Raw genomic sequence first — 113,766 nt, forward strand, 5'->3', positions numbered from 1 at the left:
AATGTGACATAAAAATGTTCTCATTCTTACGTTGGCAGTTTAGCGAAAATGAGCATACAGAACAGTGTGATGAACCATGTTACAACTTCAAGATGGAACAGCGTAACTGAAACAACTGAAGCCTGATTCAGTGTAGAACGGTGTCAGTTTTACAGAACAATCACTTACCAAACAAAATTTCCGTAATATAATTTTCACGACCAGCTGCCCTGACAGATGTTTAATTGCACATGCATTGAGGGTGGCACTTTAGTTTAGCTTAGAAAATAAAAAAAATCAACACGAGGAAAAGAGGAAAAGACAAACGACGGGCATGTTACACGTTATGCGTATATGGGCGCTGAGACGGATAAGGCAACAGGTCTTTCTAAAACTGGGATACCTTTTTCTTAAAATAACACTTTGTCTATTTTCGTACATTTCTAGACCATAATGCGGGTTTGGTTGGCCATGTATGGATTATACATAACAAACAACACTAACCATTCAGACGGGGCGGTATTCTATGATAATAGTGTGTTCTAAATTCACCGGGGCGGTGGGTTAGCCTAATGGATAAAGCCTTCGCTCGTCACGCTAAAGACCCCGGTGAGTTTAGTTTTACGCCTCATTTAGCAATATTCCAGCAATATCACGGCGGGGGGACACCAGAAATGGGCTTCACACATTGTGCTCTTGTGAGGAATCGAACCCGAGGCTTCGGCGTGACGAGCGAACGCTTCAACCACTAGGCTAACCCATCGCCCCGGTGAACTCAGAACGCACTATTATCATAGAATACCGCCCCGGTGAACTTAGAACACACTATTATCATAGAACACAGTTTGTTCGATTAGACAAGAGTATTTGGAACATATCGGCCGAGCCGATATGGGATAAACATAATATAAACGTTGTTGAAGTCTTGACGATGTCAAATATCCACAAGTAACGAGTGTGGGGGACAGGGTTCAGTCTCTATGCGTGAATATGATTCACATTGAAAGGTTCGTTGTTTGCATGTAATTTTGTATCATGTGATGAAACAGCAGGGAGTAGGGACATGGTGTTCGCTGTTAGGCAATACGCGACACCGCTCTATGTAGAAATGTCTGTGGCAAATTGAAATGACTTGAAAATTAAACAACAAAATAAAAACAAATGTTCCTTTTCAACCATAGTGTCAGGATACTATAATAAGAGAGCTAAATTATTCAGGAGTTGACTCGACATGCAGCACATTGGGGTTAGATTCCTCACACGGTACACTGAATGAATACCATTTCCCCCCGTCCACTCTGGTCATAAGGCCGGAATATTGCTAAAGGCGGTATAAAAACCTTACTCACTCATTGAAAAGAACTACAATTTCTTTACATAACAACAACGATATTACAACTACATTTACACTTTTAAAAGATAACTTACACCCATATTTAATGGTGACTCGAAATTTAACCATAATGAAATGGTTGATATTATATGTTATATCATGGCTATATATACTGAGAGAAACAAATAAAGGATCACAGGAAAATTCAAAAGTCAAATATTTTCCCGTTTTCATCACCCACTTTGAATAGCGCAGTAGTGATGAAAACTGGAAAATAATAAAGGAACACTTCTTTGGCATTTTAGAACACTAACCAATAAAAAGAAGTTGTTATCCATAAAGTTTGTTCTATATAATAAAGGAACACTTGAATTATCCTGTGATCTCAGTACATTTACGTGTATCATTGTGTAGTTGTGCATTAATTTTGCAATGTGTCGGTGACTGTTTTCAACCCAATAACGTTTTATTAACGTGTTAGAATTTGCGGTAAAGTAGAATACAATTTAATATGTATATGTTTTGCCCGACACCCTTTTTTCCCAATCATTCACCCTATACCATACTGGAAAGAGGTAATGGTTGTCATGTGTCGTAGACTGAAGCTCCAGTTGTCGACAGTCGTTCTCCGCCGTGCATTAATTAGAGTCACCTCAACACCTACTGTTACTGTCGCCGACCTCACGTACGGCGTCCTCGGGAACAGCCACACTATGTACTTAAGAGGTGGACTGAATGAAAATTAAAAGTTCAAAGGCTTCTTAAACCGATCACCACAACGAAAAGCTCGCCTATTTTATTAAGTGGATATAACGCGTAAATATTGTTTGCTGACAGTTGTTTGAAAAGCCTGATTCGCCCTTCTCTACTCTTAAGACGGATACTTGTTGACCAGCTCACGTTTCATTATTGGGCAAAAATTAAAACTATGAAATCAGGGTTTACTTCGATATCCGTTTTACTTCACAGGACCAAAAGCCGGATAGTAAACCATTGAAATAAACGTAAATACAGTAGGAAATACATGCCATGACGGGATTTACGTATGATTTCAGATATTTCCTAACTTCGGGCATATATTTCATATGAATCTATACCTGTTAAACATATGCTCATCGTACATTTTCGTATGCACAAGTGCCTCGTTCATGTATGCCATGACCGGATTGTCAGGTACTTCCAAACATGATTTGCAAAACAGATACCCCAGTAAATACATGATCATACAGTATTTCCGATGCATTCCTTTGCATTTTAATGGGTGGTGAGATTTCCGATTTCGTTCTAAGTTTACTCAGGTTGGAAACATGTAAATTTACTGAGGTGGGGAAACACATGTAAGTTTTCAAATTTGCAAATGTTTACACACCTTAGATATGTATGTATCATACCGGATATCAGGGGTATGTATATGATCGGTTCATACACCTTCATGTTACCTGTGCTCAAGCAAGATGATCATTTGTTTCCGTCTTGTGAATTACTTGGTTCATGTAATTTCATTTTCACACATTTTAGTACGTTTGAAATCAACGTTCACATGACCTCAATATTCTTATCATCAAACGAGCCTGACTAAGAAAGCAGTATTACGCAAGCTAACATGGCTTATTAAGCTGCACTCACTCTTACTACAAGTATCAGTTACACTTTGTGTGCGGTGTTGGCAAATCTTGTGAGTGATGAACAAAAGGGCGAAGAGTTCCCCCTTTGTCCTTGCAAGTGTCCCAGCTGTCCCAACAGAATAGCACTTTATCTCTCTTAGAGCTCAGCCAAATATGCCACACGTACCAATTCGTAATTTCTTAAGTTTATTCAGCTCACTACTGTAAACTATTGTTCGGCGGTACATAATGGGAATATGATGTGACCTTTCTTAATAGTCTCACAGTGCCTGAACCATGTTATTTCTCCTTCCGCTCATGCTTTGCTGTAATTTGTTTCACTAGCGCAAAAGTATGCGACAACAAACAATGCCATATCAAATTATATATTCTGTGAGACATGAAATGAAAAATAGTTTCTTTGTATTCCGTTGTTTGGAGCAGGCCTATATCACTATTACGCCCCAGTGCTGCTAAACAACTCGCAGACCTTAAGTCTGACATAGACGCAGACCTATCATGTTCACATCTGATTGGGACCGAAAATATTGATTCCGATGCAATATCTATTGTAAGTACGTGTTGTCTGACCGCCTCCGTGGTGTAGTGGTTAGAGCGTCCGACCTGACAGCGGAAGGTCGCGGGTTCGATCCCCGATCGCGTCATACCAAAAGACGTTAAAATATGGTACTTGTTGGTCCCTGCCTGGCGCTCGGCATTAATGGGTACAACAAGGACTGGTCGGCTCGGAGTCAGTATAATGTGTCTGAGTGGGGTATTCATCCTTCTCTGCGGCATGGTACCTCAGTGGGCTAGCACTATAAAACCAGCTTCAGTCTGGACTAGTACAAGCAGCCGCACATACACATACACACGCATGCACGTCGTCATATGAGCGAAATATTCGAGAGCACGACGTAAAACCCAATTTCACCACACCTCACGTGTTGTCTGTCTGTAGTAGACAGACCCGTTACATAGCATGTAGAGCACGGACACACTGCTCGTGCATCCCACACACTCACGTGCTTCACAACATTCGCAGCGCGTTCACCGTTCACATCTAGCAGTGAGTGTCACTGACTGAAGACGTGAAGGGAGGCGTTGACAACTTCATGAGCGCATATTATCATATCTATCTAAATCATATAAATTGTTCATTTATATCACATGTGAAGCTCTGCAAAAGCGCAATGTTACTGTAAACAACACAGTTTTATGTACAGTTACACTGATGTTACACTGATGTAAAGCATGGAGTCATGATGACTATCGACAGTAATTGTTCATGAGATCGTGCAAGGGCATTATGGGAGTCTCATACAAGTTATCTCATGACTGTAAAAGTATTCATTTGTCTTGACTCAGACTAATCACCACCTGGAGTTTAGTAGACTCGCATACTTCATGGAAGTGCTGTTGGCCACCTTTCTCGCCGTCCCGTCAAGCATCTTTATGAAGATGCATGACCCCACTGGTCAGCAATGATGCCTCAACTTTCTCATCCAAGACCAGTTGGCGGGCCCTTCGAGCTAGCGCTGCTCGGGGTCCAGTAAGATCTTCACTGATAATAATTCGTGTCAACTGACAAGTTATGCGTTCTCCTAAGGTCCTCATATAGCTTCCCGTCTCGATTACGATTTGCGAATCTTAAATCTGAACCTTATATGTGTTAATCAGAATGGTTCTATTGTATTCTCTCTTCAGAAACTGTTTTAAAAAGGAAGCAATAAAACTATGTTTTTCGATGGCAATGCTAAAAATGCAATTTGTATGTGTCTCTGTATGGTTCATACACGGACATGGGCGACGGCAAAATAGTCGGGGCTGCATGAAATACATGGACAGTGTCAGTTATAATGGAGTGAGTGGGTGAGTTTAGTTTTACCCGCTTTTAGCAATATTCCGGCAATATCACGGCGGGGGACACCTAAAATGGGCTTCACACATTGTACCCATTGGAGAAACCGAACCCGGGTTTTTAGGCGTGACGAGCGAACGCTTTAACAATACCATTTGCAAGGCATTGCATGTACTTGACTTTCATACTCATAGGCATGTAATAGATTTGAGATATTATTCATATTGGTCGGCCAATTTCGATCGTAATAAAAAATCATTACTGCAAAATTTACACTAGTCCTTCATGTTAAAGGTCACATAAACCCTAGGGGGTACAAATACATAAATCACTAACTGGCATCGTTATAAATAAAACCCCGTCATTAAAACTACTCATTTCGACCTTTAATTGACTTAAATCGACCTTTTTGACAACAGTGCACAATTCTCACCCGCGAACGAAATTTCAACCAATCAGAGCGGCGCGTCTCTGTGACGTCATATGAGGAATAGCTTTGAGGGCCGATGCAGAATTTATCTACATTTTAGGGGGTAAATTATCTTGTTTACAGGCTTGTATAAACCTGAAATCGTGACAATTGTTGTGGAAAATGAAAGCTATATGTTCTCACGATCTACTGTCATTTAATTTTGTCTCCTGCTTTGCCTAGTTTCCGAGTTACAACTTGTTTTCATAGACGATTCTGTCAAAATCGATTGGTGTCGTTAGGCCCTATTTGTATAATGACTGATCTAAATTGATCCCATTTCTGTGTTTTTTTACCTCGATATTTAATCATGTCATGTAAAAATCTGTTTGTATTCTCAAAACAGTGTCGGCCCATAAGTTTTCACATGCAATACAGCAATTAATACTCCCTTGTTGTAACCCGTGTTAGGTGGTATAAACCTACACATGTTATTTGTCATCATTCACTTGATGGTCAGTTAATGAATTTATAACAGGTATAATGAGTGGTAACACACTTACCCGACAAAGGTTCCCATTTGGCATTTCTTGTGTCTGGAGTAAATATTCAACATTATAAACATCGATCAAAGGATTAACCGATAACACGCTGATTGATTAATTACTTTTATCTTACACAGCGGAATTGTCAAAAGGTAGTGTTTATGTATGTAGATTTACTAATCTATACTGAATACACTCTGTCGTGTCGGTGTCTGCGTAAAAACAACGTGCTCCGTTCAAAGGATTAACCGGCAATACATTGATTGATTGCCCATTATTGGCTAACTAAATTACTGTTTTTAAAGAAAGGCGGACATTATGCAATTAGTTGCCAGGTGTGCTATCTTGGGTGACCAATGAGACTATACACCAATACCTGAAAAGATTGATCACTTTTTCGTATATTAAACATTTAAAAGACACATCATTTGGAACAGTTTTGTGGATATTGATGGATACATTCCTCGAACAAGGTAATGGCCTGATATTGTTCCTATAACTTTAATCTGTTTTAATTTTAATATTTGCATTTTGTTTTATTCATTTGTCGTAGCATTCAACAGAATCATTGTTTTCGCCGTGAAGTGTAATGAGACAGACAACATACACTAGGGTGTGTGTGCGGATTATGATTCACATTGGCAAACTATAAAATGTCTAGATATTACAGTTCTGTTATAAATTCACTATAAGTATCAGCAGATCGTCTGCTTTTTATTTAGTTTCAAAATGCATACAAGTATGATCACAAACCAATTAGGATTATAAGACCAAATATAAAGACGCACATTGACTAGTATCTACATACTGGTGAGTGGACATTAACCATGTGAATGTAGCAAGAAATTTATCGCGCAGTATTGTAACTTCGACCACCACCTCAAGCTTCCGTGGAAGAAATCGTTATGTTATAAGTTGTGTCATGCAAAATCCGTTTGGTTATGATTCCAATACATATTTAACTACGAGTAGAAAGTAGTTTTGATTTTCTAACTTGATGAAAACAAACTATAATCTCATTAATTCTAACAGACTTTACGATTTTCAAAAATGGCACTCTGTCGGGAACATCCGCCAGTCTGAGGATAAATGCTATTTAGGTTTGTTTTCACCGAGTTACAAAATCAAAACTACTTTTTCTACTGGTAGTAAATATTTATTTGATTGATGGCCAATAGGGATTTTGCATGACATAAGCGTATAACATAACAATTTCTCCTGCAGCGAGGTGGGTGTCAATATAATACTACTTACAATATTATTGTTACTTCGACCACAACCTCACTTCCGAGGAAGAAATCGTTATGTTACAAGTTGTGTCATGGAAAATCTTTATGGTCATCAATCATATACATATTTTACTACAACTAGTAAGTAATTTTGATTCTTTAACTTCCGTGAAGCGATCTGAACACAAGTAAGATCTCGTTTCAGGCTTCCACAACGCTCGCTTCGCACTCACAAACATAACCCATTTAGCACGAACTGCGGGGTCCTGTGGAAATCTGTGCATGGTGACACCATCGCCCGACCCCTAGGAGCAATTGACGACAAAGCAACTATTCGACATGTCGTCGTTGATGTCGAGAAATCATCAAAATGATGAGCATGCTACACACTTTCTATACAACTAACTGAAAATCGTTCCTCATATGACGTCACTGCAGTGCTCTGACGACAGAGTTACGTAACCTGTCTGTGGTTTCGTTGGCGGGCGAGAGAGAAGCAGGCGACTTTTTGGTCACTTTTAATCGCTCGGTATTAATTAACCATAAGTTTTTAAAGAATAAATTTGGTGTTCCGCATAAGACTAACCACAAATCTTTCATATGTAATGGTTAAAAGAGTAACAAAAAACAAAGTTTAGTGGTTCTTTAAATAGCTGTCTTTGAAACACAGAATGTATTCCAAGCTGATTTGCTTTTCAGTCACTCCACGTCCCACGCCCAGCGATGACATTGGCATTATGTGATCTGACAACGGAAAACAAATGGAAGTTCTTGTGTTTATTTACTCTTTGAAGTGTAGCGTTTCTACAACTTATCACATGCTAAATGTATCACATAATAGTGGATAAAAGAAACCTGGCCTTTTTTTATTGAGTTTGTAAACTACTGACTGGTTTTGCTATTGAACACTCACTGAGTACATGTTGTGACAACAACCATCTGTCGTCGTATATCTCATAAAGCGAGAGCGTGTAGTGAACGCCTGTGTTTGTTCGTGCTGGTCTTTCCTTTGTGGTTATATCTGAACATGACGGGAACATGAATCTAATCAATGCCCTGTATGTTGTTTATGCATAAATCCACGTTGAGTCACTCACTCAAAAACGCTGGGAGTTTTAAAAACTCTTGTTACCTTTGATCGCGCAATGAATATCGAAGATATTCAGTCGCAGATGATAGTGTGAAGCTAATCTTAACGCCATTCGTGTTGAACATGTAACGGATATTACTTCATACGTTTACACGCGCACCACCTCTTGTACAAATTTCACGTAGGAGATGAGCAATATATTAATAGACATTAATCTGAAATGGTCGACTTAAATCCCCAAACACGCAAACAATCAGTCCCCGATGCATATAATGTATGTATAGTTATATAGTTGTTCTACTGGAGTATATCATCCGATGATTTATGGTGCTGCACATCCACGTGACCTCATTATTCTTATTACCAAAAGAGCCTGACAAAGAAAGCAGTATTACGCAAGCTAACACGCCTGATTAAGCTGCACTCGCTCTTGCTACCAGTATCAGTTACGTCTTGTCTGCGGTGTTGGCAAATCTTGTGAGGTGCTTGTTTCGAGGGATTAAAAGGTTCAGCGGTGAACAAAGGGCGATGAGGTGCCTCTTTGTCCTCTCAAGTGTCCCTAGCTGTCCCAATAGAATAGCACTTTATCTCTCTTAGAGCTCAGCCAAATATGCCACACGTACCAACTCGTAATTTCTTAAGTCTATTCAGCTCACTACTAACTATTGTTCGGCGGTACATAATGGGAATATGATTGCACTGCATGTGATCTTTCTTATTACTCTCACAGTCCCTGAGCCATGTTTTTTTCTCCTTCCGGTCAGCCTTTGCTGTAATAACGCCATACATGAACTTAAAGTTGTCCACATTTGTTTCATTAACACAAATGTATATGATAACACATATCAAATTATATATTCTGTGAGACATGAAATGAAAAATAGTTTTTTTCGTGTAGCGATTATGACCCGATAGCACAGGCGGGGCCGTTCTCTGAGTATACCACAGGCATGTTGGACCTCCGTGCCTTTTTTTAAATTCGCCTTGATTGTCCTGATTAAATTGACGATCGATGAACTCAGATTGCGAAAGCAAATGTCACACAAGTAAATGTGATGTTGCATTGCTGTACCTTTACCCGCCGGAGAAGTCCTTCTCAAAAGATAAATATTCCGTTGTTTCGAGCAGGCCTATATGACTGTTACGCCCCAGTGCTGCTAAACAACTCGCAGACCTTTAGTCTGACATAGACGCAGACCTGGCATGTTCAAGTTCACATCTGATTGGGGACGAAAATATTGATTCCGACATGAATGCAATATCTCATTAAGTTATTGTTTTCCTAAGTAAGTGGAGTGCCTTCTACAACATTGGAGATAAATGTATCGCTGTCCTTCTGATATTCCCCCGAACGGAAGCTCTACCCATTTTAGGTACAATGTGTATGTTACAGAATATTAGGGAATAGTCTTAAGACGTTTCAACTTTGACCAGGATTCTTCGAACTTGTAACAATCGCTTGAGAAGATCAAACGAGAAAGGGGTAGTGCACGATGTACTAGCGACGCAAGTGCTTCTCCATCACACATATAGTTGTATAGATACCCAGTGATTAGTGATAGCGTTGAAGCAACTTATTAAAATTTACGACAGACACTATCAACTGCAGTAGTACTGCCACACCCAGCATCGTATTTATAGCTCTCTTACATAAAATATCACAGGGTTGTCATGGTAACGATAATTTGACATACAATTTATTGTCTTACTCTTTAATCAGCGATTAGAATTTAAATCAGTTTTGAGGTCAGCATGTTAGGAGAAAAGAAGTTGTAAAACGAAAAGTATTGTGATCGAATCTATTGGCCTTTGTAAAAGCAAGTTTCAAGCCACCTACATTAAAACCTGTTTTCATTATAAATATCTGCTAATCCGTGGCATGATTCCGGCCATATCATGAGCATGTGTTTGTGAATCATAATCAAATAGTTATGTTACAAGGCGTCCATGCCGCGTCAACAACACATGCAAACGCACGAGAATTGCAATATGGGCCCCTGCACCAATGATTCTCCGTGACCTGGAGACACTTGTGATTGAGCGTATGTAGGGACGTAGTCTGTCATACAGACCCTGAAGCAAATATATCCAAGCCCACGCAAGTCTAGAAAAATGTGGCAAGTGTAGATTTCCACAGCTTCAGGAGAATGTCTCAGGGCTCCTTTTTATTATATTTTTCCTTTTTACTATGAACTTTTTTTCTGTAAAATATGTTCATTTCAGAGACTAGTTGTTAGTCTAGTAAGGTCGGGTAGAAGACAAAAGACAAAATGAATACTCGTGCTGTTATACTTTTGAATTATATGTAAGGATATAGAAATTTAGGCTAAGATATTTGAATCATATTTGCAATTAAAATACCCAAACAATGGTCTATTGTCCAAAATATTTGGTTTTCCACATATTTTCCCAGAGTGTCTCACAGTCACAGAACTATATTATTTCCCCTTCCGCCCTGACCTTACTGTATTGCTAACGCCTTACATCTGCGAACGCTTAATTCGCAAGTGGTGAGGCAATACGATAAAGAGGGGAAGGGTCCTGTACTATGTTTGTGAAATATCTATGATGCCTTGCATGAAGTTGTTAGGTTTTTATTGTGTGTTTTTTTTTCTTCTTTTTTTCTTTTTTTTAATGATCTAAGCAAGTCTAGCTATGTATGGCGTTAAGTCACTGCTTAAAGAAAGGCTTCATTACAATTAATTTTATTTGGTAAATATTAGCATTTCACTGACTCAGTCACATTGCAAAACACATGGCAACCTATGCTTCATTGTGACTATGATTAAGGCATCATTGTAAAACACAAGGGTTATTTCCTTTGCGTTAACTGAAAGGTTTCGATGTCAAATATTTGGAACTCCGGCCAAAGGTGATGTCATGCTGTCTGGAAATATGGCATTTATGTAATGCTTTGGTTGCAGTTAATGATAAGTAATTGTTAAATGTACATATGATGTTTTTAAAGGATAATCTCAGCTGACTCAGATGCTTTGCAGATGTTTTACCCAATTCGTTCCATACCCGTAAAAATAATTTTCTATATATGTCTGTAAGGAAATACTGTAAAGAAATACTGTTAGTCTGTGAATCTTCCAATTTACTTGGTCTTAATATCCATTGAACATCTGCACACTGATACTTTAAAACTGGTATATGAATAATAATTGTTTGCAATTTTAATCAAATTTAGTTTTCCATTTATTTAGCAATTTTCAGTTTCTATGTCCTGGAAATTCTGTACGAAGGTACATTTAACAGTTTCACTCAATAACAGTAACACATACAGACAATAAGTTTCGGCACTTTGATAGATTAATAAGTAAACATTTATTCCATGATATCGGGATGCCAAAATGATTACCATAATTATGTAATGTATAACAAATCAGAGATCAAAAAGCGAAAATGAAAACGCATGAGTAACAAATGCTGTGAGGTGGTAAACTTCCAGTAATTATCGAAACTGCGTAGTTACCTAAGCTTAATCACAAGAATTTTCTATAATCTACCCTAGAACTGGAATCAAAATAGGTGTACACTTATGTATATTCCGTCGGGGAACTTACATTTTAGAAAACGTCCGTATGGGATAATATCTAGATTCCGAATAAAAGAGAGGTTATACCAAGTACGTATATGCATGTTTACACATTTACAACAGTAATTTACACCGGGAATCATTAATACATTGTAATCATCATTTTTAAAAGAATAGATAATAAAATTTGTGCAGCTATGATCAGTCTGATAACTTATACAAGTGTGCACTAAAATTAGGGACCTACCGGTTCATGTCTGTGTGAACACACCTGTCTGTGTTTTATTGCAATAAGCAGTCTCTCCTTGCATGTTATATATAAGAAGTGTACCTAAGATCAGTTATTTAAAGTGTAATGTTATTTCTATTGCAAAAAGTATAAACGGTATTACCTACTGACCAGCTGCAGAAAGGCTTATCAGTACCCCACCGCCATCACCCCACCCTAAGCCTGCCCCGTCAAACACCCCTCCCTCTCACACACATGCACACACACACACACTCCCTAACATACATATCGCTCTAGCCCACAGACCCAATATTTGAACCTTGTAAACAGACATCATGTGTATGTCAAGAAAGGCAGGCACATTAATAGCGGTGCTCAGTCATGGGTATCACTTCGCCATGTGTTTCTAATGACCTCCGTGCATTATGGCGTGGTCCGACGCGCTAACGAATCATATGTGAAAGTTACATTACAGAACCATTGAAATGCATGTTAAAATAGTGTAAATCTTGTAACACTCTTTATCCATTACCAACCATTTACGCGTGTACTAAATATATGGCAAACCTAACCCTGGTGATACGAGATTTCAAAGGTATTATTATGCATGTCCTGCAATCACAGCATTTACATATGTTACACATGCTAGAAAACACATGAAAACAATGGCCAGATTTACACACCTGTGAAATACATGTAAATACAGAGTTGAGTGTACGTTAATTTAAACACTCTTTTAAACGTGTGTAAATCTGACAGCCAGATGATACGTAGATTTCCAACGTTGTTCATATGGCCGCCGGATGAAACGTATATTACCTAACGTTAGTAAATGTGGGCAATACAGTCATTTTGTGTGGTGCTTATATCCGTGCTTTTATCAAATTAGCATTAAAGAATTAACTATTGATGCTAAAACGCATATATGAAGTACCTTGTAGTACAACTAATGGGTTTGGAGTTTGAGAACTTTTGGCAGTATTTTAGTTACACCACGGTAAGAAAGAAGACCCAGGATTCGATTCAAAGATTGGGGGGGTCCTGGAAAGCCCAAGGGGGGGGCAAGTGACAAATGTTCAGAATCAAGAACAAGTACATAGTGTTCAAACAATGAGTTTCAAGTATCTCAACTATTCTTCAGCAGGTGATGATGCTATGCACGTGAATGAGTGAGTTTAGTTTTACGCCGCTTTTAGCAATATTCCAGCAATATCACGGCAGGGGACACTAGAAATGGACTTCACAACCTGTACCCATGAGGAGAATCGAACCCGGGCTATCAGCGTAGCGAGCGAGCGCAATAACCACTTGGATACCCCGCCGCCCCTTTATACTGAGACGGCATTCCAGCTATATGGCGGCGGTCTGTAAATAATCGAGTCTGGACCACACAATGCAGTGACCAACACCATGAGCATCAATCTACGCATTTAGGATACAATGACACGTGTCAACCAAGTCGGCGAGCTTGATCACCCGATCCCGTTAGTCGCCTCTAACGACTGCAGTATTGCTGAGTGCGGCGTTAAGCAACAAGGGAACAGAAAGAAATGTACAGATACTTCTATGTTATTAATTAAAACGGGATATCTTAAGCTATTCAAAGCAACAGTTGGACACATTCAAGCACTATGACGACGGCATGTGAATAATGAAGTGTCGACCTAGCAAACTGTTGAAAAGAACGTCAGCAATGACCACGTTGTCGAGAACGACGACAGACAAACAGGTATGTTTGCATGACCAACCGTTCCTTCTCATAATCTGATCTTAGGGCAAGCATGAGGTGCTGGGACCTGGGCCCAGATGACAAGTGAGGACAAACAGAGGATATCTTATTTCAGTATTGGTGTTAAGCTGTATTTACACATTTGTGGTGACCAGCACTAGTTAACCATCTGCAACTTGACGTGCAGGGACAGGATTTTAGTGGCGCTTCATTGGGCTTGTGAATATAAAATGAGTGAATGAGTATGGTTCTACGCCGCTTTTAGCAATATCGCGGCGGGGACACCAGAAATAGGCTTCACACATTGTACCCATGCGGGGAATCGAACCAGGATCTTCGGCGTGACGAGTGAACGCTTTAACCACTAGGCTACCCCACCGCCCTGTAAATATAAAAGCTGTGGATTGTCAAACAACTCACTGAAAACTTTCTGTCAGAACATTCAGATTTGATTTTCAATTTCATTTTCACGAAGTCTTTATACCAAAGTATTATTTTATTTTACTATTACCAGATCGATGTTTAAAACAGTTTGTTTAGCTAGGTGTATTGTAAGTATCCATTGTTTAAATTACCTTCGAAAGGTCGGTTATGATAAAAGTATTCACATGTAATATGGTCTTTGGCTACACCGTGAAGTATAACACAATGTATAGTTACAGAGTGGCAATAGCTACATATACACCGTGTTGTATAACGATGTGTACCTTAAACGTGTCAGACTCGATGCAACTTCAAGTGTAAATGGGTCTGGGGCGGTGGGGTAGCCTAGTGGCTAAAGCGTTGGCTCGTCACGCCGAAGACGCGGCTTCGAATCCCCTACATGGGTACATTGTGTGCAGCCCATTTCTGATGTCCCTCGCCGTGATGCTGCTGGAATATTGCTAGAAGCGGCGTAAAACCAAACTCAGTCAGTCAGTAAATGGGCCTGTTTGCCTTACACCCATTAAAGTTTTAATGATTAATCAATTAATTTTGATTAATGACGACTAAATATGTTCCAAATGACGCAGAGTGACTGGTAGACACAATCGGTGAGATAAAGTAAACACTGCAGGATATATTGTTGACGGCAGGTAAATTCGTTCTAATGCTTTGGAAGAGTAAAGCTGTTTCGGCTATACATAGGGATGATGTACAATGTACACAGAACAATTGAATGGATTTGAGAACTGACTTTGTGGATCAGCAAACGACAGCAACATATTGTGTAGCTAGAGTCATGTGTTGTAACATACAATGATCCATGACAGTAAGGTATGTCTTTAAGCATGGTGTGACCGCCTCCGTGGTGTAGTGATTAGAGCGTCCACCCGGAGAGCGGAAGGTGGCGTCATACCAAAATGTGGTACTTGTTGGTCCCTGCCTGGCGCTCGGCATTTATGGGTACAACAATATACTGTGTCTGAGTGGGTTATTCATGCTAAAGACATGCATGGTATCTCAGTGAGCTAGCACTATAAAACCAGCTTAAGTCTGGGCTAGTACAAGCAGCCACACATACACACGCATGCAGTGCCATGTACGTCGTCATATGAGCGAAATATTCTCAAGTACGACGTTAAACCCCATGTCATGTCGACTCACCTCACCTCAAGCATGATATAGCAGGTATAGATTTAATCGGATAGAATATGCCCCAGCCACACTTCATACATGTAATTAGATGAATAGTGTTTTCAGATTTACTGTGTATCTGCGGAATTTGATTTGGATGAAATTTTTTATAAGCAGAATACCAAATCGATTTTTTTTATATTAATCAATTTAACGCGGAATGCATTTCGCCAAACCGAATTTGGGATGTATATCTTGGAAATATACGGATAATTTTGCAATCGTAAGTTGTGAAGAAGCCTGGGGTTTGTACGTACCCCAATCAGATTAAACTTTGTTTTAGAATATATACACATATATGTATGCGTGTGACACTGGTGCCACGGACACAGGTTTTCATTTTAAAAAATGCAAATGAAGTCATACTCTTTATCGTGAAAGACGATCTGTGATTGACATGTATTGGCCACGCCTCGCGACTATCCTGTCACCGTGCTCTAAATCAAAACAGAACAACAGATTCAATTATATGGTCTCTGGTGTAGCCAAAGCCCCCTCTGTTTAAGGCATACATTGTGTTATACTTCACGGTGTAGCAAGTGGCTTCTATTTAAGGCACACATTGCAGTGTAGCAAGTGACTTCTGTTTAAGGCATACATTGCGTTATACTTCACAGTATAGCAAGTGGCTTCTGTTTAAGGCATGCGTTGCATTACATTTCACGGTGTAGCAAGTGACTTCTGTTTAAGGCACACATTGCGTTATACTTCACAGTGTAGCAAGTAAATCCTGTTTAAGGCACACATTGCGTTATACTTCACGGTATAGCAAGTGGCTTCTGTTTAAGGCATACATTGCGTTATACTTCACAGTGTAGCAAGTAAATTCTGTTTAAGGCATACATTGCGTAATACTTCACAGTGTAGCAAGTAAATTCTGTTTAAGGCATACATTGCGTTATACTTCACAGTGTAGCAAGTGGCTTCTGTTTAAGGCATACATTGCGTTATACTTCACGGTGTAGCAAGTAAATTCTGTTTAAGGCACACATTGCGTTATACTTCACGGTATAGCAAGTGGCTTCTGTTTAAGGCATACATTGCGATATACTTCACAGTGTAGCAAGTGACTTCTGGTTAAGGCATACATTGCGTTATACTTCACAGTGTAGCAAGTGACTTCTGTTTAAGGCACACATTGCGTTATTCTTCACGGTGTAGCAAGTGAGTTCTGTTTAAGGCATACATTGCGTTATACTTCACAGTGTAGCAAGTGACTTTTGTTTAAGGCATACATTGCGTTATACTTCACAGTGTAGCAAGTAAATTCTGTTTAAGGCACACATTGCGTTATACTTCACGGTGTAGCAAGTGGCTTCTGTTTAAGGCATGCGTTGCATTATATTTCACGGTATAGCAAGTGGCTTCTGTTTAAGGCATACATTGCGTTATACTTCACAGTGTAGCAAGTGGCTTCTGTTTAAGGCATACATTGCGTAATACTTCACAGTGTAGCAAGTAAATTCTGTTCAAGGCATACATTGCGTTATACTTCACAGTGTAGCAAGTGGCTTCTGTTTAAGGCATACATTGCGTTATACATGTACTTCACAGTGTAGCAAGTAAATTCTGTTTAAGGCATACATTGTGTTATACTTCACGGTGTAGCAAGTGGCTTCTGTTTAAGGCACACATTGCGTTATACTTCACAGTGTAGCAAGTGGCTTCTGGTTAAGGCATACATTGCGTAATACTTCACAGTGTAGCAAGTGGCTTCTGTTTAAGGCATACATTGCGTTATACCTCACAGTGTAGCAAGTAAATTCTGTTTAAGGCATGCGTTGCATTATACTTCACAGTGTAGCAAGTGACTTCTGGTTAAGGCATACATTGCGTTATACTTCACGGTATAGCAAGTGGCTTCTGTTTAAGGCACACATTGCGTTATACTTCACGGTATAGCAAGTGGCTTCTGTTTAAGGCATTCATTGCGTTATAACTCACAGTGTAGCAAGTAAATTCTGTTTAAGGCATGCGTTGCATTATACTTCACAGTGTAGCAAGTGACTTCTGGTTAAGGCATACATTGCGTTATACTTCACAGTGTAGCAAGTGGCTTCTGTTTAAGGCATACATTGCGTTATACTTCACAGTGTAGCAAGTGACTTCTGGTTAAGGCATACATTGCGTTATACTTCACGGTATAGCAAGTGGCTTCTGTTTAAGGCATTCATTACGTTATACTTCACGGTGTAGCAAGTGGCTTCTGTTAAAGGCATACATTGCTTTACACTTCACAGTGTAGCAAGTAAATTCTGTTTAAGGCACACAATGCATTATACTTCACGGTGTAGCAAGTGGCCTGTTTTTAAGGCACACATTGTGTTATACTTCACAGTGTAGCAAGTGCCCTCTGTTTAAGGCATACATTACACGGAACATGTTCCAGTCACGTGACACACCAGACATTGGTCAAACCGTGACCAATGCTAAGCTTTACGCCAGCACCCTACTTGCCTTGTGTTCAGCTTATGTATGGCTTAGCGGGGCTCTGCATATCTATAATCCGTGGCCAAACAGTATCGCGTGTGAAGGGGCTTCATGGGTCTCGCGGGACCCTGAGATTAATTCTGCTTCGGAGTGGCGACCATGCTGGCTGACCTGGAAAAATAAACTTATTTTTAAGTGATGTTGATTGATTGTATGGCTAGCTCTATGTCGTGAATACCAGTCGTTGCTTGCTAACTAACGTTTCTAAACAGCCCCCATCCCCACCCCCACCCCCGCCCCCACGTAAAACAAACAAACATTAAAACACCAAAAAACAACAACAAACAAAGCAACAAAAAAACATAACAAGACAACAACAAACAAATCATAAACATAAAAAAGTAAAACAAAACAAAAAACAAACAAACAAACAAAGTAAAAAAAACCCGCCTGTACATTACTGACGGATTTGTCATTCGTGATGAGATTGGACATGTCGTGCGTTCTTTCTTGAGAGGGAGACAATGAATCAAAACTATATTGAACAACAATGCAACGGAGTGTTGAGGTCAAACCTTCTCTCTCTCTCTCCCTACTTCCTTACGTCCTCTGCGCATCTGTTTCCCAATCCCCGTAAGTTCTCTTCACATCATGATCTGTTTCCATATGCCCTTTCGTCTTCTGTTTATCTTGACCTGTCTTCCTATCTCCTTATGATCTCTATGTATCTAGACCTATCTACCTGTCTCCTTACGTCCTATGCGCATCTATAACCGTGTCTGTGTCGTTTTCACGTCTAGACCTGTCTACTTCCGTCATCTTCACATCTAGATCTGTCCCCTTACGTCCTCTGAGAATCTAGATCTGTCTCCCTGCCCCCTTACGTCCTCTGAGAATCTAGATCTGTCTCCATGTCCCCTTACGTCCTCTGAGAATCTAGATCTGTCTCCCTGTCCCCTTACGTCCTCTGAGAATCTAGATCTGTCTCCCTGCCCCTTACGTCCTCTGAGAATCTAGATCTGTCTCCCTGTCCCCTTACGTCCTCTGAGAATCTAGATCTGTTTCCATGTCCCCTTACATCCTCTGAGAATCTAGATCTGTCTCAATGTCCCCTTACGTCCTCTGAGAATCTAGATTTGTCTCCCTGTCCCCTTACATCCTCTGAGAATCTAGATCTGTCTCCCTGTACTCTTACGTCCTCTGAGAATCTACATCTGTCTCCCTGTCCCCTTACGTCCTCTGAGAATCTAGATCTGTCTCCCTGTACCCTTACGTCCTCTGCGCATCTCTGTCTCCCTGTCCCCTTACGTCCTCTGAGAATCTAGATCTGTCTCCCTGTACCCTTACGTCCTCTGAGAATCTAGATCTGTCTCCCTGTACCCTTACCTCCTATGAGAATCTAGATCTGTCTCCCTGTCCCCTTACGTCCTCTGAGAATCTAGATCTGTCTCCCTGTACCCTTACATCCTCTGAGAATCTACATCTGTCTCCATGTCCCCTTACGTCCTCTGAGAACCTAGATCTGTCTCCCTGTCCCCTTACGTCCTCTGAGAATCTAGATCCGTCTCCCTGTCCCCTTACGTCCTCTGAGAATCTACATCTGTCTCCATGTCCCCTTACGTCCTCTGAGAACCTAGATCTGTCTCCCTGTCCCCTTACGTCCTCTGAGAATCTAGATCTGTCTCCCTGTCCCCTTACGTCCTCTGAGAATCTAGATCTGTCTCCCTGTACCCTTACGTCCTCTGAGAATCTAGATCTGTCTCCCTGTACCCTTACATCCTCTGAGAATCTACATCTGTCTCAATGTCCCCTTACGTCCTCTGAGAACCTAGATCTGTCTCCCTGTCCCCTTACGTCCTCTGAGAATCTAGATCTGTCTCCCTGTCCCCTTACGTCCTCTGAGAATCTAGATCTGTCTCCCTGTACCCTTACGTCCTCTGAGAATCTAGATCTGTCTCCCTGTACCCTTACATCCTCTGAGAATCTAGATCTATCTCCATGTCCCCTTACATCCTCTGAGAATCTAGATCTGTCTCCCTGTACCCTTACGTCCTCTGAGAATCTAGATCTGTCTCCCTGTACCCTTACGTCCTCTGAGAATCTACATCTGTCTCCCTGTCCCCTTACGTCCCGGTTGCATGTAGATCTATCTTCCTGTCCTCTTACGTCTTGTGCACATCTTGATCTGTCTCCCTGTCCCCTTACGTCCTGTGCGCATCTTGGTCTGTCTCCCTTTCCTTACATCCCGGTTGCATGTAGATCTGTCTCCCTGTACCCTTACGTCCTGTGCACACCTAGATCTGTCTCTCTGTCCCCTTACGTCCTGTGCGCATCTTGATCTGTCTCCCTGTCACCTTACGTCCTGTGCACACCTAGATCTGTCTCCCTGTCCCCTTATGTCCTGTGCACACCCAGATCTGTCTCCCTGTCCCCTTATGTCCTGTGCACACCCAGATCTGTCTCCCTGTCCCCTTATGTCCTGTGCACACCTAGATCTGTCTCCCTGTCCCCTTACGTCCTGTGCACACCTAGATCTGCCTCCCTGTCCCCTTACGTCCTGTGCACACCTAGATCTGTCTCCCTGTCCCCTTACGTCCTGTGCACACCTAGATCTGTCTCCCTGTCCCCTTACGTCCTGTGCACACCTAGATCTGTCTCCCTGTCCCCTTACGTCCTGTGCACACCCAGATCTGTCTCCCTGTCCCCTTACGTCCTGTGCACACCCAGATCTGTCTCCCTGTCCCCTTACGTCCTGTGCACACCCAGATCTGTCTCCCTGTCCCCTTACGTCCTGTGCACACCCAGATCTGTCTCCCTGTCCCCTTACGTCCTGTGCACACCTAGATCTGTTAACGTGCAATATAGAGAGACCTTGTAAATCAAGTGCTTGGTTTCATTCAAGAGAAACAACTCCGTTAATCCTTTGTCATTAGTTTGTGAAGAGTGATCCCCCTTTATTTACTTGCTAACAGACGACATTTTCAGTGATCCTCAGTATGGATAATTTAGAGAAGAGGAAGTTGATTTTAGAGTATTATAACAAGGACATCAGATCAGCTAAAGCGATTTCAAGTAGAACATGCATCCCTTTGTCCACTGTTTATCGTGTTTTGAAAAATATTGCAAATGGATATGGCATTGAGCACCAGGGAGGCGCAGGTAGGCCCAGAAAATTGACTGTCGGTGTCAGGAGGCGGCTTGGTATTCTTGTTTCTAAAACGAAACCAAACCAAGGAGTTAAGAAAACTTAAGGCTGGATATGATTGATAGAGGAACTGTGGCTGTCTGTAAGGAGACAGTTAGAACTTAGTTGCATGCAATGGGTTGGCAGAAAAGTCGAGGAATTCCATCACCGATCATGAAACCTGAACAAAAGGAGCGAAGGTTGAACTGGTGCTTACAGCATAGAAATGTTAACTGGGACAAGGTTATTTTCTCAGATGAAAGCTGAAAAACCTTTGTATCAGCGCCCAAAGTACAGTCCGAAATTTAACATTTGGGGTGGCATATCTGTGTTAGGGGCAACGCCCCTCTGTTTATTTGAAGGGAATATGAACAGTGAGTGGTACACAGATATTCTCGAGGGACATTTACTTCCATCTGCTCACGTGTTCTATGGATATTTTTGGATTTTCCAACAGGACAACGACCCAAAACATCGTTCAAAGCATTCACAGCCCTGGTTTCGGACCCAGAATATGACATTATTAGATTGGCCAAGCTATAGCCCTGACCTAAATCCAATAGAAAATATTTGGGGACTTATGAAGGAAAGTGTCAATGAGAAAGATCTGACAAATATTGCTGAAATGAAAGAGAGGTGGTCCGATATTGGGGCAGCATGGACCACGACTTTCTTACTTCTTTGATCAGTAGTATGCCCCGCCGCATTGAAGCCTGCATTGCTGCCCATGGTGACTTTGCAAATACTAACTGTTCACCTGTCTTTGAATCTGGAGTTATGTTCTGCTAATATTCACATTAAATAGAGTAATGAGTGAAAAAAATAAAATAAATTCTCAATAATTTCTGGTTGTACTGTACATACAGAGCAGTTGCAATACATGTTATTTAATGCCATTAAACATTTGGTGTAAGGGTGTAAATAGGGGTGAATTCAGGGATTTTATACAGGAACTCAGCATATTGGGTAAAATACACACGGGACATCAAGAACGTGGTTCAGGTTGATTGCACATTGTGTCTGAAAAAGGAAAGGATGCGGGTCAGACACTCATGTATTCCACCTCTGGACCCACCACAACACTAAGGTGAATACACTCTAAACACAAGAGACTAGAAGACTCGACCCTGCACCCGCATAAAGGAGAAAAACATTAAAAGAAATACATTTATATAGGTTAGAGCGCAAAAAACATAAAGAAGGTGGTTGAGAGTAGCAGGAGGAAGCGGTAATAAAATATCCTCGTACCTTGCTAGGACTCAAACCAACATTCTCCCTATCGTGAGCGAGTGAGCTCAGTTTTACACTGCACTCAGCAATACTCCAGCTATATTGCGGCAATCAGTAAATAATCGAGTGTGGACCAGACGATCTAGTGATCAACAGCATGAGCATCGATCTACACAACATGTGTCAACCAAGTCAGCGATCCTGATCACCCGATCCCGTTAGTCGCCTCTTACGACAAGCATGGCTTACTGAAGATCAACCCCAACCCGGATCTTCACGGGTCACCCAGCACAGGATATGTATACACATCTGTGTGATGACTTCATCAGTGGTGTGGCTAACTGAGAGACAGATCTCATGGTGCAGTACACATATACGGTGTGCGCTGATGTAGCCCAGTGGTTAAAGCGTTCGTTCGTCGTACCGAAGGCCCGGGTTCGATTCCTTACATGTGGGTGCAATGTGTCAAGCCCATTATTGGTCTTCCCTGTCATGGACCTGTGAATGAAGCTCAGTTTGCCCTGATTATTTCTTGGTTTGTAAGCAGCATACGCAGAGTTGCATTCTTTAGTTGTACATGAATCAAATAACTGTTTCCATATACATTTAAATACCTAATAGCATTATGGTTTCTAGTTTGTCTGAGTACAATGTGTGAAGCCTATTTCTGGTGTTCTCCTCCGTGATAGTGCTGGAATATAGCTTAAAGTGGCGTACAGCCCCTTTCACTGTACTCCAATAGAATCCATGTTCCAGCGAGTGGTGGACGGATGAACTCCTTGTCGGTCTGTCCCAATCTACATCTGGACACGTATACAACCTTCGCAGTTACTTGGCGAACCGTCTGAGGCGCTTGTAGCTTGTGTTCAAAACAAACCATACATATTACTGGCCTACTACTCCTCCATACATTAAAACCAAAATTTAGAAGAGGTCATTTCAACTTATTTCCATTAGTGAGTGAGTGAGTGAGTATGATTTTACGCCGCTTTTAGCAATGTTCCAGCAATATCACGGTGGGGCCATGAGAATTGGGATTCACACACTGTGCCCATGTGGGGAATCGTACCCAGGGTTTCGGCGTGACGAGCCAACGCTTTAACCAGTAGAGTACCCCTCAGTCCCTTCACCAGTCAACCCGTATCGGCAAGCCCTACATATTTTATAAATAAATAGTATTTGATAATGATATCCTTCTGACATTGATTTGATTAAAGTGTGTAAAATGCATTTGACGTTAAGAGTCAGTGTGAAGGTAAGATGTTGAAGATTTTGAAAATCAAATACATTTGTATTTCCCTTTCATCTGTTTGTAGCATAGTCCCGATAGTCATCCATATTTTTATGATTCTCATCTCCAACATCAGTCAACAACGTTGTGGTGTGCGAAATGGAAATAATAAAAACAATCATTTAATCCCTAATTGTACAACGTATTTACCGAAATTTATAAATATCACTTCGAAATAGTCTTTTAATCAATTCTTGATGTCGATCAAGCCTTTTTTCTTCGTGAACAAATTCCACACCCGTCTAGAAAGTTGAAGCATAATATATATATAATATACCTGATCATCCAACTCCCAGAAGCAAATCACTGGATTAGATAAAATACATATGTTTTACCTTTGAGCGTGTGTGTGTGTGCTTACGAGTGAGCGTGTGTCAGTGTGAGTGAGAGAAAGAGATAGTGACTGTGTGACTGTGTGTGTACGACTGTGTGAAACAATCTGAGTGTGAGACTGTGACTATGTGTGTGAGAGACTGTGCGTGTGACTATGTGTGTGAGACTGACTATGTGTGTGTGCGACTGAGTGTGAGACAATCTGAGTGTGAGACTGTGTGCATGAGAGAATCTGAGTGTGAGACTATGTGAGAGATAATCTGAGTGTGAGACTGTGTATGTATGACTGGGTGAGAGAGAATCTGAATGCAAGACTGTGTGAGAGAGAATCTGAGTGTGAGACTGTGTATGTATGACTGGGCGAGAGAGAATCTGAGTGCAAGACTGTGTGAGAGAGAATCTGAGTGTGAGACTGTGTGTGTATGACTGTGAGAGAGAATCTGAGTGTGACTGTGTATGAGACTGTGTGTGTGACTATGTGTGAGAGAATCTGAGTGTAAGAGTGACTATGTGTTTGTGCGACTGTGTGTGAGAGAGAATCTGAGTGTGAGACTGTGTGTTTGAGACTGACTATGTGTGTGTGCGACTGTGTGTGATAGAGAATCTGAGTGAGAGACTGTGTGATAGAGAATCTGAGTGAGAGACTGTGTTTGAGACTATGTGTGTGTGCGACTGTGTGTGATAGAGAATCTGAGTGAGAGTCTGTGTGAGAGAGAATCTGGGTGTGAGACTGCTTTAGAGAGAATCTGAGTGTGAGACTGTGTGATAGGGAATCTGAGTGTGAGACTGTGTGAGAGAGAATCTGAGTGAGAGACTACATGTGTGAGAGAGAATCTGAGTGTGAGACTGTGTGTGAGACTGACTCTGTGTGTGAGACTGTGTGTGTGCGACTGTGTGTTATTGCCTCTACATACAGCTGTAAGAAGTGAAAGTGGGAAGCAGCACTGCTTTTTAAACGGAATAATAATGATAAAACAACTACTGCAAAACAGGTTAATCTGTCTGGCAAATAAACTGTAGTCAAATGAAAGAATGGGTTGGTCCTTCGTTGTTTATATATATTGACCACCGATATCTCGAGATATTAAGGTCCGACTCTACGCGCATTCATGAATACGACTAACTGTATGTTAGCAGGCAGTAGCAATTATGCTGCCGTCTGACCTTGAACTATACTAATTATTGTGGCTGTGTTAATACGGTATTCGGTATGTTCGGGCCTCGGTTGCAGGACTGCGTGAACTGCTCAAACTAACGACTGAGCATTTTATATCTACAGGTTATCAGTTGGTTGTTTGAGCATTCTAACTATATGTAACCAAACACGGTTGTGTCGAACTTTGATGAGTCGAACTTGCTGTCTCGAGGTAGAAGCTTGGTACCTGCCTATTCCATCATTTTGCGGTTGATAACATTTTGCGTAGTATTAAGGTATGTACACTAATCTATTCATGAATGTGAAAATTATTGATAGCAAGTCTATGTTCTTCTTCCTTTTATCTTAAAACAAGGTTTGTCACAAAACATTGATAATTCATACGTTTGTCATGCTGATCATCTTCAAAAAAATTTAACTGTCAATACAAATGCTTAATAGCGTAAATTAAAACGTAAACTGTTTATTGTAATCATATTAATCTCGTGTATGAGTATTGGTATTTGGTATTTGCAAATCCCGATATTTCAGCGTTTCCATTGAGTAAGGGGGCGGTGGGGTAGTCTAGTGGTTAAAGCGTTTGCTCGTCATGCCGAAGGCCCGGGTTCGGTTCCCCACATGGGTACAATGTGTGAAGCCCATTTCTGGTGTCCGCCGCCGTGATATTGCTGGAACATTGCCGCATAAACCATAGTCACTGACCGACTCATTCAAAAAACACCAGATGCATGTCTCAAATTCTATTTTGACTGCGATGCTCTTGTCTTTAGTCGCCATGCTGTGAAGATCTGGGTTAGAATTGATCTTCAGTAACCCATGCTTGTCGTATAAAGAGGTGACTAACGGAATCGGGTGGTCAGGCTCGCTGACTTGGTTGACACATGTCATTGTATCCCAAATGCGTAGATCGATGCTCATGATGTTGATCACTGGGTTATTATTAGACTCGTTTGTTAACAGACCCCGCCCTTATAGCTGGAATAGTACTGATTGTGGCGTTAAACAACAAACAAACATACAAAACCTTTGCAAGATCCGATTGCGTCTGACATTTTTTATGTTTTTAATATATATGGCGGCGCGGGCGTGTTGGACGCTTTCCCTCCAGAACACTGTATCAGCGTGATTCAGCTATGACTGGGGCGACCCGAGCTTCAACCTGTGTATTTGCTGCAGTACAGTTCATTCACTCATTATTGATTATCCGCTGTGTTATTTACCGTATATACCATAAACAGCGACATTACAGCCTCGTACTTGAGCGCGATAGCACGGCAACAAAAGGAATATTTGTAATTGTTCATATTCGTTCTTTAGGCTCTCTGTACTGGTTTTGCAAGGGACATTATTAACAGGACAATTACTTTTACTCAAGGGACATTATTAATAGGACAATTACTTTTACTCAAGGGACCGGTTCTTAATGAACACAGTCAATGATTAGAGAATGTACGGCAGACAAATTGTGCATATCAGTAGCCAAATTGGTTAAATCACCGTCTGGTAATTTAGGTCCGTGGTTTATTCATATCAAAGATCAGTGGTTTAATCACAGCTAGCCGTATACTGTTATTGTGATTATGAGGGTAAATTCGGCCTGTGACGTCACTTGTTAATCGTTGTGTTCTCGTGGAGGATAATTCATATTAATGCCGTGAGGGTGGTGGTGTTACGAGTCAATAGTCAGTATAGTTTGGAGTCGGATGATTTCGTCTTATTCAATGAGTGAGGTTACTTTTACGCCTATTTAGCAATTTTCCAGCAATATCACGACAGGGGACACCAGAATTGGGCTTCACACATGGCACCAATTTGGGGAATCGAACCCAGGCCTTTGGCATGACGAGCAAACGCTTTAACCACTAGGCTACCCCACCGCCCCCTTACTCAATGGAAACGCTGACATATCGGGATTTGCAAATACCAAGTTCTGTGTATTTCGATCTACTCATACACGAGATTAATATGATTACAGTAAACAGTTTACGTTTTAATTTAGGCTAGGTATTAGTACTGACAGTATATATATTTTATGATAGAGGGGCGGTGGGGCAGCCTAGTGGTTAAAGCGTTCGCTCGTCACGCTGAAGACCTGGGTTTTATTCCACACAAGGGTATTGTACAATATGTGAAGCCCATTTCTGGTGCCGCTATATTGCTGGAATATTGCTAAAACCATACTCACTCACTCATTCACTAATGATAAAACATTACAGGGAGAACCGTTTACACTAGCCTTGTCTCACAGTCCCTGAACCACATTATTTTCCTTACTGCCAAGCTCTCTCTGTAGTACTAAAGCCCTAAATAAAGCAAGTCTAGATTTCCTCAGGTTGAGGCTCTGGCCCTGATTTCTCGAAACAAACTTAAGTTTTTACTCAAATTTCAAACTGAGTTTGACAATTTGAAACAGCTGAATTTTTAACTCAGCTGCATTTTTAAAAGAAAAAAGCTTAAACAACTTTAGTAATCTATCCATCAAACTCAAATTGTCTACTATGTTTGTGTGTAATATTGATTTCAGTTCATTCTGGGAAATGCATTTTCCTGCGCTTTGTCAAATTTGAGTAAAAACTCTCACTTAAGTCAAAACTCAGGCTTAAGTTTGTTTCGAGAAATCGGGGCCTGGTCTCCCTCGGGCTCCTTTTCAATTTATTTGGTTTGTTTGTTACTATCAAAATTATATATATTCAGAGACTAAGCATTAGTCTACATTAACACCATCAATAGCCCCTTCTCGAGGATCACAAAGCATAACACTGTCAGGAGTTTATCACAATAACGCTGCGTGGAGATTAAGGGGCACTGCCTGACGAAGTGGTAGCGGAGATATACGAAGACGCGACCTCGCCGGATTGGCCAATGGTACAATGCATGTGTCAAACCGGTTTGTAAAACTCAAACCGGAAACAGAGCGGCAACAACAAGGAAACGAGCTCGATAAACACTTGATCGTATCTCGGTGGGTATGCTTGTTTTTCATTCAATGAACGGAAAGATAGCTTGTCTAAAACAATAGCACCGATACGAAGCTACATAGTATTATAGTTTCACGGTCGGCTGATTGCGGCTGGTGCGCTTATGTTTTCTAGAGATCCCATCGATTGTATGAGTTGCCAAGAAGCGAGACTTGGATTGCGACACACTCCACCAAACTAGGCCGGGTTAAGCAATAGTAAATTGCAAAACATCCGTAAATATATACTGTGTATAATACGCAGTTTGCAGATTAGCACATCAACTGCACATCATAGGTAAGATTTTCTCATCAACTAGACATAAGATAACGAACAGGTGGTTGCAAGGCCTTCAGTGTAACTTACTGTAAGTCGATATGCCGACTATATCTCGAGGGGTAGGTGCTGTGAGTACGCCTGGGCTTGTTTGTCAGTAAATATCAGATATGTTACAGGGAATTAACTGACTACATTCTAGCCGAGGCATGTTTCTGTTGCATAAATACTGTCATGTTACGAAATGAAACATAATATTGGAAGAGTGTGTCGGTGAAGGATGAGTGTTTGAAGTGAGCGCCTACCTGTAGGATCTGAACAGGTAGATTCCTAAACTAACGCCTAGTCTCTGAATATATATATATAATTTTGATAGTAACAATTTATCCCATTTGGTAAGATTACAGAATACCGGATGCCGTCTTTGAAAGCATGCTAGTTTAGAGTTAGGGTTAGGGTAAGGTTTGGGTTAGGGTCAGGGTGACATGACTCTAAACAATATGGCTGGTAGGTCTGGTATTCTGTTGGTGTACCTCCCATTTGAATTGGAAAGGAGCCCTGTGAAATGGGAGATTCAGACCTGAGGAAATCTAGACTTGCTTCATTTAAGGCTTTAGCAACAAACAAAATTTGTAGAAAGGGTAGGTGTAAGGGAAAATAATGTTGTTCAGGGACTGTGAGACACACAAGTAGATTTCGTGTTGGGACTATAATTTTGAATTTGTACAGGTCTTGATGTAGTTTGCAGTACATTGACATTGACATATTTGTTTGCCATAATAACCTGCAGTATTGTAGATGAAGGCCTATAGATTCAGGGAAGGTGGGGTTACAAGCCTAGTGGTTAAAGCGTTTGCTCATCCCGCCAAAAACCCGGGTTTGATTCCCCACATGGGTACAATGTGTGATGCCCATTTCTGGTATCCTTTGCCGTGATATTGCTGAAATATTGCTAAAAGCAGTGTAAAACTAAACTCACTCACTCTCTTTGAGACACCCAATACTGATTCAGAGTCAACCAGTGCATGCTTACCTCCATTGATTCAAGCATCATGCAGGGTAGCATCTAGTTGTCGTTTTGCATCGCATTGACCGCAACATAGCTGCAATATTGTACCCATGTGGGGCATGAACTCGGGCCTTTGGTGTGCCGAGTGAACGCTTTAACCATTAGGCTACCCCACGGCCACTACAGACTAATTAGATTTTTTCATATTGATACTTACTGCACATGCACAAGTGTAATAGCTTAACATATGTCTAATCATACATGCAGGGGTGATTGGGTAGCCTAGTGGTTAAAGCGTTCTCCTGTTGTGCCGAAGGCTTGGGTTTGATTCCCCACATGGGTACAAATGTGTGAAGCCCATTTCTGGTGTCCCCCAACATGATATTGCTGGACTATTGCTAGAAGAGGCATAAAAACTCATTCATGCTTTTAATTAATTATATTATCATGGTATTTTCTTTTGCAGAGATTCATAACCAAGATTCATCATGTCTAACGGTGGAAAGTGTTGTGTCGTAGTCTTGATTGGCGTAGGTGTTGTAGCTATTCTAATTATTGCACTTGTCGCCACATCCCTGAAGAAGTTGGCTTCAAAGGAGGGTAAGGACTTCTCAATAACCAGATAGTTTAAACATATTCAGTGAGGAAAATCCTCACTGTATATATTTTGGGCAATAAACATGATAGCTGAACCAGTGAAGATCCGGGTTAGATCACTGGATTTTCAAGCCCACATTCAGTTATTTAGAAACAGCTGCCATAAAGCTGGAAACAGCTGCCATATAGCTGGAATATTGCTGAATGGTGTTAAACAAGCAAACAAAAGATAATAAGAGCTTCTGTATCTTTTGCTTTCTGGATCATGTGGATGTTTTTGATTATTTCATTTAGGGCTGGCTGAGGATATAGATCACAGAGATCCATAATCATGAACTAAATATCAATCGATTATTGATAAATATCAGAGAAATTATGCATGGGTTGCTAACAAAACAGCGTCTTGATCATAATTCAGGGCTCCAGATAATTTTTCAACATCAGGAGTACGTACTCCTTATTTTTTCAATAAAGGAGTACTGGACTACATTTAGAGTACTGAATGGAAAATAATGGCGTATCAGTTATCTTGTGTTTTGTTTTATATATGCACCACAACATTGCTGCTCTTATGTAAACAGGTCAATAAACAATAAAACAATACTTTTTCAGATAAATACGTCTGTAAATGATTTTAAGACCACACACCATTGCTGTGGTGCGTATCTGCTACGTTTTCTAAATTATTTCCTACTGTATCGTGCATATTTTCTATCCGTACATACGCCGATATGGCCCTTATCTGGAGCCCTGATAATTCGGAAGCAGCCCATGATTAAAACCTAACTTTGTGTATTGTGTGAGTAACTAAAAACTTTATACTATCACCATAGTTGATGTACAATATTGTCGATGATACTGTTTTCATATCAATAAGCTTTAAGAAATTTATGATTATCGATCTTCTTAGCCAGCCCTAATTTCATTTATTTTTTGTAACAAGGTTGCCAGTATTTCTTCGATGTCAAACATGTGCTAGAAACCAGCCAATAGATCAGTGTTTTATGACAATTGCTTCTTGAATAGTTTGGCATTAACAGGGTTTGAGGGACCTGTGAAGATCTGGGCTTGAATTGGTCTTCAGCGACCCATGCATGTCGTAACATGGGACTAACGGGACTTGGTTTACACATGTCATCATATCCCAATTGCTTTGATCTATGCTCATGCTGTTGATCACTGGATTGTCTGGTCTTGATTATTTACATCCCACCACCATATAGCTGGAATATTGCTGAGTGTGGTGTTAAACAACAAACAAACAGGGTTTGAACATATACTGTTTTGTATTTAATTCTAGTACATGTACAATGTACGTTATTTACGTGGTATATGATGTAATTAATGGTCTCCGTATTTTCAGTGGGAATCGCTTATGACAAGTTTCAAAAGAAATTATCAGATACTGTGAAGAATGAGGGTTTGCACAATGGTCCCCCAGGTTTTGAGTTCATCATCTTCCCCAATGTCTACACTACATTGAACTTCAGATCTCTGTCGGTAAGTTGTAGTTCTGTGTAGTGGTGGTCCGATTAATTGAAATAATCGAAGATTGGTCGCAATGACAAAACGACCAAGCAATCGATCATGTTTTCTCATAATCGAACACAATCAATTTTGGAACACTTGTTTGCAATAACAATATTTTTCAAAAGGTTGATTTTGTCTCGATATTGCATAAGCACTACAAGCTCGTTCCAAGTCATGATTAAGTTTATCTTAACAACTCCAGGAAATGTATGTTCCTAACACACTAGTCATCCTTTAAAGATGTGAAATTGGCAAATGCATTTTGTGCAATTTGCGAAAAAACCTGAGAGAACTACATGTTTTTTCTTTATTTTTTGTGCATTAACAAGCATAACCAAGAAAATTTGATAAATGACGCTAACCAATTATTTTCGATGATTGATCGGTTGTAAGGAATCAATCATCAATTATGAGATTTACACCAATTCCCAACACTAGTTCTGTGTGAATGTTCGATTTTGCCAACAGCAGTGTTGGCATGCATTAAGAATCTTGCATCTGTTATTTGTCTGTTACCTTACTGTATTCCAAGGCTGTTTCATCCATCGTTCTCACCCAATTTGTCTGTATCACCAGTTTGTATTACCTGAAATAACCAATCTTCCTGTATCATCTGTCTGTATCATCTACATGTATCATCTATTTGTATCACCTGTTTTATGACCTGTCGGTGTTATCTGTTTATCTCACCGAGCTGCATCATCTGCCTGTATAACCCATCTGCATCACATGGTTGACTATGTAGTCTGCCTGTTTCACCTGCCTATCTCACCTGTCCGTCTCTGTCACCTGTGCATCCACCGGTCTGTTTGTCTCACCTGTCTGTATCACCTGTGCATACACCTGTCTGTCTCACCACTCTTTATCACCTGTGTCTGTATCACCTGTGCATACACTTGTCTATCTGTATCACCCGTTCGTCTGTGTCACCTGCGCATACACCTTTCTGTATCACCAGTGCATACACCTGTCTGTCTATCTCACCTGTGCATACACCTGTCTCTGTATCACCTGTGCATACACCTGTCTGTCTGTCTCACCTGTGCATACACCTGCCTGTCTGTTTCACCTGTGCATACACCTGTCTGTTGCAGTGCCTCAACAAGGATGGGGTCATCATTACCCTGGATGTGGCATACCAGTACAAGGCCAGGGTAACACATCTCAAGGACATCATCCTCAAATTTAAAGACTTTGAGGGCTACAAGAATATCTTAAAATATACAGGTATATATGCTACCTTTCCTTACTCTACAGCGTAACTCACTTTAACTCAATTAGGTTCTTGAGACGCATATAGAAGTCGGTATTCAAGTACAAGACAAAATATTTATTTATGTGTATGTGTATTTATTATATACACAACATTTCTGGGGCTTTTCCCTGCCAGAAACGTTGTGTATAATTTAAGTTAAGTAGTTGTTATTGAAAGTGTGTGTTCACATGGTAGCTTTGACATGATGAATGTGCCTGTCAATTAACAAAAAGGTTACTGATGCTCTTTGTCTAAACAGACCAGTGATATAGAAATTGTGAACTATTACGTGACTCATGTTAGAATGGTAATTGCAGGTTCAGCAGCCCTGCATGAGGCGTGCAGCTTGTTCAACACTTCCCAAGTGCAGGCAGAGCGAGGGGCGTTCCAAGAGATGGTGAGACAGAAGCTCCGGGAAAGATACGATCTGCTGAAGTGTGACATCACTGATCTCCAGGTGAGTCAGTACCTGTAGCATGTTCCGTGGGTATTAATAATATATAGGAATTGTCTAGAAGATATATTTAGTTCTGCACCATGCCCACAAAATATCTATGTCCTCATATTATGGGTTTTCGGAGTGTGGTCTTGCTAATTACAGGGACAAATATAAATCCTCTGCTAGCTTATGATATTCAACTTTATCTTAAACACAAGCCATCATTCAGGAAAATATGTGCGATAGACCCCCCTTGTACTAGTAAACATTGCCATCGAAAAAAAATTGAAGTTTGATCACTGGATCATCAGGTCCACACGCGATCATTTACAAACCGCCTCCATACAGCTTAGGTGTTGCTGAGTGCAGCATTTAACCAACCAACCAACCAACCAAATCATTCCATATTCATGGCTTAGCATGCAGGAGTGATGTTTTGTCTTCTAAAGCATATGAGGCTTTGTCTGTGTTGACAAAGGATCAGATAATGTTCTAAACGGACCAAGGAAACCCTAAAACATTTAGTTTGAGCCTTACATATAAATATGTCAAATGTTTGTCTTTGTTCAGAGATTGCTGCACTTAGAAATTATAGTAAACTTCTATGGATAACAAGGGACACATCTCACAGGCCCCAGCGAGAACATGCAGAGTGGTGTCCCTTAGGTGTTTCAGATATCTGTGTAACTTCAACCAAGTTCAGCTCCAGATTGTGTGTTATGGTTTGTCATCATCACCCTTGCTCATCAGTTGCATCCAAGTTATGAACCCCTAACGACTGCATCACTTCCAAAATTCCACTTGAGGCATACACGCCGTTTAGAAATACTTCAAAGCGAGCGAATGATTATGTTAGTACTCTGGCCATTGACCTACAATATTGATTCACCTTGTACGAGATAATCAATAGATGTTGATGGTTCAATTTTCATTTGTCCCGATGCTGAGTTAGTGCTCAGTGTTTATGTTTGTTCTATCTAGATCAGAAAACTATTTGTTGGCTGTAATTGATTTATTCATCCCATGTATTACCAATTAAACACAGCAGTGCATAAATATCTCCTTTTGGTAACCATTGAATAAACGTATTGCAGTTTTCAAGAGAAGGTAACACCAGATGTGATGTTCCTGTATGGTGAACCATATGGCAAGATCTGTATGAGATGGTTGAGGTCATATTGATTATTTGCAAGATGATGTACACAACTGAATGGCACAATATGTCACAGTGATATCATCTGGAAGCTTCAAAGTGTGTGACCAGGATATAACACTCTATACTCCTCTGTCATGTGACTTTCTAACGAAGGTGCAGTGCCCAGTCGATTTTGGTGATCTTCATGTATATTTCAAGGTCACAGCAACACATTGAAGATTTCAGCTTGTTAACCTGCATGTTAAGCTTGTCAGCACGATACCTCAAGAATCATTCCCTGGATTTTCTTCATATTTGAGAATATTCTTCATCTTCACATAAGTTTTGAGGTCACGGCGACACTTTGTCAGCAAGATATCTCAAGAACGGTTCACTGGATTATTTTCATAGACTTCCAAGACTTCTCTTAAATGTTTTTTGATCAGCAATTTCTTCATTACCATTTTTGCATATTTCATTCACCATGACATTCAGGTCAAGGTCAAAGTGAGTCTTGAAAATATTTGTGTGTTTGAACAACTACAGAGCAAGATATCAAGAGAGGTTGACCGGTCATGTTTTTTGTTGACATTTAACTTCATCTCAAACTACGACCTGTGATTTGATAATTTGCGGCGGGGGATTATGCCACCTGAGTGACACTGCTTGTCTACTTGTTTAGTGGAACTTGCAGGTGATGTTTTTCCCAAATTGTGAAAAGCTCAAACAAATCTTGTTTTACTGCTTCAAAAATAAGTTAAACCCATCTGACTCTCTCACTCCCTTAATTTAAATTCTAGACCTTTTATCTTGAGCACTTGAATGAAAAACATCCCCAGCATTTTTTCAAGGATTCTGACATTTCCCGCCAAATGAAAACCCCTGTTATCCTATTTGCTGCATTACTTTCTCTGTGGTTTCAGGCAAGTAAGTGTTCAAGTTTTGTTCTATAAATTTAGGTAAACAACATCGAACGTCCCAGGGAATATGAGTCATCAATCAGAAGCAAGGAGCGAGCTAGAGAAGACATCCAGGTCAGTAGTGCAACTAGACTCATAGTAGAAGGGAGACCACATGGGTTAGCATTGGAAATCAGCTGCTACGGGAACTCAGGTTAGCTGTGGAAATCAGTTGCTTTGTACTTGGGTTTACTTCCCTTGAAACGAAGCACCCAGTCAGAGCGGGTGGGCTTGCACTTAAGTGTAACGAAGACTTTCATTGGCTGGTTTATTTGTCGATGCACTCAGGACTCTTTGTGTGTATATAGAGATGTTGGGTTTTGTAACTACATGCACATATTTTGTGTATAACATTTTGCAATCAACAGACATCATCCCATGTCATGTGTACAAGCATCACACCTGCCTGTCTGTGTAATTACATAATGTGACAGAGACAGAACTTGGGTGCTCGAGACATAAATCAATGCATTTTGTTTATGGTGTATAGCCTGATAGGTGTTAAGTTCAAATTGCATGTGGTCAGTGATCAAAGTTGTGTATTGCATATTGTCATTAGCAGACAGGCAGGCAGACACATAGGTGTAAATAAAACAGACATTGAGTTTTGTCTGTGACAGGGGCATATCTATATCACAGTTAGAAATTAAAGTATCAAACAGAGAAAGTGACTCGGTAAGAAGAACGGGTGGTGAAATTGTCAATTGAAATTATATAAACAGTTAAATCGGTAATCTACTGTCATAATATAAGATCGCGCCTGTGAAATATAAAAAAAATATTAGAAAAATAGCTCACATCGAAGCCTACTCCGAGTTCTCACCCCCAGCGAAGGTTTTTCCATCTTGAAATGTCGAACGCCTCACTGGTTGACACATAGCTGAGTAGATCTAGATCCTTAACAAGGTTCCTTTATGTAACGGGTAGATTATCGTGTTATTTTGCAACTTTATAAGTTGAATTTGCATTTTGATCATTTGATATTGTATGTCCATACCAAAGGCATCAGAATCTGCAAAGTTGTGTTTTGCGTTGCATGTGACCTTTAAGATGAATGGGTCATTGTATTATCATATTTTCTTCAGGTTGCTAAAAATGAGCGTCCTCGTCTGCTGACCGAGGCTAAGACGGAGAGAAGAGAGGCAGAGACACAGTCACAGATCATCTTGGACAGGGCCCAATCCGAAGCCAGGATTCTACAAAACCAGTAAGTTATAAGGAGAAACAGGACCAATTCCACGACTACTCGACTGGTTTTTGACATCCGGTGAACATTTGTCTGATTAAGGTCAAGGTCATTTTTTTAGCTGCGAATGTCTTACACTAAGGCAGTGATAATATAGTCATCTGTCAAAGTCAACTGGACAGTTGAATTGAAATGCTTTAGTAATTTATCCTGCAATACAACTGATCTTATCAGTATTTCTGGCGGTGGGGTAGCCTAGTGGTCAGAGCGTTCGCTCGTCACGCTGAAGACCCAAGGTTCGATTCCCCACATGGGTAGAATGTGTGAAGCCCATTTCTGGTGTCTCCACCGTGATATTGCTGGAATATTGCTAAAAGTGACGTGAAACCATACTCACTCACTATCTGTCTTAATCCCCAAATGAGCCCTAACCAGCTGTACAGGTGGTTGGATCTTGCAATTCGGAGTTTTATTTGACATTGAAATTAGTGTCCCATGTGCTGAAATGTACAGCCTGGATGTAGGAAAAGTATATATTCCTCTTAGGGACCCACAGTAATATTCAGTGAAAAAAATGATTTTTGGACAAGAAGGTTCATGTTAAATAACTTTTTCATTTCTGTAGTCTACACCATTTCATTTCTTAACAAGCCCCCGTGAAGATCAGGGTTAGTTGGCCATCAGCAACCCATACATGTCATAAGAGGCAACTAATGGGATTGGATGGTTAGGTGTGCTGACTTGGTTGACACATGTCATTGAATCCCAGTTACGTTCATCGATGCTCATGCTGTTGATCACTGGATTGTCTGCCCCAGGTTCAATTATTTATATACTGCCACCATATAACTGGATTATTGCTGTGTGCAGCATTAAACAATAAACAAACTTCAGACGACCTGCATATTTCCTGTAAAATTAGTAATTGTGGGACCTCTGGACCTGTAGTTCTGTAGGTCAAGGTTAGACACCAATAATAGATTGAAGGAGCAGGTTTGATGATCTGGTTAATTGTGAGTTACTGCACTCCAAAATGAAGATAATTGTTCCTGATATTAATCACAGGTTTCTTTGGATTGGATGTCATTATTAAGCAGTCGCTGTATAGCTGGAATCTTTGTTAAATCTTGCATTTAACAGCCAACAGCTAATCTTGTTAGCTTGCTGTCCATGCTAAGGAACAACCACCTTCTTGCTTGTCCCTAGGGCAAGAGCAGAGGCCGAGGCTATCCTTACACAGTACGAGAAGGAGGGAGAAGCATACGAATCTATCCTCAGCGCGCCAACGGGCTCGGCTTCACCACCGAGGGTTTCATCTCCTACATGGGTGTCCGCGTCATCTCCTCCGCCAAGAACCCAGTCTTCGTCGGGCTACAGAGCCCAGCCAAGTCTTCTTACCAAACCCCTTAGTACTGCTGTCATCCACCTCAAGAGGACAGGTGCTTGTTGGACGCTGTATTGCAGATGTTAAGTTACTCAGTATGTCAATAATTTTAGGCATCATGAAAGAAGTGTCAGTTGTTTAAAGTTGTAAGAAGTCATATACTTATGTATTCTCTCAGAAACTATAAAAGGTGAAGGTCAAGGCCATTATGACAATCAGTTACTGTTAAACATGGTTATGAATTGTATGACACGAAATATTTGACTCCCTATTTCTATATGTGTGTTAAATGACTCAAGTTTTGAATGTTTTTTGATACTTAAATTTATCAATATTCTTGGGCATTTTTAAATAGGAGCAGCTTAAGAATCCCAAACTAATGCAGTCTAGAATTAAGTTGAAATAGACCTCGGGTTTGGGGGATTCGTTACTTGCATGCATTTTATGTGATAAATATCAAACCTCTATGATGGCTCATTATAACTGTTTATTTATGGAGATATTCATTTTGGACTTTAACCATGTTCTACTGTAATTTAAACTGCTGATTAGGACATTTCTTTAGAATCTTTAACTCAAGAATTTTTTTAACCATTTGATACAGTCCTATTTTAAACTCACATATGTCACTTTTGATAAATTCATGGAATTGTCTATTATGTTTTTAGATGTTGCTTTTTTTTCCTCGTAACATAGACGTAAGATCTGATGTAGATGTGAACCTGTTAATGTGAACAATATGTACTGTTTGATGTCCAAGGGTTCTACCCGCTTCATTGTAGCCTCCATAGTTTAATATTAAAATACTTATTATTATGTGAATCTTTGTATTATGCACTCTTGTAATTTGATCTCATTTTTTCTGATCTTTCATCAAAAAATTGTATTTGTATGAATATTATGAATCAAATTGCATTCTGATAATTTTATGTGGTGTTCATTTTGTAATGATGCAAGCAAATTTCAGTTTGTGTGGTTCACTTTGCTTTTCTTACTATTGTTATGTGTTGATATGTTATATTTAGCTTTATGATAATAAAACGCTTTTTTCTTACAACTATTTGGACAGTAGGATAGCCTAGCAGTTAAACCATTCACTCTAAACATCAAAGTCCCGAAATCGATTCCCCAAATATGTTCCAATTTCTGGTGTCCTTCACTGTGATATTGCTGGAATATTGGGAAAAGTGACGTAAAACCATACTCACTCACTCACTCTAACACCTATTTCCCATGACATATTATGCCACTTTTTATAAATTATCACTCATTCGGGTAGAATATTAGTTTTGATAATTTTCCGTTATTCTTTCATGTGTATTTTAGAGACTCTGTATGATCAATGGTCGTTTGAAGTCTTATGACATCACACTGTACTATTCCATTATCTTTTTGTTAAGATGCCAGTCTGATTTCAGTTTGTCATCTGAACTGTAGGCTGCCTACAGTAAATTTTTCTGAAGGCTTGACGATGTGCATAGGTTTTATCTGAATTGTAAATAAGTAGGGTATTAAAGAAACTTGAATGTCAGAAATAGCAGATTATCTGCCCTTCATCAATGAATGCTGTTAGTATGATTCAAGATTCAGGCTTAACTTTCAAACAGGACAGGTGTTCTATACATCCATTTGGATCAGTAATTATTGTCTAATTTGTTCCCCAACAGAAAAGGGAAGAGAAATTAAGAAAAGGACAATAGGGTACAATGTTTACTGTGATGTAAAACAGCATTGTCGATATGACAGTGTATGTGCATGTGGGATTTGGATTCAAGCCTTTGTACTCTATCAACATGGAATTTTGCTTATAATATCAATCACTTGTTTCTTCTTCTTTTGCAGTCATTATGTGACAGTATTATTACCTAGGCACAAAGCAACTTTGGTTAACTTATGGTGATGTTATGCCAGGTTTTTTTTGGTTGTAACGTTTGAAGATTCATCAAACATTTTCATTGTGTCCATCAGTAACAACTTTGATAGTCGTAAATTCTGAGACATATATGGTTACAATCACCAAAGCAGCTCTTGTTGAAAATGCATAAATACGTTAAAAAATGTTAATGGAAGTCACATTTGTGGGTGAACCTATATTGTATTTATCCTCTGTGTACACACATCTATGGTATGATGGTATTTGTTAACGGTATATAGAGAATCTCATTGTAATGTCTCTTGGTAACTAATATATCGGTACAAGGCGATACAGGTGTAGAACATTTTGGCTTGGTGAGTGGTTTTGCCCTTTAATCAGCATGTATGTATATTGTTGATATTAAGAGACATGAAGGCGAGATTCTATTTATCCTCCAAAATCATGATTGTAAAAGTATCAGTTTGTAGTTGTCAAGATTGGCATAGGCTTCCAGCATCCATCCATGAGAGACAAATGGCAAAATGGAATGTTGTTATTATTTTTATACAATTGTTCCTTAACATGCATAATATCGTTTCCTATCTGCCTGTACTGTGTGTTGTCTTCTATATGTTTGTCCTGTCTTCATGTTTATGCTTGTGGTAACAGTTGCCATGTAACCAAGAGTGCCAACCCCCACCTCCAGCCATTAGACATACCATTATGTGTTGGCATCCAGTCTAAGAACCGAGAAGTCTACACATATAGTACAGGACCTGTTGTACAAAGCTATCTTAGCGTTAAGGTGATCATACCTTAACATAGGCTTACTAAAGAAGTAGTGCCAAGGTCGGTTTGTACAACAGGTCTTTGTACAAGGACTTTGTACAATTAGCTTGAATTTTGCAAGAATGTATGACTATGAATGCTCATAAGCTGAGAGCTACTGGTGTACTAGAAGGGGTTGGCACCTTCACTAACAGCACTAACCAATGAGATTGAAGTATTTGTGTACACTGTATATGTGCTGGATAGAACTCATCGCAGACATCTTGAATTTGGTAGTTGGATCATTTGTCTATAGCTGCTGCTAGAACAAATATGCTTGTTGTACCATTATCAAGCAGCTTCAAGAATAAATATGCTTGTAGGGTCATTGTCTAGCTGCTCTTAAAAGAAACATGCTTGTTGGGCCATGGTACAACTGCTCCAAGAACAAATATGCTTGTTGGACCATTGTCAAGGCCCTTCCAGAACAAACATGGGAGATAGATATTTCCTTGCCTCTCTTAGAACAGCTGTTTGTAGTTGGACCTTTGTCTAGTTGCTCCTACAAGAAATGTAGGCACTTGGGGGTCTTAAGTATTGACCTTTGTCTGGCCCCCTCCTGGAACATGTGTTGGTTGGTGGACCTTATGTCTGGTTCTTCTTAGAGAGAATACCAGCTTTTAATACTTGAATAAGTTCAACATGTATGCATGTTCTATCCAAGTTTACTTTAGTGGGAGAAAATACCAGATATCATGTCCTCATTTCAAGCACTTTTCTCCACCAACGGAACATCCCTGGATGCAGATGTTTCTGGTATCTGTAACATCCCTGGATACAGATTTGTCGGTAATCTGTAACATCCCTGGATACAGATTTGTCTGTTATCTGTGACATCCCTGTAACATCCATGGATACAGATTTGTCTGTTATCTGTAACATCCCTGGATACAGATTTGTCTGTATCCCTGGATACAGATTTGTCTGTATCCCTGGATACAGATTTGTCTGTTATCTGTAAGATCCCTGGATACAGATTTGTCTGTAATCTGTAACATCCCTGGATACAGATTTGTCTGTTATCTGTAACATCCCTGTAACATCCCTGGATACAGATTTGTCTGTAATATGTAACATCCCTGGATACAGATTTGTCTGTTATCTGTAACATCCCTGGATACAGATGTGTCTTATCTGTAACATCCCTGTAATATCCCTGGATACAGATTTGTCTGTAATATGTAACATCCCTGGATACAGATGTGTCTGTTATCTGTAACATCCCTGGATACAGATTTGTCTGTTATCTGTAACATCCCTGTAACATCCCTGGATACAGATTTGTCTGTAATCCGTAACATCCCTGGATACAGATTTGTCTGTTATCTGTAACATCCCTGTAACATCCCTGGATACAGATTTGTCTGTAATCTGTAACATCCCTGGATACAGATTTGTCTGGTTTCTTCTTCTTGCCGGACAATGACTGATGACTGGGCCTTTGTGAAACTGGTGTTGGCTGTTTTGGGTGTAAGAGTTGTTCTCAGGTTTATGTATCTCAAGGTACAGGTTTCAACATACCAGTCATATTTCTCTACTTCTGTGGATGTGCATATTTCATCCTTGTTACATTTCTGGAAAGGTTTAAAAGTATATGTGTAACATGTAGCCATTAAAGATCAACATGCATCTTTTGTGTGAATGAAATAAACTGTTACTGTCAGATATGAGTTGGTGTCGTGTGCAATTGTCAGATACACACTGATACAGTATCAGCTGATGCTGGAGAAAGTCATGGATAAGTGTGGAATATATTATGAACCATTTGTGGAATATATTTGAACCAGTAGTATCTATAACGATGATTTATGATGTAGAATTCATTGCCAGAACAGCAATATCACAGCGGGGGACAGCAAAGATTGGCTACACACGTTGTACCCATGTGGGGAATCGAACCTGGGTCTCTGGCGTGACGAGCGAACACTTTAACCACTAGGCTGCCCTACCGCCTCCGTGATGTAGTGGTTAGAGCGTCCGGCCGGAGAGCGGAAGGTGGCGGGTTCGATCCCCGACCGCGTCATACCAAAAGACGTTAAGATATGGTACTTGTTGGTCCCTGCCTGGCGCTCGGCATTAATGGGTTCAACAGGGACTGGTCGGCTCGGAGTCTGAGTTGGGTATTCACGCTTAACTGCGGAATGGTATCTCAGTGAGCTTGCACTATAAAACCAGCTTAAGGCTGGGATAGTACAAGCAGCCACACATACACACGCATGCACGTCGTCATATGAGCGAAATAAGGACGTTAAACCCCATGTCACCTCACTTCACCCCACCGCCCTTGATCAAGCGAACAATACAAATAGCAATGTTGTAATATCAGTGACAGTGTTTGGCCTTGGTTTGTAATGCTTGTTATCTACTATAAAGGATAAACACAGCCTGCGCTGTAAAATGACTCCACCAGAACGCTATATATATACACCCATATTTAATCCCCTGACAGTTCTACAGACGTTGTCGTTGTTGTCTCCGAGCCAGCTCAATGGCAAAAGCTTTAAGTCCCTTGAGAGTATCTGCAGCCACGACAGGTATCTGAGAGGGGTTAAGGATGAAACCCGTGTACCCTCCGAACGCGTCCCTCGGGGGGAGCTCCACTGTGTAGGAGTATTTGATTCTACAAGCTCCCTTGGCATAGTCATCAGACCCTCCCGCGGCGGGATCTGAATTGAACACAGATGATTTAGTCAGTACAGCTTTCATGTGCGCTTTGAGCATATATTGCTCGTTGAGATCTTTTTTTCAATTTTTGGACTACTGATATTAAGCCCCAGTTACTTCTAAAAGGTAGCTGTTATAATTACGGGAAAACAAAAAGTTATTTGTAGGACTGATTCGGTATTATCGCAATATCGCAATACTTTTTTCAAACAATACATTGTTATTGCAATATTTGTTACTGAGAACTGGTATATTGGGTCAAGAACATATATTTGTGATAATCCTCATGATATAAATAAAAATCTACACAGACATTAATATACAACAGAAGTTTCCTTCGTTATTCAATGACAAAACGGCATACTGTAATACTATAAATTGTATAAAGAATAAAATAGAATCCATGACTGCAACCTACCTTTGAGATTGCTGTTATCAGAACCATGACATATATGTTTAGGGACTTATAATGTAGAACATAGGATTGACATGCACAATTAGTGTCACTCACTGTCGAACACTTAAGTTCCCATTATGTCGCAATACGTATCGCAATACGGGTACCTGAATCGCAATATATTGCCATACAATTTATTTGCCAATACACAGCCCTAGTTATCAGTAGTGGTGTTCCGATTACTTGAAATAATCGAAGATTGGTCGCAGTGACCAAACGACCAAGCAATCGATGACATTTTCTCAAAATCGAACACAAACGATTTTGGAACTACTGGTTTAATGTTTGAAACACTTGACGACGGAACATATCTTTGAAGTTGTCAGGGCCTGAAAATGTGTTTTATTGTTAGAAAACTCACTTGACTAACTGAAAAGTAATGACTGACTATTTCTTGAAGACTCCAGGAAGTTTTTGTTCATGATACATTGTATATCAATAATCACATTAAAGTAGCAAGTTGCATCATGTTATACTTATCTGCAACAACAACCTGAATAGAAAAATCTGAAAAATGATGCTAACCAATTTTTTTCGATGATTGATCGGCTATAATGAAACAATCATCAAATATGAGATTTTAACCAATTCCCAACACTAGTTATTAGCATGACATGTCTGTTACAACCACGACCATAGAAACAGTAGAAGACGTTACCCTGTCTCTGTGTGTAGCTTAGGCGGTGGGGTAGCCTAGTGGTTAAAGCGTTCGCTAGTCACGCCGAGGATTCCGGTTCGATTCCCCACATGGGTACAACGTGTGAAACCTATTTCTGGTGTTCCCCGCTGTGATATTGCTGGAATATTGCTAAAAGCGGCGTAAAACCATAGTTTTACTCACTCACTCACTCACTGACTATGTGTAGCTGGTGATACTTACACAGATCCTTCCCTGATGATCCGATGACGTAGTCGCTCGACATGGCGTTCACTGCAGTTCGAGCCAAAGACGCCTAGAACAGTCAGAACATTTATACAAGATACGATGTCTCAAATTACTGTTACTAAATTTTACGATAGAAATTAGCTGATATTTTGAGAGTGTGGAGTATGTCTTTTAAAATACTTGACACTTCTGGTGGTGACAGTGGAATGAAGACAGTCATAACAAATGAATATGGTTTAACGTCTGTGTCAGCGATAGTTAAGCTATATACGGCCGTCTATATATATTAATCAAATCTGGTCGAGGGAAACCGGTGATTATATGCAACGTCCCACGCCGTGGGTGTACCATTTACTGTCAGTTACCCTAGTCATTGGGACTGACTGAGGGAGTGAGTGAGTTGAGTTTTACGCCGCACTCAGCAATATTCCAGCTATATGGCGGCGGTTTGTAAATAATCGAGTCTGGACCAGACAATCCAGTGATCAATAACATGAGCATCGATCTGCGCAATCTGCGATGACATGTGTCAACCAAGCCAGCGAACCTGACCACCCGATCCCGTTAGTCGCCTCTTACGACAAGCATGGGTTACTGAATGTACATCATTTATAGTTCCAATATGTTAGATTTATTTGCTAGTCTTAATGGACATCTGTGATACACTAGTAGTTTTACTGTTCTTCGTCAACAGGTTTTTTAATTTCTAACTTTATTCATCTTTAATATAATTATAAAATGTTCTCGTCACAATATGGCTGAAACATTGCCGATGTGACGATAAATATTAACGCACTCACTCACTCACTGAATGTACATTCTAACCCGCACCTTCACGGGTACATTGGGACTAAGAACTCAATCTAGTACATATAGTCTTTCTCACGACAATTATGTCGCCTGTTATGACACAACAAATATAACATAAAGCCATTGAGGAAAAAAATCGCATAATATGAAGACCATGCTTAGATGTGGACGAATGTGAAATGAAGACATCATAGTTAACCAGAGCATCCTCCTGTTTGTTCATTATTGTCGCTTTGTTGTTTAACGTCGTATTCAGCAATATTCTAGCTAAATGACAGCGGTCTGTAAATATTCGCGTCTGGACCACACGCCAAGTGATTGACATTATGAGCATCGATATTGGCAATTAGGACACGATGACATGCATCAACCAATCAGCAAGCCTGACCACCCGACCCGTTAGTCGCTTCTTAAAAGCATGGGTTACTGAAGACCAATTCTAACCCGGATTTTCACCGGGCTCAGCAAATATATGCAATACTGTGGGTGACAAACGCCTAAGCAAGACTATGCAATATAGACGTGCGTGTGTGCGTTGATCAACTTAGCCCTACGGCCGTCGTAAATGTCTATTCAAAAAGGTGTGAGATTCACCTCACCTGAATCCCTCACACCAAGTTATCCCAGTTTCATGTTTCAGAGGTTTGTTTGAGTCGTCCATTCAGACAAAATATCTGATTACACAGGTGTGTCTAAAGGTTCGTGAAGGCAACGTATAAGACATTCGTGACTATTCGTGTTATTCCGGGAGAACCGTTTTGGCAGGTTACGGAAATGGGCGAACGGTCACGAATGATAGTTAGTGAATGCTTCCATTGTATTTGAAATATTACGGCGTGATGGCTCCATGTCGGAGGAAAGCTCGCTGAAAGTGATGCTGGCCATGGTCTAGGACGTCTACCGTTTTGTAAAACATGTAGCACGGGTAAAGCGCAGATAAACTGAGGAGTGAGTGAGTGAGTGAGTTTGGCTTTACGCCGCTTTTAGCAATATTCCAGCAATATCACGGCGGGGGACACCAGAAATGGGCTTCACACATTGTGCCCATGTGGGGATTCGAACCCGGGCCTTCGGCGTGACGAGCGGACGCTTTAACCACTAGGCTACCCCACCGCCCCTGATAAACTGAGGAATATAACCAGAGTAAATCTGGGATTCGAAAAGATGATCATAACCCCTGAGGGACAGAACACAACGCTCCTTCGTAGACTATTTCCCGTCCTACCCTTCTCACCCCTCCCATATCCCCTTGTCCATACCCCTCCCCTGTCAAAAGCCTCCACCCGTATCGTCCACACCTCCTCCCCCCAAAAACACACGCGCACACGCACGCACGCGACTCCAACAAGGTGATTATGATTGCCAGATATCTGACGTACCAGTTCATCGTGGTCGGATGCCACGGAGTAGCTGCTGTAGCCGTATGGGTAGAGGAAGTACTGTCCGTAAGAGTGGAAGGTGAGGTAGGCCTTGATCGAGGGCCCGTGATGTCTCATGAAGCCACCCAGGTTCCTGGACTCCGGGATGGAGAAGGCGGAGCTGCCCGAGAACACTTCTTCACAGGGGTTAGTGCTGCCGCCAGAATCTGTGAGTGAGTGAGTGAGTCGGGTTTTACGCCACTTTTAGCAATATTCCTAAAGAATGGATTGACACGACTGGTGGGATCAATCATGATACATATAACATCGATATGGATTTAGTGATATAAAACTTGAGTGAGTGAGTAATGTTTTACACCGCCTCATAAACTATTCCAGCAATATCACGGAAGGGAACACCAGAAATGGGCTTCACACATTGTACCCAAGTCAGAAAATCGAATGTGAGCCTTCGCGGCATTTAACCATCAGACTCCCCCACCGCCCCACCGGAAATCTGATGGGGATAGGGACAAAGGTGAAATCATTTGATGAATGTATGCGAGAGTCGAGCTTAAGTCGTTTTAAAGACATTCGGTTATACGTGTAACGTTAATGTGTGGGGAAAGTCTATAGCGATGCTGATCTAACCATTTTGGTAATCATACAAAGTTTGGCATGGTGCTGAAAATATCAGAAATATACTGACAGCGAACAGGGATTCGAACAAGATGTAAGAATTTATTGTACATCACTTTCTCATGCACTTTTTAATGCTAACATTTGTTAGGTTTTCTCTTGTTTAATGGCCTGATTTTGCAATCATAATTTTTCATAATCTTCCATAAACTGATCTTACTTAAACCATGTTGCTCTACAAAATACGAGACCTATGGCCAGATTCAGAAGGAGTCCTCACATGGGTTCCAGTGGAAGTCGAAGTTCCTGTTGGCGTCGGTGCCCTTACAGGAGCTGCCAGGGTTGACGTTCATCGTCTTCCTCCACGACCTGTCCTATAGCAAACACCATTGATGTATCACAACAAAACAGCTGGCTTCATACGTTTAGGTTCCGTCCTGTTCTCGTCTACCCTGCCTATGTTCCAATGAACCTACCCTTACCTACGTTCCACCCTATCTGCCTTGTCTCTCCATGTCCCACCCTTTCCACCCCGATCCTATGTCCCATCGTGTCTACCCTTGTCAATACCCACCATGTATACCCTACAGTATCTACCCCTATATCAACACTCAACGTGGTATCTCTAACACTACACAAACCGTACATATTTCCGGACTACAATATGCAGTCACAATCACTCGCACGCACGTTTCTACACGAGTTGACCCCATGTTAACCCTGTATGCCGCGATCCTCAATGTATATTGGAACTACCCAGCTTCCCCGCCCACCCCAGCTTACCCTAAGCCGACTGTATTCGTATCCATCCGGGTTCACCAAGGGCATGAGGTACCAGTCAAAGTCGTCCAACATGGCCTGGATTTCACGATCCCTGCCGAAAGCCAACTGAAACACCCAAAGGAACACGTATATGTTTGTTGTTTAACGCCACACTGAGCTATATTCCAGCTACCCGGTATATGGGGCGGTCATATAACCGAGTCTGAACCAGACAATCCAGTGACTGACATCATGAGCAACACACAAAGGAACACGTATATGTTTGTTGTTTAACGCCACACTGAGCTATATTCCAGCTATATGGGGCGGTCATATAATCGAGTCTGGACCAGACAATCCAGTGACTGACATCATGAGCATCGATCTGCGAAATAGGGATACGATGACATGCATCAGCCGTGTCAGCGAGCCTTGCCATCCGGCCCTGTTAGTTGCTTATTACAAGATTGGGTTGCTGAAAATCAATTCTGAACCGGTTTTTCAGGGGTAAGAGGGGATTTATAAAGTAATTAAATGTAATTAATGTTATTTTTGGGATTAAACTTTACAGATTCTAGTACTGAGTCCTGATCTCCAGCGTACAAAGACAGCCATCTAGCCGACTCAGCCATCGCATGGAGATGTACGCTGCAGTTGCAATGTAAATGTAACATTACCATAGGCCCCCCTTCCTCTTGAATGGTCAAACTGAATGACATATGCTTTCCTTTAACACGTAAATGTTTTATTACAGATCATGTAACACGTTTTTTTGGCCAAGTCGTCTAAGGATCATCAATTCGTAGAGTTACACCCTTTAGGCATTTAGGTGTTCTGATCCTGTTTCGCCGTTATTACGTTTCTAGATTTGTAAGCACCATACCCGTATTGGAGCTGCTTACCAAACAGATAAACGTCTGAGACTCACATCACGTCGGGCGTTTCTCCAGCATCAGGCTGACACTGCTCAAAGCGGCGTTAGGCCCAACTCACTCACTCACTCACTCACTCACTATTTCCGTCCCCGCCTCTACTCACCTGATAGATGAAGTTGATGACGACGGCAGGGGCGATCCACTCCCTGGCATGTATTCCGCCATCAATCAAAATGGCGGGCTTGGTTCTGCCGTCGTAGCGATAGATCTATGAAGTAAGTGGCATCATAATAGGTTTGTTCTGACGAAAACTCTACACTGGTGTTCATTTAATGACACTCTTCGTGATGAATTACTCATTTGCTGTAGGCGATAATTGTCCAATATTCGTTGTACAACTACGTCACATCTAGGAATAGTTCTGAAAAATAGGAGGCCTGACTCTGCTTGGGTCACTGTGTCCTGATAATGCTCGGAAACTCTTTTCCATATGTGCTAAAGACTGATAAAAACTAAACACTCCTGACCATGGCTTCACGTTGTTGTGAAAAACATCCCGTCTTCAGGAACTAACAATTATGTAGTTGTGACAAGCGCCAAATCGAGGAAAAGAAAATTTCACAACAATTATTCTCCTCACATATGCCTTTATGTCATTGCAGACAAAAATAACTGAAACATCCTCTTGCCCTGATGTTTTGAAAAACACAACTGAAGACACTAACTACCTCACAACTAAATGTCCCTAACCTTGCCTGATGATGAACAACGGCCTATCTGCGGACATTAACGAAAACACTCTCACTGACACACTCAAGTCCACTCCCAACAATCTCACACCTCCTGTCCTTCAGCATGTACCTTGATCATGGCCTGGTCATTGCCCTGTGTGGTCTTCCCGATGGAGAAGTAGTCGGCGTGGACGTTGGGAGACTTGTTTGTGCTGTTGGACACGGCTTGGAGGTAGTCAATAACCTGAGAGTCAGAGTCAGGCACTATAACGTTAGCATCTATCGTATGTTTTACTTCGAACTATAGCGTTACGTGTCACAAGGACCGGCAGCTTGTCGACTCAAGATTATAGAAATAATAGCAGCAACGATCCACGCCTGTTCTTGGCATCGAGTACTTACAGATAAAATATATGTTTCCATATGGTTGCCACAGCAAAAATATATCTGTTTCCATTTGGTTGCCATAGCAAAAATATATGTTTCCATTTGGTTGCCACAGCAAAAATATATCTGTTTCCATTTATATCTGTTTCCATTTGGTTGCCACAGCAAAAATATATCTGTTTCCATTTATATCTGTTTCCATTTGGTTGCCACAGCACGAATTTCAACTAACACATTATTTTTGAAAATTGTAACGTGATGGAAGCTTTTCATAATAATTCGTTATGTCATGTCCACACACAATTTTCCTATCCTCCATAAATGCCGATGGTAAAACATGTCTGTTTAACAATGTATAATTTCTGATTCTGGCGATAGAAAACATGAGTCTAACCTCTGCGTAGGAGTGGTAGTTGAGGGTGTAGGATTGGATGGAGGGGGTGGCGCGGCGCCTGATGTGGTGCATGGAGCGACGTTCCTTCTCAAACACGCTGCAGTAAATGGAGAGCTCTTCAATTATAGCATATCAGCAATTTATCAACTGTTGACAAACCCATTTGTCACTGATAAACCACTTTCTAAAATGGCATCGTGTAATCACATTAGATTATTATCTAAAATTATCAAAATACTAAGTATAGCAGACTATTTTAAATAAATTGCACTATATATTTCCATTCAAAATGAAATTGGGGCGGTGGGGTAGACTAGTGGTTAAAGCGTTCGCTCGCCACGCCAAAGATCCGGGTTCGATTCCCCACATGGGTATAATGTGTGAAGCCCTTTTCTGGTGTTCCCCGCCGTGATGTTGCTGGAATACTGCTAAAAGCGGCGTAAAACACATCTCACTCACTCACTCAAAAAGAAACTTATTTGTTGAGGATGTCTGCTGTTAATTGCGTCAATGAACACCATCGTCATCCTCAACCAGAGGAAATGATAAGCAACATTTAGATGAATTATTGATTGGAAACTAAGGAACAAAGTGAAAACATCCAGTGCAACCTGTTACTGCTATCTGACGTGAAAATGAAACAGTAAAACAAACCGGAAAAGCTTGGCATTTCAGTTTGTGGGTAATCAATAGAGAACTACCACAGCTAACACATGTAAAACGTTCTGACAGCTGTGATCTGTGCAATACGTATCATCACCTGGAACAACTCGCAGCCCTGGCACACCTGGCGTGCATAGCATACGCAGCATACGTAGCATACGTACGATGTAACGTTTTCGGTCTTGAATTTATTGCACGCCATGACACTTATACGTCATACGTAGTGTGTGCCGAATGTATGTCATATCTATTGTACGTACGTTCAGTTCTCTTACATACATCCTGTTACCTGTCACAGGTAACTCACGTACCGGTATCTATCAAACGTGTCATAGGTACGTTCACCTGTCACAGGTAATTCATTTACTGATTTCTCTGAAACGTGTTACATGTGACGTCACTTGCCATAGGTAATTAACGTACCGGTACGTACCAATCGTAATTATTCACTTAATGTTACCATCTTTAAGCATTCGGAGTAATATTACCCATATATATTGTGCAAGGTACGTTACGTAGATTGTCAACTGTCACAGGAATACTCGTATCAAGCTTGTTACACCTAACTAACCTCTCACTCGGAACGACGTACCTTCAAATGGGGCACAAGTCTCTCCTGATTTTGCCCGCACTTCAGGATGTTGATTACATAAACTGTAGAATGTAGTTGACCACGGGAAGTTGTAACATATTTACCTTTCCACATTATCGACCACCTGCTTTGACTCCATCTTGAGTTTGTCAAACACCGCATTGAGATCGTGCAACACATCGGGGCCGACCATGATGTCTATGGTGTCGTTGACGGCGTGTGGAATGTGCCAAAAGTTCAGCTGCTCGACAGATAACATATAGTTAACTGCGGTTAAAATAAAATAAAATATAAAATGCATTAATACCGCCCCCCCCCAAAAAAAATAAAAATAAAATAAAAACAAATAAATAAAAAAAATATAAAAAAAATAAAAGAAAGAAGAAGAAAAAAATAATAATAATAAAAAAATAAAAAATAAAATTAAACTACGGTTATAACGAACTCAAAAGGACCACTAATTGTAGTTCATTACAACTGCAGTTCGTTATACGTATTTCGAATAAGATGTACAGCAAGTGTCCGGGACATTAGAATGTTTCGTTACAAGCTTGTTCGTAATAACCGTAGTTTATCGTAACTGTGATGACTGTGCGATGTTTCAAGGCACATATGACCCCGCTCAGGGCATGAAGGCAAACTAGCCAATCATGTTTGGATACGTTACTGGCTGAAATACACTGTGTAGATTCATATCAATACTAATTCTTGTAGCAGTTTCGGTAACTTAAGAGGGCAGTGGGGTAGCCATGTGGTTAAAGCGATCGCTCGTCAAGCCGAAGACCCGGGTTCGATTCACCACATGGTGACAGGCACATGTTGTGTCCCCCGCCGTGAAATTGCTGGAATATTGCTAAAAGGGAGGCGTAAAACTCAAGTCACTCACTCACTCCGTTACTTACAGGTAGATGGCTGGTCTCGGACATAAACTGCTGCAGCTGATCATGGGATGACGAAACAGCCTGGTGGACGGTGTACCTGTGTCAGAGTAGAACACAACACTGGCAGAGTACGTGGAGAGGGATGTGTGGTGAGGAGGGCGTGGCTGTATTTATGTGACTGCAAGGGGCGTTGGGGTAGCCTACTGGTTAAAGCGTTCGCTCGTCACGCTGAAAACCCGGGTTCGATTCCCTACATTGATACAATGTGTGAAGCCCATTTGTGGTTTACCCCGCCATAATATTGCTTAAAGCGGCATAAAAGCAAATTCACTCACTCACTCATTCACTCACTCACTCTGCGGCTGAAGTCGATATTCGTGTAACCCATCACATTTGGTTCAGTTACAGACACTGTACGTACTCCCAGTGATGAAACCCCCTGCTCCCCGTACGTCAGTGAACCGGCTGTTGCACGCTATCATATTCTAATTTATTTGATGGAACCTCACGAAGTCAATCCCCGGAGTGTCATCAAACCATCTACTTTGCCCTGTGATGTTCATGTTATCTTTAATTAATAGGGGCGGTGGGGTAGCCTAGTGGTTAAAGCGTTGGCTCGTCACGCCGAAGACCCGGGTTCGATTCCCCACATGGGCACAATGTGTTAAGCCCATTTCTGGTGTCCCCCGCCGTGATATTGCTGGAATATTGCTAAAAGCGGCGTAAAACTAAACTCAGTCAGTCTTTCATTAATACCGTGCAAAGGGGTCATCAGTATCGCACTCCATATACGTGCGGTTTGAGCTCGATTTGTTACTTGCAGCATGGTACTGATGATATATTTTACCGGCATTTAATTATTATGGTCACATCTGGGAAACTTACACAAACGAACAATTCAGGTTCCAAGGCAAATTACTTAGATCCATTGAGGACAACGAGGAACAAGCCATTATAAAGTATCTGAAGAAACAAACTTTCAGGCCCTAAGTAGAAAACAATATGATAAAAAACAACAACTTTCCTTTATAAAATGACCTACAACTTAACGCCTGATTATCTTAGAGATCGTATTCCATCTGCAGTGGCCGATACCGATTAGTATAACCTTATAAATAATTCTGTATCCAAACAATACATTGCAGAACAAACCATCATGAAACATCTGACAGTATGAAACTTCCCAACAAATATACTAGCCCATCGGCTATCCAGCTATAAAAGAACGATCAGACTGAAACCAAAACCTTGTATATGTTTCAATTTAAATCAAGGAAGTTGCTTCTGTGAAATTTAGTCTTACCTACAATTCCTACTCGGCTGTAGAGATTTAAACCACCGTAAATTTGAAAGATACGTCTCTGGGTATATATATTGCTCCATGGCCATCAATATGCTGATTGCTTTTACATTTGTCCAAATTTCACTGATGGTGTTTCTATGATATGTTTTTTTGTATGGGTCGGTTTTCACATAAGCTGTAAAAGCTTGTTCACCAATCCCTATTCATTCAATTACTGAAAATACCATATCCCTTACACGGAATCCACCACATCGTTTTGTATCATTCTGTATCATATGACATTGGATTCATAATCCTGTATCAGGAATTATTTGTGTAATTGAAATTCCATCATAAATTGCGCCATTAAAGCGTAATTTATGCCCTCACCATGTTCTATCTAAAATATACTATAACATAGTAAAATATATTATACTTTGTTCACAATGAAACGACAATGAAAGCATGTTCTCAATTACTGAGCATATAACAGTACTGTTCAATTTAAAGCGTTAACAAATGACATTCGTACATCAAATTCCATAATGTGCCAACTGATATCGCCATTAGCTTGACAAAGGTTTCACACATTACACATTGTACCTGTGGAGTCACTGATGGGCAGCCCCGCCGTGATGTTGCTGGAATATTGCTAAAAGCGGCGTAAAACCAAACTCAGTCAGTCAGTCAGTGATGGGCAGTGATTAGCTATGTTTAGACAAATAAACCTTGTAAACATCTCCAGTGACCCTGAGAATATTGTGGAATTTTCTACGCTTTTTCTTTTGTATATAAGGGGGAGCTAGCTATGGCCTCTTATCTCACATTAATTACATCTCAAGTCTCGGAAAAACTAGCATTTTTTGTTTTGCGTGATCACTTTACACTCTGGATACTCTCTACCTAGCCCTAGCCCTAGCCCTAGCCCTAAGGGGATTACTGTAGCTGAGAGGAGAATATTTCTATCTTTATTACTATGGCGACTCCTCTTGTATAATTATATTACCTCTGAAATTGTATTGCCATAGCGATATCTTTGTGTTGGAAATGGGTGGGAATGAGCCAAATCCGCCATTATTATTTTATGACGTCATCAACACCTGTGTGACCTCATTAGGCATAGACTATTCTAGAAGCATGACCGCATTTCACAATGACCTTTGAGAACATAGTCCCAAATCCGCCATGTTGGTGACCTAATTGAACACCTGGCTGTCACCGCGACCGTGGGTAAACGCGATGGGCCAACCCCAGTCAGCATGAGTCACACCGGATCCGTTTCCCACCACAGGGGGGTGTCACGCTTAGAAACAGCGAAAGACATATACAGTACAACCACAAATTATTGAGAATTTAAAGATTATAATTTTTTATATTTTTTTCACTCATTACTCACGTATTAAATGGGAATATTAGCAGAACATAACTCCAGATTCAAAGACAGGTGAACAGTTAGTGTTTTGTCAAGTCACCACGGGCAGCAATGCAGGCTTCAATGCGGCGGGGCATACTACTGATCAAAGAAGTTAGAAAGTCATGGTCCATGCTGTCCCAACATCGGACCACCTCTTCTTTCATTTCAGCAATATTTGTCAGATTTTTCTTATTGACACTTTCCTTCATAAATCCCCAAACATTTTCTATTGGATTTAGGTCAGGGCTATAGCTTGGCCAATCTATTGATGTCATATTTTGGGTCCGAAACCAGGCCTGTGAATGCTTTGAACGATGTTTTGGGTCGTTGTCCTGTTGGAAAATCCAAAACTTTCCATAGAACACGTGAGCAGATGGAAGTAAATGTCCCTCGAGAATATCTCTGTACCGCTCACTGTTCATATTCCCTTCAAATACACAGAGGGGCGTTGCCCCTAACACAGATATGCCACCCCACACGTTAAATTTCGGACTGTACTTTGGGCGCTGATACAAAGGTTTTTCAGTTTGTTTGGTCCAGAATTTCAGTGTATTAGGAAACAGCCACACAGAACTTTCATCTGATAAAATCGCATTGTCCTAGTTAAAATTTCTATGCTGTGAGCACCAGTTCAACCTTCGCTCCTTTTGTTCAGGTTTCATGATCGGTGATGGAATTCTTCGACTTTTCTGCCAACCCATTGCATGCAGCTCAGTTCTAATTGTCTCCTTACAGACAGCCACAGTTCCCCTATCAATCATATCCAGCCCCAAGTTTTCTAAACTCCTTCGTTTGTTTTTAGAAACAAGAATACCAATTTTCTGGGCCTACCTGCGCCTCCCTGGTGCTCAATGCCATATCCATTTGCAATATTTTTCAAAACACGATAAACAGTGGACAAAGGGATGCCTGTTCTACTTGAAATCACTTTAGCTGATCTGATGTGCTTGTTAAAATACTCTAATATCAACTTCCTCTTCTCTAAATCATCCATACTGAGGATCACTGAAAATGTCGTCTGTTAGCAAGTAAACAAAGGGGGATAACTCTTCACAAACTAATGATTAACGGAGTTGTCTCTCTTGAATGAAACCAAGCACTTGAAAGCTGGTCAGGGTTGTTTATACTAGAAATCCAATTAAACATATTCCTAAAATTCTCAATAATTTCTGGTCAAACTATAGGTACATAGACCCTACCCTAGTACTATATAAAAGGATCCTTTTATATAGTACTAGGGTAGGGTCTATATACCTATATGTCTTTCTAACGCTATTTCTTAGCGTGACACGCCCCTGTGTTTCCCACGGGTTACGGGGTCATTGGCCCATTGCGCTTTCCCACGGTCGCGGTGTCAGCCGGGTATTCAACTGGGTCACCAACATGGTGGGACTGTCTTCTCCAAGGTCATTGTGAAGTGCGGTCATGCATCTAAACAAGTCTATGCCTAATGAGGTCACACAGGTGTTGATGACGTCATAAGACAAAATGGCGGATTTGGGACCAATCAAACCTCTGTACAACATCTTTGGACTGAATTTGTATTGATATGTGAATTTAGTTAATTTTGCAATACAATTGTTAATTACAGAACATTTCTTTGTTATTTGTTGGTTTCGTGCTTAGTTCCATAACGGACTGGCATCCGGTTAAAGGTCACATGCAACCAAAAAATCAAACATAATTAAAACACAATTATCATTTATTCATGACATATTATATACATTGCTGGTTATGAAAAAACATATAAACAAAATTATAAGCGTACAATCGCAAATCAAAAGTGCAATATTGTGTACTTGGGTTTACTTCCCAAGAAACGAAGCAGCCGGGATACCGAACCCAGTCAGAGCGGGTGGGTGTGCACTCAAGTGTAACGGCTGGTTCATTTGCAGATGCCCTCACGGCTCATTGTGTGCTTCCAAGCTGCGTGAACCTATTTCACTGCGCACGTGCTATGAGCGCAGCCCAGCTGTTGACACCAGTTTTCCCCCGAAAAGTCGGGGGAAAATTAGTGAAACGTTTGAACTCCGATTTCGCGCGGTTTTTTTCAACGCGTTATTTTTCAACTTTATCAGTTGAATTTGCATTTTTGACGATTTGTTTCGGTAAGTCCATACCGAAAGGTATCAGAATCTGTTGTGTTTTACGTTGCATGTGACCTTTAACTATTTAGTTTCAATTTATGAATCAACATGTAACACGTTTTATAAGACTGATTTGCATAATGTTGGCCCAGATGTAAAAGACCCCGTGAAGATCCGTGTTAGAATTGGTCTCTATCAGCAACCTATGCTTGCCGTAAGAGGCGAGTAACGGGATCGGGTGGTAAGGCTCGCTGACTTGGTTGACATATGTCATCGTATCCCAATTGGGTACATCGTTCATGACGTTGATCACTTGATTGTCTGATCCAGACTCGATTATTTATAGACCGCCGCCACATAGCTGGAATATTGCTGAGTGCGGCGTTAAATAACAAACAAGCGAAACAAGCGGATTTAATAGATTAAATTGCATACTGTTAACGTTGATTGCTACTGGATTTTAATAGAACTAACCAGAACCTCTCTCACTATAGATTGTGATTTTGTTTTAAACTGAAAGTAAAGTTTATTTCTTGTGGCATTATGGGGCATGTACATGAGGAAATACAAAACAATATTTTGCATTTATATGACTAAATATCAATAAAAATTTAATGTGCGAAGAAAGTCATTTAATAAATTTCTTCTTCTAATAAGTGTCTATTTGAATGTATTAGTCTCCATACTCTCCTTGTTACAAGTATTCGTAACATTTGTTTAATGGTGTCAGTAAGTTTAAAGTCATGGCTTGTTGACATGCGAGCAATATTAAGCTGAGATCTTCTTGTTTTCAGTAGAGATAACGTACAAGAGTATAACTGAAAGTCCACGGTCATTGCATCTGAACAAGGTGATTATTGGCATCTTACTTCTTTAAGTGGCATTTACTCTGATAATTGGCATGTACCGTACAGGTGAGTGAGTTTAGTTTTACACCGTTTTTAGCAATATTCCAGCAATATCACGGCGGGCTACACCAGAAATGGGCTTCACACATTGTACCCATGTGGGGAATCGAACCCGGGTCTTCGGCGTCACGAGCGAACGCTTTGACAACTAGGCTACCCCTCTGCCCCGTACCGTATAAGTAACACAAACCATATCCACCATTTTCAAGTAATTACAATACATCTTTCACTGCCTGTGCAACCATTTCTTCTGGTTAATCTGCTGTGTACATTAAAACTTAATGTCTACTCACGCGTCGCGTAACGCGAAAGGAACAAGCACCAAACGCTATAATCAGTTATCAATCCATATTATTGCAGGAACAGAGCCTAATGCCGCTAACTTACTTAGTACTAACTTAGACTCAAAGGCGAATTCAAGGAATGCTACACTCAACTTATATAGTAGTAGACGTAAAATATTTTATTTCTCACATACAAATCAATTATATAACAAAACATGGCAATTATCACCACCTTACGAATGTATATAAGGAAAAACGATTTTGTCAACATCATCTTTACAAAATTGTTTAGACTTTGTATATCAGTGTATAGCTGGTCTGTTTATGCAGATCTGTTGCCGAGGTTTCCTCTCCCAGTCTTACATATAGTTACTAGAAGTGAAACCCTCTGACCAACATATGTTAGGCACATAAACGAGGGTAAAACAAATATTCCTCTCAACTGCATAATAACGATTATTTACAGGTGAGTATGGATTAATATCAGCACATAGCTCTGACGACAGGCAAACGAAAAAGATTATACGAGTATTTCAATCGTGACACTCTTCGCCTGAAAGATTCGAACTATGAAAGGAAATAAATATAACAATATACACAGTGGATAAACAAACAAACAACATTATTGAGATTAAAAACAGTGGCGAAGGTGATTAAAAAGGAAAGGTGTAATATCAAAATTAAACAATGTCTTAAATTAAGGGCTAGAACGTCCTACCCATCGTAACGTATCCTCTGTGTGTCGTCTGCTCCAACTACATCGACGGCGACAAGAGTCGCCACCAGCACGGACAACACTCCAATCATTCTGTACAAACAAAAAGGCATATGTTACAGCCCGCAGCGTATGGTAGACAGAGAGAAATGTTATTAATATGGTATGTAGCATGTGCGCGCTGAAGGTGTATACTAAAAATCTATATTTCTATGTGATTGTTTTAAGTGAAAGCGGATTGGGATTTCATGGGTTTGTAACGACTTTGTAATTGTGAGGTGTTTGACAAGCGATTGTAAATAATGAGGTGTACAGTAGGTGCTTCATCAAGACAAATACTTTGTAATTGTGAGGTGTTTGACAAGCGATTGTAAATAATGAGGTGTACAGAAAGTGCTTCATCAAGACAAATACTTTGTAACTGTGAGGTGTTTGACAAGCAATTGTAAATAATGAGGTGTACAACAGGTGCTTCATCAAGACAAATACTTTGTAACTGTGAGGTGTTTGACAAGCGATTGTAAATAATGAGGTGTACAACAGGTGCTTCATCAAGACAAATACTTTGTAACTGTGAGGTGTTTGACAAGCGATTGTAAATAATGAGGTGTACAACAGGTGCTTCATCAAGACAAATACTTTGTAACTGTGAGGTGTTTGACAAGCGATTGTAAATAATGAGGTGTACAACAGGTGCTTCATCAAGACAAATACTTTGTAACTGTGAGGTGTTTGACAAGCAATTGTAAATAATGAGGTGTACAACAGGTGCTTCAGCAAGACAAATACTTTGTAACTGTGAGGTGTTTGACAAGCGATTGTAAATAATGAGGTGTACAGAAAGTGCTTCATCAAGACAAATACTTTGTAACTGTGAGGTGTTTGACAAGCAATTGTAAATAATGAGGTGTACAACAGGTGCTTCAGCAAGACAAATACTTTGTAACTGTGAGGTGTTTGACAAGCGATTGTAAATAATGAGGTGTACAGTAGGTGCTTCAGCAAGACAAATACTTTGTAACTGTGAGGTGTTTGACAAGCGATCGTAAATAATGACATTACAACAAGTGCTTCAGCAAGACAAAATTAGTGTATGTACGTTTTTTGCGATAGGTACATGGTCATTCCTCAGCAAGTCTAACCAATTGTGAGTGACAAAGGCCTCAGCAAGTCTATTTCGTTTGATTTGTTGTTTAACACCGCACTCAGCAATATTCCAACTATATGACGTCGGTCAGTAAATAATCTGGACCCGATAATTCAGTGTCAACATCTGTCAACCAAGTCAAAGAGCCTGACCACCCAATGATAACCTCACTGGTATATCCACGCATTGATGTGTGTCGTATGTTATGAGTGAATGAGTGAGTGAGCGAGTGAGCGAGTTTAGTTTTACGCCGCACTCAGCATTTTCCCAGTTATATGGCGGCTGTCTGTAAATAATTGAGTCTGGACCTGACATCCAGTCATCAACAGCATGAACATCGGTCTATGCAAGTGGGATACGATGACATGTGTCAACCAAGTCAGCGAGCCTGACCATCCGGTCCCGTTAGTCGCCTTTGACGGCAAGCATGGGTTACGGAAGACCAATTCTAACTACTTCACGGGTCGTATGTTATAAGTGAGTTTATTGTAATACTTGTGGGTTGTCAATACAAGAAAGAAATATATTACAAATATTGAGAGAAATATACTTCTAATAAGTAGGGGAACCTGAACTTTCAATTTTGATAGGAAGTATAAGCGTTAACAAACTTTTCAAAGACACATCTTATGAACGCACCACCATTTCTCTTTATCACCACCCCTAAACACAACGCATGGGATGCACGTGCACAACGCAGTAGGGTGTCATTCACGTGCACAGGATGTCAGTCTTGATTTTGACGGTTTTTAAGAAGGTCGAAAAGTCACTGAAGACCATTTATTTTGACAATCGTCTTGCATCACAGAATTTGTTTCTTGCCGTTCTTCTGTTTGAAAATGAAAATCGTACACATGCAAAATTCACGTCATACACCAAACATCTTTCAAGAGAGATTACTGTATAAATAACTATGGTCATAAGGAAGTGCAAGTGGTGATGCACTTTCAACATTCAACATTTAGTATTATCATTTCTAAGATGCCTAGCGGTTAAAACAATCGAAAAAAAATACATTATCAGACAATAAAGGTATAGTTTTTTGATGACGTAACAATTGAATGACGTTATCCCGTCACTGCGCCATTCTAGTGTGCCCCTAGTAATCGAACCATTTTGCATTACGTCACAATGTAAGCGACGTCACGATGCATGTCAGTTGTCATCGCCTCGTACGGCCTCCTACAGTAAACTACTCCGTTGCATCCCGTTTCTTGGTTTGCAGTTAATTCACGCAGCTAACATCACTGGTGGAAACATTACGTTTATCTTTTACGACGGTTAAAATGTGTCAATTCGACTCACAAGTTTTCAGCGACACCGTAACGTTCGCAATGTTTACATTCCCACAATGCAATCGGAATGTCGCTTGACTACTCAGCTTCATCTGGATGTACTGATCTAAACTTACGAAGGTAGTAGAAATGCGACGTTCATATTGCCCCATATGGTTTACGTTAATGACAGATGCAATTAAAATAATTCAGAGAAGATATTTAATCCGAACGTAAACCGCCATCAAACTGTTATCATTTGGTTTTTCTGGTGACGTTCGTCTTAACGTAGGGGGGCAGACACATCAATAGAACAGCGCGCCAGTTAGCCCTGTGCGAGGATTCTTAATTTAGGTCACCGACACCGTCGTTTGTTTTCTGCCTTAAATTAATCGTAATTATCCTTAGAAAGTATTAAATTTGGCATCTTAGAAAAGAAATACAGTTCGCTCTACCACCATGTATAGTGTAATAAAACACACTTTCGCCCTGAACTATTATAGTTAAAGTACGAGGACGCTTGCGTCCGAGTGCTTTAACGTTATAATAGTTCAGGGCAAAAGTTTACTCTGTCATTAAACAACTTTTATCCTAAGTTGAATAAAATTCTGAGATTTAAATGTTCAGTTGGCAAGGTACAATTATGAGGATTCGCAATCTTAATTTCACTTTATTCGATTTACATTTTTGTTTAAATTGAAATTCATTGGCACGTTTTCACTGCAAACAGACTATAATGTATGGACTGAGGCGACTGGTTGTGGAACAATGATACCCGTAACCGTGATATCAATGCAGTTTTATTAAACTTGGTAAGGTCAAAAGAAAAAATGGTCATTTTATGATATCCTCATTAAGTCTGATCCGTTTCCTTCTGTTTGAAACAAATATGAAAATATAGTATTTATCTCTGTACCAAGTAAACATATTTACATCTCTTTCAGGAAATGTACCAAATGTACTATTAGTAACTATCAAAATTTCAATACAGGTCCGATTTTATGCACTAAGAGTGAGTGAGTATAAATCTTATTTTCACTTTATTCGATTTACATTTTGTTTAAATTGAAATTCATTGGCACGTTTTCACTGCAAACAGACTATAAGTTGTGGAACAATGGTACCCGTACGCCGCTTTATTAAACTTGGTAAGGTCAAAAGAAAAAAATAGCAGTATTCCAGCAATATCCGCGGCGGGGACACCAGAAATGGGCTTCAAATATATTGTACCCACGTCGTCAGATTTTATGGAATGAGTGAGTACCCGCTTTTAGGTCTTTAGCGTGACGACCAGACGCTTTAACACGTGGGGAATCGAACCCGGGTCTTTAGCGTGACGAGCAGACGCTTTAACCAACTAGGCTACCCCACCGCCCCTTATGCGCTAAGAATGAACCCTTTAAAGATAAAAGATGACATGGCATTATGTGTGTGTATTTTGTGACACGACCTGAGAATTGTGTAAATATGCATGTTGATTGGACATGGTTTGGATAGGTTCGACTTCTCATATGCATGTTCTTCTGGGTATTTCGGTTTCCTTGTCAAAGTTCACCAAACTGTTGTTTATAAATACTGACTATGTCTTCATGAATGATCCATTTGGCCACCAAAAGATAAATCCATATATAGGCCTACTGCAAATATAAATGAAACGCCCTTCACCTGCCTTTTTCTACCAATTTTAAGGACATAATCGAAGTAGATTTGGAGTGGCAACCAAAAGTAACAGTATGGTTAAAGACAAACACCACGAAGATCCGGGTAGAATTGGTCTTGAGTAACCCATGCTTGTCGTGACACGCGACTAACGGGATCGGGTAGTCAGGCTCGCTGACTCGGTTGACACATGTAATCGGTTCCCAATTGTGCAGATCGATACTCGTGATATTGATCACTCATGATGTCAGTCACTGGATTGTCTGGTCCAGACTCGATTATTACCAAAGCGCCGCCATTTAGATGGAATATTGCTGAGTGCGGGGTTAAACAACAAACAGATGTACTTTGTCCATTTTCACATTAAAAAGTGGAAGCTGTGTTTTTGACAAATGCCTTCTGAAGTGAATAAACATTTGCCGAAAAAATCCAAAATAATCTGTGTAATGAGGAAACGACAAGGACCTCAGCAAGTCCAACACGTGCCGATAACACCACGGAGGTCGACTAGAGTGACTATGGGTCGAGATAAGATAACGAAGATCTATGTTTTTCCCGGCCAACAGCCTGCTATCTCCTGAACATAACACAGGGATGTCGGCATATTGGCACCTGCCACAGTTCATGGACAGTCACATGGAAAAATCTACCATAGGAGGATATGACTTTCTTATATACTGACGGTAAGAAGTAACGAACATTGGACAGGATTTATTATAAGGCATCAATTTCACAAAAGCTGTACCGAGGGTGGTTGGTTAAATCGACATACAAATATGAGCGTATCAAAATATCGTTACTTAACTCATCACTCACTTGTGTCACGGAGGTGATGTGTCAGCTCACTGTTCCCTCATCGGACAATATAGAGACATTCACTGGAATTGTGTGTCTTTGTGGGACTTGACGGAGCCGGAAGTTCGTGCTAACGTTTCAAAATGTGATTCTCGCATGCGTTTCCTGAACGGGGGATGTCTGTTATTGTATTGTACAAAGCCGCCAGTACGTGACGGGGCCATGCTTCTTCAACTCCATATTGTGTTTCATAAGTACGACTTATCATCACACTGATCGTTAAACACGTTGTGTCCTATTGTGTCATTGTGAACATATGTGACATGGCATTAGATAGGTTACATGTATATCAATTCTCATCAACGTTATTCAATATCACTCTCTGATAAGCATCTCCACCCTGTCTTTTTCACTGCTATGTCTGTTTGTCTACGCACGCACACACGCACGCACGCACAAGTTTTCAAACTGATGCCATTTCTTCTGTATTTAGTTTTATTCTCATTCTAATACGATATATACCATGGTCCAGTTTCATTTGCATCAACTGAGTCTCCGACTCGTATCCGACCTTTCAATCCCGTTAGTAGACTCTTGCAGTTGGAAGAGCAATTCTAACCTGGATATGTCCGTTAAACAACCGTAATTAACAAGATTTCGTAAAATCATGGCTTAAATACTACCTTCAAAACATTAAAATAAGATAGACACTCTGTTAACACTGGAATGTATGTATCGCCACGATCCATCAGCCTGGGTTATGCAGCTTTTCACCTGATGGGTCTGTTTGCATTAGTCCTTCCCATTAATATAATAATACATGAAAGTACAGGTGTTCCTTTATTTATTTCCAGAATTTCACCCAGTGCAATACACACCATGAGAAGAAACCTGGAAAAGAATAAAGGAACACTTGTACTTTCATGTGTTCCCTTATTTGTTTCCATGAGTATATTATTTTGTTCGTGTTACACATACACTGTTCCGAGTTTGAAGAATTCCAAATGGCTAGTAATGCGTACTTTTAATATTCTGATACATGACAGTGAGCACGATGAGAAATATTTTGCGACGTGGATGATAGATAGAAAAACTGAAGGAAAAAAGAAAGGATAAACCTGAAAATGTGATTTCTAAAAACGTTTACCGACGTCATGAAAACGTTGCTAATCAGTCACCGAAACAGTACATAGGTCCACAACTCCGCTATGAGACCAATGTCAAATTCATCATCGAATAACCATTTCCTGCACGTTTCGATCTTAACTATCAAACATTTTTTCTTGCCCGACATTTAATATATATATTTAACTTTCAACATCTGACCCTTGAAGATTATAACTGCAAAGTACAATCACAAAATCGTTCTGGTTTATTTAAAATAAGATACATATATCTTTCAAGCGTTTCACCTACCTTATATGACCCTGTCTGCTGCCGACTTTATCAAACAGGACGGATAAGCCAGAAAGGGAGGGTTTTGTTAGCGACTTAAGTCGTTTATCTGGTCGGTCGCACAGCTTGACGCGCTCACAAGGCCCACTCCTCGTTATAGGGCGCCATCGTTGCAGCGTATAGACAGAACCAGGTGTGGCGGCAGCCGTAAGACGTCATTAAATGAGGACCCAGTACAATGGCAATGTAACGCTTATCTTTGTTATTGTAGCACATGTCTACTTGTAATTGTTTATGAATGTTTACCAAATTTCTTAAATGTCCCTGGTCTAGGCTTAAGTCAATGACAGCGGTAGGTAATATTTACCGAACAAGGTTATATAACACAACTTTATTTGATGTTTCAATGGAGGAACATACGCCGTGTACCGTTGTCAGTTTCAGAGGTGAATTGTAAGCATGAAATATCTCCTTAAGACCACGTGTCAATATCGTGCACAGAGAAATATACCATAGAATGCTAGCAGATAAGACATATAGATCAATAGACATTTTACAAGACAAATCTTACGGGGAACAGGTGCGGATATAGTTTCTTTAGAAAGGAGAAAGGAAGGGGGTGGGTTTCACGCGAGTTTCAATGGTCATTTAATAAACTTTCGAGGGGTGGGGTGGGGTAGCTCAGAAACGTCGTAAGAATAATAAAGTAGTGGTTATCCATAAGATTTGTCTTGTATTACTACACCAACTTCTAAATGCCTTTGAAGAATTTCAATAGACATATACACTAAAATACATTCACTGCAACAGTGCTTGGGACCCGATGGAGGGTAAGCATAAGGTTTGAAACACCGTGCATGTATATAGAAAAATAGTTGGTTTGTAATAATCCAAGTTGTGATGATAATCAGCTTTAAAATGCCCATAAACAGGACCTTCGCATTATAGCAAAATAATCATGTCAATATTAATGCTAAAATAATTGCAACCAGACTCGAGTAAACGTTTATCAGATACATCCAGTCAATGTTTATCGGGTAATGAAGTATGTGCTGATTAACACTGACATATTTGTATGGAAGCAAAATATGCTGATTCAGCGTTCTGTCTTGACTATTCGGTACTCATTGTACGAATTAACTGGCGGTATTTCCTTGCATTTCGTACACTTTGAATGTATGTATATTGTACTTACATGTAATGTGGGCACGTCCGTATGTACTTGTGTTGTAATCAGACACTGACTCATGTTATCCGCGGGGTCGTGAACTCTCCCCTCGATGTGGGTCGACGTGAGGGTGATAATTAAGATATCCAACTGGTACAGTCAAAACCTCTTGGCGGATCTCATAATGGCAGTCTCTTTCCTTGTAGTTTATCGTGCTGTTCCTGACCCGTTATCAGTCTTTAAACGTAGGTAGGTAGTAGTTTAAGTAGATTAAGTTCAACAGCTCCATGTGCAGAGTTGCATCCCTTTAGCGTGTCTGGATCAGCTGGTCGTAGGTTTGGTTGGAATCTCAGATTCGGAAGAATATCATTCTTGATTAGTCAGCATTATCACCGTGTTCGTGGATGTCAGGTTTGACTCAATCGTCCGGATAATAAAGTGTCCGGATTTAACGAGGTTCAATCAGTATGACTTGTTTGATTGCCACACTCAATATTCCAGCTATATGGCGGCGGTGTGTAAATAATCGAGTCTGGACAAGACAAGCCATGAAGCCATAGAGAACCAACCTGATCCCTACTGATGGTCTATGACACACCAACCTGATTTTAGTTTATTTTGTTAGATGCCACACTAATATGACTCCAGTCTGTAAATATTCGAATCTAAACCAGGCTATCCAGTGACTGACAACATAAGCATTGATCTATGAAACTAGGACATGATGACATGTGCCAACCAAGTCAGCGGGCCTGACCACCCGACCCCGTTAGTCGCCTCTTACGACAGCATGGGTTGCTGAAAGTCAATTCTAACCCGGATCTTCAGGGGTCTCAACCGCAATAAGAAATAGAGTTACTTTATAGCGAGATTTACGTGGAGGACGTTTGAAGGGCAAACCATAACTTCCATACTATCAGACTAAAGTCAGATTTGTGAACCCGGGCCCAGCTCTGAAGCATGGAAAACTGATTGAAGAGTGTGCTTAGAGAGCTGTTCTCGTGTTTATAAAGACTACATACAGATCCACCTTAATCTATACGTATCGAACAGAGAATGATTGAACTGTTTGTACAGATGTGCTCAATTAATACCGGTGCAATATAAAATAGTCCAGTGTTTATGATATGATTGTGTTCTCCAATGATCAAGCGGCAAGCGCAATAATAGGTAGCCGACGTTGTTATGTTTATGTTCACAAAAGTGGTGTTTTTGAAAGGTGTTCGTAGGAATATTATCCACGTCTTTATTAACCATGACCCCCATTTTAAAAGAAAGCCATGTGACTCTCGCCTTGCTAAAGCCATTGTAAGGCTATGTCATTCATCTTTGGCCTTCGTCCGGAGGCTTACGGCTTGGGGTACAAAGTTTATGAAATATGATGTACATGTGAGTGCGTTTGTGCGTGCGTTTGTGCGTGCGCGTGACTTACGCTTGTCTTATGGATCTAGCCCAATGAGACACTCTGCTAAAGTTTAACATGGATACAGTCACACTGTACTGACTCCAAACCTACCAATCCTTGTTATTTGTCTTGGTCGCCAGTCAGGGTAGCAACAAGTCCCATATTTTGACGTAGTTAGGTATCATGCGGGCAGGGGTTCAAACAACCGACCTCAGCCTCATCGGACATACGCGCTATCAACTGCACCAGGGCGGTGACTCTGGAATATGAAGGTCAAGGTCAGAAGGTCACATTCTGACTCGTATCTCTGTCACGTGAACAAAAGGAACAACACGTTCATAGAGCTTATACACATGAAGTATTGCATAATGGCGACGATCTCTGTTAAACTGACCAAGAAAGAGGCATGAGGATGGCTTATGATCGCAATAGCATAAAATACACAATGGCCTATCGGACTGACCTCTGGTTGACCTTTGTCAAAGGTGAACGACACTCAGTGCAAGCATAACTGAATCCCATGATTCAAGTACAAATTATTTGAACATTTGGAGGCAAGTAATTTGATATTTGAAAACCACAATGTTTCGAAAGAAATTTACAGGTGTTCGAAAACACATAGTTGAAAACATAATTGGTTTGTCTTCTCAATTAATACCATATGAGATAAGGAACTAATGTAATTCTTCGTGGCAAGAATCACATGCTGAGTGAGTGAGTGAGTGAGTTGGGTTTTACGCCGCTTTTAGCAATACTGCAGCAACATAACGTCGACGGACACAGGAAATTGGCTTTACACATTGTACCATGAGTTGAATCGAACACGGGTCTTCGGCGTGACGAGCATGCGCTTTAGTTACCAGGCTGTCTCACCTCTCATACATACAGTAACAGCTCCACGAGTTCCATTTTTCGTTTGCAGAAACATGCAGCGTTACAGTGTTATTAAAGTACAGACACCGTATCGTTAAGTACAAATTACAGTAGGTGACGATGAGGTTCAGAAAACTACAAATAGAAACAAAATAATTCTTAAAGTACTGTCGGAAATGCTAGAAAAATGCTTTTTGACTTATATTTAAAATTCAGAGGTATTACAGTTACTTAAAGAATAAATATCACTTTAAGAAACATCTACCTAATGTAGACCGAGGGAATAAATTTTGAGACATGCCCTAAAATGTGTTATTACCGATGAAAATACTAAAACCTTAGAAAAATAACGGGTAGTGGGACGTTATTTGATACAAACATTAACTGCCTGTGTTACGTCATCAGCATGCACGGTATCGACAGGTGAAATTGACACCTGAGCACACGCTCGGGGGAGGGGTCATCTCAATAAGATGTTTTCTTCAAAATGTTGAATAGGTGTACGTACAGTATACGTATTGGTTATGTAAGGGATCATTTGTGTATGTGTGTATGTGTGTTTGTTTTGAAATAAACATACGAATTACTGTACATTGGAAAGAATCCTATCACTTATCTTATCGATTGATTGTAGAAATGTGCAACGTTTTAATAAAAGTTTTGCATGTCAACAGTATATTTCATTGCAAAAATATGGATGTAATTCGGTCAGTTTAATCTAGTTGTCAACACTGGCCAAAGATTTAACGAAGTCACTGGTGTAGCTTCTTTAGAATATATATATTATTCTTCTCATAAAGTTTGTAGACCGCCCGTCTAAGTACTCCCTTGTTAAAGTTGTCAAGGATGGTTTTACGTCCCGGTTTTGCTTTTGAGACGGTCCCTGTCTTGTCTGATTTGTTTACAATATTGTAAACTTGTTGGTAAGACATACCAACAGCTCTACAAGTTCTGTAATAAACCATTTCTAAACTAATGAAAGGTTTACCTCTGTCTTTTTCAAGCACAAGAAACATATAAACCTTTGCAACAATTGACTGCAAATAGTGGACGCTGTGATTAAGATGTGCATGCATGACGGGAAACTTATTTATCAAGACTTAACATTTATATTAATATTTCTTCAATAAAGAAACGATAAATAAGTAAAGTAACACAAACATTCAACATTTATTTGTTAAAGAAAAACGTTGATTCATATTTTTACACCACATGTATTATTAGCATAAATGTAAAGACTATTTCAGATTTCTGTTGTTGAACTCAGAAAAATCCTAAGTTGTTGTTTTGGTACCATATTCTCTCCTGTAAACTGCCCTTTAAATGCATGGGAATGTTAAATCGATTGAAATAAAAATTAGGTACACTATAGGCGAGTTGATATATTGACAACATAGTACATTTATCACCTTTATCAAAGTATTAAGGCTAAAAAGCATTTTTCTAGCATTTCCGACAGTACTTTAATCATACACCACAAACCGGAGCCTTGCAAAGTGTAAAAAATACTCAAATCCCCAATTGTCCAAATTAACAATCAATTAAATCAAATATGTTTTGTTTCTTGGCATAGAAACATGATAAAGGTAAAGAAACAAACTCACATCTATGTCCTGCCATAACGATAACCTGTGAGCCCTGATCCAAACATGGAGGCTTTCTGCACCACTGTCAACATGTGCTCCTCGATCATGTGATCAGATACCAGGATGTGAATATTATCATAAAACTGCAAAAGTTTTGACAGCAACCTGGGTTTGAACCCAGAACCTCTGTAATGTTAAATGCTTATGAAACGCAGTCCAAGTGTTTCATCCCTAATACCAAAGACGCTTGCATAGAAATGTGGACATTATAAATTATAATTTACTCATACATAAATGGATTTGAGATGTTGAACTGAGTGTTCTACATCAACAATCCTTTTTCATGCCCACAAAATTGCATAAAAGTTTGTTACTGTAATTTCCACAGTAGAACTAATGTGTTGACCTTGATAACGTAGTACTTATCACGTACCACACTCTGTATAAACTATCTTAATCCCCAAGTAAATATTTGTATTATGATAACGTTATTTAACCATTGGGAAAATCTAGATATAGATCATCATTAAATCTGTGATCGAAGGGTCGATCCAAGACTGACATTACACAAGCTGGAAAACATACCCAAAAAACAAACATAACATACACGTAACACAACGTAACGTAACATAAAATGATATACAAGACGCCGGAACATAACGTAACTTAAAATAAAGAACACGTAACATAACATAATTTGACATACACCCTTATGCGGCAGTGTTAGTAATTGTGTAACAATGTCCCACCGTATTGAATAATACAATTTTAATCCAAACAACTTAGACAAATAGCTTCGTGATACATTAAATTTCATTCCCGGACAACACCCCAGTTTCAGGTACTTATTGATCCTCCAGCTGAAAAATAAACGTTAACCAAGAATCAGGAACCAGCAAACAACAAAACTATGTGAAATGCTTAAGAATTGTATGTTGACATTAGCTATTACAGTGACAGAACAAATGTAAAGACAGTATAATACAGACAGAATCACTGTCTGATTATTGCAATAAAGAGTGCGTGAGTGCGTGAGTTGGGTTTTAAGCCGCTTTTAGCAATATTCCATCCATATCACAGCGGTCTATCAATGATCGAATCTGAACGAGACAATCCAGTGTTGAGATGTTGAGTGCAGCTTTAAACAACAACCAATCAAATATATTTTCAAATTGATATTGCATGAAAAGCGTATGGTATTGGAATATATTTTGTTAATGAATACCACAGTTTCCAATGTTAAAATACACTGTCAGTTAAACACACAGAAAATGTTAGTTTATCAAAATCTGGGAATAGGCAGAGAGATGTCTTAGCGATATAACAATCTGACGCAGCAGCTGGAGTTTTCTTGTGACAACCTAATGGAATAAGTGAAAAAAGCAAGCAGTAGTTGTTGACATTTAATTGAAGGACTTGTCTCCACAACGCTGATTGTGAACATCGTTAGCAGAAATTGAAGGGTAAAGGGCTTAGAACACATCCTTGTCTTATACCAGAGTGGTAATCAAATATTAACGCCAAGCCTTTACTGAAGTATTATTGTGAGTACTTTACCATGTATACAATATGTCTCTGAATATACATCAAGTAAACATCTATGCTGGAATTTGATTGGTCTTTAGCTTCCCATGCTTATCACCGGGATTAGGGATTAGAGTCGCTGACATGGTTGATGGATGCCATTTCCAACGTAGATAGATGTTCATAATGTCAATCACTGGATTCTTTACAGACCGCTGTCATATGTCCGGTGAGAAGTATCAAAGGAACACATTCTATATATTCAACTCTAAGCATCATTATTACGATATATACTCATGCCAATAATGGTTGTCACCCTCCCCACCCCAACCCCCCACACACCCTTATCCCTCTCCAATTAAAGGGGGTGACAACCATTATTGGCATGAGTAGTATATAACATTCTTAAGTAGTTCATTCGTTTCCTCTTTGAAAGTTAACAATAGTGGCAAACTGTTTCGACAGATTTGTCATCCTTGAAAAAAACTAAGAAACACTGATGTGAGTTCGAATCCTGGTTCTGCCCAGTTATGTATCTGACAGCACCAAAGTGGTTTAACCAAAGTGGTAACCGTTTCATGTTTGAATCACTACGGGCTTTCATCCCACATTAAACAGACACGCCGTGAAAATGATTTCCGATGAATCCCCCATGTTATCCTCCCTTATGATCCCGTGGTTTTTTAAAGTGAATATTTGCCTTTCCTTTGGGTGTGTTTGTATCCTGCGCTCGGTGGGGTACGATGAGCAGACGTTTTCGTTACCTTGTATCTATCGATCGTCACTTCGGCACTGTGTTCATGAACACATGCTTATGATTTAGTCGGAATCGTATAATGGATTCTTCTGTGTTTAGATTTATGATGATTTTGGAAAGGATTTTGTCGCTTATCGTTACCCAGCTAACTGATTGTTAAAACGTGTTAAAAACCGCCTCACACACTCAACCATAAACGTTTAGAGTTTTTTTGTCTGACGTGCGCACGTTTTTCTACCACCACAACCTTTTCGGTCGGTGGGGTAACTTAGTGTTTGGGGGTTCAGGTCCAGGTTCGATTCCCCACATTTGTATAATGTGTAAAGACTCTTTCTGAGGCCCAGCGTCGTGATAATGCAGGAAAACTGGCCATGTGGGACAGTGGTTAAAGTGTTCGCTCGTTATGTCGAGTACCCGGGTTCGATTCCTTACACGGTTACAAGCCGATTTCTGGTGTCCATCGCCGTGATATTGCTGGAATATTGCTAACGACGGCGTAAAGCCAACTCACTCACATAATGAGTGAGTGAGTTTAGTTTTACGCCGCACTCAGCAATATTCCAGCTATATGGCGGCGGTCCGTAAATAATGGAGTCTGGACCAGACAATCCTGTGATCAACAGCATGAACATCGAACATCGTCAACCACACTCACATAAAAGGCATATATAAAATGTGCAATTATTTGAAAACAGGCAACATCATTCAAACTTTTAGAAGCGGCTACAGTGTTGTCTGAACTCACGTTACATCACCGCTCCCCATCCTTGACAGGCTTATGTATGTACAGTAAAGAAATGTCATCTTCTAGTTAGAAGAGTATCCTCAGTAACGATGTGTACAATGCACCTGTGTCTACAAGCAAGGATGCTGACCTCATACTCTTTTTGCTGCATATGCAACCTGTTTAACTCTCTCCTGTAATTCCGCTGTGTAGTAATTCTATGGTGTGAGTCTCTGTAACCTATAAATTACTTTGTAAAGGTATGAGAAGCCTTCGTTTGTGAATAAGCGAATATAGCTGAAAGCCACATTTTGCAACCATTTGAGCTTTCATATGCATCACCTGTTGAGTGTACGTGTCTGTCGCTAACCTGTGAACACCCTTAAAATGAGACGTTATATACTACCCCTACCCAAAGACCTGAGGACATCACCTGTCGTGTCAGAATTACCTCTCATACGATCTCTGCCATATGCCATGCATTCCAGAATTTTCTTGTATTCGTCTTGCAAACTTTGAATCGAGAACTTCGTCAAAATATATACTCTTCCAAAAAAGAAACGCATCATGAAAATAGCAATTTCATGTAGCAATGAATGAAAACGTGATTCATTTTACAAAAGGTTTTGCTCTGTTGATGAGTCCTATGGTGTTTATGTTTTGAAACATCACAACAAAACGCACCATCCGTAAAATACCCGTATTTAACAGCATGATTTTCAATTTCGGCGTGTAGTGTCACATAATACACAATTCACATGCAATGCACGTGAAAGTTGGGGATCAGATAGTCTCAATGATGGGTAGAAAAGGTTGATCGCTGTCTGTCGATTATTCACTGTATTTGGAATATTGTTGACGAACGCAAAATGCCACGTCTAAGTGAAGCCAACCGTCATATCGCCATTGGTTTGCTTGAAGCTGGCCAGTCTCAACGTGCAGTTGCCCGACGCATTAATGTTCACCAAAGCACCATTTCACGGCTCTGGGAGAGATATCGCCGGCAGAATGCGGTAGCAGATGCCCCTCGTAGTGGGCGACCTCGAGCGACCACTGCGGCGCAGGATCGCTACATCCGGGTACATCACCTGCGTCATCGAACAGCTACGGCGACCAGTACCGCTCGACAAATACCCGGATTGAGGAGGCTTTCTGCACAGACCGTCAGGAACAGGTTGAGAGAGGCTGGTTTGCGTGCCAGAAGGCCTTATTTTGGCCCTGTGCTTCGACAACAACATCGTCGACATCGAGTTCAATGGTGCACCAACGTTCAGGCCTGGAACCTACCGAATTGGCGTAGAATCTGGTTCAGTGATGAATCACGATTTCTATTGGAACGACGCGATGGAAGAAAGCGGGTGAACAGACGTCGACGTGAACGTTTCGCCGACGCTTGCGTTCCCCAGGTGGACAGATTCGGCCGGGGCTGTGTTATGATGTGGGGGGTGATCACCTGCCGTAGGAGAAGTGATTTGGTGATGATCCAGGGCAACCTGACAGCTCAACGGTACTGTGACGATATCCTACGCCCACGCCTCCTTCCAATCATTGATCGCCAGAGGGAGTTGTTTCAACAGGACAATGCCATGCCCCACACAGCACGTCACACTAGTGACTTCCTCCAGAACCCCAACATCAATGTGCTCCCCTGGCCCTCAAGATCACCGGACTCATAAAGCCTACAAGATGTTTCAAAATAAACATCTAAATGCGGATGCGCCCTGGACAGACGGGTGCTCAAAGCGCTGTAACCCTCAGCCCTGAGAAAAGGTGGGACACTTAAAAATGTCAATTAATGGCAGAGCTTTTCGCACGGGCACAAAGCACAGAGAATGATCGGTGTCCGAAGGATTTCAGTTTGTAGGATGGGATGACCAGTCGGTTTTGTGTGTTTGAGCGCAAGTTGCGATGCGGGGACATTCGGATGTAGGAGTTCAGACAAGTAGGAGGGAGCCAAACCATGGAGGCACTTGTATGCCAGAGGATCTTAAAGTCAATTCTGGCCCTAACTGGTAGCATAGTTGCATAGTTCTTTCAACGCAGTTGAAATTACTATATGCGTTTCTTTTTTGGAGAGTATATTTCTTCTGTTAATCTGGATTAGAACTCGCCAATTTCAGTATATTCCCTTAGGGTGGTTTAGTGTTGTCCCGATACTCCTCAGTCCCGAGTTCGATTATAAATTTGGTAAAAAGTCGGTAGTTACGTGGAAGGGTAACTTTGGTAGCAGCCACGAAAAACCAACTCATTGTCTCGATGACGACCATGTCCATCCAATCACGTCTAATATTAATACACTGAAGGTGAAGGTAGGTATAGATGAATATCGACACCAAGCAGTGAAAATGTTCAATATATTTGAAAACAATATCACAAATATGTTACATGACAATCTGAACTCTGAGGTTGTTAAAAATGACATGGTGAAAGCACAGGGGCTTGTAACGCTAAAATCTGCCATCAAGGTATATACTTTCATTGGGGTCTTAGTACTATACTCATGCCAATAATGGTTGTCACCCCTTCAATTTTTTAATTGGAGAGGGGTGTGGGTGGGGTGAGGTGTGTGGGGGTTGGGGTGGGGAGGGGTGACAACCATTATTGGCATGAGTATATACTAAAGGATGCTTTCATATAGTACCAAGACCCTGTCAGTGACAGTGTAGGTGTTTGAAATACCATGATATTTACGAAAGAATTCTTTCATCTGTCTTTGGTCTGTCTTGACCAGAAGTGTTCCGAAACCGGAGGCTAGAGACTGAAGACGCTTCTTTCGGTGTTACTTGTGCACACATGACGGGTCTGTTGTTCATGAACATGGCGCCAGCATTTGTGAAGCTGTACACCCTGCATAGGTGAGGTGAGGTGAAATTGGGTTTTACGTCGTACTTGAGAATATTTCGCTCATATGAGGACGTGCATGCGAGTGTATGTACTAGCCCAGACTTAAGCTGGTTTTATAGTGCTAGCCCACTGAGATACCATGCCGCAGTGAAGCATAAATACCCCAGTCAGACACATTTTACTGACTCCGAGCCGACCAGTCCTTGTTGTACCCATTAATGCCGAGCGCCAGACAGGGACCAACAAGTACCATATTTTAACGTCTTTTGGTATGACGCGGTCGGGGATCGAACCCGCGACCTTCCGCTCTCCAGGCGGACGCTCTACCCACTACACCACGGAGGCGGTCTGTACACCCTGCATAACAGGCATAGCTTTGGGGTATAGAAGTGTAAGACAGACCTTACACGGATGCTATTTTATGAATATGTTAGGTCCGTTTCAAGTCCTTTTATCATCTACTTTTAACATTGCATCGAGATAGATGAAATATCCCCTTGGTGTATCGGCTAATTATGGGAATGACTCTTGGTTGATTTTGAGATTTAACTTGCAGCATCGCCTTCTCTTCTCACCGATTGTTTATTGTTTAACGCCACACTCAGCAATATTCCAGCTGTATGGCGCCTGTCTGTATATAATCGAGTCTGGACCAGACAATCCAGTGACATCAGAGCATCGATCTGCGCAATTGGGGTACGATAACATGTTCAACCAAGTCATGATCACCCGATCCCGTTAGTCGCCTCTTACGACAAGCATGGGTTGCTGAAGACCAATTCTAACCCGGATCTTCACGGATGGGACAAGCATGGGTTGCTGAAGACCAATTCTAACCCGGATCTTCACGGATGGGGACAAGCATGGGTTGCTGAAGACCAATTCTAACCCGGATCTTCACGGATACACTTGGCACAGAACTAACATTACAATACTGGGCTACAGCACCAGGTGTCATTCAAAACACGAGCAACAATTCACAGTGTTTATTCAGACTGACAAATAATACATCTCAATGCTAAACTATGTTAGACATCGGGTAAAACGGAAAGTTTATTTATTAGATTTTCCAGTAAAATGGGTTGTCGAAACTGGACCAGTCGAACTTGGGCATCTCCGGCATTTTGACCCGGCCCCCACATTTACACGAATCTTTCTGGACACCGTTGATATTCGAGGAGCTTGTCGATATGGACCCAGCTCCACGGGGACAGCAGTACCTGACACCGTTCAGCTCGGCTTTGTTGGTTGCGTTGCGACATCCTGGATCACTTTCAGGTAAACAATCAGTTGGCCCTGCAACAGGGTGGAACGCCACGTATAGTGTTCAGTGTTAACGATACAGAACTATACTGTCTGTAAACTACTACTACATCAGCAGGTGCTACTACTACTTCAGCAGGTGCTACTACTACATCAGCAGGTGCTACACTTCAGCAGGTGCTAATACTACATCCACAGGTGCTACTACTAAACTTCAGCAGGTGCTACTACTACATCAGCAGGTGCTACTACTACTACTGCTCATGTACTACTACTACATCAGCAGGTGCTACTACTACTACTACTACTACTACTACTACCACCAGAACTACTGAATCTATTCCGTAACTTGAATTATTTCCTACAACCACCACCACCACTACTACTACTACTACTACTACTACTACTACTGCTACTAATACTCCCATTATTGCAACCACCACTACTAATGCTGCTAGAGCTACTTCTACTATTGCTACCTCTACTGCTTCTACTACTGCTGCTACTACTAAGTACTACTACTACTACTGTTACTACTTAGTACTACTACTACTACTACTAAGTACTACTACTGCTACTACTACTACTACTACTTACTACTGCTGCTACTGCTACTACTTAGCACTACCACTACTACTACTACTGCTACTACTACTAACTACTACTACTACTACTGCTGCTACTACTAAAGTACTACTACTACTACTACTACTACCACTACTGCTACTACTAACTGCTACTACTACTACTACTACTACTACTGCCACTACTACTACTACTACTGCTACTACTACTACTACTACTACTACTGCTGCTACTACTGGCTACTACTGCTACTACTACTACTACTAAACTACTACTACTACTACTACTACTGCTGCTGCTACTACTACTGCTGCTACTACTGGCACTACTACTACTACTAATCACCGCTACGACAACTCACTGATTCTGTGATAAATAGCTACTCATTCACCACCAATCACTGCAATGCCACAATCACTATCCTCACAAACACACCCTCATCCGTCAGGGTGTGATTCTGTATTGATAAATAACTTGGGCTCATTCACTACCGATCTAGTTATCAACAGCATGAACATCGATCTACGTAAATGAGGTGCGATGACGTGTCAACGAAGAGAGCGATCCCGACCACCCCACCATTTAGTCGCCTAGAGACTAAAGCCACTGCAAGTTTTAATGGATAGTGTGTTTTAATTTTAGCTTTAACCCAGACTAAGCACTATTCCAGCTATAAGAAGGCAATCTGTGAACAACCGAGTCTGGTCCAGACAATCCAGTGATCAACATCATGATATGATATGTGTTAAACAAGTCAATGAACCTGACCACCCAATCCCGTTAGTCGCCTCTTACGACAAGCATGGGTGGATAAAGATACATTCTAACCCGGATCTACAAGGGCAAACTCATGTCTTGACAGAGATCTGAACGGCTAAAGTTGTGACATGCAAGAGCTGGAAAAAAGACAAGAGTGAAGATACATGCTGAGTGGGAAAAGAGCGAACCTTTGGATTTACCGTCAGCAGAGTCCCCTTAACAAATAAAGCCATGTTTATTACAACCAAACATTTTAGTCAGCTCAGGAGAGCAGAATATAAGTTTCATGCATGATGAAAAAAATAGTTTCGCACAATTTACACAGCTCCCTCTTACACAAATGCTAGAGACTAAAGCCATTGCATCTTATAATCGATAGTGTGTTGTTTTACGTCATACTCAGCAATATATATGAAGGCAGTCTGTAAATAATCCAGTCTGGACCAGACGTACAATCCAGTGATCAATAGCATGAGCATCGATCTACCCAACTGAGATCCGATGACATGACATTGTGTCAACCAAGTCAACCAGGGTCGTCACTCACGTCTTATTAATGTTTTTTCGTACAAAGTCAATGTACAGTGAAAAGTCCACTATTTCCAGACATTTCCTGGAATTTTGATATTGATCTTCCAAATATACAGATATTAAAGTCAACGCGGGTCGCCACTCACGTCTTGACACAGAACTGAAAGGCTAAAGTTGTGTCATGCAAGAGCAGGAAAAAAGACAAGAGTGAAGGTACATGCTGAGTGGGAAAAGAGCGAACCTTTGGATTTACCGTCAGCAGAGTCCCCTAAACAAATAGAGCCATGTTTATTACAACCAAACATTTTAGTCAGCTCAGGAGAGCAGAATAAAAGTTTTTTGCATGATGGGAAAAAACAAATTGCACAATTTAGAGACCTTCGAAGTTCCCCCTACACAAAAAGTGTTGAAATCCCTAAGGAGGATATCAACTAAAATCATAACATTGCGTAAAATTTTCAACACTGTGCAAACACTGAACTGTAGGGCTCCCAAATATATAAAACTTCAAACACTTGGGCCATTCCCGTGGTTATTGCGATCGCAGATTATCCGCCCTTGAACCAATCAAACTTCCACTCGGGGGAAAGGTCAAGGGAGGTAACTCGTATCACCTGGAGATTAAAGCCACTGCTACTTTTCATGGATACGAAGACATCCTGTCCATGGAAGAGATTTTTAGGGATTTCTTTTGCGCGTCAGTTATCTTTTTCACTATTGAACTTCGATATTGAAAGTCGATCCTAACAACAGCACTATGTTGTTGATATTACCAGTGCAGCAATTATTTATTGGAATTTCCAAAACCTACTTCCTCAGGTATAATTTTTCAGATAAACGTTTGAATGAATCTCAGTTGAATTTATTGACAATTATTGGTGGAAGACTGATGCTCAGTGTTTGTCGAGATGACTCACCTGCCAGTGTGTGGCACATCAGCATACACACCAGTCCTACAGTCACCCATACACTCAGGGTGTTCATCTTGTTCTGGTTCTCTACAAAACACAAAAAGAGCATTAATAAGTAATGCAAAAACACCTTGCATATTGAGCGTTCATATTGTTTTCAATCACTCTCCTCTCTCTCGCTCCTCTTTTCCCTCTATTTATCTCTCCTCTTCCCCTCTCTTTCTCTCTCGTCTCCCCTCCACTCTCTCCCCAATCTTTCTCTCTCCCTCTCCTCTTTCCCTCCCATCTCTCTCTCCTCTTCCCGCTTTCCCTCTCTCTCTCTTCTTCCTCCTCTCCCTCTCCTCTTTCTCCTCTCTCTCTCTCTCACCTCTCTTTTCACTCTCTCTCTCCGCTTTCCTTCTATATCTCTCCTCTTCCTCCCCTTTGTCTGCCTCCTCCTCTTCCCCTCTCTCTCTCTCCTCATCCCCAATCTTTCTCTTTCCCATCCCTCTCCTCTTCCCCTCTCTCCCCTAATATTCTCTCTCCTCTCTCCTCCCCTCTCTCCTCTCTCTCCTCATCTCTCTCCCGCCTCTTTCCCTCTCTCTCCTCTCTCCCCTCTCTCCGCCATCTCCTCCCTCCTCTCCTCCTATATCTCTCTCTCCCATCTCTCTCCTCCTCTTTCTCTCAATCTCTCTCCTCTTCCCCTCTCTTTCTCTCCACCTCCACTCTCTCTCCCTCCCTCTCCACTTTCCCCTATATCCCCAATGCGTGTCTCTCTTTCCCCTCTCTTCCCAATGTATCTCCTCCTCTGTCTCATTCCCCCCAATGTCTCTCCCCCTAACCCCAATGTCTCTCTCATCCCATCTGTCTCCCCCATGTTTCTCTCTCTGAAACTGAAACCGCTCTCATGTTAAAGAGGAAAATATATCATGTGCCAAACAAACCGGTTTGCTCGGAAACAGATTGAGTCACGCCCCAGGCGTAAAAGTGTCAAGCTGTTGTTGTAACCACAATATGTCAGGCGACATCTGCCATTGAGGAAGTACAACATTGTCATGATTATACTGACACACACCTATATGTACCTTCAACAACATACCGGATTTCACACATTCAGCACCTGTGTGCGTTAAGTTTTTATGATTCCAACTCATTTGGGGGTAATCGGACTGATTGGAAAGGATATCGCAGATAACCTTAGGTCAATGTTGTCAGATCGGCTTTAATGCATATAAAGATTAAAAATGCGTATTTAGTTTTTAAAATCTATACTTATATGATAATACAAGTGAAAAACAATCTGAATATCACTGTACTTTTCAGACTAAAATCAGATCAGTGATGACTGAACATTAAACAAGTACCGCAAGCTGATTTCCATATCACGTGACCAAACTTTTTCTTTGTTTGCAAACAAACGCAGTATGCTTCTTGAGAGCAGTCACTGACTTATTGCTAAAATCAACTCTGCAGATGGAATGTCACAACCATGGTATAAATAGCCCCTAGTTTAATACTGTTTATCTAGTAAATATTTATAATATTTTTCTTGTAAATATAACCAAGCAATAACCAAGTATATGTCCAGACTCAACAATGAAATAAAACTACATGTTTTATCATTCGTTAACAGACTCAGTAAGAAGACTGGCTTTTCTTAAAGGCACAATGTCACACATTTTCGATCATATTTTGGCCTATATTATAAATTGGGACATATGCACTCAGCTCCCTATATATACAATACAAGACTTATTATCCCTTACGCCTTGCCTGAAATCGATAATTGAAACTTTGAGGCGAGCAGCTTCCAAACAGAGAACACTTGCCATATATGGAATGTAAATATTTACATCGAAAACTGTCGCACTCGGTGTTGTCGGTGTTTGCCGAACTGGCACCGATTTCTCGAAACGAACTTAAGTCTGAGTTTTTACTTAGAGTTTTTATTCAAATCTGAGAAAACGCAGGAGAATGCATTTTCCAGAATGAACTGAAATCGATATTACACTCTAACATAGTAGACAATTTGAGTTTGGTGAACACATTACTTTCTTTGTTTGGGCATTTTTACTTAAAAATGCTGTTGAGTTAAAAATTCAGCTGTTTCAAATTGTAAAACTCAGTTTGACATTTGAGTAAAAACTTAAGTTTGTTTCGAGAAATCGGGGCCTGGTTTCAGTCACAAGTTGTGCGGAGGATATTCTTAAAGAGCGCTCCAAGGGACATAACTAATTTTCGACCTGTAGAGGCCCGAGAGTCGAATTGATGCAACGTTGCATTATTCATTCGAACTTTGTAATTTAATATTGTAATCTAAATGCGTAATTTTTTTGGAATAAGTTATAAGGTAGATTCCTTGAGGACTGATAGTATTATTGAAAGAAATGCATTACTTATTTTAAGAGAAGTGTGGTGTGATATAGTGCCTTTAACAAAAGGAACCCTGGGCAGAAGAGCGGTGAAAATATCGACAAGGAACAGAGACTGTATCATGTAATTCTTTGCTTTATCATTGATTTTTTTAGTAATGATATGACATCGAAGACACGAGAACACACAAGAGACGAAATGGACATACCAGGAGTAGTGTTATGTGACTTTGTTCACAACAATAACACATATATTATTGTTTTAGTAATACATGAAATGACATCGAAGATACGATAATACACAAGGGACGGCATTATATACAAAGAATAGTGGCATGTGATTCTTTCACGAGTATAATGCATATTATATGTTTTAGTAATATATGACATCGAAGATACAATACCACTCAAGAAACAATATACACATACTATTAATAGTGTTATGTGATTCTTTCACGAGCATAATCTATCATTATACTCTTTTAGTAATATATGACATCGAAGCTACAATACCACACGAGGGCCTCCGTCATTAAAACGGAAGTTACGAAGACGCTTCAGGAACTGGTAACCAGTGCAAGAATTTAGTGAACAACTGAAAATATAATATAGAGCAAGATGCTTCAAATGTTTGTCTTCAGACATGTTTTGAACCTTGTCAATTAGGAAATCTGAGCCCTTATTCTCGAAACGTTTGTAGCCCTAAGAATTCTTAACTTTGGTCGTAGCCAATGTATTAAGAATGGGCTTAAGAAGTTCGCAGGCTACGAACGTTTCGAGAATAGCTAGCCTGGGCCTTGAGTTTCGAAGCTCTCTTAGCGCTAAGGTAGTCGTAAGTGCCATACATTAACATTAACTTACGACTATCTTAGCGCTAAGACAACTTCGAAAATCTAGGCCCTGGTACTTTGGAAGTCAATCACTCAACATTCTTTAACGTGACCCCAATTGAGAAGATTAATGCTCATGATGTTGATCACTGAATTGTCTGGTCCAGACTCGATTATTTACAATATAACTGTAATATTGCTGAGTATGGCGCTAAACAACAAACAAACAAAACAAACCTTACGTCACATTCGCATAAGTATACACGCACAACCGCAATAGTGTTACGGGGCAAATGTTCATCCTTGATTTTTACCTCTGTTTTGCCGTACGTAAAATGGAAGCAATAAAATATTTTTTTCCTAGAAGATAAAAATACCTTAAACTTCTAAATACTTAGCCCCTACCAGAGTTATCAAATATTAGAGTATTAAAAAATTCTTTAAAATTGCCCGTATCCATTTTAACAGGATAACTGCTCTATCAAGATTCTATACAAAATAGTCAAAACGATGTTTCAATTATCAAATTAACAACTAACAGAACGTTTTTCGAAATATAAAATAATTACACGACGTCTATTAAATGAACATGTCCCTGTGTAAACAACAATATTAAAACAATATAAAGGTAGATATATTCATACATTGGTAGAAAGTCTGTTATAAATTTGAAACAGCTCGAAACAAATGTGATGGTAATAGATTGTCATATATTAACTGTTACCAGCTGTTACGATGACATCTGAAGTAGGGCTAGGCTATATAAGTCACAGTGTCAATCAGCTCCTTGTGCAAGCCATTGCTAATGGATTCTTCTGAAACCCAGTTTACTCATGCGAAACATCACTGGTAAAAAAGTTAAATGGCATACCCTCTACTTATTTACATCGTACAAATATTTTCTAGCAACATAAACATAAGTTTATCAAGTTATCTCACCTATAATATCAAAATATCAAACAATAATTTTTCTCGACCCCACAGTGTTACGCACACCGTCTCTTACCGTGCTTCGTGCAGTATAGTGAGTTATCGTTATGTGAGTCAGATATTTCATCAGGTTCGGGAGTCAATACATGTACATGTCAGTTCCAATCCGATACCTCCACGTGTAGCAGACTGCGTTATGAACGACATCGTCTACGTGTTCAAATCCATTGTCGACCTCAACATGTTTAACTTGTCGTGTAACACCCCGGGGACATTAGGTCTATAGCTTTGATTGATTATTTAGCTGCTAAAATATCACATCTTTGTTAATTCGCGCATTTGCAGGCATTGTTGAATGTATATAGTAATATATCAATGCGCGCATGGTATTCATAATGAGCCAAAGCATTTAAACCAAAGTAAGTTTACGGAGGTTATTAAGCTGGCTTGTTTTAACCTGACATGAAAAAATAAATATATCGCCGGTTCATAGATTTTCGGACGATTTACTCGCACGAGAACGAGGCGAGTTGCAGACATTGAAAAAACTCGGATGATCGCGTGTGCTTAAGATAGGATTGCTTTATATAGATGTGAGTGTGTGTGTGTGTGTGTGTGTGTGTGTGTGTGTGTGTGTGTGTGCCTGTATATGTGTGTCTGTTTAGCTGTGTGTGTGTCCGTCTGTTTATCTGTCTGTGTGTCTGTATGTATCTGTGCATGTGTATGTGCGTGCGTAAGTATGTACATGATATATCTTATAATAAGTATAAACATTCTATTAAAAGCAACATACATACCGTCTATTTTCACCACCCCTAATCCCCGTGGAGAGTGATAGCTTCTTCATCACGTAATGTGATTGTTACTATTCATCACTAAACACATGCATTTATATCTATAAACATTGCACGGTTTCCTGAATTAGTAAATTACGCCACAATGTGATTAGTCAGTCTGACAACAATAAATATAGTCAAACTGAACCTTCTCCTTTAGACGGTGGTGTGAGGTCAACTTTTGCCGCAATTCATCGAGAGTAACTGCCCTCTATCAAAGGGAAGCTACTCTAGTCTGTGACTCCTAACGTTGGGCTGGCTTTGTTCCGTCATAATATTTAGCAACACGTGACAAACTGTTTGTTCATCAAATACCATACAATAGAATTATTTTCCCTAAATGTTACATAAACACGGCTATATCGAAGCAATATGAACAAAATTGGTTGTAATTCACGTCATTCATCTAAAACCATGTGCGATTACCTCCCTTACAAACCGGTAAAAATATCGGCAGATATTCCAGACTAATTGCATTATTCTGTGGCGTGGAGGTTTTAGTGTATACACATTTACGATTGTGTGATACCAACAACAGTGTCAAGATGGTAAACATCGTTTAAATACCAGTTAAAATCTGAAATACACTACTCTGCGTCTGATCTTGCGTATCCGTCTGTAACATTCAATAGACACAGATACCTAGTAAAACAGGCTGTTGACGTTCACGGATCCATGCATAAACGACAGAATTAGATTGTGAAACAAAATTTCCCTGAAACTCTAAAAAAGTCCAATCTAAAACACCTTGTTATAATTTGTTGGATGCGGTAGTAATACAATGGAAGCTGACAATGTCTCATTTGGCCAGTGATAATGAAATTGATAAATGAAGTGCAGCAGAAGTCTTTACTCTGGGAGCTACATTTGACGCATAAGGGTAGTAGCAGTTTTCAAATACGTTTTGTAGCATTGTACACATAAGCAGCATAACAGTGTGCGTTTATAGTTTGGGTATCACAAATATATGGGTAAGTACTATAACAGGTTGAGTGAGTGAGTTTAGTTTTACGCCGCACTCAGCAATATTCTAGCTATATGTCGGCGGTCTGTAAATAAACGAGTCTTGACCAGAAAATCCAGTGATCAACATCATGAGCATCGAGCATACAAGATCACGACGTCACACAACATGAAACGTGTTCACTACCAATAACGTTGCACAACGTGAAATGTGTTCACTACAATATCACGACGTCGCACGACATGAAACGTGTTTACTACCAGGTCACGACGTCGCACAACGTGAAACGTGTTTACTACCATATCACGTCGCACAAAGTGAAACGTGTTCACTACCAGATCACGGCGTCGCACAACGTGTAACGTGTTTACTACCATATCACGACTTCGCATAACGTGTAACGTGTTTACTACCAGATCACGACGTCGCACAACGGGAAACGTGTTTACTACCATATCACGACATCACACAACGTGAAATGTGTTTACTACCAGATCACGACGTCACACAACATGAAACGTGTTTACTACCATATCACGACGTTGCACAACGTGAAACGTGTTTACTACCATATAACGACGTTGCACAACGTGAAACGTGTTTACTACCAGATCACAACGTTGCACAACGTGAAACGTGTTCACTACCATATGACGACGTTGCACAACGTGAAACGTGTTTACTACCATATCACGACGTCTCACAACGTGAAACGTGTTTACTACCATATGACGACGTCGCACAACGTGAAACGTGTTTACTACCATATGACGACTTCGCTCAACGTGTAACGTGTTCATTACGAGATCACGACGTCGCACAACGTGAAACGTGTTCACTACCATATCACGACATCAGACAACGTGTAACGTGTTCATTACCATATCACGACGTCGCACAACGTGAAACGTGTTTACTACCATATCATGACGTTGCACAACGTGAAACGTGTTCACTACCAGATCACGACGTTGCACAACGTGTAACGTGTTTACTACCAGATCACGACGTTGCACAACGTGAAACGTGTTTACTACCATATCACGATGTCGCACAAAGTGAAACGTGTCTACTACCATATGACGACGTCGCACAACGTGAAACGTGTTCACTACCATATGACGACGTTGCACAACGTGAAACGTGTTTACTACCATATCACGACGTCGCACAACATGAAACGTGTTTACTACCATATCACGATGTCGCACAACGTGAAACGTGTTTACTACCATATCACGATGTCGCACAACGTGAAACGTGTTTACTACCATATGACGACGTCGCACAACGTGAAACGTGTTTACTACCATATCACGACGTCGCACAACGTGAAACGTGTTTACTACCATATCACGATGTCGCACAACGTGAAACGTGTTTACTACCATATGACGACGTCACACAACGTGAAACGTGTTCATTACCATATCACAACATCAGACAACGTGAAACGTGTTCACTACCATTTCATGACGTTGCACAACGTGAAACGTGTTTACTACCATATCACGTTGCACAACGTGAAACGTGTTTACTACCATATGACGATGTCGCACAACATGAAACGTGTTTACTACCATATCACGACGTCGCACAACGTGTAACGTGTTTACTACCATATCACGATGTCGCACAACGTGAAACGTGTTTACTACCATATGACGACGTCACACAACGTGAAACGTGTTCATTACCATATCACAACATCAGACAACGTGAAACGTGTTCACTACCATTTCATGACGTTGCACAACGTGAAACGTGTTTACTACCATATCACGTTGCACAACGTGAAACGTGTTTACTACCATATCACGACGTCGCACAACGTGAAACGTGTTTACTACCATATCGCGACGTCGCTGGCGTGTAACGTGTTCACTACCACATCCACGACGTCGCTGGCGTGTAGCGTGTTCACTACCAGATCACGACGTCGCGTTTTACACAACGTGAAACGTGTTTACTACCATATCACAACATCAGACAACGTGAAACGTGTTTACTACCATATCATGACGTTGCACAGCGTGAAATGTGTTAACTACAATATCCGCGGCGTCACATAGCGTGTAACGTGTTTACTACCAGATCGCGACGTCGCGCTGGCGTGAAGCGTGTTCACCACCATATCGCGACGTTGCATAGCGTGAAGCGTGTTTACTACCAGATCACGATGTCGCATAGCGTGTAGCGTGTTCACTACCATATCCGCGACGTGCGCTGGCGTGTAACGTGCTTACGTTTACCAGATCACGGCGTCGCACAACGTGAAAGCGTGTTCACTACCATACCCACGACATCGCGCTGCGTGAAGCGTGGTAACTACCAGATGACGACGTTCGCACAAAGTGTAACGTGTTCATAACCAGATCACAACATGAAACGTGTTTACTACCATATCACGACGCCGCGCTGGCGTGTAAGCGTGTTTACTACCATATCACGATGTCGCATAACGTGAAACGTGTTTACTACCATATGGCGACGTCACGCACAACGTGAAACGTGTTCATTACCATATCACAACATCAGACAACGCGTGAAACGTGTTCACTACCATTTCATGACGTTGCACAACGTGAAACGTGTTTACTACCATATCACGTTGCACAACGTGAAACGTGTTTTACTACCATATCACGACGTCGCGCAACGTGAAACGTGTTTACTACCATATCACGACGTCGCATGGCGTGTAACGTGTTCACTACCATCATCGCGACAACGCTAACGCACAACGTAGCGTGTTCACTATCAGATCACGACGTCGCTGGCGTGAACGTGTTTACTACCATATCACAACATCAGACAACGTGAAACGTGTTTACTACCATATCATGACGTTGCACAACGTGAAATGTGTTAACTACAATATCACGACGTCACATAACGTGTAACGTGTTTACTACCAGATCACGACGTCGCACAACGTGAAACGTGTTCACCACCATATCACGACGTTGCATAACGTGAAACGTGTTTACTACCAGATCACGATGTCGCATAACGTGTAACGTGTTCACTACCATATCACGACGTCGCACAACGTGTAACGTGCTTACTACCAGATCACGACGTCGCACAACGTGAAACGTGTTCACTACCATACCACGACATCGCACAACGTGAAACGTGGTAACTACCAGATGACGACGTCGCACAAAGTGTAACGTGTTCATAACCAGATCACAACATGAAACGTGTTTACTACCATATCACGACGTCGCACAACGTGTAACGTGTTTACTACCATATCACGATGTCGCACAACGTGAAACGTGTTTACTACCATATGCGGCGTCGCACACAATAGCGTGAAACGTGTTCATTACCATATCACAACATCAGACAGCGTGAAACGTGTTCACTACCATTTCATGACGTTGCACAACGTGAAACGTGTTTACTACCATATCACGTTGCACAACGTGAAACGTGTTTACTACCATATCACGACGTCGCACAACGTGAAACGTGTTTACTACCATATCACGACGTCGCACGCGTGTAACGTGTTCACTACCACATCACGACATTTCGCACAACGTGTAACGTGCTCACTATCAGATCACGACGTCGACAACGTGGAAACGTGTTTACTACCATATCACAACATCAGACAACGTGAAACGTGTTTACTACCATATCATGACGTTGCACAACGTGAAATGTGTTAACTACCAATATCACGACGTCACATAATGTGTAGCGTGTTTACTACCAGATCACGACGTCGCACAACGTGAAACGTGTTCACCACCATATCACGACGTTGCATAACGTGAAACGTGTTTACTACCAGATCACGATGTCGCATAACGTGTAACGTATTCACTACCATATCACGACGTGTCGCACGTCGCGACAACGTAACGCGTGCTTACTACCAGACGACGACGCCGCACAACGTGAAACGTGTTCCACTACCATACCACGACATCGCACAACGTGAAACGTGGTAACTACCAGATGACGACGTCGCACAAAGTGTAACGTGTTCATAACCAGATCACAACATGAAACAACATGAAACGTTTACTACCATATCACGACGTCGCACAACGTGTAACGTGTTTACTACCATATCACGATGTCGCACAACGTGAAACGTGTTTACTACCATATGACGACGTCACACAACGTGAAACGTGTTCATTACCATATCACAACATCAGACAACGTGAAACGTGTTCACTACCATTTCATGACGTTGCACAACGTGAAACGTGTTTACTACCATATCACGTTGCACAACGTGAAACGTGTTTACTACCATATCACGACGTCGCACAACGTGAAACGTGTTTACTACCATATCACGACGTCGCACAACGTGTAACGTGTTCACTACCACATCACGACTTCGCACAACGTGTAACGTGCTCACTACCAGATCACGACGTCGCACAACGTGAAACGTGTTTACTACCATATCACAACATCAGACAACGTGAAACGTGTTTACTACCATATCATGACGTTGCACAACGTGAAATGTGTTAACTACAATATCACGACGTCACATAACGTGTAACGTGTTTACTACCAGATCACGACGTCGCACAACGTGAAACGTGTTCACCACCATATCACGACGTTGCATAACGTGAAACGTGTTTACTACCAGATCACGATGTCGCATAACGTGTAACGTGTTCACTACCATATCACGACGTCGCACAACGTGTAACGTGCTTACTACGTGCTTCTTCATCACCTGAATTAGTAAATTACGCCACAATGTGATTAGTCAGTCTGACAACAATAAATATAGTCAAACTGAACCTTCTCCTTTAGACGGTGGTGTGAGGTCAACTTTTGCCGCAATTCATCGAGAGTAACTGCCCTCTATCAAAGGGAAGCTACTCTAGTCTGTGACTCTAACGTTGGGCTGGCTTTGTTCCGTCATAATATTTAGCAACACGTGACAAACTGTTTGTTCATCAAATACCATACAATAGAATTATTTTCCCTAAATGTTACATATAAACACGGCTATATCGAAGCAATATGAACAAAATTGGTTGTAATTCACGTCATTCATCTAAAACCATGTGCGATTACCTCCCTTACAAACCGGTAAAAATATCGGCAGATATTCCAGACTAATTGCATTATTCTGTGGCGTGGAGGTTTTAGTGTATACACATTTACGATTGTGTGATACCAACAACAGTGTCAAGATGGTAAACATCGTTTAAATACCAGTTAAAATCTGAACAAAATTTCCTGAAACTCCATATCACGACGTTGCATAACGTGAAACGTGTTTACTACCAGATCACGATGTCGCATAACGTGTAACGTGTTCACTACCATATCACGACGTCGCACAACGTGTAACGTGCTTACTACCAGATCACGACGTCGCACAACGTGAAACGTGTTCACTACCATACCACGACATCGCACAACGTGAAACGTGGTAACTACCAGATGACGACGTCGCACAAAGTGTAACGTGTTCATAACCAGATCACAACATGAAACGTGTTTACTACCATATCACGACGTCGCACAACGTGAAACGTGTTTACTACCATATCACGATGTCGCACAACGTGAAATGTGTTTACTACCATATGACGACGTCACACAACGTGAAACGTGTTCATTACCATATCACAACATCAGACAACGTGAAACGTGTTCACTACCATTTCATGACGTTGCGCAACGTGAAACGTGTTTACTACCATATCACGTTGTACAACGTGACACGTGTTTACTACCATATCACGACGTCGCACAACGTGAAACGTGTTTACTACCAGATCACGATGTCGCATAACGTGTAACGTGTTCACTACCATATCACGACGTCGCACAACGTGTAACGTGTTTACTATCAGATCACGACGTCGCACAACGTGAAACGTGTTTACTACCATATCACGACGTCGCATAACAACGTGAAACGTGTCGTCGCACAACGTGAAACGTGTTCACCACCATATCACGACGTCGCATAACGTGAAACGTGTTTACTACCAGATCACGACGTCGCACAACGTGTAACGTGTTTACTTCCAGATCACGACGTCGCACAACATGTAACGTGTTCACCACCATATCATGACGTCGCATAACGTGAAACGTGTTTACTACCATATCACGACGTCGCATAACGTGAAACGTGTTTACTACCATATCACGACGTCGCATAACGTGTAAGATGTATTCCCATATAAGATCACGACGTCGCACAACGTGTAAGATGTATTCCCATATAAGATCCGGACGTCGCAAAACGTGTAAGATGTATTCCCATATAAGATCACAACTTCGCACAACGTGTAACGTCTTTACATACAAGATCAAGAACGTGTAACGTGTTTACGTGCAACATTACGACGCGCACAACGTGTAACGTGTTTACATACAAGATCACGACCAATACAGTTTATAAGTTATTGTGAAACATTATCTAGATAGCGTCACGGTGTGGTAATAACAAGCTGTTGTCAAAAGAATAACTTTATGTTAATATTTTAATTTGTTATCTGAAACATATAAATATTGTAAATATGAAACAGTTGGTCCGTTAACGTGTAGCTCACCTGACTTTATTTTATTTGCATCATCATCGTTATAATCACATAGTTCACACGCAACAAGGCGTACGTATACGACATCGCACAACGTGAAACATGTTTACGAGCAAGATCACGACGTCGCACAACGTGAAACGTGTTTACTAGCAGATCACGACGTCGCACAACGTGTAAGATGTATTCGGATATCAAAACACGATGTCGCACAACGTGTAACGTGTTTACTACCAGATCACGACGTAGCACAACGTGTAACGTGTTACATACAAGATAACGACGTCGCACAACCTGAAACGTGTTTACATACAAGATCACGACGTTGCACAACGTGTGAAAATATAACCTCCATTCTTTAATTCCTTACCGGCACTTTATTTGTATAGGGATATCATCAGGTCGATCTATCTTAGTAGTAATGTTCCGTATTGTTCTTACGCAGATTGTATTTTGAAAGGACAGCCGTTGCTGTCATTGTCCAGACAAACAAACAAACAAACAAACAAACAAACAAACAAACAAACAACTCGAGTGAAAACTAAACGTCAAAATAAAATAAACGAACACAAAGTTAATCTAGCATTTCAAATGAACACATTCTGATGTGTATGGCATATCTGACATATCGACCACCCACACCTGTGCAAACAGAACGATCATTAATCGTTCAATAACTATAGATTAATCTGTGACTGTGATCAGTATGTAAACATGTGAACAACCAACAAAGCGAACACATGCAATGTCAGTTTCGTACACCCTGTATAGTGACACCTCGGTATACCATCTGCAACTACACGATGCGTACTTGCATACATTACTTTTTGTATCTTTCTGTGGTCCTCTTATGATTATTATTATCATGCTATGATTATGATAAAGGTATGCTAGTGGATAAAACCTCTGCATTCGTCACGTGGAAGACGCGGTCGTGCCGAAAATAGGTATAAAGCGTGACGCCCATTTCTGGTGTCCCCTGGTGTGATATTACTGGCATACTGCTAAAAGCGGCGTAACACCACACTCACTCACTCACCAACTCACTCGCTCATATCTTAAAGTATCTAGCAAAAGCTGAGTGATATGTATCAGTATTTCTTGTTGGTGCAGTATCTCGTTTAACCAGACTCCTTCAATCCGGACCCTTGCAGCTGAGCTGGATCCTTCGGCTAGCCTGTGTTTGTTTCATTGCTTGAGGTTTTTAAAAGCAAGATTTATGGATGTCAACTTCTTTATTGTGAATAACACGACGTTTCGGAGTCTATGCTTGCACCTTCATCTGATGAAGGAGCAAGCATATGCTAAAACAATAAAGAAGTTGACATCCATAAATCTTGCTTTTCTTATGTATTCCACTTCTAAATGCCCTTCAAAGATTTGAGTTTTTTACATAGCAATATTCGCCACAATCAACAGTATTGTAGTTATATTGCAGTCTTGATCCCGGGGTCTGCTGCGCTAACGCTTCGACACTACTATGAAAACATTCTAACCACCCGTTCTTGGATTTTTCTTTAGTAAATATATGGCATGTCGCCCTGCAGTGATGGCCGCCATTCGGTGGTCATTGCCGGTGTAAGTATCGAAGCGTTCGCGCAGCAGACCCCGGGAACCAGGCTGGTTATATCACAGCGGCCTGTGGATATTCGAAATTCGACCGGACACCATTTGGTCATGACGACACGCAACCATTCAAAGCACCGAGACCTCTTTCTCTAATGTTTGGTGCCACTAATGATATTATGTATTACAGAAGACCTTAAAGGGTTGGTTAAGAGCGGGGTGTAAAGCTATTCACAACCATAACTTCCGTTATTATTATTATCCATTCGGAACTGCCGATTTCGTTCTTGTTCGAGATACAAGTGTACGTTATATGCGTTTCTAAAGAATGTAGAGGCCCTCACCGATTCGTCACTACTCGCCTCTTTCCGTAACCTCCATTCGGCTTGTCTCGGAATAACACGAGTTGGTCACGAATGGCCCTCACCCCGATTGACGAATTTAAGACTTCCCTGTGGTGTACTGTTCGTTTCTTTATACACTGGATGTCCATGTTTAATATTCACCTAGAAAACGTTGACTTCTACCTATTTATCATAGCCATATATCTTGTACTTCCAAGTGGAAGGGTCGGTGGGGTAGCCTAGTGGTTAAAGCGTTAGTTGCCGAAGACCCGGGTTCGATTCCCCATATGGGTACAATATGTGAACCCAATTTCTGATGTCCCCTGTCGTGGTATTGCTGGAATATTGCTAAAAGCGACGTAAAAGTAAACTCACTCACTCTAAGTAGAAACTGGAACGGTAGGGTAGCCAAGTGGTTAAAGCTTTCGCTCTTCACGCTGAAAACACGGGTTCGATATAAACTGATGCATTCACACAAGTGATTCTCCGTTAATGATGCATTCTCATAGAACTGAAAGTACTAAACATACAAGGTTCTACTCACAATGACTAAGTGACTATTGGGCTCACTTGAAGTGTACAGAACGTGGGGATTCGAACCCTGGTCTCTGGCGTGACAAGCCAAAACTTTATCCACTCGGCCACCCAGCAACCCGAGGTCTCAAAGAACTATATAGAGACATTATATATGAATTATATCTCAATGTACGACGTGCTTGTCATCCAGTGCCCCCAAAATATGTGATAAGCCAGGAACCCTTCTTCCAGAAAAACACTCGAAAATGATGTACATATTTAATTTATTAATCAAGAATATTATTGTATAAACGTTTTGCCGAGATGAACAAATACGCTATCAGCTGATAACGCCTAGCTTTTGGAAGGTTAAATTTCACCCATCAGCCCAACATTAAATATGCAGCAATGGTCGCTCGATGTCAATACATATGTATGACGTAGTTGGTTATTGCATCAGTAAGGTCGGCTTTGACAGAAATATCGAGAGATACCAGACAACCTACCTTTATGTCCTTGTACCCGGAGCTAATGACGACAGAAGCACATCACGCTAATATTTCAGATGGTGCCACATGTGCGTGTTCACGTGCTCATTGCCCGTGAGGAATCAATGGCAGCGACACATGGTGCATTGATTATTCAGAGGAGACAACTCATGACCAACAGGGACGGTATTTGCCAAGTCAGTGCATTTGATTGAGAACCGCAGTCAGAATTGTAGTTTTTTGAGTAATTAATGTCCATGATATGACAATCGCCCGTAACATTTACATATTCATCTTGTAAATCATACAAAACATATTTACTTTCTTGCACTAAGACTTGATATCATGCAGAAAGAATTACCCTCAAGTTGAGACATTGACAACCATGTTTAGAGATTTACCGTAACCCAGAAAGATTTACTTTCAATCAGAAAGATTAATGTTTTTAAGTATCGTGCAGAAAGATTTGCTCTCAAGTAGGGAGATTCACAGTCAATGCTGGGAGATGTACTGTCATGCAGAGAGGTTTACTCTCAAGAAGAGAGAATTACTATCAAGCGTCAAGATCTACCTCAATATAGAAAGATTACAATAAAGCATGAATATTTACAAATTTGCACAGAGATTTACTATCAAGCGGAGAGATATCTATAATGCAGAACGATTTACGCTTAAGTCGAGTGATTTACAATCAAGCAGGAAAAGTTACAATCATGCAGTTGGATGTACCTTTACGTGCACAGATTTACTATCAAACTCATATATTTACTACATCATACAGAAATATGACATTAAAGCATCAATATGTACTATTATGCAAAGAGATTTAATTTCAAGCGAAGAGATATACTATTAGGCTATTGAAAAGAAACTGAAAGAGTTACTATCATGCAGTCAGATTTAGTCTCAAGTACTCTCATTTACTATTAGGCTGGTAGATCTATTGAGAGATATACTGTCATAGTGATTGATGTATCATTACACTGAAAGATTTACTATCACAAGGAAGTGATGCTATCATGAAGGAATATGTTTTATATGCATAGCACTGGAAAACACTATTTTTTATCGACAACATTATTACTTTTGATGTTTTATTGATTGATATAGTAACGCTGATATCAATACAGTACGGCATTATTTGTTTATTTTATTTTTTGTCTTTGTATATCATTTGATTAAAGGGTGCAGTGTGGTAGCCTAGTGGTTTAAGAAATCGCTCGCCATGCCGACGACCCGGGTTCGATTCCCCACATGGCACAATGTGTAAAGCCCATTCTGGTGTCATTGTTCGTGATATTGCTGGAATATTGCTAAAAGAGGCGTAAAACCAAACTTACTCACTCACTCTGATTAAAGAAATTGCTTGATTAGTTTCTCAGAATTTGAAAACGTTTAACAGAGGTTCAGTTAGGAATAAATTGAATTCCAGCATCATAACACTTAATGAAATATTAGTTAAATATAGTTAAATACAGCAAAATTTAAATCATAGTTTTCCAGTGTTATCATGTCAAGACGTCATCCAAAAACTTTCAAAATCATCGGTTTTTCACAAGAAATTGACATGCAAAGTTTTAAAATTTGTAACCTCTTATTCGAGTTAGAGAGTTAACGTACTTTACCTGTTGTGAAGTTAGGAAGCTCCTGACGATCTGACGCTTGAGCAGCATGGGCGGTCCCTTTTATCTGTCATTTTCATGACACGTGGCACAGCAAGCAGGCCACATCAGGTGACTTGCATGTATGCGTTTTTCGTTATGTTTCCGCTGTCTCTCCTGTAGAAACGACTGGAGGTTTTCCTTTTTGTGGTTTGTGGATATAATTCCCTGAGCGTTAAACGAAGGTGACTGCTTAGTGTTTAAACAATGATTTGTTAATGCCTTTCGAAGCGAAAGACTTAAATGATGTAGAAAATATAATGCTGTGTTTTCAATGTATTATCTCGTATGCTTGATATTGTAGTAACTGCAATTTGCATTTTGTTACAAATAATTTTGTAAATAACAAGTAATATACATGTGTGTCTACCAACAATGAAAACAGAAAGTTCTAAAGAAAAGCTTCCGTCTTGATGCGGTCGTCGGCTGTTTATTTAATTCTTATAATACAACCTCTAACACTTGATTGCTTTATTTCCTGAAAATATTTTCAGATCCGCAGAATAACTAGAATAATAAATATTAAAAAGACAACAACATTGTGTTGTCTTTTTTCCTAGTAGTCTACACGAGCGCTATCCGTTGGAGATATCTTCCCCTGGCGTGCGCGGGAACCTCAAGTTTTCCTAGTGTAGGACCGCAGACCACACTTTTTAATTTAAGAAATATTTATTTGCCTATTGTTTCAGTCTAGTAACCACTGAGAAGTAAAGAAATAATGTTTCGTTTACACAAATGAGTGTGCTTTAGCCAGAAGAAGCTCCCAACCGAAACAACTCATGTGAGTGATTTTGGCATTTTCACAAACGATTTGGTCCACTCAGTTGCTCCAAAGAAATTTAAGCTTTCCTGGGGAAAACTGTTCCAGTGCATTGATCGGATTTTGATGCATGTTTCCCCAAAGTTTCCTTTGAAAATATTCATAATGTTTGAAGAACCGGTATGTATCTAAGTGCAATCACACCTATAACAGCAAACTGCACAATCTGCCGAGCTGCAACTTCAGGACTGGTAGCACTGTGGCATCAAAATCATTCGCACCGTTCTGGAGGACTACAGCATTTCGGTGAAATGCCTGCCATGCAGTCATCTCCATTGTGGAAATTGTTCCACATCCCTTCCCACAGACATGTGTGTATAAACACGGTAAAACTAGACAAAGTTTTACCAATATTTATGACAGTATATATTATTGAAAACTGGACATGTACAGATTAACTGACCACGGTTCACAATCTTCAAGCTGCCAAGGGTCACATTGATAATGAACATCCGAAACCAGTATCTGGTCCGGGTCTGCTGATAGCAATAAGCTAATTAAATGCACTGTGAACTTCACCCATCAACACCGATGTCTTCAATACGTTTATGAAAATTATCATATAATCCGGTCAAGATAGAGTAGCTTAAGTGCGCAGTTGGCACCGGATCGTCAGTCGAGTTAGGCAATAGGATTTAGATATAGCAACTGAAGTTCACAACAACAACTTTATCGTCAGTGTATCAGTAAATGGGATTATCTAAGATAAATGGAATAGGTATAAAACAGGGACAACACACAGTCACAAATCGTTCAGTGACTGCTGTGTAATAAACTCCTTGTTTATTTACTCAGGTGTTGTGTTGTGTGTGGGTTGGTATGGGCAGACCTCTTGCCAAGCGAGCTGATTCCCCAAAACTCGCGTTTTAATAGGTGGTGGAGAATCCGGGTACTGTGTCTATCCTATGTGAATATAGGTTAGTAACACCAAGTTCAGTTTTGTCAGCAGCAAACACATCCCTGTTGGCTTTAAGGAGTCTAGATAAGTCTGATTTCTGAGTATCATTCAGATCTGCCTTACTGAGATCAAAGTTTAGGTTTGAAGGCTTACCTGGAGATGTAGGCGGGGGTCTGTCCTCCAAGGGATGTATGAAGGCAACATCGACAGGTTGGGCAACTGCTATGACCTTGCGGGAGGGTAGGACAACTGGTTCACGACCTTGGGTTCATTGAACCCTCCATGTCCCCGTGGCAGAGTCCGGTGGTCTTAGTCAAGAAGAAATCGGGTGAGTTCCGTTTTGCCATAGATTACAGATCATTGAATAAGATTACCGTTCCGGCTTCCTATCCTTTGCCTCGTCTGGAAGATGCATTTGATGCTATTGGTGATTCCCATGCTCAAATATTTTCCACGCTTGATTTGGCAAGGGTTCTGGCAAATTCCTATGGATTCTGAAACAGCTCACAAGGCATCCTTTGTCACGCAGAGTGGCCTGTACACGTGGCGTGTTATGCCTTTTTGGCTACGCAATGCTCCATCCACATTTCAGATGGTCATGGCAAGAGCCCTGCAAGGCTTGACATGGAAGCATGTCTTAGTATATGTGGACGATATTTTGATTTACAGCAAGACTTTTAAAGAGCATCTTTCCCATTTACAAGCAGTTTTTGATCGCTTGAGATCAGCTAATCTGAAACTGAAGCCAGATAAATGCAACTTTGCTCGTTCTGAAGTTCTCTACCTCGACCACATCCTCTCCAAAAAGGGTATAAGAACTGATCCATCTAAAACAGAAGCTATTCGTACTTTTCCCCCTCCTAAAAACATCCATCACCTTCGCAGCTTTCTTGGATTGTGCAATTACTATAGAAAGTTTCTCAAGGGTTATTCCAAACTAGCAGCACCACTAAACGCCCTTTTACAGAAAGATACCCCCTTTCACTGGTCGGACATTTGCCAAACTGCATTTGAACAAATGAAACAAAGTCTTGTTCAGGCTCCTGTCTTGGCCTACCCTGATATGCAGAAACCATTTATCCTCACCACAGATGCATCAGGATCAGCAATCGGCTATGTTTTAGGCCAGTTAGATGACCAGGGTAGGGAACGAGCAATTGCATATGGGGGAAGATCTCTGAATTCATATGAAAAGAACTGGACCGTCAGTGAACAGGAGTGTCTAGCTGTGGTAGAAGCAGTCAAGTGCAACCGCATCTATCTCACGAGTAAACCTTTCAAAATCATTACGGACCATAAGGCCTTAGTCTGGTTGCAGAGCATCAAGCACACTACCAGCCGTCTCCATAGATGGGCTCTTGAACTGCAAGAGTACACGTATGACATTGTTCACAGGCCTGGTAGAGTGAACACCAATGCTGACGCACTATCTAGGAGAACCTACCCTCCTATACAGACCATGGATGTCAATGACAACCACGACACAAAACCTGAATCCCTCGAAATTCAGTTTTTCTATGACACTCCATCCCCATCTATCTCAGCGGTGGATACCATTATGGAGACAACCTCCACTCCCTCTTCTCCTGATCTGGAGAATATCGGAGAAATGCAACGACAGAGGAATACCTGCCCTTTTCAAAGTGGGGAGAGATAGAACGGACAGAGTGGCACCTGTGTCTACTAAGGCATGACAGCGAATATTACCAATCGTAACATATACTGTATTCTTAATCTGTGATTGATGGGACAAACTCGATGATTTCGAGGTACTGGTATGCCTACTGAGAGAAGATTTTGACGTGTTTCTACCCCTCGGGGCTCTTAAGGTGTGCCTGCTCATAGGCCAGGGCCTACCAGCAGGCGCAAAGCCATATTGCTGATTCAATCGTAGGCGACATAACCCACTGCAATAGCTACATTGCTGATTAGAGGATGGACATGAAACTCTAGACCTGCAGTCGTTACCACAACCCCGGCAATTACCTCAGGTTTGTCTGTAGTTGTTCCGCTGTTGTTGTTGTTGCCGTTGTTGTTGCTGCCGTTGTTTTTGCTGCAGAGGCTGGGCAGAATGACGTGTGTTGACTCTGGGCTGGTGAGACTGATCACGGTTGACATATGTGTTGACATTCTGCCTCTGGGGAACTTGGGCCATCTGAGCAGTCAACTTGTCAAGTTGCTGCTGTTGTGTTGTCAACAGAGCAGCGATGGTGGCCAGTTGATCGTTGTCAACCACAGGAGATGTCACAGATGATATGGATGGGGTGGCATCCTGGGTGGCTTGAAGAGCAGCTTCAGCCAGTGCTCGCTTGGCAGCTTGAAGATTGTGAACCGTGGTCAGTTAATCTGTACATGTCCAGTTTTCAATAATATATACTGTCATAAATATTGGTAAAACTTTGTCTAGTTTTACCGTGTTAATATGTGGAATACTCAATACTGCTCGAGTTGAAATGGATTTCTTCTTTGTTGACCTCTTTAGTCTGGAGATATATGAATGGCCAAGGATAACTATTTGCGTTCTAGCCATATAAGTACAGAATAATCTAGCCAGATTCAATATACAAAAAAGAACAAAATATCTAGCTACACATTGCAGGAACAGTAGATGTTATCATAAACAGTCATTGCCATTTTTCAGTTATATTTGTCTTCCAAAGTATTTTCTTCCAGATCAGGCACTCCTCAACCCTTGTAGCAGGAACCAATAACACACAAAGACACCATGTAAAACATATATGATTTACCATTTACAGGCGTCTTTGTCTTTTTCAAGCTATCACACGAATTACTAGCAGTTTGACGTTTAAAGGTGTCCAAAGGAAATTAAGTTATGAGAGATCACAGCTTGTAACCTATGAAAAAATCTTCAGTGTGGTGGCTAGCTTGTCTGGGCATCAACTGAAGGACTAAATATTGAACAGTTTTAGTGAAAACCTAATATGTAATCAATTCACGTTTCTCATGACACAAAATTGTTTCAGAAGCATTATTGCACTGACTGCAAAGAGGTACAATGCCCTTTACACCAGATGTAATTCTGATGTTCTAGCTAATATTCATATGTTTATATTAGTACTCAGAGGCTAATTATTACAGATTTCATAAAAGCAAGCTGGACAATGTCCATGCATTTACTATGGTATGGTCAAACAGTAACTACTATCACTAAACTACCACACCTGCTACTATACCTGTCTATATTGGTTGTCAGAAAGTCTAGGAATAGTTTGGACCACGGTTCACAATCTTCAAGCTGCCAAGGATCACATTGACCCCCAAAACACGTTTGACATGTAGTTGGGCAAGCATGCTATTTCAGTGTCGGGTAAAGTAAAATTCTCTCATTCAAGGTTTGCAATTCTGAAATCCGTGATTCTGTGGCAAGTGCCATAAGGAAACCAGTCTTCCAGGCAAGGTGAGAAAGAATTGCTTTTTTCATAGGTTCCATTGGCTGATTGGTAACAATCCCGACAAGACATCCCACATATTCCATGTCGTAGTTATGTCTAGTTCAAATGATCGTAACATCCTCGTTAGAACGGGATCCTTTCCAATATTATCCGTTGTTTAGTAAGAACAAATGCTAATGTCGAGCAATAACCTTTTATAGTTCGGTTTTATAGATCGTTTCTGAGATGGATGTACAAATGCACAATCCATGGTACGTTTATAGGTCCACTGGCTGATCGGGGCGGTGGGATAGCCTTGTGGTTAAAGCGTTCGCTCGTCACGCCGAAGACCCGGGTTCGATTCCCTACATGGTGAAACCCATATCTAGTGTCCTCCACCGTAATAGTGCTGGAATATTCCTAAAAGCGGCTTAGAAATAGAATTCATGAAACTCACATCACTCCATTCTCACGACTGGAATCGATCCCATGTGGTCGTAATAACCAGAGCCTAGATTTTCGAAGCTCTCTTAGCGCTAAGATAGTCGTAAGTTAATGTTAATGAATGGCACATACGACTAAGCGCAAAGAGAACTTCGAAAATCTAGGCCCAGGTGTTGAAGCACTGATGATTGCGGCGGAACCTGTCTGAATTTGACTGTCTGAGCTGTACTGCGGTGTTCTGTAAATAACTGAGTTTGGACCAGACAATCCAGTGACTGACATCAGAGCATCGATCTACGCATTTGGGATACGATGACATGTTACAGCCGAGTCATGACCACCCGATCCCGTGAGTCGCTTCTTACGACAAGCATGGGTTGCTGAAGATCAATTCTAACCCGGATGTTTACGGGTACACTTGACACAGAACTAACATTACAATGTCTAGGCCACAGCACCAGGTGTCATTCAAAACACGAGCAACAATTCGAATTGTTTTTATTCAGACTGACAAATAATACATCTCAACGATAAACTATCTGAGGAACGTCAGTTGAAAGCGGAATCGAAAGGGAAGTATATTTATGCATCCAGGTCCTGGAAACATTTACACGAAACGGTTACCTCCCCGTTGACGTTTTTCAAGCCTGAACTTAAGTTCGGGAACTTCCGAGGACAGCAGTACTCGTCACCATCCAGTGTGGTTGTGCTTGCTGGTCTGCGACATCTGTTACTACTGATCGGAGGACAATCAATTGTCTCTGCAACAGGATGGACCACGACGTATAGTGTACAATCTTAACGACATTGAATTATAATTAGTGTCTGTCCACTACTACTACTGCTGCTACTACTACTACTACTTGCTGCTGACTCACCTACTGCCAGTGTGTGGCACATCAGCGTACACACCAGGCCTACAGCCACCCATACACTCAGTGTTTGTCGAGACGACTCACCTACTGCCAGTGTGTGGCACATCAGCGTACACACCAGGCCTACAGCCACCCATACACTCAGTGTTTGTCTAGATGACTCACCTACTGCCAGTGTGTGGCACATCAGCGTACACACCAGGCCTACAGCCACCCATACACTCAGTGTTTGTCGAGACGACTCACCTACTGCCAGTGTGTGGCACATCAGCGTACACACCAGGCCTACAGCCACCCATACACTCAGTGTTTGTCGAGATGACTCACCTACTGCCAGTGCCAGTGCGTACACACCAGGCCTACAGCCACCCATACACTCAGTGTTTGTCGAGATGTGGCACATCAGCGTACACACCAGGCCTACAGCCACCCATACACTCAGTGTTTGTCGACTCACCTACTGCCAGTGTGTTGCACATCAGCGTACACATCAGTCCTACAGCCACCCATACAGTCAGTGTGTTCATCTTGTGCTGGTTGTCTACAAACACAAATAGAGCATTGATAAGTAAGTAAGAAACCCTTGCATACAGGGCGTTCATGTTGTTTTAAATCTCTCTCCTCCTCCATCTATCCTTCGCTCCTTTCAACCGTGAAGATTCGTTAGAATTGACATCCATCCTCCCGTTTGTTGTGAGAATCGACTAACGGGATCGGGTGGTCAGGCTCGATGCTCATGCTGTTGATCACTGGATTGTCTGGTCCAGACTCAATTATTTACAAACCGCCGCCATATAGCTGTAATATTGCCGTGTACAGCGTAAAACTAAACTCACTCACTCACTCTTGCTCCTCTCTCCTCTGACTAGGGGGCGGTGGGGTAGCCTAGTGGTTAAAGTGTTTGCTCGTCACGCCGAAGACCCGGGTTCGATTCCCCACATGGGTACAATGTGTGAAGCCCATTTCTGGTGTCCCCCGCCGTGATATTGCTGCAATATTGCTAAAAGCGGCGTAAAACCATACTCACTCACTCACTCCTCTGACTATATCAGTTTGACAATTTTGAACTGCAATCATCGAACTCTGCAGATGGAATAAATATAACAATGAAATGCAACTATTATCATTCGTCTAAAGAAATACCTTAGATGGTTGGTTGAGAGACTCGGCTGTAAGGCGGGTTGTTAAACAATGCACAGCCATAACTCCGCCATTATTATCACCATTCGGAACTGCCGAATTCGTTCATGCGTACGTTATATGCTTCGAATTACGAATTAAATACTTTGTCCGACGTAACCTGTGCTTTCCACACTGTGGGGAATCGAACCCGGGACTTCGGCGTGACGAGTGAACACTTTAACCACTAGGCTACCCCACCGACCCACTGTACATGTCTGTCAAGGATGTGACATATATACAGTTTATGGCAACATGCATAAATAACTATTGATGCGATTACACAAATGATTCTCCTTTAATGATACATTCTCATAGATACACATCACCGAACTGAAAGTACTAAACTTACAAGGTTCTACTCACAATGACTGACTATTGGGCTCACTTGAAGTAGGGAGATTTACTATCATGCTGGAGGATTTACCCTCAAGAAGGGACATTTACAATCGTGCTCGGAGAATTACTCTCACGAAGAAACATTTACTATCACGCAGAAAGATTTACTCTCAAGTAGAGAGATTCACAATCATGGTGGGCGATTCATTGTCATGCAAATAGCTTTATTCGCAAGAAGAGAGAATTACCAGTTTCATATTGAAATAAAGGTTACAATAAAGCATGAAAATTTACAATTATACAGACGGATTCACTATCAAGCGGAGAGGCTTACTGTTATGCAGAAAGATTTACTCTCAAGTAGAGAGATGTATTATCAAGCACATAGATTTTACTATCATACAGAACGACTACAATACAGCATAAATATTTACTATTATGCAAAGAGAATTACTATCAAGCGAAGAGATTTACTATTAGGCTGGTAGATCTATTGACAGATTTACTGTCATAATGAACTATGTGTTATCATATTTAAAGGTTTACTGTCACAAGGAAGTTTTACTATCATGGAGGAGTTTAGTTGTACGTCGTTTTTAGCAATATTCAATACCACGGCGGGAACACCTGAAATGAGCTTCACATATTGTACCCACTATCATGAAGGAAGACTTCATTATGCATGACATTGACATTCACTATTACTTTTCATGTTTGACTGATTGATACAGTAGCTATTCTATCAACACAGAAGGGCAATATTTGTTACTGTATTTTTGTCTTTCTATTTCATTTGGTGTGTGGTCCTGTGCGTAGAGCTCAGGTCACGAATCAGTTGAAGCTAAGCCACGTCGAGCTCGGAGAGTCCTTGGATGGGTGACCGTGTTTGGCAGCTTGACTGAGAGTTTCTAGGACTTTTTCGTGCCCCACAACAAAGCACGTGTGATACATGTGGTCTCACCTTAGGCAAGTGAGTTTGTTTAAAATTGCCACTGTTCACCCAACAGAAAATGGGTACCCGGTAGATAGAGTCATGTGACTATAACCTTCTAGTGCCTCACAGGCAGCTTAGGTTATCCGGGGTAATTATAATCAGATTCTGATTACAGCGTCCAGCGAGCAACTAGGCAGATGGATACCAGGCGCTATTTATATGAATTATTAATATTATTGTTTAAATAAAGAAATTACTTCATTATTTTCTAAGAATTTGAAAGGTTGAGGAGTGAATCGAATTCCAGCACCATATGACTTTATGAAGAACTTCAACAGAAATTTGTAATCTATAAAAATAATATAAATACGGCTAAACGTAAATCATAGTTTCCCAGTGTTATCATATCATGATATCATCAAGAAATAGAAAAATCATAGGTTTTGTACAAGAAATAGGCATGCAAAGTTTCGTATAAAGTCTTTGAAATGTGAAGTAGTAGAATTAGAAAGGTTAACGTACTATACCTGTTGTGAAGTTAGAAAGCTGCTGACGATCTGACGCTTCACCGGCATTGGTGCTCCCTTTTATCTGTTATTTTCACGACACGTGGCACAGCCAGTAGGCCACATCACGTGACTTGCATGCGTTTTTCTTTATTTGAAACATGTTTTCGCCATCTGTCCAAACAGACTAATTTTTTTCCTTTTGGGGGGTTTGTGGATGTATTAAACACAATGATTTGTTCATGTCTTTCGAAGCAAAAGATTTTTGTTTTAGCAAAAATAATTTAGGAAATAAACATGCTGTGTTTTCAATGGATTAACAAGTATGCTTTAATATTGTAGTAACTGCAACTTTGTATTTTGTAGCCTATAATTTAAAACAAACAAACAAACAATTTAAATATGTCTACCAACAATGAAAAAAGGTACTAAAGAAAAAATTCCGCGTTGATTCGGTCATCGAGTCTGCTGTTTAATCAGAGGGTTATATTGTGATTTGACAACCTATGATTCACCAATCGAATCAAGTAAATTCCAAATTCATGATAAAATTCTTGAATCTGCGATACTAAACTCAACGATACCAAAGGTCATCTTGTTTCATTTCTGATATCGGAGTATATGATTTTATTTACAAATGTTTTTATATTGTGCAGAAAAAAACATCTCAAACTGATAATAACAGTTTAGCGTTATTACGTGTATGTTATTCAGCCTTATCATGAACTTGTGTTAAAGGGTCAGTTTTGTCTTTTTGAACTTGTGTAAAAAAGTCAGTTTATTCGTTTTGAAAAATAAAACAAACTAAAAAAATAATAACTACAAGTCGTCCATCTTGAAGTATTATCAACAATACTAATTCTTAAACTACTACCTCTAACACGCGATTGCCTGATCCACAGGTTTAACTTGAAAAAACAACAACAAAAGTAACATATCTTTTATTGTTTTTCTTCCTAGTGGTCTTCCCAAGCTTTATACATTGGAGTAATCTTCTCCTGACGTGTGCACAGGAACGTCATCATGTTTCCTGGAAGTCTGGGATTCCGAGGGAAAGGTGGGCGGGCCTGTATCTCAAGTGTTAGTGGTAGTATTCTAAGACGTATTATGATTGTTGAAAATACTTCAAAATCCTTACGAATACGTGCCTCTCACACTTGATTGGCAAATCCCACATAGGCTTGGTGGGCCCAGACTACGGTTTTCCGCATTTAGTGGTAGTCTACCATTTGAGGCGTCAGACTCAACAATATGCAGCCAAGAAAGCTTACAGGATCACTACAATCAACCTCAGGTTCAATGTAAAATCACCCTCTGCCCCCATGCCTGTGCGTAAAGGCATCCTGATGAAGCGTCCACTCCTTCGATAGGATCTTGCTGGGCGTGATAGAGCATCTACAAGGATGTCGATCTTCCCAGGGATGTGTCCGGCCAAAATGTTGTAATCCAGACTGTCCACTAGATCGTAAGGTTTAGTTCCTTCGTAAGTTCCATGAGAACCCTACAATGGGTACCACCGAGTCTGTTAATATAGGCAACTACTGTCATGTTGTCGTGGCAACTAGTAGTGAGGAATCCGTGATGATGAATGCCCAGTATTGGATGGTTAATAAGACCGCTTTCATCTCTAAAATGTTGATGTGTGCTGACGAATATATACTGAGTCAAAAAAGAAACTTCACAAAATGTAATTTGAAAAATAATGAATAATTTTTCTCTGATGATACATCTATGTATCCGAAATGGGATCCCTATCTTTCGACTCTAGAAAAACGTTAGCAAAACCCACGTCGTGGTCTGATCCCGTGATGACGTAAACGTTGTCGAACTGTGTTGGGGTGGATACGGCGAAGTCCTGGGATGGTTCGGGCAGTCATCACTGCAGCCTGAAACCTGTGGCGAAGATGGGTCACCCTTATCCATATGTCCAGTCTTGGCGTTGTAACACGTGGACGTCCAGAACGTGGCCGATCGATGATGTCATTTGTGTTCTGGTAGCGTCTCACCAGTGCAGAAATGGTGTTCCGGTGGCAGTGGAAATGTGCAGCCACTTGTCGTCAAGGACATTCCCCCACGGACCATCCCAGTGGCCTCATGACGTTGTGCAGACGTGAGCCTTGGCATGCTATGCGTTTCAATAGCCGTTTAATTTTTTGAACGATCGCAAGGGCAGGGGTTGAGCTTTCCAAAGTGACAGTATTGTGTGGCATTCATTTGCTCTGTTTCTCTTCCCGGAATGTACGTGCAACAACGTATTGCACGTCTCAAGGACGAACCCACTGACGTCACGAACGTGGCACTTGCATGCATGTTGGATACATGTCACTCATCTCTGAGTTTAAATCCTTATGTGTCTACACAAGTTTGATAAATGTAGATTTAAAATTTTTGTATGCACAGTTTCTTTAATAGTATATTTTAAGGCAGCATTCTTCGTTTCATGTCATGTTGGTAGCACATAAAATTCATAAAATACATCGTGACAACGTGGGAAGGTAATAAATATTTGCTACACAGAATATTGATACTGTAACATGACAGCTGGGGGAACCACTTTAAACTTGCATGTTTGCCAAAAAATGTCAAAATGAACGGAAAATATTATTTGTAGTCCTTCCAGTAAACACACATGCACTGTGTAAGATTCTGACACGGCACGTTGTTTTTTCAGCTGGTAAATGAAAATTTGCACAGAACACATCTGCTTTTTCAATGTTTGTCGTATATCAGCGAATACGTGGGAGTGCCGGCTGGGTAGTTACATGGGACAAGAAACCTGGATGGTTACAACTGTTGAACAACAAGTTAGGCGAGTGTTGCATAACAAAGCACCACATCTGGTAACGGCACATACACGTCTTTGTGAGTGCCCATTGCAGGGCAGGACATGCTGTTCATTTTCGCGAATTTCACGAGGTCGCCGTGTGTGTCCTGAGTGCAATGAGAGAATATTGTACAAAACGAATTTTTAGCTATTGATGAAGTTTTCTTGTTTTGTTGGTTTGTTGTTTAACGCCGCGCTCGGCAATGTTCCAGCTATATGGCGGCGTAAATATTCGAGGCTGCACTAGACAATTCAGAGCAATGACTTATATAAATATATAGCGAAGCTAACCACCCATTCCCGTTACTTGCCTCTTACAACAAGCATGGGTTGCTAAATCGGATCTTCACGGGTAAATGTTAAAGAACTGACGATTGCTTGTTAGATGGATGAATGGGTGGGTCATCCGCTCGAACTTATCCGATTACAAGCATAAGGGAGAGTCCGTTTTTGACGCCCCTCTCTCTGATCGGACTTCGGGCAATCTTATGGATAGTTACAAGCACCCTCCGTTGTTTGTGTGCTGTTTAAAGCCACTCTCATCACTATTCTAGCTGCATGCCGATGGTTATAAAATAACAGAGTTGGGTCAAACAGTCCAGTGAATGGCAGCATGAGCAACGATCACCGACCTCGGGGTTCATGACACGCAAACAACGACCACTCCGTGCCCTACCATCCAATCCCTTATCTCGCCTCTACTGTGAGTGAGTGAGCTGAGTTTTACGCCGCTTTTAGCAATATGGAGCAATATCACGGATGGAGACACCAGAAATGGGCTTCACGATTTGTACCCATATTGGGCATTGAACCCGGGGCTTCAGTGTGACGAGCAATCGCTTTATCCACTTGGAGTGAGGCATTAAACAACAACAAGGACAAACAAATGAACGTATTCATAAAAAATATGTGAAGAATATATTTACCTCCTAAATACCATCCTCCCTAGTTTCGTGAATAGCATAGGAAATTGAAAACAAAATTGTACGTTTTACTCTACTTGTTCACTATCATTGGATCTCTTAGACTGACTGACTGAGTTTGGTTTTACGCCGCTTTTAGCAATTTTCCAGCAACATCACGGCGGGGGACACCAGAAATGGGCTTCACACATTGTACCCATGTAGGGTTTCGAACCCGGGTCTTCGGCGTGACGAGCCAACGCGTTAACCACTAGGCTACCCCACCGCCCCGGATCTCTTAGAGATTTAACGAGTGGTGCATGCTTTTTAATGTCTTCGAAATTAATGTGGTCCATTGTTGCTCCTAATGTCAATCAGTGGATTGTCTGGCCCACACAATGTACCTGGAATATTCTTCAAACATTAAACAAGAACAAAGGGGAGTGAGCATGCTTACAGGTGTCTTTAAAGCAATACCCAAGCATTATCATGAGATACAGAAAGGGATCCACAAAGACCATGAATACCCACATAAAATCTTTATTTGTGTCAGGAGCTGGTTTGCAAGGTCTATGTGGGGACCTGCTTCCAGCACAGACATCTCAGGTGCTGACAAAATATCCCGTCAATACATCTCGGAGTCGCAATGAATGGAAATTTGGCGTGGGCAGTGTTACAGTACCGCCAGTGTGCATCAGCGAACTGTGACTTTTTAGTATCATCAGCCTCCTCAGAGATGGGAAGTAGGTCCAGATTGACATTGCTGTCTGTGAATCCTATACCAGGACTGTTGATCTGCCTAGGAGCTCCGCTTGTCTCAGTACCATGAATGTCTGTTGTTTCTGTACAATGTGTTGTGCCCCCACTACTGGTGGGTGAATTTATTGGTTGTCTTGTATTGTTTCAACTGGGGTAAGAACGTTTCTGACTGGTATGGTACACCAGCACTTATGTCGCCTCTATAGTGAGTGAGTGAGTTTTAGTAATATTCAAACAATATCATGGCGGGGGGACACCAGAAATGGGCTTCACACATTGTACCCATGTTTGGAATCGAACACAGGCCTGACGAGCGAACGCTTTATCCACTGGGCTTCCCCAACACCCCTCGCCTCTAACGACAAGCATAAGTTGTCGGCAGTGTCTTATAACCAGGCACCACTGCAAGGTAATTCAAAAGTTTAATGCATTCAAAAATAATAATGCATTCATGTCCGCCCGTCTCAGTCTCTAGGTGACGTTAACCGCTTTACTAACATTTTCTCTCATCCAAATTCTACGGAATCGTGGACACGTTGGCCTCGCCATGTGTCCCGTGGAGTTTATCCATTACATGAGCCCACAGCTTGACTCTTCCTATACGGTTGTAGCAACCCTGTCATCAGAGACCATTTGATTTCAACACCGATAACCAATGCATAGATTACCCAGAGATACATAATGTCAGCTGTGGCACCACGCGCCATTCCGCCTGAGTCATGTGATGCTTGTTAAGCTCACCTAACTTGACTGATGTTTGTTTGTTTGTTGTTTAACGCTGCACTCAGCAATATTCCAGCTATATGGCGGCGGTCTGAATATTATAGTCTGGGCCAGACTATCCAGTGATCAACATCATGAGCATGGATCTACGCAGCTGGGATACGATGACAACCAAGTCCGCGCGCCACAACCCGATCCCGTTAGTCACCCCTCACGACAACCATGAGTTTCTGAAGACCAATTCTAACCCGGATCTTCACTGGTACTTAACTGAACCCCGCCATATGCCTGGAATATTGCTGAGTGCGGCTTTAAACAACATATACTTGACTGAACGTATTTTATTTTTTATGAATATATTTGCTTCGGTTTGTCAAACTTCCAGACATCTCAAGTTGTACAAATGTGAACATGGGTATTGCCGCCCCTTGTTCACTATGGTATTTGTGGTATTAAGTTCCCAGATCCAGTGAGTACCTCTTGAATACCATCTCAACCAGTTTATCAGTAATTATTTTTAAGCTACCTACACGAACGTGGAACATTCACGCCACCGTCCCTAGTTTCTGGGACCGCCTCCGTGGTGTAGTGGTTAGAGCGTCCGCCCGGAGAGCGGAAGGTCGCGGGTTCGATCCCCGACCGCGTCATACCAAAAGACGTTAAAATATGGTACTTGTTGGTCCCTCCCTGGCGCTCGGCATTAATGGGTACAACAAGGACTGGTCGGCTCGGAGTCAGTATAATGTGTCTGAGTGGGGTATTCATGCTTCACTGCGGCATGGTATCTCAGTGGGCTAGCACTATAAAACCAGCTTAAGTCTGGGCTAGTACAAGCAGCCGCACATACACATACACACGCATGCACGTCGTCATATGAGCGAAATATTCTCAAGCACGACGTTAAAACCCAATTTCACCTCACCTCACCTCACCCTAGTTTCTGGAATACCAATGAAAATGTTAGTTTTAGTTTTACAGATGCATGGACTCAACGCTGGATTTAAATAGCAGTGCATGTTCTTTTTAAATGTCTTCGTATCCAGCAGAGTATTCCTTACACAATAAACAAAAAGGAAGGTACAAAGCGTGAGTGAGTGACTACCACCCGATCCCTTATCTCGCCTCTACTATGAGTGAGTGAGTTTAGTTTTAAGCTGCTTTGAGCAATATTCCAGGAATATCATAGCTGGGGACACCAGAAATGGGCTTTACGCATTGTGCCTATGTGAGGAATCGAATCTGGGTCTTCAGTGTGACGAACGCTTTATCCACTTGGCTACCCAACTGCCCTCACAGGATACCAAGGGGCTGTGGGGTAGCCTGGTGGTTAAAGCAATCGTTCATCACCACGTAGACCTGGGTTTGATTCCCCACATGGGTTAAACATGTGAAGCCCATTTCTGGTGTCCCCCACCCTGATCTTGCTGAAATAATGCTAAACTCGATGTAAACCTAAACAAACTCACTCATGCGATCACAGGATACCAGAAAGTGATCCACAAGGATACAAAGACCATGAATACCCACATAAAATCTTTATTTGTCTCAGGACCTGGTTTGCAAGGTCTATGTGGGGACCTGCTTCCAGCACAGACATCTCAGGTGCTGACAAAATATCCGTCAATGCATCTCGGAGTTGCAATAAATCAAATTTGGCGTGGGCAGTGTTACAGTACCGCCAGTGTGCATCAGCGAACTGTGACTTAGTATCATCAGTGTCACATGAGATGGGAAGTAGGTCCAGATTGACATTGCTATCTGTGAACCATGTACCAGGACAGTTGATCTGCCTAGGAGCTCCGCTTGTCTCAGTACCATGAATGTCTGTTGTGTCTGTACAATGTGTTGTGCCCCCACTACTGGTGGGTGAATTTGTTGGTTGTCTTGTATTGTTTTCACTGGGGTACGAACTTTGTGAATTTTCTGACTGGTATGGCTCACC

General features: G+C 40.9%; 3 protein-coding genes and 2 long non-coding RNA genes across 9 annotated transcripts; 2 read left to right on the forward strand and 3 right to left on the reverse strand.

Moving 5' to 3' along the window:
• Positions 1 to 27,653: 27,653 nt before the first annotated feature.
• LOC124253328 lies at positions 27,654 to 40,887 on the forward strand. Its single transcript, XM_046687077.1, is given in 9 exon segments — positions 27,654 to 27,752; positions 29,499 to 29,632; positions 30,993 to 31,129; positions 32,254 to 32,386; positions 32,732 to 32,871; positions 34,948 to 35,022; positions 36,033 to 36,154; positions 37,340 to 37,409; positions 37,412 to 40,887. Coding segments are annotated over 8 exon segments (921 nt in total). The 5' UTR covers positions 27,654 to 27,752; positions 29,499 to 29,520; the 3' UTR covers positions 37,544 to 40,887.
• Positions 40,888 to 42,615: 1,728 nt separating this feature from the next.
• LOC124253327 (carboxypeptidase B-like) lies at positions 42,616 to 65,413 on the reverse strand. The gene is made up of 12 exons (XM_046687076.1): positions 65,281 to 65,413; positions 58,993 to 59,082; positions 52,321 to 52,396; positions 51,523 to 51,659; positions 50,164 to 50,260; positions 49,513 to 49,626; positions 48,815 to 48,919; positions 47,798 to 47,902; positions 47,295 to 47,388; positions 46,397 to 46,602; positions 44,202 to 44,274; positions 42,616 to 42,866 (listed from the first exon to the last, which is right to left on the reverse strand). The coding sequence occupies exons 2-12, from the start codon at positions 59,079 to 59,081 to the stop codon at positions 42,652 to 42,654; spliced, it is 1,311 nt and encodes a 436-aa protein (XP_046543032.1). The 5' UTR covers position 59,082; positions 65,281 to 65,413; the 3' UTR covers positions 42,616 to 42,651.
• Positions 65,414 to 77,111: 11,698 nt separating this feature from the next.
• LOC124253318 lies at positions 77,112 to 97,289 on the reverse strand. Of its 5 annotated transcripts, none has more exons than XM_046687069.1 (4): positions 97,194 to 97,289; positions 80,196 to 80,276; positions 78,936 to 78,962; positions 77,112 to 77,436 (listed from the first exon to the last, which is right to left on the reverse strand). In XM_046687069.1, exons 2-4 carry the CDS (start codon positions 80,260 to 80,262, stop codon positions 77,201 to 77,203), a joined length of 330 nt encoding a protein of 109 aa, XP_046543025.1. In that variant the 5' UTR covers positions 80,263 to 80,276; positions 97,194 to 97,289; the 3' UTR covers positions 77,112 to 77,200. The 5 variants fall into 5 exon arrangements, with proteins under 5 accessions (XP_046543025.1, XP_046543022.1, XP_046543026.1 ...); XM_046687066.1 differs by lacking the exon at positions 78,936 to 78,962 and adding an exon at positions 79,520 to 79,546 and having other exon boundaries at positions 97,194 to 97,288; XM_046687070.1 differs by lacking the exon at positions 97,194 to 97,289 and adding an exon at positions 95,587 to 95,702.
• Positions 77,443 to 77,771, forward strand: LOC124253320. The gene is made up of 2 exons (XR_006892181.1): positions 77,443 to 77,563; positions 77,625 to 77,771. It is a non-coding gene; the product is annotated as an uncharacterized LOC124253320 (long non-coding RNA).
• A 5,975-nt stretch (positions 97,290 to 103,264) lies between the features above and the next one.
• Positions 103,265 to 106,724, reverse strand: LOC124253319. Its single transcript, XR_006892180.1, has 3 exons — positions 106,638 to 106,724; positions 104,116 to 104,199; positions 103,265 to 103,544 (listed from the first exon to the last, which is right to left on the reverse strand). It is a non-coding gene; the product is annotated as an uncharacterized LOC124253319 (long non-coding RNA).
• Positions 106,725 to 113,766: the final 7,042 nt, after the last annotated feature.

The sequence above is a fragment of the Haliotis rubra genome, unplaced genomic scaffold, assembly GCF_003918875.1.
Source record: "Haliotis rubra isolate DU_JTF1 unplaced genomic scaffold, ASM391887v1 Scf539, whole genome shotgun sequence".
NCBI classification, from domain to species: Eukaryota; Metazoa; Mollusca; class Gastropoda; order Lepetellida; family Haliotidae; genus Haliotis; species Haliotis rubra.

What these genes read in the sequence shown, in the direction of transcription:
- LOC124253327 (XM_046687076.1), bottom strand. Translation starts at nt 59,081, where the DNA reads ATGATTGGAGTGTTGTCCGTGCTGGTGGCGACTCTTGTCGCCGTCGAT. An exon ending in TCATCAACTTCATCTATCAG is followed by an intron (nt 47,903 to 48,814) that starts GTGAGTAGAGGC and finishes TGGGTGTTTCAG; the next exon opens with TTGGCTTTCGGCAGGGATCG. An exon ending in CATCCGACCACGATGAACTG is followed by an intron (nt 44,275 to 46,396) that starts GTACGTCAGATA and finishes TGACTGTTCTAG; the next exon opens with GCGTCTTTGGCTCGAACTGC.
- LOC124253318 (XM_046687069.1), bottom strand. Translation starts at nt 80,262, where the DNA reads ATGAACACCCTGAGTGTATGGGTGACTGTAGGACTGGTGTGTATGCTG. An exon ending in GATGTGCCACACACTGGCAG is followed by an intron (nt 78,963 to 80,195) that starts GTGAGTCATCTC and finishes TTATTTGTTAAG; the next exon opens with GGGACTCTGCTGACGGTAAA. An exon ending in TGCTGACGGTAAATCCAAAG is followed by an intron (nt 77,437 to 78,935) that starts GTTCGCTCTTTT and finishes ACCCTGTTGCAG; the next exon opens with GGCCAACTGATTGTTTACCT.